General features: G+C 43.1%; 6 protein-coding genes and 1 non-coding gene across 10 annotated transcripts in view; 3 read left to right on the top strand and 4 right to left on the bottom strand.

Annotated features, from left to right (window-relative positions):
* The window catches only part of Pias3 (protein inhibitor of activated STAT 3), a 6,323-nt gene extending 3,456 nt beyond the window's left edge, over positions 1–2,867 (top strand). The window contains exons 9-13 of one of the 2 annotated variants that reach the window (XM_038311148.1): positions 815–948; positions 1,029–1,209; positions 1,333–1,466; positions 1,594–1,631; positions 2,091–2,867. In XM_038311148.1, coding sequence (XP_038167076.1) covers positions 815–948; positions 1,029–1,209; positions 1,333–1,466; positions 1,594–1,631; positions 2,091–2,357 — 754 coding nt within the window. In that variant the 3' untranslated portion in view covers positions 2,358–2,867. The remainder of the gene's footprint in view (positions 1–814; positions 949–1,028; positions 1,210–1,332; positions 1,467–1,593; positions 1,632–2,090) is intronic. The other variant, XM_038311149.1, reaches the window with a different exon arrangement.
* Positions 2,868–3,423: 556 nt separating this feature from the next.
* Nudt17 (nudix hydrolase 17) lies at positions 3,424–5,718 on the bottom strand. The gene is made up of 8 exons (XM_038311952.1): positions 5,527–5,718; positions 5,197–5,380; positions 4,984–5,009; positions 4,775–4,867; positions 4,424–4,522; positions 4,147–4,277; positions 3,624–3,782; positions 3,424–3,524 (listed from the first exon to the last, which is right to left on the bottom strand). The coding sequence occupies exons 1-8, from the start codon at positions 5,716–5,718 to the stop codon at positions 3,521–3,523; spliced, it is 888 nt and encodes a 295-aa protein (XP_038167880.1). The 3' UTR covers positions 3,424–3,520.
* Positions 5,719–10,193: 4,475 nt separating this feature from the next.
* Positions 10,194–29,214, bottom strand: Polr3c (RNA polymerase III subunit C). Of its 3 annotated transcripts, none has more exons than XM_038312024.1 (15): positions 28,861–29,214; positions 27,561–27,726; positions 26,273–26,528; positions 25,990–26,175; positions 23,984–24,069; positions 17,879–17,983; positions 17,660–17,752; positions 15,945–16,025; positions 15,691–15,742; positions 14,362–14,422; positions 13,626–13,776; positions 12,565–12,666; positions 12,399–12,448; positions 11,729–11,878; positions 10,194–10,419 (listed from the first exon to the last, which is right to left on the bottom strand). In XM_038312024.1, exons 2-15 carry the CDS (start codon positions 27,705–27,707, stop codon positions 10,338–10,340), a joined length of 1,602 nt encoding a protein of 533 aa, XP_038167952.1. In that variant the 5' UTR covers positions 27,708–27,726; positions 28,861–29,214; the 3' UTR covers positions 10,194–10,337. The 3 variants fall into 3 exon arrangements, with proteins under 3 accessions (XP_038167952.1, XP_038167951.1, XP_038167954.1); XM_038312023.1 differs by having other exon boundaries at positions 28,824–29,214; XM_038312026.1 differs by having other exon boundaries at positions 29,071–29,212.
* LOC119801512 lies at positions 26,759–26,894 on the bottom strand. The gene has a single exon (XR_005283202.1). It is a non-coding gene; the product is annotated as a small nucleolar RNA SNORA5 (small nucleolar RNA).
* Positions 29,215–29,366: 152 nt separating the features above from the next.
* On the top strand, positions 29,367–94,014 carry Rnf115 (ring finger protein 115). Its single transcript, XM_038311748.1, has 9 exons — positions 29,367–29,636; positions 63,525–63,583; positions 67,465–67,522; positions 82,564–82,775; positions 86,726–86,797; positions 87,874–87,946; positions 88,833–88,926; positions 91,461–91,576; positions 92,780–94,014. Exons 1-9 carry the CDS (start codon positions 29,535–29,537, stop codon positions 92,909–92,911), a joined length of 918 nt encoding a protein of 305 aa, XP_038167676.1. The 5' UTR covers positions 29,367–29,534; the 3' UTR covers positions 92,912–94,014.
* Positions 47,879–48,360, top strand: LOC119801260 (60S ribosomal protein L32). The gene has a single exon (XM_038311749.2). The coding sequence runs from the start codon at positions 47,894–47,896 to the stop codon at positions 48,299–48,301; it is 408 nt and encodes a 135-aa protein (XP_038167677.1). The 5' UTR covers positions 47,879–47,893; the 3' UTR covers positions 48,302–48,360.
* Positions 94,015–101,965: 7,951 nt separating the features above from the next.
* On the bottom strand, positions 101,966–119,446 carry Cd160 (CD160 molecule). The gene is made up of 5 exons (XM_038311533.1): positions 119,324–119,446; positions 110,750–110,891; positions 107,900–108,226; positions 103,870–103,989; positions 101,966–102,585 (listed from the first exon to the last, which is right to left on the bottom strand). Exons 2-5 carry the CDS (start codon positions 110,826–110,828, stop codon positions 102,578–102,580), a joined length of 534 nt encoding a protein of 177 aa, XP_038167461.1. The 5' UTR covers positions 110,829–110,891; positions 119,324–119,446; the 3' UTR covers positions 101,966–102,577.
* Positions 119,447–130,323: the final 10,877 nt, after the last annotated feature.

Below are 130,323 nucleotides of genomic sequence, written 5' to 3' on the forward strand. Positions count from 1 at the left end.
CGTTCCTTTTCATTTTTGCTGTTACAAATGGTATTTATTAGATTACCATAATAAGTTTGTTTGTTTGTTTGTTTGTTTTTTCTTCGAGACAGGGTTTCTCTGTAGCTTTGGAGTCTGTCCTGGAACTAGCTTTTGTAGACCAGGCTGGCCTCGAACTCACAGAGATCTGCTTGCCTCTGCTTCCCCAGTGCTGGGATTAAAGGCGTGTGCCACCACGACCCGGCTTGTTTTGTTTTGTGCATGCCCTGACACTTTCTTTTTTTTGTTTTTAAAGATTTATTTACTTATTAAGTGTACAGTGTTCTGTCTACATGTATGCCTGCGGGCCAGAGGAGGGCACCAGATCTCATTAAGTAGTCTTAATCTTCTTGTACAGCCTCCGTTAGGGCTCTCACATTATCTTTTGAGAAGGTTAAGCCTGCACCTAAAATTTGTGAAGTTTGCTGGACCTGGTGGCACATGTGTTTAATCCCAACACTCGGGAGGTAGAAGCAGGCAGATCTCTGAGTTCAAGGCCAGCCTGGTCTACAAAGTGAGCTCCAGGACAACCAGTGCTACACAGAGAAACCCTGTCTGAACTGTGAAGCTCTTTTGCATACTTGCCCCCACAATGCTAGGGATCAAACGTGGGGCCCGCATGCTAAGAGAGTCTCTATTATTAAGCTGCAGCCCCAGCCTGTGCTTTATTGCTGTTCCAGCAACGACTCAGAGGTCCAATAAGGCGCGTAGTACAGATGAGGACACTAAGGTACAGGGAGTGAGTCTCAGAACACTGACTGGTGTCCCAGTGAATTCCCATGTCCTTCTCCCCTAGTTTGTTCATGGAAATTCTTAATTCCTGTTCGGATTGTGATGAGATCCAGTTCATGGAAGATGGATCCTGGTGTCCAATGAAACCTAAGAAGGAGGCATCTGAGGTTTGCCCCCCGCCAGGGTATGGGCTGGATGGTGAGTGACCCCCTGCTCCCCAATTGAGCTAGATCATGGATGGCCCTTTTTCTGAGACACAGTCTTCTTAACCACCCCAGGCCTCCAGTATAGCCCAGTCCAGGAGGGGAATCCATCAGAGAATAAGAAGAGGGTTGAAGTTATTGACTTGACAATGGAAAGCTCCTCAGATGAGGAAGATCTGCCCCCAACCAAGAAGCACTGCCCTGTCACCTCGGCCGCCATCCCCGCCCTTCCTGGAGGCAAAGGGTATGAGGAAAGGTAGAGGGGACAGGAGGGCAGAACTGCTGTCTGCTCATAGGCCTGGGGGCAGGGAAGGGTGGGTGGACCGGACCGTGGGCATCTGTGCTTGGCTAGCTTCTCCAGCCCCTTCCCTCCCCTCAGAGTCCTGACATCTGGTCACCAGCCATCTTCGGTGCTGCGAAGCCCTGCAATGGGCACCCTGGGCAGCGATTTCCTGTCCAGTCTCCCACTACATGGGTACCCACCTGCCTTCCCACTGGGGGCCGACATCCAAGGTAAAACACGCATCCCTGTTACACCCACTCTAGACCTGTTTCTTTGCGGAGCCCGGGGGTAGAGGGATGTTTTCTTGTGGTGAAGGAGTTAGAAGGGGGTTGATTTTGATTTTTCCTTTTCCACCAGGTTTAGATTTATTTTCTTTCCTTCAGACTGAGAGTCAGGTAAGTAGTCAGACCTCAGAAGAGTCCTTTCTAGATACTGATGGCGTTGTCTTTCCCTGCCCAGTTTCCCTAGGGATTTCAAAATGCTTTCCTGTGGGAGGAGAGGGTAGTAGCTTATCTCTCCCTGTTCCCGCTGGCACTTCATGCTCACACCTGTGCCTTCCTGCCTCCCGCCATGCAGTTCTCTTTCTGCCTACTCACCCCTGCATGTACCTAGTGGGTGTTCCATACATTGCCGACACCCACAAGGCCAAGAACTGGGTATCCGGAGGGGCTGTCTAAGGCAAGGCACGGGGGAACGGTCTGGGGAAGTAGGGCAGAGTTGGCGAGGTCCCGCTCTTTTCTTCTCAAGAATGCCTTGAGATCATGAGGGTTGGTACCCACAGGGGGGGTTGGCCCCGGGATGAGTGCTGGGGGGCGGCAGGCAAGGGAAAGGCAGCTGTGCTTTTCACTCCCCAGCACTACGGCCCTTCTGTCATCACCTCGCTAGACGAACAGGACACCCTCGGCCACTTCTTCCAGTACCGGGGAACCCCTTCCCACTTCCTGGGCCCACTGGCCCCCACACTGGGGAGCTCTCACCGTAACACCACTCCAGCACCCCCTCCTGGCCGTGTCAGCAGCATTGTGGCTCCCGGGAGTTCCTTGAGGGAAGGGCATGGTGGACCCTTGCCTTCAGGACCCTCTTTGACTAGCTGTCGGTCAGATGTCATTTCCTTGGATTGAGTTACTTGGATTACGAAACCTTCACTGCCCCCCAGCACTGAGCAGATGTGCTGCGGGTTCCCAACCCCTGGCTACCCTGATCCCTCAGGGGTCTTTGGCCAGAGGCCTTCATGGATACGTACTTTTGGTCTTATCTCTGCCTAATAAGGCCGGTACTCAAAGGGTTAACATTTAACCTGTTTTAAAGGGTGTTGGGGTCTGTTTTTAGAAGTATTTTGGTGGTTGCACATTCCTTTGGGTATGGTGACCTAGGCAGTGGGAGGCAGATAGAGAGGGAGCTGAAGGAAGAGGGGGATCCTCAGCCTTACCAGATCTACAGCCTTCTCGGGGAAAGGGCACTTTGCTGGCCCCCAAGATGCCTTCCCTTCCCAAACCTGTCTGTCCTATTCATGTTCATTCCGTTCTCTTTGGCCACACAGGTGGCAGGCAGATCTGAGACATGAAGCTTCAGAGATGGACAGAGAACTCTATTTTGGGTTGCAGATTTCTTTTTTGTACATAAACAAGAAAACCCAATGACACTCCCTGCCTTTTACTTCCCAGTCTGACTTGAGGAAGAAACAAGGCCTTAGTTGCGATGCCCAGGGCCTCGGGAGCAGGGTTTGGCCTGCCTACTGCCTGGGTCTCTCTATTTATATATTTAAGTTCACAATGTTTCTTATACTAAACAACCAAGGGCCTACGCTTCTAGTGACCTGTGGTCAGGCCTAGATCATTCTGCACCTTTTGTGGGACATGGGGGCTCTGTGTTCTCCTTCCCAGTATTCAGGCCCTTGTAGGGCCATGGCCCTATGTTGTGATTTTACTTTCTGTTCCCAGAGGTGTAGCAGGGTTCTCGCCTACAATAAAGGTTGTGACTGTTCTGTGATTTCGTATCTCAATATCTGGACCCCTGGTTTGTGGGGAAGAGGGTTCATGCTCCGTCTTTTCACTTTTAGAAGACGTTTAAAAATTTTTATTACTGCGTATTTGGGCATATGTGCCTTTGCTTGGCATGTGGACAATAGGGGACAGCTTTTTGGAGCAGGACCCCTCCTGCCACCTGAAGGAGATTCTGGGCATTGAACTCAGGTCTCAGGGTTTATAGCGGAAGCCTTTAGATCCACCATCTCACAGAACCCAATCCTTCCTCTGCTGCTCGGGGCTCCATGTAAACATCACTTTTACCTGGAGGGAGTGGAGGCATCCACAAGTGTAGGGTATCTGTAAGAGCACCAGACCACCCCAACCCAGGCCAGTGCTGTGGGGCCCTCAAGTCATCCTTACCTCCAGCTGCCCAGATGTTGCAGCCAGAGCCTGAGAGCAAACTTGGTTCCAGCGCTGACCCGCTCTTTGTCCTCGGCTGTGGTCGGGGTTGTCCGCAGGAGCGTGGACACGGGCAGGGCCAGAGGCTGGGTTCCTCCGTCGCCCTTCAGTTCGGTTGCACTGGAGTATGACAGTTTCTGTCTAGGTTGTGCCTTGTAGCTTACAATGAACTTTAGTATGTTGGGCCGTTTAATCCTCCCAACTATTACATAAGGCAAGGGAGAGTTAACCTCACACAGCAGAAAGGAAACACTCAAGGAGAGTACACCATAGGAGAGTAGGGGCTCAGACCAAGGGCTTCAGTGCGAGTCGGCTGGAGGGTGAACCCTTAACATTTGGAGTCTTTGATCTCAGGTGGTCTTTTAATTATCAGACCAACTCGCTCCCTACATCTCTTCCACACGCAACTCCAAACTGCAATCTCCCGCCTGTATGCATATGCATGTATGTTGTTGTATGCCAATAGCTAAAGTAAAATTCTTACCAGAGAGAGGGTTGTAGGGTCTGGAGAAGTCTGGGTGTCTCAGTGCCATCTGTGGCAGCCACAACCGTTGCTACATCTGGCCCCAGCCACATAAAGGCACTAACCTCATTTGGATTTATTTGGATCCGGGCCTGGGGTTAGATATTGATCCATCACTTAGGAGAAGGAGGCAGAAGACAGACCAGGGGCAAGGGCAGCCTGTAGCTTGTTATCTCCCCTTGTCCGGAGTCCCAGTCAGAACCAGGTGCTATATCCTGTCCTCTACTGCCAGGCCTACCTGGAGCTGCTTCTGTGACTCCCGGGAGATGACGAGAACATAGAGAATGAGGTGATGGTATTTGGGGAAACCCCAGCTCAGCCTAGGAGGGTAGGCAGACTAAAACAAACAAAACAACACCAATGTAGCGTGTGGAGAGAATTCCTATTTTTGAAACTTTGTAAGTAGAGCTTTAGGGAGACAAAATGCTGGCCCAACACCCATGGAGTGGGTGGTAGGTAACAGGTAAGAGGGATAAAGGTGACAGCTGTGGTTTGGGTAACCCACACTGCCCACTTTTCTTTTCCCCAGTGGCCATGGCAGATAAGGGTTTTTCTGTGGGCTTTAGGGGTCGTTGAAAGTCTGTCTCACCTCCCACAACCCCAGAAGGACACAAGAGACCTGGGCCAGGGGCAGCTGTAGCCCACACTCTTCCTGCAGCTCTCGAAGGCCACACTCCAGGACCTGGGAATCAAAGGGAGCAGATCAGGATGTCCAAAGTGTAACCCCCCTTGTCCCTCAGCCCACACCCAACCGTGACCCCACTCATAGATCTCTTGGTTGGGTCGGCAGACTGGTACCTCCTCATCAAGTTCCATGTGGCCTCCTGCAAGAAGAACGGACCCAATAGTGAACAGTGGTTGTCTCCACAAGGGAGCCCATCCTCCAGTGGGCAGAGGAAGTTTGTAGCTGTGGACACGAACCTTGGGCAACCACTATACAGGACTGACACCCAGTAGCAATGTAGAGGGAAAGGACACTGTCTTCCACAGCGTCTGTTCCTAGGCGCTCACCTGGAGGGACCCAGACGTTGGGGGAAATGCTGAGAGTGGATGTCCTTCGGGTCAACAAGACAGTCTGGTCACTGGACTGAAGAATAACGGCCACACCCACATCCACACCTCTATCTGTGGGCAGCTCCGTCCTGGAGCCCCCAGGCTTCTGGTCCAGAGCCACAAAAGGGCAGAAAGGGGGTCTCTGACAAGAGGGGGTTGATCGGAGTAAGGCTTTGAAGCAGGGTGGGACTTTGAGAAATTAGAGGTGCCTGCCGTGAGGAGCTGGCCTGTCGCCACCGCCCCGTCCTCAATCCACCCTCACTTTCCCTGCCGATTCCCTGACCAGACCTGGATTGGAAGTCTCTCCGAGGCGCCGGGGAATGAATGGCTGGAAAGGACAAGCTGTCCTCGCTCCAAGCTGCAGTGCGTGTGCCACGGCCCGGGTCCCTGCCCGGCGCCCAGAAGGCCACACACGCTCTGCGTGAAGTTCACTGACTCTAGGCGTCCGGCCAGGCGCAGCAGTAACCGTGCGGCAGCCATCGCGCTGCTCTGGTCGCCGCTTGCCTGGCGCCCCCTGGTGGCCAAGCGCTGTGAGTCGTGCAGGTTCCGGTGTGCCTGCCCTGCAAACCAGATTTTCCAGACCGGCTGGGAAATTTAGGCACAACTTTTGGGGGCAATCCCTGCGTGTAATGCTCATAAAACATAAAGAAACCCGCTACATATTCTCATTTCCTCTTGAGTTCTCTGTGACTTCTCTGTTTGGTACAATAATCCCCAGGTTGAATGATTTCTCGATAGGTGTGTTATTCCCCTCCAGTCCTAGGCTGAACTTTCACTTAACCCACCCACACACCAGCAAGTAAGTGGTTTAAATTAATTACTCTCCACATGAAATGCCTAACAATTTCTTAAAAATTGTAAAGCAGGGTCTCATGTAACCCAAGCTAGCCTCAATCTTTTTTTTTAAGATTTATTTATTTATTATGTATACAATGTTCTGCCTGCATGTATCCCTGCAGACAGAAGTTGTCACCAGATTTTATTACCGGTGGTTGTGAGCCACATATGGTTGCTGGGAATTGAACTCAGAACCTCTGGAAGAGCAGTCAATGCTCTTAACCACTGAGCCATCTCTCCAGCCCCGGCGAGCCTCAATCTTGTGTAGCTAAAAAAGACGTTAGCCTCTGACTAGCTGGCCTCCATGTTCTGCCTGTTTGTGTAGTTCCGAGGATCAAACCCAGGGCTTCAGGCATTGCCATGCTTAATAAGTGATGGTGACTAGCCTGAAGGCAGAGTCGATCTTTTATCTTATTTCTGTCAATATGGGGGTAGGGTGGGGATGCACTTGCCATGGCAGGCTTGTGGAGGTCAGAGAAGCCGGTTCTCTCCTTCCTTCAGGTTGTCACTGTCTGATTGGAATCAAGCCTACTCCATGAGATGGAACCCATGCCTGATACTTCCTGGGATAGCCAAGAACCTGAGACTAGATAGGCCATGGACCCAGGGGAAACCCAACACTACTGTCTGCTGAAGGAAGGTGGCAATAAAATGACTCCTAATGACATAGTGCTATACGCTTGGGCTCGTGCCTTGTTCAGCCATCATCATAGAAGCTTCCTCCTGCAGGAGATGGGAACAAACAGAGACCCACAAATGGGCAACGTGCAGAGAGTGACAGGTCTTAGAGCATCTGGTCCTACAAGGGATGTCTTCATCAAACCCTCTCCTCATGGCTTAGAGAACTCTGTGGAAGACAAGGTGGGAAGGTCACAAGAGCCAGGGAGGGTGAGGACACCAAGGAAGCAAGGCCTTCTAGGCACAACAGGAATGGTGCATATATGAATGCAGAGATCATGCTTCATGCGTGTGAGTGGTCCAAGTCGAACCCAGATGGGGTCTCAGCACTGAGAGCGGAAGTAGACACATACTGCACCCCTAACCCAGAAGCTATTGCAATGGATAACTTCTTGTAAAGGAAAAATTAGCTTTCTCCATCAGACTCTCACTGGGTAGACAAATCACACTTAAGGGCAGGCCCAGGAGATGGCCAACACAAATCAAACTCAATGGTATTTTTGGAGGTTTTTTTTCTTTCTTTCTTCCTTTCTTTTTTTTTTTTTTTTTTTGTTTCATAATGCTTTGTCTGCAATTTTTTCCCTTACAGATTTCTTGTTTATATATTATGATTTCCATTTTGTTTTTATGGGTTTTCTATGTGTGTCTTAATACCTGTGTTTCTTTTGTTTTGGCTTTTTGTTGTTGTCTTGTCCTATTCTGGTTTGTTTTTATTTTATCTTATTTTTATTATTTTTAGATGCCTGTTTTCTAATAAGAGGGTTGGTAGGGAAGTGGGGAGGATCTGGGAGGAGTTGGCTCATCTTATTTTATTTATTTATTCATTTATTTATTCATTTATTTATTTATTTATTTATTTATTTGAGACAGGGTGTAGCTCTGGCTGTCCTGGGACTCGCTCTTGTAGACCAGGCCAGTCCTGAGCTAAAAGGCATATGTTACTACTGCCTGGCTAAAAACAATCTATTTTTGATTATACTCCCAGACTTGGGCCCAATTTATTGTGATACGTTGTGTTTAATGTAGAAACTGGCAATATATTGACACTCAAGTGTTGAAAGAATTGCAGCATAACTAAGAAGAAACTAAAAGCCTTGCAAGTAACGTTTAGCTGCATTAAGTGAATTCAAGCTACAGGGACAAAGTGTACCCAAGATACACCATCTAGAGTGGGTCACAGAAAGAAGGAAAGGGGTAATTTTTGTGTTTATCATGTCCCAGACATTATATTATTATATGTGTTCCACACATATAATTTCAGCTGTGCTAGAAGCCTAGACCTGGTAAATATGTCTTTTGTTTATATAGTAAGTATAACTGTGTGGATCGCTTTACCTGCCAGTCCTGTAAACAGGTTTCCTTGCTGGGTGTGCAGAGCATGTTTTAATCCTAGTATTTGTAAAGCAGAAGCTGGAAAATTGCTGAAAGTTTCAGGTTAGCTTGGTCTGCACAGTGAGTTCCAGGCCAGCCTAGCTATAGAGTAAGACCCTGTCTCAAAACCAAAACCAAAACCAACAACAAAAAAAGCCCCAAATAAACTTCATTTTCCCACAGCCGCCTTTGACATTCTGCACACTGTGTACATGTGTTAAATGTTACAACTCAGTGAAATAGGTGTAGACTTTTACAAATGGAATTAACTACTTGGGCAGAAGCTGTGCAGTGGTGGTGCGCGCCTTTAATCCCAGCACTCGGGAGGCAGAGGCAAGTGGATCTCTGTGAGTTCGAGGCCAGCCTGGTCTACAAGAGCTAGTTCCAGGACAGGCTCCAAAAACTACAGAGAAACCCTGTCTTGGAAAAAAAGAAAAAAACTATTTGGGAAGAAATTTCAGGGCTGTGATGGTTTGAATATGTCCATATGTCCCAGTTTCCCTTGGGCATTTGAACACTTGGTCCCTGACTGGTGGCATTGTTTGGGAAATTTAGAAAGTGTGGCCTTTTTGGAGGATGTCACTGGGTGTCTCAGTTAGGGTTTTATTGCTGTGAGGAGACACCATGACCACAGCAACTCTTATAAATGAAACACTTAACAGAGGTGGCAGCTTACAGTTCAGAGTTACTCCACTGTCATCACGGCAGGGAGCATGGCGGTGTGCGGGCAGACATGGTGCTGAAAGAGGAGCTGCTATCTTGACCCTGCAGACAACAGGAAGTGGTCTGAGACATTGGGCATGACTTGAGCATATATGAGACCTCAAAGACCACCTCCACAGTGACATACTTCCTTCAGTAAGGCCACATCAACTTTAACAAAGCCATACCTAATAGTGCCACTCTCTTTGGGGCCCGTTTTTTGTCAAACCACCCCACTGGGGCAGGCTTCCAGCTCCAGCCACCATGCCTTCATTCTGCCATCTTGGACTCTGACCCTCTGGACTTAAAAGCCCAGGTAAGAGTCTTCTGTAAGTCCCTTGGTCATGGCATTTTATCACAATAGAAAAATAACAATTCAGGGATGTTACAACATGAGCTTGACTGACTTAATTTTTGTTTTCTTAAGACAGGCTCTCACTCTGTTGTCCACTAGCCTGAAACTCATCAAAAGGGCCAGGCTGACCTTGAACTTGCTTCCTTATTGGTGAGATCACAGGTGTGTCCCTTCGTGCCCGGTTTTGGTGGACTTCTTTACGTGTGGTGTGAGCACGTGTTGTACAGAGATGTGCATGCGTGTCCAGATCAGAAGTTGACGGCTGGGTGTCTTCCTGGACTGCTTCCTATCTTATTTTGACATTTGTGTGCACGTGTGTATGTATGTGTGCCACGGTGCCCAAGTAGAGGTTAAAGGACAGTTTGTGGGAGTTTGTTCTCTTTTACCATATGGTTCTGGGGCGAGGTCATCAGCCTTGGTGGCAAGCTCCCTTATCCACCGAGTCACCATCTTGCTGGGCCTCCACCTTATTTGTTGAGCCAGGTCTCTCACAGAACCTGAAGCTCATCAGTTTGTGTTGACTGGCTGACAGTGAATTTCAGAGATGTGCCCATCTCCAGGGCTAGGGTGATAGGCATCACACCTAGATTTCATGTGGGTACTGAGCTTCCTGAGCCAGGGCCTCATGCTTGAGCAGCAAGTGTGTCACCCAGTAAGTCATCTTGTTGGCCCCTCAATGACTTCCTGATAAGAACTGACACATATAATTTATGACTAATCCCATTTATTTAAGGTTCTTCCCACTGCAAGGATTTGATAAGAGAATATAGTGATGGGTATAAGTCTATTAACAAATTTTACAAAATATGTCAATCTCTTTCTGGTGTATCATGAGCAGTAGGGAAAGACAGAAGCAGGGGCTCAGAATCTGAAATTTAGCTGGGTGATATGGCACACTCTTTTAATCCCAGCACTCAGGAGGCAGAGGCAGATGGATCGCCAATGAGTTTGAGGCCAGCTTGGTCTACAGATCAAGTTCCAGGACAATCAGGGTTAAAGAAAAAAAAAATGCATCCAAGCACCTTCTTCTTGTTGTTCTATCTCCTAGATCTTTGAGAAGGATGTTGGTTTCTGGTTGGGGATGTAGCTCAGTGATACAGCACTTGACTAGAATGTGAAAGGCCCTGAGTTTGATCCTAGCGCTGCTTCCTCTGGGTCACGGTCTCTTTATGGTGCTCTCGATGTATGACTCCAGCAAGAAGATGGTTTCGTCTACCTGGATCTCACTGGCATCCAACCTGAGTGAAAAAGTGAAACATTTGCCAGGGGTTAATGATCATTAGTATAGTCACGACCGGAGGCGGGGCTGGGTGCAGCCATGCAGAATTGCTTGCTCATTCCTGAGCGTGTGGAAAGAAGAGAGAACCAGGGGAGCCTTCTTCCATCTATCTCTCTCCCATATCAGACACTGTGGAGCCGCTGAAGCCCCACAGGCAGCATCTTACTTTTACTTACAACCATGAGAAAGAACAGCACTTTTAAGAGTCGTGTGCTTTAAAATCACAAGAAGGTGAAGAGTTAGTGTTAATTAAGAAGAGTGAGGGACTTCCCCAATCTGATAAAACCACAGCTAACACCACACTTAATCGTAAGAACTCAAGTTTCCTTCCTTATATCAGGAACAATGCCAAGATGTCCTTTCCAGTCTTCTGCTAGAGGTGATAGGCAAGACAATATATATTAAAGAAAAAAATAAAAAGTTACTAGAACTAATAAATTTGCACAACCCCTCTTAATGAATAAAAGGAAATGAAGACGGAAGCATATTGCTATGAAACTATGAAAGGTCTCCTGGCCCAGCAATAAATTTGGATTTTATATTGTAAAAAAAAAAAATCAATAAATCATCTCAGCCAGGTGTGGTGACATACACTTGTAATCCCAGCACTTTGGAGGTGGAGGTGGTAGAAGCAGTAGAATCAGTCCAAGGCTAGTATGATTACATAAGACCTTTAGTCAAGAAACATAACCCCTTCCAAATCAAAGGATGAGCAAACATATGCACAAGCAAGGAAGCCAATAAATCATTTCAACTAGAAGAGGGATCTATCAACCACTTTAAAGACAATAAATAACCTGAGGGTTGGGGAGATGGACCAGAGGGTAAATTGTCTGCTATCCAAGTGTGACGGAGTCCCACAATACACATAAAGACACACACACACACACACACACACACACACACACACACAACCCTAAGAGCATTGTGACACATGGTTTGTAAGATAAAGTTATTGCAATGCTCTAGGTAAGAGGTAACGAAGAACCAAGATGAAATGCCAGACTTGAGGCTGAAGTAAAATTCTCAGTACTTGGTGAATGACAGAGGACAGCCCTGGCTGTCCTGGATCAGGCTGGCCTTGAACTCATAAAGATCTAGGCCTCTGGAGTGCTGGGATTAAAGGCGTTTGCCACCACGCCTGGTAGGTTCAATTCTTTTAATTAGACTAGGAAAGACGAAGCTGCACTTAGGTTTGCTCACTAAATTGGAGATTAGGTATTTGCTTGAAAGGCATTGTCAAGCAGAGTCTGGATCCCACCACTTACTTGTTAACGTTGCGTTTCAGCATCTCCAGCTGCTGTCGTTCAGGGGCTGTGATCATCTCCTCTATCTCCTGCAGCTGCACCTCCTCTGCACCCGTGGCCTGCATTGATGCAATGATGGCTTCTACCCTCTGAGACTTTTCTAGTAGCCGCCTATCAGACAGACAGAGCTTTGACGTATTTCCTCCTCTCTGAGATTCTCCTGCCCTCTATCTCAGAGGCCTGTTCCTTCCTTCCATGTTTCAGCTACAGACTCTGCCCATAACTTAATCACAAACGTAACTTTGTTCCTGAAACATTTATTGCCTCTTAGCTGCACTTAAACTATGGGGTCAAGCACATGCCTCATAATTTGCAAAATTATTTAACTGGGGGTATAGTCAACAAGTGTAAACTAAGGCATGGCTACGCCAACCCAGACCTATGACTCAATGCCATATATTATGCATTGGGCTACTGTTGCCATTTCTAGAGCAAGTTTTCCCTCAGGCTTGGACCGTGAAGAACATAAATGAAAAAGTGCTGGGCCCAGAGGTACCGGGTAAAGGAGAACTGTCACCATGTGTAAGTGTTTTAGTTATTGGTTCAGTGGAAAATAACATAAAAAACAAGCTATGTCTGAGAGAGAGAGAGGAAAAGAGAAATGCAAAGGTTCAATGGAGAACGCACTCACTTGTTCTCCTTCGTTTCAAACTGCCGCCTTTCTATCAAGTTGGCTATGCTCTGAGGGAAGAGAAGACAGACAAGAAATGCCAACGGTTCTGTTTAAGTGATGTGGAGTGGGCGAGGGAGAAGGGCGAGGCCATCGGTGAGGGATGGGAGAAAACCCGCACGGTTACCTTATAGCACCTGTGCAGCAGCATCCTGGCGGCCGACAGCACATTCACGGTGTACAGATAGAAGGTCCTGGACGGCGCGTGGTCTGGGGTTTTAGGGATTTCCTGTTTGTCCACAGAAATAAAGAGACTGTTCTTTGGAACTGGTAAACACCCATCCACCTGGCACTGTCAGTCCTCATTTCTAATACTTTTCTTTCCTGGCCAATCAGTAGTGATTCTGTTTATGACATAATCAGCCACACGAAGCAGGGCGCCTGGCTTTCCATTTTTCTATCAGCATCCCGAATAAAAGGGAAAGCAATTGATATTTACTGAGGAAACTCTACACAGGCCAGGTGGATTGTATTTGATTTTCATAATAGACTATTAATAATTGAGACAGTGTGATACTGTTAAGCGTATGCTGGCCTCAAACTTTCAATCCTTCAGCCTCAGCCTCCTCTGTACTGGGATTATAGGTACACACTACCACAGCTGGTCCAAACCTCTGTAATACAGCATCATCCACTGCCATTTTACAGATACAAAATGACGGCGGTTGACCTGCTTGAAGTGACTCCAAAATCCATTCAACCTGCTTCCCCAAAGGGTCCCCAACATAGTTCTACAAGAATCAAGATATGTTGAATGAGTTACTTACTCTATTAAAGATTTAAGGCTCTCGCGAATAATGGGCTGGATAGGGCAGGAAAGTTAGAGCTGTGAGCTGATTTGTCTGTCTCTTATCAAGACAGTTAAACTCTACACGATCCTATATGGGTTTGCTATGTCTGTATTCATCTTTTTCTTTTCTTCTGTTTCAGAGGTGGCTATAGTATCTGCCTGGGGACCCAGAGTAATTTCCTCAGGAGTTTCTCCTGCCACAGCCAGCCATGCTGAACAGCAGCTACTAAAGCCGTGGCCACCTGGAGTGATGGGAAGTTCTCTACTAAAGCCGTGGCCACCTGGAGAGATGGGAAGTTCTCTACTAAAGCCGTGGCTACCTGGAGAGATGGGAAGTTCTTTACTAAAGCCGTGGCCACCTGGAGAGATGGGAAGTTCTCTACTAAAGCCGTGGCTACCTGGAGAGATATGAAGTTTTCTGAGAGCATCTTATACAACATGTCCTTTGCCTCCTTTGCAGGAATCATCGCAAAGTCCTCCACCTGCTTCTGCTCCAGGTGTTTCTTCTGCAATACCAGACGGAATATTCTGGCACAGCGAGACCCAAATCTGAAAGAATAAAGAACCACAGGGTATACTTTAGCTCCTGGTCTCAGAGTATGGATTTACTAATCCACATGTGGGGTGAGGGGCAGAGAGGAACGGTGCTCAGGTTTACAGCTCCAGAAGCTCCTAATGGTACTGTTAATCATAACTTGTCACCAAACGCCAGCTCCTTTGCGTGCCACACATCTTGTATTACAGAGCTTTGGGTGCTGGTTAATTTGCCTAGCTAGGAGTTAGTTTTTTTTTTAAAGATTTATTTATTTATTTATTTATTTATTTATTTATTATGTATACAACATTCCTTCCATGTATGCTTGCATGCCAGAAGAGGACACCAGATCTCATTATAGATGGCTGTGAGCCACCATGTGGCTGCTGGGAATTGAACTCAGGACCTCTGGAAGAGCAGTCAGTGCTCTTATCCTCTGAGCCATCTCTCCAGCTAGGAGTTAGTTTTGTAGGGAAAAATAGTTCTACTGGAAAGATGAGACCAAGTGTGGCAGGGTATGCCATCAAAACCAAATTACCTGTTCAACGGGGTGTGGAGAGGAAGTGTCTGAGCCCACTCCCAACCAGTGGCCCTCTTACCTCTCCTGGATGACAGACTCCAGAGTCGCAGTGGCCAGGGATGCTAATGCCTTATGGAGGTCTTTATGTGGAGGATTAAGGGCATTCAGTAATGTTTTGGCCTCATCATCATGAACTTAGTTTCATGACTAAATTCCTAATTTATAACTAAAAATTAAATAATACTTTGCTTTTTATATTTCATGTATGATATATAAGTATATTAACATTTGTAAGGGTTTTGCTTAAGTAAACTTATTTTTTATTTTTACTTTATAGTAAAAATAAAGTATATTTTTTATATTTTACTATAAAGTAAAAATAAAAAACATAAGTGCATAGGTGTTTTGCCTGTACGTGTGAGGGTGTCAGATTTTGGAGTTACAGATAGCTGTTAGCTGCCATGTGAATGCTGCGATTGAACCTGGGTCCCCTGGAAGAGCAATCAGTGCTTTTAACTACTGAGTCATCTCTTCAGCCCCTCTCTTCTTTTTGTGAGACAGGATCTTGCTATGTAGCCCAGATTGACTTGAAACATTTGACTTTTCTGCCTCAGCTCCAAACTGCTCCGACTGTAAGCAGTTAGCACAACTCCTCTCCTTTCCTAGCTCTCTGCCTCAGCTCTACCACCTTCCTTCTTCCTCTCTTGCAGAGCTGGTGATCTGGTCCAGCACCTTGCATGATGTGCATGAGGTGCTATGAGCAATGACAGTTTGTAGCACAAGTAATAAAAACCCAGAGACAGATACTGGGGCTCAACCTGAAGGTCAGAAAAGCAAAGCAGTCAGCCACTAGAGAGCTCTTGCCTCTATGAAATTTTCAGATTGAAATAAGAGCGAGTTCCTGGCTTAGTCCACCTTTTATATTCCTCTCTAGTGCTGGGATTAAAGGTGTGCACCACCACCACCACCGGGCCTGTATGGCTGACTAGTATGGCTGTTTTGCATTCTGATCTTCAGTCAAGTTTTATTTATTAAAATACAAATGAATATCATGACAGACAGTCCCAGGCTTTTATATTTTCATTAATAAAACTCACAGAAAAATTAAGAAAGCTATTTCAGTTTTGGAACTTGTTTAGTATATTAGGCATTGACAAATTCCTTTCCTGTAGTGGCACATGCCTCTACTTCCAGCACTTGGGAGGTGGAGGCAAGAAAATCAGGGCTTTGGTGCTAACATCTAGGCTACACAGTGGGTTCGAGACCAGCCTAGGCTACATGAGACTGTTTCAGACTGTTTCAATAACAACAATAACAAAAACAACAATACCCCTGCCAATTTCTCCTAGGTTACCCCTCTGCTTCCTAACTCAGGGGCCCTGACAGAACAGACAGCTGGGAAGGATACTGATGACATACATTCCTCCACCGCTGTCGCCAGACTTTCCAATAAACTCTAGCTGTTAAAAGAGAGCGAATGGTGTTAATTGATGTAAAGTCTAGTGATTAATTCTGTTTCTTAGAGACCAAATCTGGTCAAGACTCTGAAGCAGACAGCTCCTGCCAGACAATGGTGACTTTGTCTGGGACAGCTAAGCAGACAAAAAGACTATAGTGGAATATTAGGATTTATAAACAGATCAAGTGGGTGGGGAGACTTACGGGGTCATCTGCCAACAGCGTAAGGTATTGATCGAGGACTTGCTTAGAGATGTTATAGCCAACAGGCAGGGACCTGAAGATCTGTGGAATAGAAGGGGATGCTGGAAGTGGGGCTGGGAATGCAGGGCTGTTAACATGTCACTCCAGATGTCCTAGTCCAGACTGCAAACATAGAAATGTCTAAGAGTAAAAGAAAGGCCGAGAGGGACGCACGCCTTTAACCCCAGAACTGGGGAGGCAGAGGCAGGGGGATCTCTGAGTTTGGGGCCTAATCTACATAGTGCATTCTAAACAGCCAGCACTGCATAGTCAGACTCTGATAGAAACAGAGTAAAATAAGAAACAACCCAAATGTCCACTGATAAATGATTAAACTAACCAAGTACAGTGGTGTGTGCCTGTAACTAATCCTGGCTACCCCAAAGGCTGGCTTAGGAGATTATGGGTGTTATGTAGCCATAGCCTCCAAAGTTAAACCTTTCATTCTGCAGGGAAGCTCTTAAGACTCTGGAAGCTGAAACTTACAAGGCTCAGGAAACTCATGAAATTTACAAGGGTCACGAACTCAGAAAGTAGGGCCTTTAATCATAGCACCAGCGAGACACAGGCCAGCCTTGTCTACAGAGCAAGTTCCATGCCAGCAGAGACCCTGTCTCAAACTAACCAACTACAAAAACTTAGAAACAATATAAAGTATAGTAACAACATTTAAATAAGTATAATTATAAAAGTAATAGAAATGTAATGTTTCAACCGCCAAGGCTTTCATCAGAACCCATATATAGATATATAATGGTAAGATAACCTTCCCTGCTGCTGTCCAGCCTAGCTTTGAACTCCTGAGCTCAAGCAATCCTCAGCAGCCTTCTGAATAGGTAGGATTCCAGCACATCTGGCTACTAGTATCTTAAAACAATGAGAAATAAATTTTACTTGACAGTTATTTAACTTGACTTAACAAAAAATTTTTTTTTTTTTGGAGATTTACTCATTTGTTTTTTGAGACAAAGTTTCTCTGTGTATCCTTGGGTTAACTTTGTACACCAGTCTGGCCTTGAATTTAGAGATCCACTTGCCTCTGTGTCCTGAATGCTGGGATTAAAGGTATGTGCCACCATGCCTGGTTTTATGTAAAAATTTCCTTACGTGTATATGCTTTGCCTGCATGAATGTATGTATATCACGTGTGAGCAGTGTCCAAGGAAGCCAGAAGTGGGAATAAGATCCCTTTGAATCGGAGTTACAGACTCCTGGGCGCTGCCTTGTGTGTGCTGAGAACTGAGTCTGAGTCCTCTGGAAGAGCAGCCAGTGCCCTCAAACACTGAGCCACCTCTCCAGACCCAATGGCTTGACATTTTAAAAAGCTGGATCTTAAGTGGTTAAATGTTTTAGTGCTTACCATTTCCAAGAAATCCTTGCTCCCTTTGCCCTAAGGCACAGGCATCAACATAGCCCTACAAGCTACACCTAATAACTGCTATAATACCTACGTCTATCAGGAAGCTAGCACGAAGATGGGAAGCTGAACTAGGAGTGGTGGTGCAGGCCCTGAACTCAGCACTGGAGAGGCAGAGGCAGGTAAATCTCTGATTTCAGTGACAGCAGGGCAACACAGAAGTTCCAGGATAGCCAAGGCTACATAGAAAGACAAAAAACAAAACAAAACCCCAAACACAACAATAAAACAAAACCCGAAAAAAAAAATTGAAGTATACCTCATTAGAACACAGTGGCTGGGTAAACGGAGCACCAGAGGGAGTGGTAATCTCACTCATCCGGAGCATTGTCCGCACAATCTCGCTGCTTGTCTGAAAAAATAAACTAGAATTCAGAATTCACTGTTTCTGCCTCTGAGCCAGAGGCCACATCAGACAACCACCTGAATGATCAACCTTACTCCTTGCTGAACACTGGCTGACCCACTTAGATATTACCTGGTCCATTCGGTTTGCAACTGCGCTCACAATTGCTTGGTCACGGAAGTGCTGGTGGAATCTCTCAAGGTTGACTTGCCAATAAATCCCATCATCTGGAATGGGCTGAGGAGAGAAAAGGAGAAAAAACATTGAAATACAGTGTAAGATTTTAGATTTTTCAACAAAATAGACAAACCTTTATCCAAACTAACTAAGACGCAGAGAGAGAATATCCAAAGTAAAAAAATCAGAAATGAAAAGGGGAACATAAGAACAGACACGGAGGAAATACAGAGGATCATCAGGTCATATTTTGAAAACCTGTACTCCACAAAATTGGAAAAGTTAAAGGAAATGGAAAACTTTCTGGATAAATATTACTTACCAAAATTAAATCAAGACCAGACAAGCAAATTAAACAGACCTATAACTGCTGAAGAAATAGAAACAGTCATCAAAAGTCTCCCAACCAAAAAAAGCCCAGGACCAGATGGTTTCAGCTCAGAATTCTACAAAACTTTCAAAGAGGAACTAATACCAATACTCCTCAAATTATTCCACACAAAAGAAACAGAGGGAACATTGCTGAACTCTTTTTATGAGGCTACAATTACCCTGATACCCAGACCACAGAAAGACAATACCAAGAAAGAGAACTACAAACCAATCTCACTCATGAACATTGATGCCAAAATACTAAATAAAATACTAGCAAATCAAATCCAAGAACACATCAGAACCATCATCCACCATGACCAAATCGGCTTCATCCCACAGATGCAGAGATGGTTCAACACACAAAAATCTGTCAACCTAATCCACCATATAAACAAACTGAAAAATAAAAACCACATGATCATCTTTTTCGATGCTGAAAAAGCATTTGACAAAATACAACATCTCTTCATGATAAAGGTCTTGGAGAAAGCAGGGATACAAAGAACATACCTAAACATAATTAAGGCAATATACAGCAAGTCAACAGCCAACATCAAACTAAATGGAGAGAAACTCACAGCGATTCCACTGAAATCAGGAACAAGACAAGGTTGTCCACTCTGTCCATACCTACTCAATATAGTTCTTGAGATCATAGCTAGAGCAATAAGACACCAAAGGGAGATAAAGGGGATACAAATTGGAAAAGAAAAAGTCAAACTCTCACTGTTTGCTGATGATATGATAGTTTACATAAGTGATCCCAAAAATTCTACCAAGAAACTTCTACAACTCATAAACACTTTAAGCAATGTGGCAGGATACAAGATTAACTAAAAAAAATTCAGTAGCCCTCCTGTACACAGATGATAAGAGGGCTGGGAAAGAAATCAGAGAATCAACACCCTTCACAATAGCCACAAATAGCATAAAATATCTCAGAGTAGCTCTAACCAAACAAGTGGAAGACTTGTATGACAAAAGAAAGAAATTGAAGAAAATACCAGAAAGTAGAAAGACCTCCCATGCTCTTGGGTAGGCAGAATTAATATAGTAAAAATGGCAATCTTACCAAAAGCAATCTACATATTCAACGCAATGCCCATCAAAATCCCAGCAAAATTCTTCAAAGACCTCGAAAGAATGGCACTCAACTTCATTTGGAAAATCAAAAAACCTAAAATAGCCAAAACAATCCTGGGCAATAAAAGAACTTCTGGAGGCATCACAATCCTTGACTTCAAACTCTAGTATAGAGCTACAGTACTGAAAAGAGTCTGGTATTGGCATAAGAACAGACAGGAGGACCAATGGAACCGAATAGAAGACCCAGATATCAATCCACACATCTTCGAACACCTGATATTTGATAAAGAAGCAAAAAATATCAAATGGAAAAAAGAAAGCATATTTAACAAGTGGTGCTGATATAACTGGATATCAACATGTAGAAAAATGAAATAGACCCATATTTATCACCATGCACAAAACTCAAGTCCAAATGGATCAAAGACCTCAACATAAAGCCAGCCGCACTGAACCGTATAGAAGAGGAAGTGGGAAGTACACTTGAACACATTGGCACAGGAGATCACTTCCTAAATAGAACCCCAGCAGCACAGACACTGAGAGAAACTGAAAAGCTTCTGTAAAGCAAATGACACGGTCAACAAGACAAAACGACAGCCTACAGAATGGGAAAAGATCTTCACTAACCCCATATCAGACAGAGGTCTGATCTCCAATATATACAAAGAACTCAAGAAATTGGACACCAAAAGATCACATAATCCAATAAAAAAATGGAGTACAGACCTAAACAGAGAACTCTCAACAAAGGAATCTAAAATGGCTGAAAGACACTTAAGGAAATGTTCAACATCCTTAGTCATCAGAGAAATGCAAATCAAAACAACTCTGAGATTCCATCTTACACCTGTAAGAATGGCCAAAATCAAAAATACTGATGACAACTTATGCTGGAGAGGTTGTGGGGAAAAGGGAACACTTCTGCATTGCTGGTGGGAATACAAGCTGGTACAACCCCTTTGGATGTCAGTGTGGCGATTTCTCAGAAAAGTAGGAAACAACCTTCCTCAAGACCCAATAATACCACTTTTGGGTATATAACCAAAGGATGCTCAATCGTGCCACAAGGACATGTGCTCAACTATGTTCATAGCAGCTTTGTTTGTCAAAGCCAGAACCTGGAAACCTAAATGCCCCTCGATCAAAGAATGGATTAAAAAAAAATGTGGTACATTTACACAATGGAGTACTACACAGCAGAAAAAAGTAACAACAGCTTGAATTTTGCAGGAAAATGAATGGAACTAAGAAACATTATTTTGAGTGAGGTAACCCAGACACAGAAAGACAGTTATCACATGTACTCACACATAGGTAGTTTTTAAACATAAAGCAAAGAAAGCCAGCCTACAAACCACAATCCCAGAGAACTTAGACAACAATATGGACACTAAGAGAGACTTTCATAGATCTAATCTACATGGGAAGTAGAAAGTAGAAAAAGATAAGATCTTCTGGGTAAATTGGGAGCATGGGCACCTTGGGGGAGGGTTGAATGGGGAAAGGGGAGAGGCAGGGAGGGGAGCAGAGAAAAATGTAGAGCTCAATAAATATAATAAAAAACTCCCTCCTTAAAAGAAAAAAAGATTTTAGATTTTTAAAGTTCCATTTGTTTTGCTATACTGTGGCAAATAAATGGATTAGAGAAAAAGAATTCAAGAGTGTGGGTTAGTGTGCCCTGGCAAATTCTAACTCAAGTTCCCTGAACTTACCTTCTTCCTGCTCCCTGTTAATTTTTGTCCATTACCCTCAAATATACATGTATGTATCTGTAGCAAGTGCATGCTTGGTGCCTGTGGACTCCAGAAGTGGATATTAGATCCCCTGGGACTGGAATTATAGACAATTTTAAGCTATCATGTGGGTGATAGTAACTAAACCTGGGTCCTCTGCAAAGGCAAGCACCCTTAACTGCTGAACTATCTCTCCAGCCCCTTAAGATTTCTTTCTATGTGCATCTGCCACATGTGTGTGGGGCTCCAAGGTGGCCAGAAGGTGTTGGATTACAGACATAGGTGTTAGGAATCCAGTTCTGGTTTTCTGGAAGAATAGGAGGTGCTCTTAATTGTGAAGATCTTTCTAGGCCATAGACATCTCTACTTTTGTTGTTTTCTGAGACAGTGTTTACCAAGTAGGCTAAGATGGCTAATGAGCCCCAGGGACCTTCCTGTGATTTTGGTTGGGCCATATCCATAGCCTGTAGACTAACATTTATAGATCAGATTTGTAGCTTTTAATAGTCCTTAGCTTGGCTTTTTTCTTCTTTTTTTTAGCCAGGGTCTCATGTAGCTCAGGCTAGCACTGAACTTACTACATAACTGAGGGTGACCATGAACTCTGGATCGTCCTGCCTCTATCTCCCAAGTGCTAGGATTATAGGCATTAACCACTACACCTAGCTAAAAAGCACTTCTGGTCATTAAATGGGTAAGAATGCAAGAAGGAAGACCACTGAGGAGAGTCTGGAGAAGTGCTGACAAGAGATGATAGTCTTGGGGGCTAGAGAAATGGCTCAGTAGATAAAAGCATTTGTTGTACAACCATAAGTACCTGAGTTTGAACCCCCAGCACCCACATAACAAGCCAGATGTGATCTCATACATGCCTGTAGTTTCAGCACTGTTAAGGGCAAAGGGTTGTTTGGGCCAAGAAAAACAAACAAACAACAACAAACCCACAAGACCCAGGTTCAGGGAGAGAACATGCCTCAAAGGATAAGTAGGGATTGCTAGAGACCATCTGATGCTCTCCTGTGGTTCCAGTGTGTATCTGCACAGGCATGTGTACCAACACATGTACATATAATCCCCCTCTATACACACACAAAGAGATAATATAGTCGCTTAGACTAGGGAGAGAACAGGAAAGGTAAGAAATAGCTGGGTAGGAGAAAATTTTGAAAACTGGGCTGATATGTCTTAGTGAGATATAAGAATTTCAAGGATTTTGCCTAACTTATGGTAGTGGATATCTGTTACTAAAAAAAAGGAGGCTTAAGAGGGGGCAGGTGTATGGGAATGGGAAATCAATTATTCTGTGTTATGCTAATTTCTTTTTCTGTTGGGAGTATATGCTTAACTCTACGTCTAGGTATGGCATATGGTGTGTGTTTGCATGTATGGTGCTATGTGTGCCATGGCACGTGTGTGGAGAGCAAAGGATAGCTTCAGGGGTCAGTCTCCAAATTCTATCTTGCTTTGAGTCGGGGTCTCCTTGATTCTTTACATAGCAGGACAGCTGGCCTGTGAGCTTCAGGAGATTCAGTCTTGGCTCCTGTCTCATCTCAGGAACACCTGGATTAGAGACGTGTGCTACCACACCTGGCTCTAAGTGGCTTCTAGTTTCTCATGCCTGTGCAGCAGCTCATTTACCCTCCGAATTATTGCCCCAGCTCCTGGCCATGTTTTTGAGATGCTTATTTTATTTTATTTTAATTTGTTTAAAGATGGGGACTTCTTATGTAGTAGGCTGGCCTTGAATTTGCAGCAATACTCCTGTATCAGTCTCTCTAGTAGTGGGATACAAAGCATGCACCACCACACTTGGTAGAGATGTTCACTAGCCATCTTTATATGGGTGCTAATAGGATATTTGCACATAACAGTTCAGGCTTAAATACATTTTTCTAGACTTAGGCCTTACTACTAATCCTCATAGGTCTATGTGTTCCTGCCATACTGAAATCTTGAACTTTATCTAGGTGTTTCTCTCTCTCTCTCTCTCTCTCTCTCCCCCTCCCTCCCTCCTTCCCTCTCCCTCTCCCTCCCCCCCCCCCTCTGGTGGGTGCAGGGTTTCATTTAACCCAGGTTGGCCTTAGACTTACTTTGTAGCCAAGGATAACCCTAAACTTCTGATTCTCTTGCCTCTACCTTCTGAGTGCTAGAATTATAGTTGTGCACCACCACTTATGATTTGTTTCATCTGAGACAAGGTCTCACTGTGTAGCTGTGGCTGTTCTGGAACTTATTATGTAGACCAGACTGGCTTCCAATTCACAGAGATCTGCTGGTCTCTCTTCCAAGTGCTGTGATTAAAGGCATGGTTATCACAATAGGGACCACTTCTGGTTTTATTTGGTACTGGGACTCAAACTCAGGCCTCACTCATGCCAGGCAAGCTACCTACCAACTGGGCTGCATTCCTGGCCAAAGTCTCTCCTCTCTTTTTGAGACAAGGTCTCCTTGGGTATCCCTGGCTGCTCTGGAACTCAGAGAGATCCTCCTGGCTCTGCATCTCAAGTGCTGGGGCTAAAGGGATGCAATACCACACTAGCCCTGCTTCCTCTTTTGTAAAAGTTGGTCCCATTTTACAGTGAAATAAGTTAGCCTCAGAAGGGACTGGGACGTTCCTTCCATGAAGTCCCTCCTGCTCTCAGGCATTCTCACTGTTCCTTGGTAAAAAGAGGGCAGGGGAGAAATAAGCAGAGGTAGTAGTAGAATTCCATTTCCACTGGTCTATTCCTGACCGACATTTACTGACGTTCATAATCCTATTCCTTCTTAGCCAGAAACATTTAGGTTCTGTTGGCGCTTGTTATCCAAGGGCTGTTTCTGGGTGGCAACAGGGTGAGGACCGCTAATCAGAAAGCCCCATTACCTCTTTGTTATCTAGGTATTTCGGTTTCTTCGCCTTGGGCTCTCCAGCAGCATCTTCATCAGATGATCTCCTTCTCTTACCTTTTCCTGCCAAATAAAATACTGAACGATTAGATTATATATCATATGATGACAGGAAATGAAGCTGGTGCCTCTTTATCCCAAAGATGTATGTAGCTGCCTCAAGTTAGAGTTGCTTAGGAGGCCAAGGAGCTGTAAGAAACTCAAATCAATGAGGGTATCATTAAAACTCAGTATGTTTAAAAAAATCCAGTCTTGAAGCTGGGTAATCCCAGTATTGGGGAGGCAGAGGCGGGTGGATTTCTGAGTTCCAGGCCAGCCTGGTCCACAGAGTGAGTTCTACAATAGCTGGAGCTACATAGTGAGAACCTCTCGTGAAAAACAAAGAAAAAAAAAAACCCAAAGCCAAAAACCAAAACCGAACCAAACCAAAATAAAAAACCAGAAAAAAATCCTGGGGCTGGAGAGATAGCTCAGTGGTTAAGAGCACTGGCTGTTTTTTCAGAGAACCTGGTTTAATTCTCAGTACCCACACGGGAGCTCACGATTGTCTGTATCTAACTTCTGTTCCAGGGGATCTGACACCCTCATACAGACATACATGCAGGTAAAACATCAATGCACATAAAATAAAAATAAATTATTCAAAGAAAAAAGAAAGAAAAAAAAGGAAGAAAGAAAGAAAGAAAATGCATAGTCTTTGCCATCCAACTGCCTGTCCTCCTATGTATCCTTTCAGTGAAAGGCACCATCATGTTCCCATGGGTGCAGGTCAGACACACAGATGTCATTCTTGATTGTTTTTTTTCGAGACAGGGTTTCTTTGTGTAACAGCCCTGGCTGTCCTGGAACTGGCCTTGACCTCACAGAGATCGGTCTGCCTCTGTTTCCCGAGTACTGGAATTAAGGGTGTGTGCCACCACTGCCCAGCCATACTTGGCTTCTTACAGCTTCTATATCTACTTTTTCGTTAGTCTGTCTCACTTATTTTTGCCCTATCCTTTCAGCCTTTATTAGATAGTTACAATGTAAATCAGATAGTGTCACGTTCCTGCTTAAAACCTGAGTAGTCTCCCTTTGCTCTTAGTTGGTTAAAGCACAGATACTCTACAACGCTATGCTCATCTAGCTCCTCCGTGTTCCCGCCTTCTCTCAAGCTTCTCTGAACTTTGCTCGCTCTGCTTCACCACTGACCTCTCACTTTCTCTAATGCTCAGTTTCTCTCTTTCTTATTATACACTAGTCTTAAAAATACTCACCCTTGCCAGGCAATGGGAGGCACACACCTTTAACACTAGTACTTTGGAGGCAGAGGCAGGTGGATCTCTGAGTTTCAGGCCAGCCTGGTCTACGAAAACTAGTTCTGGGACAGGCTCCCAAAGCTACAGAGAAACCCTATCTTGAAAAAAACCAAAAAAAGAAAAGAAAAAAAAAAAAACCCAAACAAACAAACAACCCCTCCCCCCAGAAAAACCACCTCATCTTTGCTGGGTGGTGGTGGCACACGCCTTTAATCCCAGCACTTGGGAGGCAGAGGCAGGTGGATCTTCGAGGCCAGCCTGGTCTACAGAAAGAGTTCCAGGACAGGCTGTAAAGCAACAGAGAAACCCTGTCTTGAAAAACCAAACCAAACCAAACTAAACAAAAACCAAACTAAAATCATCTTCTATCACCTCAGTAGGGCCTACTTCTTCATCAAGACCCAAATCAAATTCTACTTTCTTAGAAAAGCCTCACCTTCACCCACTTCACAAATCGGTTCCTCCACAGCTAGCTTTTCCATAGCCCTTATCACGGTGGTATAACCTATCTCTGTGACTGATAATGTCTTCCGGGAAGGGAACATGGGTTTTCCATTATTACATACGACAGTGACTGGCACACAGCAAGTACCTGGTCAACAATCACATGTTCATTCACATAAAAATCAGTCAAGAAGAAGCCACAATTAGGGCAAAACACAGTTCAAGGATGAAAATTCCTTACCTATCAAGCTCAGTTTAGGAACTAGGTACATGTCCTTCTCATTAATGACAAGGGTCGGGGCAGGTGGTGGTGGCCCAGGGTCAGAGCTGCCAGAGGCAGGAACCAGAGGACAGCGCTGTACAAAGTGAGTGTCTGCCAGCCGCACAAACGCATTTGACACCTCGGCGTAGTCCATGGTTTTGCCATCTGTACGACAGAGGAAAGAGGCAGGTGAGATGGCCTAAGAGAACGGCACTGCCAGCCAACCTAAGCTTTTGCTCAGAGCTGTAGAGCCAGTACTGACCCTCCATGGTCTCCGTGAGTCGGTCTGCTACTTTCTTCACCACAGCTGACATTGTCATTTTGCCATTCAACAGGAGCTCCTCAACAATCAGCTCGCCGGTGTCACTGTACAGCGTTTTGGTAGTATAGATGTACCGGGGATACCGAAGCATTCGCAACACCCGGCTACACTGGGCTTCATACTCCACCACACTGCGCTTATGCACATGATAGATCACCAGGTTATGGTGGAGAAGGACACAAAGTGCTTTTTTCACCTAGATGGGACCCAAAGAAAGAGAAGAAAGACCTGGAGCTACGTAGCTCATGACTGCTGGCAATACCGCCCACCCCCGACAGCTTAGGAAGCATCCGATCACTAGCTAAGAGTTTTCTGAATCTTTTTGTGCTTATTTTTAAAAGCAACTAGGTCTGAGTTGAAACGACACAGACCCATCCGAACAGGACCTGCGTCTTGTCTGCACCAAGGACTCCTGTGCCCATAGTACAATGTCTGCAGCCAAACTTATCCCCAGGTCCCAGGACAGGGGACCCAGGGCCCATGAACAGCAGAACTTGTTGTGGCAGCCATCTGGGCCAGTTCCCGCCATGACAGGACAGGGACTGAATTTGACTTGACTGCACATAGACTCTTACTTCCTCTTTGTATAGTGTAGTTAGTAAGAATCAAATGTCAATGGAAGGGATCAAGAGAGTTCCTTGCTATGATGCCCATTTTATCCTTGATCTCTGTCTTTCTTCTAGTTTTCTGTTTTGAATCAGGGCCTCATGGAGCCCAAGGTAGCCCGGATGACCTTGAACTTCGGAGCTTTCATCTTTCAAGTGCTGGGATCATAAACATAAATCAGCACACCCAGTTTTATGAAGTGTTGGAGATCAAACCAGAACATCCTACATGCTATGAAGTCACTCCACCAACTGAGCTACCTCCTCAGCCAGGACCACGACAAAAATCTTTCACGCCACAACTGACCTGTTTTGCCTATCATTTTTATTCCTCAAAGACAGTGCCAGATTAGTAGATTTACTGTGAATGAATGAGGCGTGGGGACAACAAAGATTACTTACACAGCAAAGACAAACTAGGGACACTCTAAGGAGCAGCACACCGGGGCCTAAGTACAATACCACACCCCCACCCCACCCCACCCCACCCCACGGTGATTCTGATCATAGGGCAGGCTTTTTTATTTTTATTTTGTAGGGGAAGGAGTACCATTGTTAAAAGGTGGCTGAAGGAAATGAATTAAAGAAGCAAAAGAGAGCAAACTGGTATTCTCTAAACATACCTGGTCCAGGGATGTTCCCGTGTCATGGGCAATTACTCTAAGAGGCTGGCTGCCGGTTCTGATTAGGTGGACTCCAATTTTTTCCACAATCTCACCAAAATGCTCTTGCAGCAATAAGGAGCACAGTTTAATTTCTGCTTGAGTCATTGTGCCTGAAGCCTCAGAACTAGGAAAGAACAATGATATAAATTCACACATTTTTTTTCTAGAAGGCAACTTGGCAATGCACATCAAAACCTTAAAATATTGCATAATTTTTTGCTTTAATACTTTAATTTGGGATCCTTTATTCCATGGTAACAATAATAAAAAATATGCCACTTGTTCTCTTCATAATACTGGCACTGTATACTAAAACAGTCCAGCATCTGTCAATAAATTAAATGAATACACACTATGCCAATGTTTAAAATGACTTTGAACACTATAAGTAACGTAACATTACTAGTAATGTGTAGTAATAGAAGTATTGCGATGGCTGGGTATGATGGTGTACAATGTCTGCAATTCTAGCACTCAGGAGGCAGAAACAAAATGATCAATAGTTCCAGGCCAACCTGCGGTACAAAGTGAGTTCAAAGCCAGCCGGTGCTGGACAGTGAGACTCTGGTGGGTGATACGCCCACCCATCAAAACAAGACTGGAAAAACTAAACATCAAATGTATTTTCTAAAGTCAGTTATGGTGGTGCCCGCCTGTAGTTGTAGCACTTGAGAGGTGAAGGTGGGAGAGTCAGGGGTTCAAGGTTACACATCGAGTTCAATGCCAGCCTGGCTACGTGAGACCCTGTCTCAAAAAAAAAAAAAAAGCCATTTTCCTCTATATTCTATTTACTTTTATGAGATTATATGTGGTTTCAATAATCTTTAAAGACTGGATTTATCTAGGTATGGGGACTCACATTTGTAATCAAGGCCCACGTGGGCTACATAATGAATACCAAACAAACTTGATCCAGAGAGTGAGACCTCTAAAAAAAAAAAAAAAAAAAAGGTGTGTGTGTGTGTTCAAACGACTTGCAATCTGTCATAGATACAGATAACTACGGTCCATGGCTCTGTGGGAGTACAAAGTATCATTCCCTAGCCATAAACTTCAATTTAGAAGCCAGCAAGTAAAGAAGAGCCTCTCAACAGGGTGTTTCAATTAGGAGAAGTTACGTTCCCTTGAGAACCATATTAAATTTCTACTCCGTGACAAATGGGACACCAGCAGAAATGGATGGAGCTGATTTATAAATTACCTCCCTATCACAAGTTGTACCTGCCATTATTCATTTATTTCTCCAACGCTTTAGTACCTAAGTCTTTGTCCTCTTGCCACGTTGTCGCAGAGGAGGCTATTTCACTTATCCACCCGTCTTTGGAGCAACATCCCTACATCAGTTGCCATCCTTGAAAAGCGTTTCCGAGGCGCCTGGCTCCTTTCCCTTCATGCGAGTTCCTGTTCCGGACTTCGCTTCTTGGCCCTGAGTCAGGGCCTCCACATTCCGGCGTCGTTTTTCACTAACCTCAGGGTCAGTGCTAATTTAGAAGCTCCAAATGTTATCCTCCGGAGACCAGCAGCCTAAGCTCGGGGCCAGCCCGCCGCCCCTTCTCGAAAGTAGAGCACCATTGAGGCGGACGCGGAAGAGCTGTGAGCACGGGCCGCTCTAGCCGACGGTGTCGGTGGTTTCCGGGGACGCTCTCTCCTTCCTCTCGGTGGAAGGCTGGAGGACCGGCTAGGGGCTGTCTGAGGTGCCGGCGGGCGGGCTCTCCTCTGCCTCCGGGAGGCGGGCCTCGGGTCGCGCGGCCGCTGGCGGGCGGGTCTCTCGGGGCCAGGCGGACTCACGTGACCCTTGCGGGCCCTGGAGCGGCCGGCCGCACAGAGGAGGCGGCGACGGCGGCGGCGGCGGCGGCCACCGCAGCCCGGGAGGTAGCGGCCTGGGGAGGGACCACCGGCCGCCCTTTCGGACATCTGCGGCGGAGGCGAAACATGGCGGAGGCCTCGGCGGCGGGGGCGGACGCGGCCTCCGCTGTCGCCGCGCACCGTTTCTTCTGCCACTTTTGTAAGGGCGAGGTCAGCCCCAAACTACCGGTAAGAGCCCCGTGTGTCCCGCCCGCCGGCGACGCGTAGATCCTTGGCCCCGTAGGCTGGTAACTGAACCTGGGGCTGCCTTGCAGACCCGTGATTCCCCTGACACCGGTGTCCTCGGTACCTGCTGCCCGCTGTCGCCCTGCACCGGCAGCAAATGCTAGGCGTCAGGGCCCCGGTCGGTCACTCCTGCCTAGCCCTCATTTCCGCGGCCGCTCCAACCTGCCCCTTATTTCGCTTCCGCCCTTCAACACCACCCCCATCTTTTTGTCTTCCCCGGTGAATTCTCCGTTAAGTCTCCGCTCAGTTTGCTTGCGGTCCCCTCCCCTGTCTCCTTTCCGCGATGACCTATCCCCCCCTCCCCCAATACTCTTTTCGCGGTTGGGTCTCACCTTCCTCTCCCTCTTTCCCCACTACTTCTCAACCAGATCCTCCCCCTTCCGCATCCTCAGACAAAATAGCGGACTGCCGAGGATTCCCTAATAGGTGGCGACGAAGTGCGGAAAGAGGAGGTTTGGAAAGGAGCAGGGAAGAGGGAGGTTGTGTTCTTCAGTGTTCTGTGGGTTCTTGTGAAAGTGAAAATAGCGGTGTACCAATGACTTGCAGACCGTCTGCGCTCCCTGTTGCTATCGAAGGAAATGGCTTTAGGAAGAAAGCAGGACGTACTGTTTCTACTTAGTTTATTTTAGATGTCACGCTACCAGTGTCTTTAGCTCCACTTCCCCAGCCCACCTCTTCATTCTTTCTGTTCAGAAAAAAAAAAAAAAATACAGAACATAATGTTGGGGGCTGCTTTCCTCTGCTATAAAATTGGTTCTCAGCCGGGCGGTGGTGGCGCACTCCTTTAATCCCAGCACTCGGTCTGCAGAGGCAGACGGATCTCTGTGAGTTCGAGGCCAGCCTGGTCTTCAGAGCGAGTTCTAGGACAGGATCCAGTGCTACAGAGAAACCCTGTCTTGAAAAATGAAAAAAAAAAAAAAAAAACTGGTTCTCACTGGTTTCTGCCTGGCTGTCAGTCAATAGGTCAGGCTACGGTTTGAGAAGAAAACGCGTCCGCAGCATGCTAGCTCGAGCTAGCATCCATAAACCAGAAGAAGCTCCTTTGAGTTAGAGTGTAGTACTGTGGAGAGATTGGCAAGGTGTTAATCATGCTTTTGACTAATTGTCTTTGTAAGAATTATAGTTCTTTTTTCTTGGAGGTTGTCGAGGTTCCTTCTTAAAATGGGTGGCTATGTTATAATTTATATTTATGGTGTCTTTAGTACACTCTTTTTGTTTGTTTGCTTTTTGCATCAGGGTTTTACCGTGTAGTTCTCGCTGCCCTGGAACTTGCTATTCAGACCAGGCTGGCCTCTAACTCCCAGGGATCCACCCGTCTCTGCCATGTTCTGGGATTAAAAGTGTGTACCACTGCACCTCGCTTTACTAAGTTTATGTTTCTATCTTATTTCTTAGCACAAATGGAGTCCAGTGAATAAGGACTTCACTTAAAAGTTGTGCTATTGAGGCAATGAAGACATTTCCTGTCTTGCTTGTTCCACCCCCAACTTCATAATTAGCTACGTCTACTGCTGACTGGTTTCACTTGCTGCCTTTGCTGTATGCTGATGTGCTGTCTGCCATAGTTCAGTTTGGGAAAGAATGGATATCTTATTTTTCCCGGCAGATACTAGAACTCTTACTACAGAGAAGGAGTCTGGAATTCAGCCACTGTGTGTGTAATACTGATGACATGTTATTGAATGTGATTGATGCCTTGTTAAGACATTACAACGTTAGCCTTTGGATCTGTAAGTGCATTCACCAATTTGCCTTTCAGAGTGAGAAGACATACTATCTAAATGTCTTTCTTTTGATTACCTGAAGTCTTTACTTCAAAGAGATGATTTAAAAGCTTTTTAGGTATTTTTTCCTAAGCATTAGCTAGATGCATGATCATCTTTGTTGGTGTTTTTACTCTGATTTATTGCTTGTTAGACCTGACTTGTAAATTGAAGCTTATCAGTGTTTAATATAACCAAATGCTGTCTGCATACAGTGTTCTCTGCTGGATGCCCTAGAGTTGAGGTGAAAGCATATGTGGTTCTTGTTCTTAAGGACCACAGTTTATTTTTTTTTTTGTTGTTGTTGTTCTGAAGGCCAAGGCGAACGTGGAAATACTAGCAGTCATGCATTGCTTAAGGATGGGGACACATTCTGAGAATTAGAGTGTTTTCATGTGTGTGCAACCTTTGCGGAGTTTACTTAGATAAACTAAAGTGCATTGTGGTCTTGAGGACTGAATCAGACCTTAATACATGCTAGGCAGGTAATGTTTACTGCTGAACTGTCTTAAGGTATTTATTTATTTATTTATTTATTTATTTCTTCTTATATAGATAGCTCTGGCTAGTTTTGAACTCAAGAACTTCCTGCCTAAGCCTCCTGTTACTGGAATTACCCCCATCTCAGCAACATGATTGTTTTGTTGTTGTTTTCATTTTGTTTTTGGAGACAGGGTTTCTCTGTGTAGCCCTGGCTGTCTTGGAACTTGCTCTGTAGACCTAGCTATCCTCTAACTCAGAGATCCACCTGCTTCTGCCTCCTGAGTGATGGGTTTAAAGTCATGTGCCACCACCAGGCTAGCAACATGTTTCTTAATGGAACTATCTTGTATTGTCTATCTGAAGTCAGGGATTCACGGAAAGGTCATATAATGCATGACAGCAAAGCAAACGAGGACAGATCCTATGTGGTTTCAGTTTTAGAGAGGAAGATAAGGTTGCATTGGTGTTATTGAAGGACTATTACAGATGAGGTGGAGTTGAACGAGTTTTGAAGGACAGGTCAAATTTAGCTTGAGAATATGCAAGACTGGAAGATAACACATGAAAGTATGGGTTGAGGAAGAAAGGAGACTATCGAGTAAATCTTTGTTGTCTTTAGATGACAGAATGTAGTTATGGGGTACATGATGTTTAATATACGTCATGGAATGGCTAAATCAAACTATTAATTGAGTTTAACATAGAAAAGTACCTCACACTTTTCAGTTTTTATTATCTTGTTTCTTGTGTGTGTCCATGGTCATGAATGGGCATCATGGTGCCAGGTTGAAGATCAGAGGACAACTTTTGTCAGCCAGTCCTCTCCTTCCACCGCATGAAGGAAATTTCTAGAAGAAGCTTTTTCCTCTCTACTGGGTTTCTCTGTAGCTTTTGAACCTGTCCCAGAACTTCCTCTGTAGACCAGGCTGGCCTTGAACTCACAGAGATCTACCTGTCTCTGCCTCCTGAGTGCTGGGATTAAAGGCGTGCACCACTACTGTCCGGCTTCCAGAAGCTTTTACTTCATCTGACTGTTCTCTCAAGAGACAATGTGGGGCTGAAACTAATGGCAGTTATACTATATTGAAAGGATAACAGGCTGGAGAGATGGATTAGCGGTTGCGATCACTGGATGCTTTTCCAGAGGACCTGGGTTCAGTTCCCAGCACCCACATGTTCACGGCTGTCTGTGGCTCCAGTTCCAGGGGATCTGACACCTTTACACCAGTGCACATAAAATAAATTTTAAAAAAAGGAGAAGAAATGATGACTGGACAGAATCCCACAGAGGGCTGTATGCTCTGTCCCCACATGCTACCACCCTCCCCCAATCTCCTTTAAATAGAAGTTTTATAAGGTTGAATCTAGTAGTGATAATTATACAGTAGAGTAACCTGCTTTGGGTATTGATAAGACTTGTGTAATTCTTAAGTGTTTCATGGAAATCAGGGCATTTCTCAAATCCAGATGACAGACAAGTCTAATTAAAGACTGCTTACCCCTGGCTCAGCCGAAAGGGACTGGTGGGTTTCTCACTTCCTAGTTCTTTGTTATGCCATCTTCTTTGATCTAATAAATTTCCTTCTTTTAAGTAAGTAATGTCTCATTTGGTCTTTACCAGCTACTTACGCAGGGCAGCTATTAATCATTGTGTGTACTTACAGTGGTTCCAGTGTAGGAAAACAATCTGATCATCATGTAATAAAGGTAGTAGCTAAGTGGTAGATTTCTTCAAGAATTTATACTACTAAACTGGAGGAAAAGTTAGCGATTTGAGATGTTTCAAAGATGCTAATCATTAAATTACTTTTCTGTTATCTTTGACTTAATATCTGTAATGTCTAGATGATTAGTATCTATCAGTTAAATAATTTTGACTGAATAAGAGATAATGATGTTTTGAGAACTTTTTTATATTTTGTTTAAAAATTGCTTTAAATTTGTTTATTTTGTGTATATGTGTGTATCAGTGTGCTCATGCCGTGTGTGTGTGTGTGTATCTATCTGTGCTTATGCTGTGACACGTGTGGAGATAAGAGGACAACTTGTAGGAGTTGGTTTTCTCCTTCTGTTTTACAGGTCCTGGGGCTTGATCTCAGGTTGTCAGGCTTGGTGGCAAGTGCCTTTGTACTTTGAACAATCTTGCTGACCCATAGTTTGTTTTTTTGAGAGAGAGTTTCATGTAGCTAGGCTGCTTCCAAATTCACTGTGTAGTGGAGGGTGGCTTGGAACTCCTGATTCTCTTATCTCCTGCTTGGATTAGAGAAGTACTACCTCCACTACCACACCATGCTCTTTTGAGATCTTTAAGAAGCTATAATGGAGTCTGGGGATGTGGCTCAGTGGCAGAGCTCCTTCCTGCCTTGCATGTGAAAGGCTTTGGGTCCAATCCCTAGTAACTTTAGTTGGGCATTGTGCTGCGGCCCGTCTGTAATCCCAGCACTTGGAAGTAGAACAGGAGGATTAGGAAGTCCAGGTCATTCTTTGCTATATATGAGTTCAAGGCCAGCCTGGGACACGTGATCCTGTCCAAAAAAAAAAAAAAAAAAGGTTCTAGTGATATAAAATACAGTACTGTGGGGCTGGAGAGATGGCTCAGCGGTTAAGAGCATTGCCTGCTCTTCCAAAGGTCCTGAGTTCAATTCCCAGCAACCACATGGTGGCTCACAACCATCTGTAATGGGGTCTGGTGCCCTCTTCTGGCTTTCAGGCATACACGCAGAAAGAATATTGTATACATAATAAATAAATAAATATTTGAAAAAAATTATTAAAAAAAATACAGTACTGTGCTTGACCATAAAGTGTCAGCAAGTGTTTCATGTAAGATCAAGAAAGAACATTGTTTAATTTTATTTAAAAATGTATTTATCTTGTGTGTGTGTGTGTGTGTGAGAGAGAGAGAGAGAGAGAGAGAGAGAGAGAGAGAGAGAGAGAGAGAGAGAGGTGTATATGGGCATGCACATCTTGGCACCTGTGTGAAGGTTTGTGGACAACTTTCAGGAGCTAGTTCTCTCATTCTACTGTGGGTTTCAGGGATTGAATTCTGATCATCAGGCTTGTGTGGCTTCAAACTGACTGAACTCAGGATAACCTTGACCTTCAGGTCCTAGTGCTGGGTGTTGGAATCATAGATGTGAGATCCATTCTACTTATTTCAGACAGTGTTTGACTCTGTAGTCCAGGTCGGTCCAGAACTCATTATCTCAGTATGGATCTTAGGCCGCCTTGAACTCTTGTGTTAGGATTACAGGTATGAACTGCCATGCCTAGCAAATTTGTATTTTTAAGGGTGCGAGATTAGTTATAGCCTCAAAATTCAGATTAGCACATATGTACATATTAGGGAATTTTGTAGGACTTTCTCAGTATGAGGAAGGACAAAAACCCCTTAAGCTTATTGCAGGCAAAGTCCCTTTGGGAGCATAAATGCTGACAGGATGCTGACTAACACTTTGTGTTTCTTTATGTTTAGGTGACTTTTTAATGACCTTTGTTTTGTTCAGGTTCATGCAGCCAGCTTGTGAGGAGAGCTGGGTTATTTCTTTTTCTGGATTGTCAAATTAGAAGGAACTTAATAATAAGTGTGCATTTTATCTTTTCACAGTTTAGTTTTAAGAAATAAAAGAAAGATATAGCAAGCACAGTGGAGTTTGCGGGTCATTTTGCTCTTCAGGGATCATTTAGCAATCTGTAGACATTTTTGATTTTTACAGCTGAGGGCTGAGGGAGGACGGCAGCTGTCATTTGGAAAGCAGCAGAGAGAACTGCTGGTAAACCTGCTGTAGGCCCAATGTCAAGAATGCTAAGGTTGTGAAAAACCCTGGTAATGAACAAAAGAATGAATCCATGGGCATTGTCTTTGTGTGCTAGTGGTGCTTAAGGTTTTGTTCCAGGGTAGTTTTTAATTTATAACTTTGGGATCTTGATCTGAGAATTTTCAGAAGATAATTGAGACAGTATAATTTTAGCCAAAGCCCTCATGGGAAAGGATTGTTTAGAACAGTGACTAGAGCTGGAGCTGGTGGCTGCCATTTCATCAGAGCAGATCTTTTGGGCTCACTTTCTCTGTGGTTAGCGAGACCACAGGTATTAGATTACTCACCTAAGGTTACACACTGTAACCTAAAAGTGTCCAATTTTTTTGTTGGTTGGAAATTTAGTAACAGTGTATGTAATTTAGAAAAAACCGTTGGGATTTCAGTCTGAAAACAAAAGGAAAGATATAACAATCCTAACATTTCCAGTAACTCACCTTGATATTGTTCTCTTTTGACTCTCTTGCACACTTTTGAGGTGTTTCATATGCATAGATGATCACATTCATGAGCTGTTAGTTTCTTTTTTTTTAAATATATTTATTTATTTATTATGTATACAATATTCTGTCTGTGTGTATGCCCGCAGGCCAGAAGAGGGCACCAGACCCCATTACAGATGGTTGTGAGCCACCACGTGGTTGCTGGGAATTGAACTCAGGACCTTTGGAAGAGCAGGCAATGCTCTTAACCGCTGAGCCATCTCTCCAGCCCCAAGCTGTTAGTTTCTTTAAACTCTTCATTGAATGGGTGAATTGAAGTTATCAGTGTTCCTTCTAACACTTATCTTTTCTGGGATATAAAGTGAATTTAAGGATACCCATTAGAAGCTGGAGTTAGAAGCTGCTAAGGGGGTCTTTCCTCTACCTGGATGGTAATCGTGAGAGGCAAGCAGCTCCAGCAGCTTTTGCATTCCCAAAGTGTCTGATAGATAGCAGCAAGTGGTGGTAGTCCTTAGACAGAAGCACTGGCAAGTGGCACCGCCAGTACTACAGATCCCCATGCTCCTTTGGGTATTGGAATGCTTGGCTCTTCAGGTTGATGTCTGAGACCCTTGGCCCTGAACACTTTCCCAGCTCTCTAGAACTTTTCTGCTAGTTTTTATCTGGTTCCTTAATAGCATTGCCTGCTTCCTACTCCTCCTGTGATCTTTGTCTTCCCTTCCTCTGCCTTGACTGCTCTTAAATTGTTCAGTTACCAGTGACTGTTGCCAGAAGGACTTCAGGCACTAGCTTCTGTTGAGACAGCATTAGGTAGGCAGGGTACATGAAGGGAGCCCTGGATACATACGGAGGCTCTGTCTGGGAACCTGATACAAACAAGATTGTTTAGGTGCAGGTATACCCTCCTGTCAGGACAGGATCCTGGTAGGTGAATGGGATTCCAGATAAAATCCCATGGGCAACATAGTATGGATGCATGTCTGTGGGTACAGCTAGTGGGTGGTTCTGATATCTCCACTTTGTTCTTTGCAGGCAGTTCTTTGCCAGGGCCTTTGTCTCTTCTGTTTCTTCAGCCATCAAGTGGTTTTGGGTGCTTTGCCCTGAGAGCCAGACTCAGTCTGCTCAGAAACCAGACGCGGTCCTATTAGCAGCTTGTATAGGAACCCAGCTTTGGAGATCAGAAGCTGCTTGGAGCTCAGAGGTTAAGGTCAAGGTCAACCTGGGAGTACAGGCAGCACATAGGTACAAGCTGTACTTCAGGCTTGGTGCCAATTGTGTTGGTGCAGCTGCCAGGCACTAGGCAGCTTTTACTGTACCCAGCAATTGGTTTTGTCCATTGCTGCTTGTCTCTGCTGCTTTCCCATTTGCAGCTGAGCTTGCACCAATCAATAGAGCTAATTTTTAGATCTAATATTGGAACACTAGAGTGAGTTTGTATGTAGTCTAGGAAATGGTTTTACCAGTCACAGCTGTTTGTTTGGCAGATCTCACCTTTCAGCATGGACCACAGTCATTAATGCCCACGTTTTGACCCAATCATCAGTCAAAGTACTGTGTGACTGACAGTGCTCAAGGCAATTTGGGCAGTAAGAGTAGTAAAAATGACTTATTAGTGAATGAGATTGTCCTGTCCCTAGTGTTATTGCTTATTTGCAGGAAATCAAACATAAGAATTTACAGAACTTAACAAATTCTGGAAGCAATCCTAACAGAGTTCGAAAGCACTTAAAAGTGCCGTGTACCTGCCCAGTGCCCAGAGAGAAGGGTCTCTTAGGAATGGAGCAGTGCAGTCCTGATTGAAAGGCAGCACATGAGCACTGCAGATAAAGAGAGCTTTGAGAGGAGGGGAGGGGAGGGGAGGGGAGGGGAGGGGAGGGGAGGGGAGGGGGGGAGGGACGGAGGGAGGGAGGGAGAGAGAGAGAGAGAGAGAGAGAGAGAGAGAGAGAGAGAGAGAGAGAGGACCTTTATTAAGGTAGAAATACTTTAGATTGTTTTTAGAGTTTCAAATATTTAAATTTGCTGGGTGGTGGTGGCGCACGCCTTTAATCCCAGCACTCAGGAGGCAGAAACAGGCGGATCTTTGTGAGTTTGAGGTTAACCTGGTCTACAGAGCGAGTTCCAGGAGGACAGGTTTCAAAGCTACACAGTGAAACACTGTCTCAAAATTAAAAAAAAAGCACCCAAGCTCCCATCAAAACAAACAAGCAAACAAAAAACAAAAGGCAAATCATATATTTAAGTTAGCTGCTGAAAATTTTATTTATTTATTTTTTTCTTTTCCGGGTGGTGGTGGTACACACCTTTAATCCTAGCACTTTGGGAGGCAGAGGATCTAAGTTCAAGGCCAGCCTGGTCTACAAAGAAAGTTCTAGGACAACCAGGACTGTTACACAGAAAAACTTTGTCTTAAAAAACAAATAAGCAAAAACCAAAAAAAAATTAATTTATTTCTTCATTTGTTAGTAACTCAGCTTTAAAATTACATTTACTTTTCTTTTTTTTTTTTTTTTTTTTTTTTTTTTGGTTTTTCGAGACAGGGTTTCTCTGCAGCTTTTTTAGAGCCTGTCCTGGAACTAGCTCTTGTAGACCAGGCTGGCCTCGAACTCACAGAGATCCGCCTGCCTCTGCCTCCCGAGTGCTGGGATTAAAGGCGTGCGCCACCACCGCCCGGCTACATTTACTTTTATACACATAAAAGTGTGTGTTCACATCAGACAGAGGTCTGATCTCCAATATATACAAAGGACTCAAGAAATTGGACACCAAAAGATCACATAATCCAATAAAAAAAATGGAGTACAGACCTAAACAGAGAACTCTCAACAAAGGAATCTAAAATGGCTGAAAGACACTTAAGGAAATGTTCAACATCCTTGGTCATCAGAGAAATGCAAATCAAAACAACTCTGAGATTCCATCTTACACCTGTAAGAATGGCCAAAATCAAAAATACTGATGACAACTTATGCTGGAGAGGTTGTGGGGAAAAGGGAACACTTCTGCATTGCTGGTGGGAATACAAGCTGGTACAACTCCTTTGGATGTCAGTGTGGCGATTTCTCAGAAAAGTAGGAAACAACCTTCCTCAAGACCCAATAATACCACTTTTGGGTATATAACCAAAGGATGCTCAATCGTGCCACAAGGATATGTGCTCAACTATGTTCATAGCAGCTTTGTTTGTCATAACCAGAACCTGGAAACAACCTAAATGCCCCTCGATCAAAGAATGGATTAAAAAAAAATGTGGTACATTTACACAATGGAGTACTACACAGCAGAAAAAAGTAACAACAGCTTGAATTTTGCAGGAAAATGGATGGAACTAAGAAACATTATTTTGAGTGAGGTAACCCAGACACAGAAAGACAGTTATCACATGTCACTCATAGGTGGTTTTTAAACATAGGTGGTTTTAAACATAAAGCAAAGAAAGCCAGCCTACAAACCACAATCCCAGAGAACTTTGACAACCATATGGACACTAAGAGAGACTTATATAGATATAATCTACATGGGAAGTAGAACGTAGAAAAAGACAAGATCTCCTGAGTAAATTGGGAGCATGGGCACCTTGGGGGAGGATTGAAGGGGGGAGGGGAGAGTCAGGGAGGGGAGCAGAGAAAAATGTATAGCTCAATAAATATCAATAAAAAATTTAAACATACAAGAAAGTGTATGTTCACATGTGTGTGCACACAAATACATGTTGTGGCACAATTATTGCAGTCTGAGGATAACTTGTAGGAGGAGTTGGTTCTCTTCTTTCACCATGTGGGGCCCAGGGGTAGAACCCACATCATGTGACTTGGTGGCAAGTGTTTTTACCCATGAGCCATCTCACCAGCTCAATAGTTCAAGTTACTTAGTGGTCCCTGGATATATTTGTATGAGCCTGAAGTTTATCAGCTCTCTTGATTTTAAATCAGAAATATTTTTCTTATGTGAAGTATATCTTTGGGCCTTTTATTCCCCAAAGGGACCAGCTAGTTTTGTCTTTCTTGAAAACATATTAAAATTAAATGCAGTGGCACATGTCTATCAGTCCCAGCACTAAAACCCTGGTACTTTGGAGGGTGTGATAGGAGAACTCTGAGTAACACAGATGTGTGGGTTGGAGGACTAAGAATTTGAGGTCAGCTTGGGTTACATAAGGAGACCCTGTTAAAATAAACCAAATCATCAAAACAAAACAAAAGACCAGTAAAACAAATGCTCTGTCTAGACAGATACAGCACTGCTCATTGTCACTGCGATGTATAGAGTTATCTTTGGTTTTGAGATATACCTTGCTATTCATCTGGCTGGCCTAGAATGCCTACATTCCTCTTGCCCCATGTGTGTGTGTGTGTGTGACTCTTTGTTTTTTATCATAGATTTATCTATTTTATATGTATGAGTGTAATGTATGCATGTGCACCATGTATATGTTGCTCTCAGAGCTCAGAAGAGGGTATCAGATCCTCTGAAACTGGACCTTGGGAACTGGAGTTGTGAATGCTTGTGAGCTCATGTATCAGAATAAGCCTGGAATACAGCAGGCTCTAATAAAGTCACTGAAAAAAAGGCAGAAACTGTTTTACTACTGTTAGTTTAGTAGTGCCTATGCTGCTATTACCAACTGCAAGTTAAGTTCATAGTGCTAAACTCCATAAATAAAAACTGTGACTGTGTGGATGTGTGTGTCCTCAAAAACAAAAACAACCCACAACCTATCAGACTTGGTGTAAATCTGCAACTCTCTGCTTGCCTGCCTGCCTGCCTGCCTGCCTGCCTGCCTGCCTGCCTGCCTGCCTGCCTCCCTCCCTCCCTCCCTCCCTCCCTCCCTCCCTCTCTCTCTCTCTCTCTCTCTCTCTCTCTCTCTCTCTCTCTCATTGGTTCTTTGGGAATTTCACATCATGCACCCCAATCCCAGTCTCTTTGTATTCACCCCTCACTCTTGTAGAAAAGCTAAAAAAGAATAAAAGTAAATAATGAAAAGAAGAAAAAGAAAAACAGTTTGCTCCTCCGTTTATCTGCCCCCCCCCCCCTTCATTCATCTCAGAGGCACTGGGAACTGCTGCTGTGTACCGTGCAGTAGACCCTTTGTCCAAGCAGCTTTCCTTGCACATGTTTGCTGTGTAAGGAGTTGGTCAGGTTTAAGGCCTCTGACTTTGTAACCATCAGTACTGGACCCCCACTCACACTCCTCTCCGGTGTCCTGCTGTTGCCCCAGTCATGAAGATCCTATGGCTGTGCTTCCTCAGGACCAGTCCCTTCACAGGCTCCAGCAGGCTGTAGATGGGGTGGATGTTGGGGAAGTGCCAACCCAGAGTCCCGGATGTGTACCTGGGTGGCAGCTGAGTTGGTCAGTCCAGGGCTACTGGAACCGTCCCACTCAGGTGCTCATGGTAAGGGGTGAGTGAGCGTTCCCAAATGTGGGGGGGCAGTTCTCCTTTAGGGTGGTGTCGGGGGTCCAGTTCTTGCCTGGATCCTAAGTTATTTCTCTTGACCAGACCCCAACATAAACTATCTCTCTCTGGACCAGTATGGAGGCGCAGGAAAAAAAACACAATTCACATGGCTTTATCGGGAGGGAGATTCTCCGTGATCACTCATGATATCCAGAGTTCACATGCTGAAGAATTCCTCTCATTTTATTCTCCAAACAAGTCTTTATACCAAAACTTAACCGATGGGAAATACATTAGCATTCTGTTTCCTAGGTAACCAGGTGAATGGCTTTTAGTCACCTCTGCATCTACCTCTCTGCTCCGTAAGCTAGCATAGGCTTGAATTAGCATTTCTATCAGGCTTCCTCCAAATTACAAAGAAAGGAGCGAAACAACATCCTGACCTTTTGTTAGGTTAGTGACAGCCTGTCTGGCAGGGTAAGTGACCCATCTCAGGTGTGGCCTATGGCTTTAGAGCCTGGCTGCCATATCATATAGAAATATGGGCCTACATCGTGGGGCCAGCTTTCCCATGCTGGAGTCATCAGTATCCATTATCCCAGGGCTAGGGAGGTTCATTGTCAGCTCTCCTAGGAGGTGGGGTGTGTGATTTTGTGTGTATGTGTGTGTGTGTGTGTGTGTGTGTGTGTGTGTAGGGGCGGGGGCGGGGGGTTGGGAGTGTCACTCCCGACTGGTGAGTGGTGGGGCCAGCTCAGCAGGGCCCTCAGTACTTCAGCACAAGCATGGTTCAATACATGGTTGCATGGGTCCTTCTAGTAACATGGGCAATCGCCATCCACACAGACTCCAGCTGCTGCAGGTTCACGGTTCCAGACCTGATCATTAATAGCAGCTTGGGGCCAGATGTCACCATGGTCCCGGCTGGTAATGCAGGCCTCTCAGCAGCAGCATGGTCCCCCGGCTCCAGCCTGGCCCTGTGTGGTGGTTCAGACCCTGGGCAATCACATGACACCCCCTCCCCCATGGCAACAGGAGCCACATACCTCAATACAGACTCTGGCTGTGGCAGGGCCATGGATCCAGAAATGACCCCTAGCGACATCAACATGGCTCTGGGTGTCAGTGCAGGCCACCCTAATGTGCATGGCTGTAGTGGCAGGATGACCTTTGAGCACCGAAAACTTTAGGAGGGGGAAAAAAAGCACTAACCCGAAGCACAATTAATAAAACCTCAGAGAGAGAAATTGGGTTTCAACCTGAAGATCTGAAAAGCAAAGTAGCCAGCTACTGGCTCTTACCTTGACTTCAATCTGAAATGGTGATCCGACCTCCAGGAATCTCAGAATGAGACTGTGTGTTGAGAGCTGTTTCCTCCAGTGCATCGCTGTGATTAAAGGCATGCCCTGCCCAGTTTCTATGACAACCAGTGTGGCTGCTGGGATTAAAGGTGCCTGTTACCATAACCTAGTCTGTAAAGCTGACCAGTGGGATTGTTTTACTCTCTGATCTTCAGGCAGTCTTTATTTATTAAAATACAATTGAAATGTTACCACACTAACCACTAGCAGTAGGACACAGCGGCTTAATCATGTAATCTCAGCACTGGCAAGGTTACTTAGAGAAATTATGAACAAAAATGAAAGTTTTCTTTTATTCTTTAAATGCATTATGCATTATTGAACATGTTAAAGACTTAGCTTTCCATTTGTTCCTATCTGTGGATTAATGATTTAAACTTTTGGGTATCTTTTGATTATGTATAAGAGAATTTTATTCTATAGTTTTTACACATGGAAAACCTCCAGGTTAATATTGCTGTTTGTTAAGTTTTGTGTCTCCACTCATCTCTGTCTGAGTTGGAAATTATTTATACACACTCTCTTGTTAATGGTAGTAAGCAATCTAGCAATCTTGAAAATGTTTCTTCTTTTTATGGTATTGGGGATCAAATTCCAAGTCTTGCACATGCTAAGCAAGTGCTCTACCACTGTACCCCTCAGCAAAGAAATGTGTTAGGTATGTTCTTTGCCTACCTCTGCCCCCTGAGTGCTGGGATCAAAGGCCTGTGTTCCCTTAACTTTAAAGAGTAAAATTTATTCTTTGAAACTTTCATACATGTATATGATGTGTTTTGGGAGATTTTTTTATCTTTATTGTATGTGTATGGGTATCTTGCCTGCTTATATGTATATGCATCATCTGTGTGCCTGGTGTCCAGGGAGGTCAAAAGAAGGTATCGGATCCCTAGAACTGGAGTTACAGAGAGTTGTTATCGTTCATGTGGATGCTGGGAATTGAACTTGGGTTCTCTGGAAGAGCAATCAGTGCTCTTAACTGCTGAGCCATCTCTTCAATTTCCATATATAATGTATTTAGATCTTATCCACCCACCACTACTTCCCTCCTACTTCCTCCAGGCCCTTTTCCACTGATCTCCCTCTTGACTTCATGTCTATTAATTATTATTATTATTATTATTATTATTATTATTATTATATTGGTAGTAGTTCCCAGAGTGCAATTAGTGCTGACCATATATATACTCATTAGTGTTGGATGTGGGCATCTTACTAGCAGCCACATCTCCAAGGAAAAGTGACTCCTCAGCAGCTACCAGCTGCCAGTGGCTCCCCAGCTCAGAGCGGGATCTCGGGAGTTGTTCCCAGTTCATGCTGGAATTTAATAAAATATATATTTGTTTAAAAATTTCAGTGTGTTTCAGTGTTTTGTCTACATGCATATCTACATACTTCTGAGGTCTGAAGAGAATGTCAGATCCTCTGGAACTGGAGTTATAGAGGCTTGTGAACACTATGTAGGTGCTGGGAACCAAACCAGGTTCTCTCCAAGAGAAGTAAGTGCTCGTAACCACTGAGCCATTGTTCCAGCTCTCATGCCAGGACTTTGACTGGCTGGATCTTGTGCAGGCTTTGTGCAGGCAGTCACAGCTTTTATGAATTGATGCATGTATGTGTTGATGTATGTACGTATGTATGTTCTTTTTTTTTATGAGACATGGTGTCTCTATGTAGCCTTGGCTGTCCTGGAACTTGCTTTGTAGACCAGGCTAGCCTTGAACTTACAGAGATTGCCTGCTTCTGCCTCCCTAGAACTGGGTTCAAAGACATGTGCGCCACACCCAGCCATGTGTTGATGTTATATGTAGAAGACAGCTTTTCTTAGCTCTTCTTTCCATTCTCTCAGTTTTTCCTGCTCACTCTTCCTCCTTGTTCTCTGAGCCTTGGATGGGAGAGGTTTGTTGTTAGTTGTTCTTTTACTCTTTGGGCTTTTTACTCTTTTGGGGGCCCCACCACCCAGCTTCCAGATAAATCACACATAGAATTTTATTCTTTCTTGTAAATGCCTGACCTTTGTTTGGCTTCTTTCTAGCCAGCTTTTCTTAACTTATCCTGTCTACCTTTTCCCTCTGGGCTTTTCCTTTTCTTACTTCTGTGATCTTTCTTTTACTCTTACTCCATGGCTGACCCCTTCCTTTCTTTTTCTCCTTCTATTTATTCTCTCTGCCTGCCAGCCCCTCCTATCCTTTCTCCTGCCTTGCTATTGGCCAGTCAGCTCTTTATTAGACCATCAGGTGTTTTGAATGGGCAAAGTAACACAGCTTCATAGAGTTAAATGCAACATAAAGGGATGTAACACATCTTAGCATCATTAGACAAATGTTCCACAGCATAAACGAATGTAACACATATTAAAATAATATTCTACAACAGAGATTGACACGGATGGCCTCCTGTGACTGAGTACTCATAGTCTTGTTTTCAGCACTTTTATCAGCTTAAGTCTCTGCATTAGCCACTGCCAAAAGCAGCTTTTCCAACCAGGGTTGAGAACAGCACAAATCTGTGGGTATAAATAACACCTATAGGTTCCTCCCTATAGCCTGTGATCTCCTCACCCAGCAACTTTTGACCAAGTTTACAGTACTAGACATAAAATCCCTAGAGCAGGCTTCCAATCCAATCAGAAAATAGTTGGTTACCCCTATAGTCATCAAGCTACTATTGTATCAGTGGGTACAACTTGCTTGATTCTTTTCTCCCCCAGAAGTCCTCGTAGCGCCTTCTAGCACTATGGAATCTAGCCAGCAAGGAGAATTCCCTGGCTAGTTTGAGATTTATTTATTAATTGGGTGTAAACAAAATGGGTGGTATTCAGCAGAAGGGAGTTGCCATTTTGCTATGATAGGCAGCTAACTGCAATGGCTATGGCCTATGTTGTTTAAGATGTCTTTGTGCCTTCCTGATCAATAACTTGTTGGGAGGTATCAAATACCTGGCACTGAGATTCTAATTAAAGTCCTTGTTTTCTGTGAGCAGTATTCATGCAGGGTATCCCTGATCAAATGCCCTTTCAAACACACACACACACACACACACTTACTTCTGAATGTGGCTGACAATTGGGGCAGACTGAGAAGCCAATGATAATGGCACTGGGATTTGTCTCTACTGCATATACTGGCTTTTTGGGATCCTCTTCTATTTGGATGTATACCTTCCTAAGCCCGGATGGAGGGAGGAGGGTCTTGGACTTCCCACAGGGCTGGGTACCCTACCCTCTCTTATGACTGGAGGGTGAGTGAAGAAGCGGGAGGGAAGTGGGAGGAGGGGAGGAAGTGGAAATTTTGACTGGTTTATAAATTTTTATTTATAAAGTAATAAAAAAATTTATGTGTATGAGTGTTATGCCTGCATGTATGTAGGTGTACCATGTGTGTGCTTGGTGCCTGCAGAGGTTAGAAGAGAGCATCATATCCCAGGAACTGAAATTATAGGCAGTTGTGAGCCATCATATGGTGCTAGGAACTGAATGAACCTGGGTCTTCTGAAATATCAGCAGTTGATCTTAATCACTGAGTCATATCTCTGTCCCCATATTATATTTTAAAAATTAGTTTACAAACTATTGGGTTTCCATAAGGCCTCTTTTTATATCTTTAGTTTTGGCTAACCTACTCCCTGCTTTCTCTCATCTACGCCCATCTCCCCTGAAACTTTTAACCTGGAGTATTCCCCTGCTTTTTCATGTCACTGGCTCTACTACTATTTTTCTTTTGGGTTGCAAGACCATAGGTTTCCGTACAGCTTTTTCACAAGTCCTTCATTTTAGGTAAGCCTTCCCCCATCCCCTCATATCCATCACTCCCTATCCTTTTTCTGGAGCCTTTCCGCCCCAGTATTCTCCTTATATACTTTCATTTTACCTATGTTTCACTGCCCCCTCTCTCTTAATGATCGGGCATATTCTTAATAGATTATTTCAGTGAATTTTAATTTTAATTTTTCTTTCTGAGCACTGCTTGGTAAACAGTTTGGAATATATTTTGCTGAGTGAGTTATCAGTTTTAAAAGAAGTTTCCTTTTCTTCTCTCTTTCTCTGTTTTTTTTGTTTGTTTGTTTTTCTTTTCTTTTTTCTTTTTGAGACAGGGTTTCTCTGTGTAACAGCCCTAACTGTCCTGGAACTAGCGCTTGTAGACCAGGCTGGCTCGAACTCACAGAGGTCTACCTGCTTCTGCACTCCGTGTGCTAGGATTAAAGGTGTGCACCACAATCGCCCGACAGAAAGAAGTTTCTTTTTGGCTAAACAGGTTACATTTTGTCTCTGGACTGTTATGGTGCATATTAATGTGTAGGTTTTTGCTTTAAAAAAAAAAAACTTCTTTGGGGGTCTGCCATCCAACTCCCAAATAAATATATGGAGACTTATTCTTCTATGAATGCCCTGCTTTAGCTTGGCTTGTTTCTAGCCAGCTTCTCTAACTTAAATTATTCCATTTCTCTCTCTCTCTCTCTCTCTCTCTCTCTCTCTCTCTCTCTCTCTCTCTCTATCTATCTCTTTCTCTCTCTCTCTCTCTCTCTCTCTCTCTCTCTCTCTCTCTCTCTCTCTCTTTATTATGTCATGCATGTATGCCTGCAGGCCAGAGAAGACCCCAGATCTCATTACAGATGATTCTGAGCCACCATGTGGTTGTTGGGAATTGAACTCAGGACCTTTGCAAGCAGTGCTTGTAACCGCTGAGCCATCTCTCCAGCCCTATCCTCTCTCTCCTCCTGATCGCCTGGCAGCCCTGCCTATCCCTCTCTCATGCCTAGCTATTGGCCGTTCAGCTCTTTATTAGACCAGTCAGGTGTTTTAGATGGTAACATAGCTTTACAGTGTTAAACAAATACAACATAAGAGAATGCAACACATCTTTGCATAATTAAAAAATATTCCACAGGCCCCTTCCTTCTTCCTCGGCGCTACCTGCGAGGTGGCTGCCATCTCCTTTGCGGCATCATGGCTGCCCTCCGGCCTCTGGTGAAGCCCAAGATCGTCAAAAAGAGGACCAAGAAGTTCATCCGGCACCAGTCAGATCGATATGTCAAGATTAAGAGGAACTGGCGGAAACCCAGAGGTATTGACAACAGGGTGCGGAGAAGATTCAAGGGCCAGATCCTGATGCCCAACATTGGTTACGGGAGCAACAAGAAAACCAAGCACATGCTGCCTAGCGGCTTCCGGAAGTTTCTGGTCCACAACGTCAAGGAGCTGGAGGTGCTGCTGATGTGCAACAAGTCTTACTGTGCTGAGATTGCTCACAATGTTTCCTCCAAGAACCGAAAAGCCATCGTAGAAAGAGCAGCACAGCTGGCCATCAGAGTCACCAATCCCAACGCCAGGCTGCGCAGCGAAGAGAATGAGTAGATGGCTCACGTGCACGTTTTATTTGTGTTTAAATAAAACCACAAAAACTGCAAAAAAAAAAAAAAATATTCCACAGCATAAACAAATGTAGCACATCTTAAACTAATATTCCACATCAATGCTAGTGATTCATATTTTAGTTGAACATTGTGGCACACTAGTAACCTCAGTATTTAGGAAGTGAGAGGCAGGACAATACAGAGTTTAAAAAACTTGAGATATGTAATTTTTTGGATTATTTGCCATTTTCTTTGTTACGGAGTTGTTGCTTTAAGGTGGGGTAAGCAAAAATACTGTAATTAACTCTTGGGAGTGGTGAGGTAGCACCATGGTAAAGCACTTGCTGTGCCCACCCAACAACCTGAGTTTGTTTCTGGAGCCCATGTTAGGTGGATGGAGACCGACTCCATAGAGCTGCTCTCTGCCATTCATGTGGACACCATATGAGCTCATACACAATTAGTAAAAAAATTAAAATAAAAAAACTTAAATCCTGCCTATGGTGTCCACATATGTTATATGAAGTTAACTTTTTCTAGGGGCGTGTGTGCCTACTGGTGGAGGCCAGCTCCAGGATACCTTCTGTGTCTCCCCAGTGCTGGGATTACAGACACAGGGTTGCATCCCGCTTCTGTTGTTGTTGCTTTTTTTGTTTTATGTGAGTGCTAAGGATCTGAACTCAGCTCTTCACTTTACTAACTGATCCATCTTTTCTTTCTCAGGCCTGCCCCTTGTATCCTCTCGTGGAGTTAGAGATATGTGCAACCCTGCCTGGGTTTTGTTTACTTTTCTTCTCGGAACTTTTTAATTTTTTTTCAAGAGAGTTTGGCTGATTGTCTGACTGTATTCAGTAACACTTTGTCCTGTGACCTGCTTTTCTGTCTTTCTACACAATGAGTTAAAGGAGGTTGGTTGATTACACTGTTTTATTTGGAGTCCCTGGTCAGTGTTCAGTCATGGCCTGGAATGAAGAAATAAAATGAAGCTTGTGAATGTATTTCTAGAGTAGGAGGCTTGGAAGAGAACGACAGCTCTGACAGTAGTTCATCTCTCCTGTTTCCACTGAGGGCCCCTGCACAGCAGGCAAGTGCTCTGTTACTGCGCCATAGCCTCAGCCTCTCAGCTTGTCTGGTTTGTCTTAGTAGCTAAAATAACATTTCCTTTTAAGATGTCTTCAATTCAGAGAGCCTACCTGGAACTTTGGCTTTTTACATTTTTGATATAGGGTCTCACTCTGTAGTCCAGGTTAGCTTCAAACTTGTGGCAGTCCTCCTGCTTCAGTCTCTCAAGTACTGGAATTGCGGGCATGAGATACCATGCAAACTTTTCTTTAAGTGAATGTTTGGGTCCATGAATGAGAAAGGTAAGTTTATTCCTTTTTCCCAAGGGAGGGTTGGGAGAACCAAAGTCTGGAGGATGGTGTCATGTTGAAACAGGTTTTTCCTGTCTTCAGAACTCAGGAGCTCTTTGCTTTGGAATTCAACTGATGCTCTTTCTTTAAATTAATATGTGTGTGTGTGTATAGTTATTAAAGATTTATTTTACTTTTGTGTGTGTGTGTGTGTGTGTGTGTGTGTGTGTGTGTGTGACCAGAGAGGGGTATCATATCTACTGGAGCTGGAGCTACAGGTGGTTGTGAACTGCCTGACCTAAGTGCTGGAAACTGAACTCTTGTCCTCTGCAAGAGCAGTAAGTGCTCTTAACTCCTGAGTCTTCTCTCCAGCCCCATCAGTTGGTGCTCTTGAGAAGGGAAAAATTACAGTGATTTTATTGTGAAGAAATGTTGAATTTTGTTGAAGGTTTTATCTGCATCTAAGTGAAATGATTGTGTGATTTCTATCCTTACGTCTATTTATGAGCTATATTACCCTTATTGACTTATGTATGTTGAACCATACCTTGCATTCTGGAAAGAAATTAACTAAGTCAAGGTGTATGATCTTTTTTTTTGTTTTTGTTTTTGTTTTTTGAGACAGGGTTTCTCTGTGTAGTAGTCCTACATGTCCTGGAACTAGCTCTTGTAGACCAGGCTGGCCTTGAACTCACAGAGATCCTCCTGCCTCCTGAGTGCTGGGATTAAAGGTGTGCACCACCACTGCCCAGCTAAGGTGTATGATCTTAATTGGTTCTTTTTTTTTAAGAACTTTTTTTAAGGTTTATTAATTATGTATATAACATTCTGCCTCCATGTATGCCTGCAGGCCAGAGGAGGGCGCCAGATCTCATTATAGATGGTTGTGAGCCACCATGTGGTTGCTGGGAATTGAACTCAGGACCTCTGGAAGAGCAGTCAATGCTCTTAACCACTGAGCCATCTCTCCAGCACTCTTAATTGGTTCTTTAGATCAGTTTGTGAGAGATACTATTGAGAAATTTTATATTTATGTGTAGCAGGCTTTCTTGGACTGCCAGCCTCCAAATCATGACATGGAGACTTATTATTAGTTATGAATGCGCTCGCCTTACTTTAGGCTTGACCCACTAGCGCTCTTATAACTTATTTTATAACTTATTTTAACTTGTTTCTCTTTATCTACATTTTCCCTTGGGGCTTTTTACCTTTCTTTCATTCTGTATGTCCTACTTTCCTGTTTCTTCCATGTCTATCTGTCTGGTGGCTGCCTGGCTGGCCCCAGGGGTTTACCTCTCTTTCTTCCTAGTCTCTTCTCTCTGTCTGCCAGCCCCACATATTCTTCCTCCACCTAGCTATTGGCTATTCAGCTTTTTATTAGACCAATCAGGTACCTTAGGCAGGCAAAGTGAAACAGCAACCTGTCTTTATATGCTAAAGAAATGCAGCATAACAAATGCAACACGTCTTTACACATTTAATTATTCTGCAACACAAACAAATGCACCACATCTTTACATAGTTAAACAAATATTCTATTCTACAACATCTGTGTTTATCAGGGAAATTGGTCTGTAGTTTACTTTTTCTTTTCCCTCTTTTTTTTTTCAAGACAGGCTATCCTGTGTAGCGCTGGCTGTCCTGGGACTCACTCTATAGACCAGTCTGGTTTCAAACTCACAGAGATCTGCTAGCCTCTGCCTCCCAAGTGCTGGGATTAAATGCGGGTGTCACCACCGCCCAGTTTGCACATGCTGCTCTTGAATAGGACTGGATTTGTATTCCTAACACCCATGTCAGGCAGGTCACCGCCTGTAATTTCAATTCCAACAGATCTGGCACATTCTTTTTTTTTGTTTGTTTTGTTTTTTTGTTTTGTTTTTTTTGAGACAGGGTTTCTCTGTAGCTTTGGAGGCTGTCCTGGAACTAGCTCTTGTAGACCAGGCTGGCCTCAAACTCACAGAGATCCGCCTGCCTCTGCCTCCCGAGTGCTGGGATTAAAGGCGTGTGCCACCACCGCCTGGCATGGCACATTCTTCTGGTACTCTGGGTACTGTACTCACACGTATTTAAACATGATGTACATAATAAATAAGATAAAATAAAAGCTTCATAGGGTTTGTGCTTGCTTTAACAACACATATCTAGCACAAATTCTTGTTTTTGCTTTTTGTTTTTTCAAAGAATGAACTCTTAACTTGATTCTATGTGTTGTTCCTTTATTCTCCGTTTCATTAATTTCTGCCCTGGTTTTCATTTTTTCCTTACAGCTACTAATTTTGAATTTGACTTTTTTTTTTTAAAAGACTTTGAAATATATTGTTATTTGTTGTCAGGGTTTCTGTCTTGCCCGGTTCCCACAATCATTAAGTCCAAAGAAATCACACAGAGGTCTACATTAGTTAAAAACTGATTGGTCCATTAGCTCAGGCTTCTTATTAACTCTTATAACTTATATAGCACATTATTAGCCCATTGTTCTTATCTCTGTTAGCCTTGTGGCTCAGTACCTTATTCTGCAGGGCAGTCACATCTTGCTTCTTCTGTGGCTGGGCCAGGACTGCAGAGGGAACTTCCTTCTTCCCAGAATTTTCCTGTTCTCACTGACTTGCTTCTACTTCCTGTCTGGTTGTCCTGCCTCTACTTCCTGTCTGGCTACTGGCCAATCAGTATTTATTTATTTATTTATTTATTTATTTATTTGTCTATCTATCTATCTATTTATCTATTTATTTATTTGTTATGTATACAATATTCTGTCTGTGTGTATGTCTGCAGGCCAGAAGAGGGCACCAGACTTCATTGCAGATGGTTGTGAGCCACCATATGGTTGCCGGGAATTGAACTCAGGACCTTTGGAAGAGTAGGCAATGCTCTTAACCACTGAGCCATCTCTCCAGCCCTTCCCCCCCAATCAGTATTTATTTAAAAACATAATTGACAGGATACAGACCATTGTCCCACAACAGTTATTTATTGAGATCTTTCTGGGTTTTTTTGATTTTTGTTTTTTGGGTTTTTTTGAGACAGAATTTCTCTGTAGCTTTGGAGCCTGTCCTGGAACTGGCTCTTGTAGACCAGGCTGGCCTCAAACTCACAGAGATCCACCTGCCTCTGCCTCCAGGAGTGCTGGGATTAAAGGAATGTACCACCACTGTCTAGTGATCTTTCTGATTTTTAAAATATAAGTATTCATAACTGTAAACTTGCCCCTTAGAACTGGTTTTACTGCCCCATCCATCCAGGGAACCCTGACTGCTCCTTGGACTGGAGAGGGAGAGGGGATGGGGAAGGGGAGGGGAAATGGGAGGAGAGGAAGAAGTGAAAATTTGTAAAATTATATAATTTAATTAAAAAAATAAAAAAAGAACTGGTTTTACTGTGTCATAAAGATTTCTGATAAGTCGTGCTTTCATTTTCTTCTTTACTCTGGGAATTTTAAAATTTCTTAAGTGCTCTCTTTAGTGACTCGTGTCTTTCAGAAGTGTGTTGTTAAATCTTGAGTACTGTGTAGTTTCTTTGGCTTCTCTTATGTGGATTTCTAGCTTTATTCCACTGACATGGTAATTATTTCAAGAAGGGCATGGTGGCTCACCCTCAAATCTCATGGGCTAGAGGTAGAAGCAGGACAATTGCTCTGAGTTCAGGCCAAACCTGAGTAACATAGAGTGTTTGAAGCCAGGCTGGACTACAGTTTAAGACCCTGTTAACATTATTTATTTTCTTTTGTATTTTTTAAAGTTGCTTTGTGTCTTAAAATGTTATCTATTCTAGGAAGGTTTCCTGGGCTACTAAGAAGAATGTGTACTTTGTATCCACTGGATGGAATATTCTTTAGATGTCTTAATTCATCTGACCTATGGTCCTATTAAATATCTCTTTTAGGGTTATGGACAGTGTTCTTTCAGAATCACTTTTACTTTGGAGGAAACAACTGGATTCTTGTTTCTTCCTTTTCTCAGTTGGCAAATTAGGAGTGATATGCTTTTCTTTTATAGATTTAATAGTAGGAATAACTCATGGAATGTTTTTGATAAGATTTTATAACCAGGGCTGAAGATGTAGCTCAGTGATTTAGTGCTTCCCTAGCCTGTATATGACTCTCATCTCCAGTACTTGGAGCAGGGGAGAGAAAAAGGACAAAAAGATGACCACATTAGGCCATTTACAGTGGAAATATTGGGGGCCGGGGAGTGGTGGAAAGGTTGGATAGATTTGCTGTATTAATGTGTGAGCAAGCACAGGGAAGATTTCCACAGTACCAGGTGATTATCTTTGCTTTGCCATCCTGCTCCTCATTACCCTCTATCCTTGCAGTTCCCAGCTCCATATGTGAAAATATCAGAATGGTTCTAAGGCCCAATACCTGGGTAAGAGAAGTGGTGTGGAGAAAAAGGTGTGTTTGCTTCCTGTTTGACCCATAGTCTCCTCAAGTCACAGAAAATTTGTAAATGTAATTAAAATTACCTTTGAAAAATGTCATAAAAATGTAGTTAGCCCATTTTTAGAAGTGTAAGGTAAATACTCAAAGTGCGGTGTACTTGCAGTCTGTGTAGGGCATGGCTGTGTTGTGATTATAACTAAGAAAACAGCAAAGTATTTGCATTATATTTTTTTCAGGGGTAAATGTGTACAGTTAGATGAGGGTGTGGGAATTGGAGGTTAGCAATAAAAGTATAGAAGAGGAAGCTAGAGGCTGGTATAAGCTGTGATCTTGGCATTGTTCAGAGAAGAGGAACCTGGGGCCCAGGCACCTGAATTTGATGATGCAATATATACTTATCCTTGATTACTCTTCCAGTATGTCTGCCTTAAAAATTCTTATTATTTTTAATTATTTGAGACAGACTCATACTTTGTAGCCCAAAATGTTCAATCTTCTTGCCTCTGCCTTCTGAGTGCTAGGAATACAGATATGTGCTACCATTACTACTTAAAAAGTGTGTGTGTGTGCACGCGCATAAGTCCAAGGTTGACATTGGTGTTTTGTGCTATTGTTCTCCGCTTTTAATTTTTGGAGACAGTGTTTTTCACTTAACCTGAAGCTTATTGATTTGGCTAGGCTGGCCAGTCGGTGAACTTCAGGGATCTGCCTGTCTCTGTTTCCTCAGGGTGGATGTTACAGGTGGTGCCACACTTGGTTTTTTATATGAATTCTGAAGATCTAATCTTAGGTCCTGGTGGTTGCCCAATACTCATTTTGCCAGCTGAGCCATCTCCCTTAGCCCTCTTCCATACCTGCTTATCTGCTTGTTAAGATATTCTGATGGTCTGTTTATTAAACAAATATATTTTCATAGTACTAGAAAATTGCTAGAAAAGCTTGATTGGTGTTTGTAAATGAAAGAATTATTTGCTACTTCCAAGTGACAGGAAAAATTATATCGCACTTTTACAGTTTGGTTTGTACATAGAGATATTTTGCTCATGCAAAGGAGCCTGGTTTTTAGAATGAACCTTGTTTAGGATCATGAAGAGAAGGTAGTAAACTTACGTATTTTCACTCAGTTCTTGATATTTACATCAGTCTTCACCTGTGTTGTGAAATCTGAAGTGATTTGAAGTGATCTTTTATCTGCCACAGCTCTGAGTAGTATTTTATTTTTTATATATATTTTTCAAATAATATATTTTATCATATTTTTCTCCTCCCCCAACTCTTACCAGATTTTACCCACCTCCCTACCCTGACTCCACTCCTGTGTCTCTCTCTGTGTTCCCAAAAAAATCAAATCAAAATAAAACAAAAAATACCCTGAAAAACTAAAAGCAAGCAAAAGACCAATAAGACAAAAAAATGCTGAAGTAAAACAAAACAAAAAAGTCCACAGAATTCTTCCCCCTCCCCCCGCAGCCAACCAACAGAAAAACCAAGGAGCTTGTTTTGTGTTAGTTAGGTGTCTATTCCTGGGCTTGGAACCTGTCCTGGAGTGTGAATGACAATCCATTGGAGAAAACTGATTTTCCCTTTACCAGCAGGTATCAGTTGTAGAGAGTTTCTTGATTAGGGGTAGGACTTTGTGTCCATTTCCTCCCAGTGCTGGGCCCATCTGGCTTGAATCTGTGTTGTGCATGCTGCCACAGTTTCTGTGAGTTTATATGAGCACCAATCCTGTTGTTTCTGGAAGACACTGATTGCTTAGAGCCAGACTATCATCTCTTGCTTTTAAAATCTTATTGCTCCCCCTCCCCCCATCCATGCAGATCCCTGAGACTTGAGGTGGGGGTTGGGGGTGGACATGAGGTTTGATGAAGATATCCATTTAGGACTCAGTGCTATATAGAGTCTCTCATTCTCTGAACATTATTCAGTTGTGGGTCTCTGTTAATTCTTATGTACTGCAAGAAGAAGCTTCTCTGATGAAGGTTGAATGAGGTACTAATCTATGGGTATAGTAGTATGTCGTTAGGAATCATTTTATTGCTGTGTTCCCTTAGCAGAATAATATTATTAGGTTTTCTCCTGGTCCTAAGATGTATCTTGTCTCAGGTTCTTGGTCATTTTAGCAATGTCACATATGGGTTCTTTCTTATAAATGGACCTGAAATAATTTTTAAAAAAGTGGTTGGCTACTCCCATAACATTTGTGCCACTATTGTATGAGTATATCTTGCAGGCAGGTTGCTATTGTAGACCTGAGGGTTTATACTTATAGCTAGGTGATACTGATGATTACCTTTCTCCTCTGGTATTGAACAGAGTTCCTTCCAGTGCCATGAATGCTAGTCAGTATGGGTAAAGCTTCTAGTTAGGCACCAATTCTAGTTCTCTGTATTGATGATATAAGTAAGTATTGTCTTCAGCAATAGGGTCTTCATCATGTCATGGAGAGCAACCAATAGCCTTTGCAATAGCTGTGATATATGGGGAGGTTCCAAGGGACCCCTTTGGCCAATGAATCTGAACCTTATTTTGGTTTTTTTTTTGTTTGTTTGTTTGTTTTTGTGAACCTTATTTTGGAAGCTTAGTTTAACGCAGGCAGATGCATTAAACTTTAAAGATCTTCATCTCTTCCACCTCAGCTAACTATAGCTGTGTTCTAGACCTTGTAATTATCCCTAATAGTGTTAGCTTTGAAATGTTAGGCTTTAACTGTCATATACTTCTGCTCTGTCTCTTTTCTGACCATACAAGATTCAGGTATTTTGTCGTTTTGTAGTTGTAAGGTGTGTGGATTGTAATTTCATGAGCATTTTCTCAGCAAACAGGTGTTGAACATTTGTTTGCCTTGGGCATTCTAGTGATAAACAAAACTGATAAGGACCCTGCTGTTAGGGAACAGCTTGTGAGTGGAGAAAGGCATTAACAAACTATAAAACAAATATAACAATAAATTGTAATACGTATCATAAAGGAATGGCAAGGATGTCATTGAAGAAATTAATAAGAAAAAAAATCACTTTAGATTGTGTTGATAGGCTGACTGGGTTGGTTGCTTCCTATTACCAAGGAGAGGACACAATGGAGTTTTGTCATTTTTAAATGTGATCGCTTGTGTTTCTAAGACCTTTCATCAAGGTAGTTAAATCTTTTTTTTAATTTTAATTTATTAGAGTCTTAAAAAAATACCAATCCAAGTTCCCACTCCTGCCCCTCCTCCCACTCCCTCTACACACCCTCCCACCTCACCCCACTCCAATCCTCAGAGAGGGTAAGGCACATTGCTTTGTGGAAGGTCCAAAGCCCTCCCTACTATATGTAGGCTGAGCAAGGTATACATCCAAAGAGAATAGGTTCCCAAAAAGCCAGTACATGCAGTAGGGATAAATCCTGGTGCCACCGCCAGTAGCCTCTCAGTCTGCCCTAGTCATGCATTCAGGGGGACTAGTTTGGTCCTATCGTGTTCCTTCCCAGTCTGGCTGGAGTTGGTGAGCTCCCATTAGCTCAGGTAGTCTGTTTCAGTGGGTGAACCCATCTTTGCTCATATTCTCATTCCTCCCACTCTTCAACTGGACTTGGGCAGCTCAGTCCAATGCTCCGATGCAGGTCTCTGCCTTTGCTTCCATCAGTTGCTGGGTGAAGGTTCTGTGGTGATATTTAAGATAATCATCAGTCTGACTACAGGGCAAATCAAGGCCCCCTTGTGTCTATTACTTAGGGTCTTAGCTGGAGTCAGCCTTGTGGAAGCCAGGTTTCTGCTAACCCTATAATGGCTCCCTCAATTCTTGCTCTCATCTCTGTCCCTCCTCCATCTCTACTATTACATTCCCTCAAGTTCTCCTTGCTGCTTCCCTTCTCCTCTCCTCTTCTCCTTTCAACCTCCCTTCTCCCCCTACCCTCATGCTTCCAGTTTTGTCAGGCAATCTTGTCAGTTTCCAGTTTCCAGGTGGTTCTATGTATGCTTTTCTTGGGGTTCACCTTATTACTAAACTTTTCTAGGATCATGAACTATAGGCTCAATGTCCTTTGTTTATAGCTAGTATCCACTTATGAGTGAGTACATACAATATTCATCTTTTTGGGTCTGAGTTACCTCACTCAGGACAGTGTTTTCTAATTCCATCCATTTGTACTTGCCAGTTGTGGTAGTTAAATCTTTTTGTTTTTGTTTTTGTTTTTTGAGACAGGGTTTCTTTGTAGCTTTGGAGCTTGTCCTGGAACTAGCTCTTACAAGAGCTGGGCTCGAACTCACAGAGATCCTCCTGCCTCTGCCTCCCGGATTCTGGGATTAAAGGGGTGCACCACCACTGCCCAGTAGTTAAATCTTAAAGCCTTAGTTTTTTTGTCTTAGTTGTTCCTCTGTTGCTGTGATGAAACACCATGATGGAGGCAACTTATAAAAGGAAGTATTTAATTGGACACTTGCTAATAAAAGGAAGTGTTTAATTGGACACTTGCTTATAAAAGGAAGTGTTTAATTGGACACTTGCTTATAAAAGGAAGTGTTTAATTGGACACTTGCTTATAAAAGGAAGTGTTTAATTGGACACTTGCTTATAATATCTGGGGGTAAGTTCATGATCATCATGGTGGAGTTGGGATGGGTGGCAGCAGGCAGGCATGCATAGTGTTGGAACAGTAGCTGAGAGCTTACATCCAATCCACAATTATAGACAGGCAGACAGACAGACAGAGACACGGCCTGGCATGTTCTTTTGAAACCTTGCTGTCCACCCACAATGACATACCTTTCCCAAAAGGCCACATTTTCTAACCCTTCCTAAACAGTCCACCAACTAGGGACTAAGCATTCAAATATTTGAGCCTATATATATGAGCCAGCACTTGGATTCTTTCCCCCGTCTATAGCATGATGGTTATAGATGTTCACTCAAAGCCAGTCTTATTCCCAAGCCTTGTAGAGATTCTTCACCAATGCCTATGATTGATGTACTGGAAGAAAATACTCATCTTTACAAATATCATCTGCTGATGTGTCTCATGCAGAGGTATTTTTTCTGTTCCTTTCTCCCTTCATGGATGATGTATTCAGGATGGCTCTATAAAGAATAGCAGGGAAGGGCTGGAGAGATGACTCAGCGGTTAGAACACTGGCTGCTCTTCCAGAGGACCCATGTTCAATTCCAAGCACCCACATGGCAGCTCTCATCTGCCTGTAATTCTAAGTGTTAGGAATATTTCTTACTATTAGCTCCCTGCCGACGCAAAAATTCCCAATCAAGCCAAATCAAAACAAGCCAAATTAAGAAATATCCAGGTTTAATGGGAGATCTGCGCTCTCCATCCGGTGGCCCCGAGGGGGAAACCGGGAAGCCGCTGGAACGCCAACCCCCCCCCCCCAAGAAAGGGAGACCACGTGTTCTGCTTTTGGGGCCTCACTTAAGTACCCTGGGAAGTGGTCCTGACCCTACCCCCACCTGACCCTACCCCCAGGGAGAGGTCAGGACCTGGCCTGCTGGAATTTGAAATCCAGACCAGGCCTGGGGGCTGGGATAGATGTGAGGGACTGGGACCTACGTTCCCAACTTAACACTAAGATCTGACACCCTCACACAGACATACATGCAGGCAAAATACCAGTTCACATAAAATAAAAAAAAATAGATCATTTGAAAAAGCGCAGTAGATAAGGAAGATAGTAAAGTCCAGGTCAAGAAACAGATCAGTGTTGTGATCTCTCAAACTTGACTGTACTGTTGTTGGTATCAGAGACAGAAATGCCGTTAGCAGTTGCAAGAACTTTATCATTTTGAACCTTAGCTACAAACAGAATGAAAAAGAAGAGAGGATAGAAAGCAGTTGGCCAAGGAATACCACCCGTATGACACACAAGGGCTTCTTAGCTACAGAATACCCAGGCCTCCGCTCTGTTACCAGGGAGTGCCTGGTGAACATGTGTACAACTCTTTCAATGTGAAACAGCTAGATCTGTATCCTGGCCAGCGGGACACGAACAGGAGTCCCTGATAAACCTGGAAGGGAAAGAGACATGAGAAATGACAGCAAGACAGGCTTTCTGATCAAGGTGCAAATTTTATTATTCCTAAAAGCTGTTATATAGCAAACAGTCAGGGGGGAGGGGAGGGTGTCAGGAAAGTCCTGTCTGCTGGAATTCAAGTCTGGAAGGTAGAGCTCTGACTGAGAAAAAGAGATAATAACTAACAAAAGAGGTGCTAATTGCTTCTAAAGCCTGGAGCCTATTGTCTCACTAGGACAAGATACCAGGTTAATTTCTTGGGCCCAGAATTCACCCTGCAGAGGTGATAGAGGTGAATATTTTACTTAACTTGTAAACTTAAGATGACTGTAAACAAAATACAGATCTCAAAATACAGGTCTTTGCTTCTGGCAGACCTGGAGAAACCCAGTTTAGAGCATCTAGCTCTGGAGTACCACCACTCTTGGACCAGTTACATCATACTCTAGCCTAGGACAGTCAGGCCTTGAAAATGCATCTCATAATTGGAGGGAGAGTCTACAGGCAGTGGATTGAATTCTCTTGCTCTTTTTTTGAGGGTTTCTGGGTTTCTCTGGGTAACCCTGGCTGTTCTGGAATCACTCTATAGACCAGGCTGGCCTCTAACTCAGAGGTCTGCCTGCCTCTGCTTTCCAAGTGCTGGGATTAAAGGTGTGCTCCACCATACCCAACTTATCTAAAATTAACATCATTTATATTCATATAAAATGTTTTTTAAGAGGGAGAAAGGAGTGGAATCACTATCCCTGGGAGGGTTTAGTTTAAAAGAACAGAAAAGATGCAGGATTTACATGACCTTTAATTAATTTTACTTTTACAATAGTTCACAGTATACATGTTATGAATGTGTCTCGTTCTCAGTGTGACTAATGGAGGATCCTGCTGATCCACAGGATGAAGTTCATGGCCATCTGAAGTTTTCCATATTTACTCTCTGTGTGACCTATCCACCTTCATTCTTGTTCTTCCTAACCTCCAAACTTGCTGTTTTCATTACTTTTTTGGGGGAGGGGGGACTGAGTCTCTTGTAGCTTCAGCTGGAACTTGCTGTATAGACTAGGGTGGCTTCAAACTCACAGAGACCCACCTGCCTCTGCCTCCCTGGTGCTGAGATTAAAGGTGCGCCACCCTGCCTGGCCCCCAGGTGCTATTTTCTGTCACCACAGTCCTACATACATAATTTCCTTCATTATTGAACAGATTAATATCTTAGAATTCTGTCTTAGAAATACTTTCCCTGGGTCCTCTAGGCAAAATCTAAAATTTGTTTCTTTTTCTAGTGCTTATTTAAGTTAAGGCATTTATTTTACAAAATATTACTGTTTCTTGATTTGATTAGCTTCTCCTTAAATTAATCTTGATGTGAGGAATAGCTCAATCACTTTTTTATTAATATTATTATTTATTTTTTTATTAAAATTTTCCACCTCCTCCCCACCTCCCATTTCCCTCCCACTCCCCACACTCCCCCTTCCCTTCCTTTTCTAGTCCTAAGAGCAGTCAGGGTTCCCTGCCCCGTGGGAAGTTCAAGGTCCTCCTCCATCCATCCAGGTCTAGGAAGGTGAGCATCCAAACAAACCAGGCTCCCACAAAGCCAGTCCATGCAGTAGAATCAAAACCCAGTGCCATTGTCCTTGGCTTCTCAGTCAGCCCTCATTGACAGCCACCTTCAGAGAGTCTGGTTTGATCACATGCTCCATCAGTCCCAGTCCAGCTGGCCTTGGTGATCTCCCATTAGATCTGTCCCACCATCTCAGTGGGTGGATGCACCCCTCGCGGTCCTGACTTCCTTGCTCAAGTTCTCCCTCCTTCTGCTCCTCATTTGGAACTTGGGAGCTCAGTCCAGTGCTCCAATGTGGCTCAACCACTTTTAAGAAAACATTTGGATATTTGAGTTATTATTTTTGTTAGAGATAGTAATAACTATATCAATAGCAGATAACCAACTTTCGTGTTCAGGAAGTAGTTGGAACAAGAAATTAGTTGAAAATGTCTTAGGTCTGTTTGAATAGACAAAGCACACTGGAAAACTGTGGTAAAGAATCTCAAAGGTGTATTCTTTCTTAGCCCCACACTTTGCTTTTATTTAAAGACAGATTTATTATTGAAGGATTCAGAAACTAATTAGTGGTGCAGTTTCATGTGTCTACTTCCCACTTTTTCTTCTATCAGATTCAGTGTGGTTGGATTTATATTGAGGTCTTTAATCCATTTGGACTTGAGTTTTGTGCATGGTGATAGGTATGGGTCTATTTTCATTCTTCTACAGGTTGGCATCCAGTTATGCCAACACCATTTGTTGAAGATGCTTTCTTCCATTGTATACTTTTAGCTCCTTTGTCGAAATTAGGTGTTCATAGGTTTGTGGGTTAATATCCGGGTCTTTGGTTCGATTCCATTGGTCAACATCTCTGCTTTTATGCCAATACCAAGCTGTTTTCATTACTGTAGCTCTGTAATAGAGTTTGAAGTCAGACTGCTTTCTTATAGAACCCAGGAACACCAGCCCAGGGGTGGCACCATCCACAATAGCCAAACCCTCCCTATCAATCACTGATTAAGAAAATGCCTCCATAGGCTTTCCCACAGCCTAATCCCATAGAGACATTTTCTGTTGAGCCTCCTCTCTGATGACTCTAACTTGTCAAGTTGTCATAAAACTAACCAGAACTTTAACCATCCAGTTTTTGCCATTGTCCCTCTTAAACAACAAATGAAAAAACATTTTTTTTAAAAAAAGTAAACCCCAAACCATCCCAAATTAAAAATGAAATAGAACAACCAAATAAACAAAATTTTAACACTCTCCTTTATTCTCTCAGTGAGACTTAGGTATCTGTGAAACCATTTTGTAAATATCTTATGAAATCCTTTATTTCCAGAGTATATTAGAAAACAAACAGCCTGGAAATTAGCAAATACATACATTTCAGAGCCAACTTTAAATGTTTTTGTTTGTTTGTTTGTTTGTTTTTTAAAATGGGGCTGGAGAGATGGTGGCTGAGCTGTTAACAGCATACATTGCTCTTGCAGGGGCCTGGGTTCAGTTTCTAACATCCACATGGTTCACAATCATCATAACTTCAGTACTAGGGATCCCCTGTCCTCTTCTGACCTCCATGGGCACCAGACATGCACTTGGTGCACAAACACACATGCAAGTAAAATACCCATAGACATAAAATAAGTAAATACATCTAAAATGTTTACAGTTTTTATAGAATTTTGTTTGTTTAATGTGTGTGTAGGTGTGTGCATGAAATGGCACAAGTATGGAGGAGGAGGACAAGTTGTAGGACGTCTGTCCTTGACTGCTGTGTGGGACCTGTGGGTCAAACTTAGACCATCAGGCTTGGCAGCAAAGGTCCTCTACCCTCTGAGTCATCTTGCCAGCCTGATCATCAGCTTTTGTACTTCATGATATTCTAAAGCTACATGCTTAGGTTCCTAATGAAATGAAAAGCTTTTATTTATTTATTCTTTTCTTTTATAGGAATATATATGTCCCAGATGTGAATCAGGCTTTATTGAGGAAGTGACAGATGATTCCAGGTATTGTATAAGCTTATGAGTAAACCAAACATTCTAGTATCAAAACTGTTTTCTCCTAGTATTGACTGAATGGATGGGAAGGAATTCATTTTGTAGCTTACCCTCTGCTGGAGTAGAGACCGTGAGTGCGCGTGTGCACATGCACATACACATGAGCAAAGAGAATCTGGAAAGTAATGTGATGGTATGATTTTACCCATGACTCCTTGATTGTGTCACACCTAGGAAACCTCTAGCCATATCAAAATAAATCCACTAAATTTTCCTTCATTTCTTTGGGAGTCCTCTTGGATTACTAATTAATTTTTAATGACTACTTTGTTTCCTGAAGTTAAATTGCTGTCACACATATTTGGTGGGCTGTGGAGTGACTTCTAATAAGGACTCTAATGAGACAAACAGTATATTCTAGCCAGGGAAACTGAGCCACGGGTTCAGATGAAGATTAGTGTTGTCAAGCTTTGCCATCTTGCTGCTGAAATATTAATATATGGGCTTGTTCTCTTGGCTTTGGTAAAGGTATAATATTGATTAAAAAGGAAATATTTTCTCTAAGTGATAATATATTTCTTCATATTTATGAATAAACCATGTAATAACTTAATTCTAGCATTTGACCAATTGATGAAATACCAACTGCTTAAAAAGAATTTGTAATCTGAAGTCTCTTAATCTTGGAGTGGCTTTGGAGGTTTATGCCAGTTCATAATTCCTTTACATTGCTGTTGGCAGAATCTAAAGTTGAAGGTCTCTTCCACAACCAGAAAAAACCTGCACATTTTAAAGTATGTACTGTTAGTTTTACTGCACTAATGGTTGATGATTCTATATGTAAATGACTTGGAGCTTCTGGGACAGTGTGTAGCATGGGATCTAGTTTGGTACAAACACTTGAATGTTGATGTAATGGTTTTGGTTTTAAATAACAGTGCCAGCATTATGCCTGTAAGATTAGCATGACAGCAAAATTAGCAGCGTGTGGATGGCATGTTAACTTTGGATTTTTTCTTATTTGTGCTGTTATAATTGCACCAAATATATATTTAAGGCACTTATGCTCTGCATGTGTTGAATAAGAAGTTTACTGGTTGTAGGAGAGTAACTTATGGATGTTCCCCCAAGTTTTAAAATAGTAATTCAGATTTCTTTAGACATAGAGAACTTTTATACAAAGTACAGATATACCTGAGTATAACGACTAACTGCAAGCTGGATACTTGGGAACTATGAATTTCATTGATTTTATTTTCACTCAGTTCTTCTGTTTGTGCCTGTATAGGTCAAAGACTGGCAACTATTCAAATGTCAATCTTTTGGATTTTGAATGAAGTCCCTTCCCCGCCCCACCCCCCTTTGGTTTGGTTTTTCAAGACAGGGTTTCTCTGCCCTGGAACTCGCTCTATAGACCAGGCTGGCCTCAAACTCCCATAGATTCACCTGCCTCTGCCTCCCAAGTGCTGGGATTAAAAATGTGCGCCACCACTGCCCGGCAAAATCAGTATTTTTAATGAGGGAAGAAGTTTTCTTAGACTTGGAGTCTTTCAGGCGATGAATTATTATTTTCTTCTGTAATATTTATAAGTATGTGCTGACTTTGTACTTAGCAGTTGCAGTGATTAGTAGTAGATGATAAAAATGAGCTGAGCCTGATGCTGTAAGCCAGAAATTCTAGTCACTCAGGAAGCAAAGGCAGGAGGATCATAGGACCATAAGGCTTGCCTGGGTTATAGAGTTCGCAGGTCAGCCTGGGCAACTTAGACCTGGTCTCTAAAGAAAATGTAAAAAGAGAAATAGAGCTCAGTGGTAGGAGTGTTTACCTCTCCTGTGTGAGGCCCTAGGTTCAACCCTAGTTCCAGAAAAACAAATCCCTATGAGGAAATCTGCATGTAAATATAAGCCATGAGCCCCGTCTGCCTCCACACATACTAGAGGACAGCTTGTGCATTTTCTTAAGGTTTGTAAAATTTATTAGAATATTGTTAGTTTTGTCATCCCTTCTCTATGCTTAGTTCTTTTGTTCTTAAGGTGCAGAAGAATTTTAAAGAAAAGAAATGTTGAAAGAGTTTCAGGGTAGCAGAGTTCTACAAGATAACAATTGAATTTCTGAAATCAGGAAGTAAAGACAGGAAAGAAGCCAGGCATGGTGGAACACACTTGTAATCCCAGCACTTGGCAGGCTAAGGCAGACAGGATCATGAGTTTGAGACTAGTCTGGGTTACATAGTAAGTTCAGGAACAATTTGAAGTATGTAGTAAGGCTGTGTCTCACAGAGAAATCACACAACCCCCACTCCCACCCTCCACCCCACCACTCAGGAAAGGATGAATCTTGGAAGCCTGTTAGGTTTAGACAATAAAGTATGCAGTCATGCACTCTGAAATCTGGTGGTTCAATTACTTATTTAGTATAGATGTTACCAGTACCTTGTTGCACAATCGAAATGATTTTTTTAAAAGCATTTTTAACTTCTGACAGAAACACAGTATCAAGTGGTTTCTCATCAGAGTAAGGCTTGAGAATGAGAACAGAACAAATAATGTTTGCTTTTGGTTTTAGACTAACTAGGGTGTGTTTGTTTTCCTAGTGAGCTCAGGACTGGACTGATACTGTAATCCTGAAAATGAAAGTAGTTTGTAGTAGTTCAAAGGTTTTATTATTAGGATGGATGCTTGTATTTATTACATGAAGAGCTATCTAGCAGTTTTTGTGATTCAGTCTACCCTCCTTTCTCAAAAGGTTTAGGCAGTTTCTTCTCTGCAAATTTCATGAGCAGTGGGATTTAATTTCTTCCTATTCTTTTGGGTCCTTGAAAAGAGGTATTTTGTCACGTAGACATGTGCTATTAATTGAACAACTTTTGTTTTGGAGTTATAGGTATATGCCATCACAAGGTTTTCAGAGGTGAGGAATGCTTTTATTATGTAACACCTGACAAATAATAAATTCATATATATGAGGTATTCATAATAAAAGCACAGTTTTTGACCTTTCAGTTTATATTTATGAAGGAGGGAAGGGCTGAAATTGTTGAGGCAAATTCTAGCTATTTATAACATAACAGAACTTAGAACCAGAGTCAGACTATAGAGGGATGTGGAGGAGTCATATTTGGTTGCTGAGTTCAGAAGTGGTTAATGGAGGGTGTAGCCTTGAAGGGTGGGTAGGATAATCAAAGAATAGGATAGCCTATTCAAAGAAGAAATTCTTTTTTGTTGTTGTTTTTCCTTCCTTCTTTCTTTCTTTCTTTTTTTTTTTTTTTTTGAGACCTCTCTGGCTGTCCTGGAATTTGCTCTGTAGACCAGGCTGGCCTCAAACTAACAGAGATCCACCTGCTTCTTGCTTCCTGAGTGCTGAGATTAAAGGCATGTGCTACTTCTATTTGACTCAAAGAAAAACTTGATACGAAACTCTTCTAATCTACTAATCTATACCACACCCTTTAGATTACATATTTAATAATTCCAGAGGATACTAACCTCAGCAGTCTTAATCATATATCTGGTTGAATGGTTTCATAGTGAAACATTTTGTTTTCTTAGACTCTCTGAGGATACTTACTTACTTTTCTTCCCTTGCTAGGCTAACTTTGAATTATTACTGGCCATTCTGTTGGATGGCCTTTTCCCCTAAATTTCCATTTGATGTAGCTTTAATTCATTTGAAAGCCACTTGGTTTTGTTGTTTGGTATGACAATTTTCTTTTGCCTATCTGTTACTGTTTTATTTAAGATATTCACGGACACAGCGTCTTTGGCAGGTGTCCTGTGGGCTGAGTTACTTTTCCTTATTGAGCTTTGTTCTCATTTTCCATTCTATATTTAGCTCTGGGAAGGAGCTCATTCCTGGGAAAAGAATCACCACCATTGCTGTTTCTCTTTAGTTTTTTAGGTGGTGCTGGCAGCCGGATAGACAATAGCACAGCAACACATTTTGCAGAGGTAAGTTTTCCTTTGACTGTTGAAATTGCTTAGGAAGTGGGTGGGGATTAAAGTAAGGACAGGTAATCACCTAGCGCAGCCTCACATCAAAGATAAATTGAACGTGTAAGAATAATGTGGTCAAGGGTACCCTGGAAAGACCTGTGTCCTCAGTAGCTAGGGACTGGGCATGTTTCTTCTGAGGAGAACGCTGTAACCTGTAAGCTGTCCTATTTCAAACTGGGTTCTGTTTTCTTTTCCTGCTGCTGTTTTGTGTGTATGAATTAGAAGCTTGTGCTGTCTGCATATCAGTAGTGCTGTAGCCTCTGTGGCAGTGGCAGCCCTGAATGAATTGTTATCCAAATTAATAAAGCAGTTTTCAACATTGTACAATACTGGACTTTAGCATTTACCTTTTGTTAACACAGTAGTATGGCCTTTCAGATCCTAAGATGGGACCTTTTATTAATTAACTACTATTTCTTTATATAATGTGGCATCCTTATGTTGAATCTCTCTCTCTCTCTGTCTCTCTCTCTCTCTCTCTCTCTCTGTCTCTGTCTCTCTCTTTCTCTCTGTCTCTGTCTCTCTCTCTCTCTCTTTCTCGTCTCTCGTCTCTCTGTGCCTGAGGCGGGTTCCATATGCGGTCCAGGCAGGCCTCGTACTCACTTTGTAGCATTGAACCCATAATCCTTCTGCCTCAGCATCCCAGGAACTAGAATTATAGGTATATGGCAACATGCCTGGTCAAAAAATAAATAAATAAATAAACAAAATTCTGAACTATTATTTGAAAATAGAACACAAGGGTATTAGTCTGTGTCCTTGACTATCATTTATTTTTTAATTTGGAATACTTTGGTTATTTACATGCTTTTCATTGATCTCTTTCTTTTTCTTTGGGCTGTGTAACTATTTGTACCTCTTGTTTCTTTTGAGAAGAGGTTCATAAGGTTTCACTCTATTGCCTAGGCTTGTCTTGAACTCATGAGCTCAGCTGATCCTCCTGCCTTAGCCTTTGGAAAAGCTGGGATGATAGACATATGCCCTTGTACCTAACTCTTAAACTGTTCTTAAGTATACAGTTGAATGGTGTTCATATTCCGTGCTTTTAGTCATTCAGAGATTTTTGATCCTATGGGAAAACCCAGTACATTGGATAACAAATACTTCTACTTTCTTCTGTTACTTGTGTATCTCTCTGTTGCTGGGCATGGAAAGATGGTATATAACCAAAACAATTTTTAATGTTTAATTTCATAATCAGAATTATGGGATTAAAAAAGGTTTGTTTATTATGTATTCATGTATGCCTACAGGTCAGAAGAGGGCACCAGATCTCATTACAGATGGTTGTGAACCATGTGGTTGCTGGGAATTGAGTGTAGGACCTCTGGAAGAGCAGTCAGTGCTCTTAACCTCTGAGCCATCTCTCCAAGCCCTGATTTTCAATTTTTATTTATGTATTCTTTTTGCTTCAGAATCATACTTTTCTAAGTGTAACTGAAGTTCCAGGAGAGCCAGCCAAATATTTTGATATCTGTGTGCAAATTGAAAATTTATTGGTGGTATGTTTGAAGAGCAATAGTTAATAAGTCCACAAATCACTGAATTTTTTTCCTTTTGAAAATTATCTTAAGACCTGTATGTGTCTTCCTCTCCTGTTGATGACATTATAGTCAAGAGTTGTGTTAAGGATGTTTCCTTTTGCTTATGGCCTATGGTAATTCCTAACATCTATTCTGTGGTTTTTAGTGACTCTTAACTGCTTTAAGATGAGTTGATGTGAGTATAACTCAGGACAGGTCATGTATTTGACCACTCGTTTGTATTTTCTTGTTGATAGATTGAGAAGCATTTAAAGTATATTCTGTGAGGCTAGCAGTCTTCTTGATTTCGGCATTTCTCAGGGTGTGCTACTCCTAGGAACACAGACCGTCAGTTTCTGATGGTGCATATGCAGAAGAAACTTCACTTGATTTTCTTTAAGTGTTTGTCCTCTTTTAGGAAATGGAAATAGATCTGTCTGTTTTGTATGTATGATTCATGAGGAGGAGATGCATTGAGTAAGAGGGAAAATAAATACATGTGGTCAGCATTCTAACTTTAGTATCGCTATATCTGCCACTGTGGCGTGGGCCATCCTTCAGGTGTTAATTTTGCAGAAGTGATGGTTGCGAGTTCATGTTTCTTAGTTATTAGTGACAGACAAGTTTGTAGCAAGGATGTAACCATGCCCAGTTTTCTCTCTGTAGAATTCTCTTGTCACTATTTCTCAATATTTAATTTTATTCTTTTTTTTTCCTTTCTGAAGACAAGGTCCCCTTATTTAGCTCTGGCTCTCCTGAAACTCACTATGTAGACCAGGCTGGCTTCTAATTTCCAGAGATTCACCTGCCTTTGTCTCCTGATTGCTGGAATTAATTTCCTCTCTTTAAAGTGATGTTTTGCATTTTATAACTGGAAAAATGTATTTATAATATTTTAGAAATTCCCAGGGATTTTGAAGAATTAGGTGAGAATTGTTTTGGTATGTAGCAATTCTGCCAGAAGTAGGGGCAGGAAGCCAACGTCTGGTTTCCTTGCCTGCGTAGCATTACTCTGTAGCTGAAGAACAAAGTTAAACATGAGGTGGGTGAGAAGACAGGACACAGAGAGTGTCCTGAGCCTCCTGTGGGGGCAGATGTCTAAAGTACAGCCGGAGGATGGTCTTTTAGTCTCCAGGAAGGATCGTGTACAGGTGACTATGAGCAGACTCCAGAACCAGGTTACCTGACTCCAAATCCTGAGTGTGCAACCTACTAACTGTGTAACTCTAGCAAGAGTTCTCAGTCTTTCTGCCCGTCTGTGAGATTGAGTAAATTAACACATGCTAGGTATGTAGAGCCCAATATCTGTCCTAGGTAAGGAGCTGGTAGATTAGAGCCATGAGTGTACTTCATATAGTGGGGGTTTAGATTTAAAAAAAATGTAAAAAAAAAGATCTGTCTCAAAATAGTATTCTTAAGCTTTATGGTTTTTTTATGCCCATGTATCTGGAGATGAAGCCTTTTAGAAATAAAATTATCTAGAGCAACAGCACTTACTTTCACTTTTCTAGTGGGTTATTTTACCAACGGCTTATGCTTGATTTTACTGCGTTTTTCTTTAGTGTGTTGGTTAGACAATTAAATTATTTTTCATAATTAGCTGAATTTCTAAATGGATATATAGTTTTTCTTTTTAAAAAATTATTTTTGTTTCATGTGCATTGATGTTTATCTGCATGTATGTCTGTGTGCGGGTGTCAAACCTCTTGAAACAGGAGTTACAGACAGTTGTGAGCTCCCATGTGCTGGGAATTGATCCTGGGTCCTCTGGAGGAGAAGCCAGTGCTTGTAACTGCTGACCCATCGCTCTAGCCCCCCTAAATGGATATTTTAGAAAAATCTGAGTCCAAGAAAATTTCCCAAATATTTAATATTTGTTTATTTTCCCTTCTGAGGAGGCTGGAGTGGGGAGGGCAGCTGGGTGAGAAGGCAGAAGAGGCTTACCAGTTACATAGCGACAAAGCTTGAGTAATGTGTGAGGGCTAAGAAGGGTGAGTCTGAGATGCCCCAGAAGTTTGAAGAATGAGAGATCATTGCTATTCTGAGGTTGCTGATGATAACCTGGTAAGTGAGCTCACAGTTCCCTGAGGACTCATTGATTACTTGAACCTCTCTTACTAATACCTGGTAATAGTGAGATCACTTGTCAGGACAGGTCACGTCAGTGCAGGAAAGCTTTTGGAACTAGAGGTATAAGGCTTAGGATAAGGCCCTGCTACAGTGTCCAAAACATGCACGTACACACACACACACACACACACACACACACTTATACAATACACTCACACACACTGTCTCTCTCAGAGAGGGGAGAGGGGAGGGGAAGGAAGAGAGTCTCAAGGACACACAGAGTGAATTGACTATGGCTGCTGCCTCAGATCGGCTAAGATAAAGAGCTTTCAGGTATACAAGAGGACAGGGTGCTCTGAGAAGTTTATGTAAGTAAAATTTGTTCTGTTACATAAGATGCATTATGGTGGCAATAAACAAAGGTGTTAAAAGTATTAAGAATATCTCCATTTGCATTATTTGGAGATTCCTTCTTGATTTTTTTTTTTTCCACATTTTTCCTGAGACATGAGTACTGAAAGATAAAACAGCATTAAGTAGGTTTGGGTTTTTGCTTGCTTGTTTGTTTGCTTTGTTTTTTAAACAGGTCTCACTGTGCATCCCTTGCTGGCCTGGAACTATGTAAATAGGCCAGGTTGGCTTTGAACTCAGAGATGTGCCTGCTTCTGCCTCTGCCTCCTGAGTGCTGGGGTTAAAGGTGTGAGTGAGCTACCATGCCCAGCCTAAGAAGGTTTTCTAAAATAAAAATTTCCCATATTCTCATTATTTTATTCTTAAATTTTTCTTTGGCATAATACTTTCCATCTCCCCTATGCATGCCTCATAACTTTTCAGTTGCAATCATGGGGTTTAACCCCCCCCCCCCTTTTTTTTGCAGGGGAGTGTGTGTGGGGGGGTTCAAGATAGAATTTCTCTGTATAGCCCTGGCTGTCCTAAAACTCGCTCTGTAGACCAGGCTGACCTACAGAGATCTGCTTACCTCTGCCTCCTGAGTGCTGGAATTAAAGGCGTGCACCACCACTGCCTACTGAGTTTACTCTTGTATTTTGCCTTTAAAATTTTACTTAGGCTTGTGCTGTTTTTCTTGTGTTCCTATTTATATATTTTTATGAATTATCATATATTAATCTATACTTTTTGACTTAATTTTCTTTTTGTGCTCACGCTCTGTTTATTTAAACTATTGTCTTGTGGTAGATATATTTAGTTATATGTAATGATTGATCGTGGAGTTATACTTCTTTCTTGCCCTTCTGAATCTAAAACATACTGAGAAATAAAATATAGCAACCAGATAGGTGGAAATAATTTTGGGGGGCTAAAGATGTGGCTAATTGTTAAGAGCACTGACTGCTCTTCCGGAAAACCAGGGTTCAATTCCCAGCACCTATAGAGTGACTGACAGTGATCTGAATCTCCAGTTCCAAGAGGATTTGGCTTTATTTATTTATTTATTTATTTATTATGTATACAATATTCTGTCTGTGTGTATGTCTGCAGGCCAGAAGAGGGCACCAGACCTCATTACAGATGGCTGTGAGCCACCATGTGGTTGCTGGGAATTGAACTCAGGACCTTTGGAAGAGCAGGCAATGCTCTTAACCACTGAGCCATCTCTCCAGCCCCTCCAAGAGGATTTGGTGTCCTGTTCTGGAGTCCTTGGGCAGTGCATATGTATGGTGCACAGATATAAATGCAGGCAAAATACCCATACACATAAAATCATTCCCAATTAAAAAAATTATTTTTCTTGAACTGAATTGGACAGCACAGTTGAGCTGTGATCAAGTAGGTATCCTAATTTATACGTGATGATCCATCTGAGAATTAGGCTGCAGAGTAGGCACAAATGCTCAGACCCACTTTCATCTTTTTTCTTTCATTTATGCAGCTTCCTAATACAATAACTTCACCACTGGAGAAATATAATTGGTGGTTAGGCACTTGCTACACTTCAACCAGGTAATCTTTCCTGTAGTAGTGAAGAGTTAGGAATGAGTGGTGAGGTCAAAAGTGGAAATGAGAGGTCGGGTTCTCTTTTAACTTGGGTTTAGTAGTTTATTCTATCAGCAGCAGCACACTGGGAGTATGAGGTCATTTAGGAGGAGAACAATAATCTGTGGGACTGTTCTGCTTTTGCTTTCATCAGCACCTTCCACCATACTAGTTCATACCCTGGGTGCACTTGGGACCTGTGGTAGGCATCTCAACTTTTGCCTGCAGAAAGCATTGAGTTGATCAAGAATAATATAATGGCCAGGTGCTGGTGGCGCACGCCTTTAATCCCAGCACCTGGGAGGCAGAGGCAGGTGGATCTCTGTGAGTTTGGGCCAGCCTGGTCTACAGAGCAAGTTCCAGGAGAGGTTGATATCCATTTGTTTTGATCTAAGACAGTTTTAAATTCTTAATACTCTTTCTGCTCTCCTAGAGGACATGAGTTTTGTATTTAGTACCCACACTGGGTGACTCATGGCCATCTATAACTCCAGCCCTAGTGGGATCTGACTTCTCTGGCCTCTATGTGCACATACTCTTATATGGATATACCCATTCTTAGCTCATATACATATGTAATTAAAAATAGATAAATATTTATTAAAAAAATAAAATTAGTCAGGTGGTTATGGTGCACATCTTTAATCTCAGCACTTGGGAGGCAGTGGCAGAAGGAACTCTGAGTTGGAGGGACAGCCTGGTCTACAGAGTGAGATCTAGGATAGCCAGGCCTACACAGAGAAACCCTGTCTAGAAAGAAAAATGGGCAAAATTAAAAAGTCTGCCATGATGGTAACCAATCTTCAGATTTTTTTATGGTTTATTTAACTTTATTTTATGTGCATTGGTGTGAAGGTGTCATATCCCCTGGAACTGGATTTTCAGACAGTTGTGAGCTGCCATGTGGGTGCTGGGAATTGAACCTGGGTCCTCGGGAAGAGCAGTCAGTGCTCAGTGCTCTTAACCACTGAGCCATCTCTTCAGCCCCGAATATTCAGATTTTTGAGGGTCCATTTTTATTACTTTGGTATTACAAAATTTTAATATTTATGTTCTTTTTAGGGGGATGGGTGTGGTCGGGAGTCTCATGTGGCTCAGGCTGGTGTGGAACTTGCCATGTACAATGGCTAGTCTTGAACTCATGATTCTTCTCTGAAATATTGTGATTACAGCATACCTTGCTTCCGTTTACCTTTTCTGTTTGTGGCAACCGGTCATATGATACCCAGAGACACGTAGGTGGTGTTCTGTTCCTCAGTTTAGTTTCTCTTTTTCATTCAGTCTAGGCCCCCAGCCTGTGAAATGGTGCCACCCTCCTTGATTAACCTAGTCTATATAATGCCTCAGAGAGATGCCCAGAGGCCCATCTCCTAGATATTTTTGGATCCTGTCAAGTTGACAGTCAGCATTAACTATTTCAGAGCAGCTATTCTAATGCCATTTAACTCACCTTATGATGTCATCTAATGGCTTCCATGGCCATGATAATGACATAGTAATCATATAATTTAATAAGCTGGGATATTGTGATGGTTTGAATGAGAGTAACCTCAATAGGCTAATATATTTGAAAGCTTGATCTACAGTTGGTGGAACTGTTTGGGAAGATTAGGAGGTATGGCCTTGTTAGAGGAGGTGTGTCACTGGGGGGTGGACTTGAGGTTTCAAAACTCACACCATTTCTAGTTAGCACTCACTCTGTCTTGTGCTTGTGGATCAAATATAGTCTATCAACTGCTGCTCTAAAGCCATGCCTACCTGCCGGTTGCTATATTCGCTGTCACGATGGTCAAAGACTCTAATCCTGTGGATCCAGAACCCCCAAATTAAATGCTTTCTTTTATAAGTTGCCTTGGTCATGGTGTAGTTATGATACCAAGTGGTACTAGGAAGTGTCATATTGCTGTAATAGACATGACCATGCTATTTTTTGGAGAAATATGGACAACTTTGTCACTTTGTTCTAGGGAAGTGGTTTAATGCTATGAGCCTGTAAGTGGGGTTTAACTGCCATCCTAGTGGGAGTCTGGAGGACAGCAGTGCTAAGAGAAGTGTGGGCTGCGGAGCCCTGCTCAAGGAGATTCAGAGGGGGCAATATTAGCAGCTTCTCTAGAGACCATTCTTTTCATATTTTGACAAAGACTGTGGCTGTGTTTTGTCTTTATCTGAATAATTTGCCTGAGGCTAGGTTGAAGGGTTTTGTACAAATTTCACTGGTAGATTTTAAGGTGGCCTAATATTAACATTTGGCTATTAGTGACCACTCTTACGCAGATCTACAATGAAAATGAATAAGTAGGGCAAAAAAAAAAACCATACAAAATGTACAATTTGAGGAGAAAGAAAGAACTGGGAATTTGGTTTATGCGGAAAGAGATAAGGAGACATGGAAATAAAGGGAGTGGTGCACAGAGCGACTCCCACCCAGCAGAGCCTGCAGCCTGTGGGAAGGAAAGACCCAAGGAATTATTCTAAAGAGCAACAACAAAGGAAAGCTTATACTGCCTGTGACTCAAGGAGGGGGCAGGTACCATCCCAAGCAGGCAGTAGAACTTGCCACATGGTGGTTCTGGTTTTAGAGTCGTGAGAGATACAGGAGTACAGGGCTGTGGAGTCTTCCTCCGTGGTTAAGGAAAGCTGCTGAGGCCAGGCGTGTGGCAGTGGAGCCCCATATAGAGGCCTGAAGAGGCTGTTGTGTGAAACTGTGACAGTGAGACCTGGCTGTGTTGGCGATCCTAGGATGCTAGCGATGCCAGCGCCGTGGGATAGACACGTGCCAGCAGGGAGTGCAGTCAGCTTAAGACAGAGAAGCATGTTGAGCAAAGCTGGGCGGGTAGAGTGGCATGGAGTTACAGGAGTGGGGGTTTGCTCTGCTGGTTCTCGGTCTTGCTTTGGTCCAGTATTTTCCTCACTATGTTCCCTTTTCTTCCCTTTTGGAATGATGATGCGTAGTTTGTGCCGTTGTATATTAGAAGTGTGTGATTTGTTTTTGATTTTACAGGGGGTTACAATTAAGAGATTGCCTTGTCTCAAAAGAGAATTTGGACTTTTAAACAGTCTTGAAACTGAAAGACTGTAGAGATTTTTTCTTTCTCCCCCACCTCCTTCCCTTCCTCCCTCCCTCCTTTTCTTTTTTTCTTTTCTTTCTTTCTTTTTTGCTTTGAGACAGGGTTTCTCTGTGTAGCTTTGGAGCCTGTCTTGGCACTCGCTCTGTAGACTAAGCTGGTCTCGAACTCACAGAGATCCGCCTGCCTCTGCCTCCCAGATTGCTGGGATTAAAGGTGTGTGCCACCACCACTCAGTGACTGTAGAGATTTTTGAAGATGGACTGAGTTCATTTTGTGTTATGATTTGGCTACAAGTCTATGGGGGTCAGGGAGTGGAATGTGGTGGTTTAAAGAAAATGGCACCCATAGGCTTGTTCCACAGTTGGTAGAATTGTTTGGGATGGACTCAGAGGGGGTGGGCTTTGAGGTTTAAAAAAAAAAAAAAAGCCATGTCATTCCTAGTTAGTCTTTTTCTCTTTCTTCCTTGTGCATTTGAATCATATGTGAGCACTCAGCTACTGCTCCATCAGTCCTGCCTTTTGCTGTGCCCCTGCCATGATGGTCAAGGACTTTAACCTTCTGGAACAATGAAACTCCAAATTAAATGCTTTCTTTTATAAGTTGCCTTGGTTATGGTAGTTCGTCATGGCAATAGAAAATGACCAAGACAGATAGTTTGAATATGAAAGGATGCACTGTTTTGTGTGTGTGTGTATTGTGGGAACACCAGCCTTAGCGTGTGGCTTCTGTGTCCGGACATGATCTCTTATAGGGATAGGAAAGGTCTCTCTTGCTCTCTTATGTGTGATATTTGGAGATCTGATCACAGCTTCCAGCACCTCTCTACTTGTAAGTGTTCCCTGATATATATTTAATATCCCTTTATTTATTCTTTTTGTTTGTTTTTTTTGTTTTTTTCAAGTCAGGGTTTCTCTGTAGCTTTGGAGCCTGTCCTGAAACTCACTCTGTAGACCAGGCTGGCCTCGAACTCAGAGAGATCTGCCTGCCTCTGCCTTCTGAGTGTTAGGATTAAAGGCGTGCGCCAGCACTGCCCAGCTTTAATATCTCTTTATTTTGGGCTCTTGTGAACTCACCCACATTTACATATATATTCTTTTATATATACAAACACACGTGTATATATACACACACATATATTACTACATATATATTAGAAATAGACTTGATAAAATGATGGTTTTACTATGTTAAAGGACTTTAAGTACTTTTCAAAAATAAAAAGGTAGGGGGCTGGAGAGATGGCTCAGGGGTTAAGAGCACCGCCTGCTCTTCCAAAGGTCCTGAGTTCAATTCCCAGCAACCACATGGTGGCTCACAACCATCTGTAAAGAGGTCTGACGCCCCCTTCTGGCCTGCAGGCATACACACAGACAGAATATTGTATACATAATAAATAAATAGATAAATAAATAAATAAATATTAAAAAAAAAAATAAAAAGGTAATTTCGGTTCTTAAAAGAGACATTTCAAGGAAAGTTCAGACCAGTATCTTTTTAAATATAGATGTAAAGAACATAGGTAAAACTTTTAACAAGCATTATATAAAATGGGAAGTATATCATGATCAAGTAGACTTTACCCCAAGAATCTAAGGTTGGTTCAACAATCAAAAATAAGCAAGCCAATATAATTTACCATATTAATACTCTAAAAAAGATTATCTTATTTCAAAACTTACAACAAAAGCATTCTACAAAATTTAACAGCCATTCTTGATTTTCAAACTCTCTGTAGCTAAGGAGACTGCTCAATCTGCAAAGTGCTGACTGTACAAGTATGAAGAGCCATGTTTGATCCTAAGTGGGAAATAAACAGACATTATGGAGGCATATATCTATAACCAGTGTTGGGAAGGCAGAGACAGGTGGCTCCCCAACCTTCCTTGGACAGCTGGTGAGCCCTGGGGTTCATTGAGAAACATTGTCTCAAAAAATGTATATGAAGTGGAAACACTCAGTTTCATAACAGAGTGTATAATAATATAGTCCTATGTGGTGGTTTGAAAGAAAATGAATCCCAAAGGGAGTAGTACTGTTAGGAGGTGTGGCCTTGTTGGAGTGGGTGTGGTGTTGTTAGAGGAAGTTTATTACTATGGAAGTGGGCTTTGAGGTCTCATACATGCTTAAGCCATGCCCAGTAAGACAGTTCACTTACTATTGACTATGGATCAAGATGTAGAATTTGCTGGGCAGTGGTGTTCCACAACTTTAATCCCAGCACTCAGGAAGCAGAGAACAAAAGCAAAAACAAACAAAAAAACAAAAGATGTAGAATTTTTTAACACCATGTCTGCCTGCATGCCGCCACATTCCCAGCTGCCATGCTCTCCACTGTCATGACAGGAAAACCCTGTCTTGAAAAAAAAAATAGACAGAACCTGTCTCAAGGAATAAAAATATTAAAAATAACAACAAAAAGAGATGATAATCCATTCATATTTATTGTGATGAGTCAATGTAGAATCACCCCAGATTTTCATCCCAAATAAATGGCTTAATTTATATATATGTAAATGTAAATTAATGTTTAATTTATACTTATTACTTCTGCACAGTTCCCCCATATTAATCAACCACCAGTCCATTTTCTGTTTCTGTGTAGAACAGGAACAATCATAATATGTGACCTTTTCTGATGGACTCTTTTCTACTTAGCATGATTTTTTTAAGTTTCATCATGCTTTAACAATGCATCACTGCTTCCTCATTGTTGTGGCTGCACAGTGCATTGTTAGGCACTCACTTTTTCCTTTTAGTGCTGAGACTTTCCCAGCTTCAATATGTAGACAAGCAGTCTGCTGCTAGCCGAGCCTACCTAGCTCCTTGTGACTATCTAGTATTGTGTGTCTATTAGCTGATGGCCACTGGACGTTTACTCTGGGACTCTTAGGACTAGTGCTGCTATTAACATATTTGTACATGTTTTCTTGTAATATATTTGTATTTACCTTGGTTTTAATAACTAACAGTGAGATTTTTGTTTCATAAAATTAGCTGTTTAACTCTGAGGAACAGACCTTAACATTTTAAGTAGTTGGCTCAGAGAAAGTTCTGCCAAATGGAAGATGCCATCTATCCTGTTGGTTATTTTGTTTATATTTTAAGAGATTATTTACGTATTTTTGTGTGTCTCTGTCTGGGTGTGTGCATGTGTGGAGGCCAAGAGAGGACCTTAGGCAGAGTTTTCTTGGCCAGGCCAGAAGCCATCAAACCCTAGTGTTCCTCCTGTCTCCTCCCTCAGTGCTTGCTGGGATGTCTAGCTTGTTACATGAGTGCTGGCATCCAATCTCCAATCCTCATTGTGGGAAGTGTGCTCCGCTGCCCCAGCGCTCTCTCTTGTTTATAATGACGCTGGAAGCTTTGTTGTTTTACTTCTACTGAGAGTAACTTCTTTTGTTGTTTTTCAAGACCAAATTTGTCAAATTGTGACTCTTTTGAATGTTTTACTAAGACTCTGTAATTGTTCACTGTTAGAGTCTACTTATGTAAGTTGTGTCCTGAAGACCCAGTTCTGTTAATGAGCTTTCTCCCCCATATGCTTGTGTAAGTCTGCTCTCAGAGAGATGACCTGAAACTATTCTTATCCTTAGTGTTGCTTTGGAATAAAGTTCTGAGAGGTACTCTTTTATTCTTTGTTCTACAGTTTGGGCACACTGTCATCTGGGGAGGAAAGTAGGCTAGAAATACACTAGTACTATTAGTTTGACCAATTTGCATTTCCAATCAAGTAGCAAAGTTCCTCCACTGATGTTGAAGGTGCTTTGAGTTTTCTACTTTATTAGTTGTGATAACAATTAACAGTAATCTAAAGAGTATAGTTAACCAGACTAGGAGATGGCTCTGTCGCTAAAGTACTCAGTGAGGACTAGAATTGGGATCCTAAGAAACCCATGTAAAGGGAGAAGGAGAATCATTTTCTTTAGTGGTGTAGCTACTGGCAAGGTGCCCATGCAGATAAATCTGAAATAGCCTCACTTGTGAGCAACCATGCTGAAACTCAGTGGGTCACCAAAAACACACATACAAAAGAAAACAGTAACAAAAACAAAAAACAAAGCAGAAGGGGCATTGAAGTAGAAGGGACTGGTTGGGAAGAGTAAGAGGAAAGCAGAAGTGAAAGAAGGACAAAAGAATTTAACGGGGAGCATCTTAGGTAGGGTTTCCAGTGCTGTGAGAAGACACCACGGCATGGCAGCTCTCAAAGAAAGCATTTAACTGGGGTGGGCAGCTTACAGTTTCAGAGGTTCTTCATGGTGGGAAACATGGCAGCATGCAGGCGGATAGAGGGCTGGAGGAGTAGCTGAGAGTCCTGTATCTTGCAGATAACAGGAAGTTGACAAACACTGGGCAGTATTCTGAGCATGAGAAACCATAAAGCCTGCCTCCACAGTGACACACTTCCTTCTACAAGGCTATACCCACTCCAACAAAGCCACACCTCCTAATAGTGCCACTCTCTATGAGATTATAGGGGCCAGTTACACTCAAACTACCACAGGAAGTGTGTGTATATGGTAAAAATACATTATATACATGTATAATTAATATGTACTAACAAACATTTTAAAATAAAAAAGTTTTAAAAAGCCAGTGAAGGGGGCTGGAGAGATGGCTCAGAGGTTAAGAGCACTGGCTGCTTTTCCAGAGGTCCTGAGTTCAATTCCCGGCAGCCACATGGTAACTCACAACCATCTGTAATGAGATCTGATGCTCTCTTCTGGTGTGCAGGAAAAACATGCTGTATATAACCAATAAATAAATCTTTAAAAAAGCCAGTGAATTGTAAACAAATATTTGATAGCAGTTACTTCTGGAGGTTGTGAGAGGGATACAGAGAGAATTTCAGTAGCTTTAGAGCGGTAAACTAAGAGGTGGCTTATGGACTTATGATGTATTTTTAACATTTTATTCATATGTTATTTTGCATACATTGAATATAGTACAATGGTAATCTTAATCCATAAAATTTACATGACATACTGCTACTGAAAAGAATGCTATGGCAGTATCTTAAAAATGCAAGTCTGTCTCCTTTGAGATAGCCTTTAGCTAACATATTATAATTTCTGTATATACTGAACTTCTGAATTATATTAGTTATCTGTGTGACTACAATTCCTATCAGACAGTCTAAAGGGAGAATGGTTTATTATGGTTCATGATTTCAGATTGTCGTAGTTCATTGTGACAGGGGAGGCATCATAGGACAGTGCGTGACAGGGGAGGCATCGTAGGACAGCTCAGTCCATGATAGTAGGAGCACGTTGCAGAGACTGTTCACTCCCAAATAGGAAGCAGAGAGACAGCTGGTTCCACAGCCACCCCAGTGTTCCCCAAGATGCTGTGTGGGATTTTTCAGCTTCTAACCATAGCAGTTTCTTTTTCCCTCCTGGGGTAGGGGTATTTTGGGGATTGGTATCTATATCTTCCTACTTGAAAATAAAATTCTTGTGAAGCAGAAGAGTCTTTTTCTGTAAAAACTTGTTCTGGACTGGAGAGATGGCTCAGTGGTTAGGAGCACCTGATGCTCTTGAAGAGGACTGGTGTTGGGGTTCCCAGCACAATAGCCTGTAACCTTAGCTCCAGGGGATCCCATGCTCTCTTCCAACCTCCTTGAACACTGTACTCATGCATGCAAAGACACACAAAGTTGAAAAAAATCTTTTAAAATGTTACTTTACCTTTCGTTTTCCCCTTTGCTTAGTGATTCTCCTCCCAAACAGAGCCTTCCTCCCACCCGTATTAATGATGAAAATGTGTACAACAGAGTGCCTTTATCACATACAGCCACACTTTGGCACAGCGTTGACACAGCCTCTCTCTGATATGAATGCCAAGTCAAGAGAAGTATTTTATAGACATCTATCTCTACTTTGTGGTGATGATGTATTCTTTACAATTGGAGAAATGTATTTGCTTTGTTGGGAATGTAGACTCCACTTGTGACAAAACACCAAGGTATACTATTGATCTGAGTTAGTTATGCATGGGATGGATGTCTTTGCTTACCTTTAGCTCATATACTTCTGAAGGGGAGACTGGCCAGAGGCGGGTTAAGAAAAGGGCCTAGGAATTTGTTTGCTTCTTTACATATGAAGAAAATTCATTGCTTCAAATTTTAAGCTATTTATTTGATTATTTATTTATTTATTTATAATCAAACAATGCTAGGGATCGAGCCCAGAGTCTTCCTCATTCTAGGCAAGTGCTCTCTTATGTAGAATTGGGGAAATATATTTCACTGTTTTGGAGCTGTTGAAATTTCAGTGTTAAAAATAACTTTTTTCCTTTCCCTAATGTGTGTTTTGTTTGTTTATTTTTTAAAACTGATTTTTACTAGCTCTGGGACCGTCTGGATCACACAATGATTTTACAAGATTTTAGACCATTTCTAACTAGCAGTCCACTGGACCAAGATAATAGAGCCAATGAGAGGGGTCACCAAACTCACACTGACTTTTGGGGACCAAGTCGGCCTCCAAGATTGCCAATGACGAGAAGATACAGGTCTCGGGGAAGTACTCGTCCTGACCGGTCTCCAGCTATTGAAGGGTGAGTTGTTGTTTTGAGTTCTTAGGGGTTGTTTCAGTGAAGGACATACTGGCATAATCTAATCTTTATAAGGTCCTCAAACTTACTTTTGTGAACAAGACAGAAGTATAGACAAGATGAAAATAAAACTAAATTGAATGATATATTCAAGTATTATCAGTTAAGGATTGGTGATACAGTAGAGAGTGATAAATCTAATACGCTTCATCTAGCATTTTTACTAATCCCACAGATTAACACGGAGGAAATTTATCAATATTTTAGAAGAAGCTGGGCTTGGTAGTTCATGCTTATAAGCGTTTGGGAGTCTGAGGAGGATCATGAGTTCAAGACTAACCTGGGTTAAATATTGTCTCAAAAAACAATGTGGTGGCACATACTTTTATTCCCAGCACAAGGGAGGCAGAGGTGGAAAGATTTCTATGACTTTTTGGCTAGTCTGGTCTACAGAGTGAGTTCAAGGTAGGTAGGTAGGTAGGTAGGTAAGTAGTAGATGGATGGATGGGTGTGTGGGTGAATAGATGAATGGATAGAAAGAAAAAGTAAATGAAAAAGTTTGAAAGATACCAAGAGGTATAGCAAGTATATTACATAACATTGGGGTCCATCTTAGTTAATTTTCTATTGTTGTGATAAAATACTACGATCAGAGCAACTTATAAAAGAAAGTATTATTTAATTGGGCTTATGGTTTCAGAGGGTTAGAGTTCATCATAGCAAGAGAGAACAGCAGCAACAGTAACCATGTTGCCTGGAGTGGCTGAGCTCACATCTCGATCTGCAAGTAGGAGGCAGAAAAAGGGTACAGTGGGAAGGCTTTGAGCTGAAATCCCAAAGTCTGCTTCCAGAGACACGTCTCCTCTAACAGGATCACACTTCCTGTGCTGCCCAAATAGGTCCACCAATTGGGGCTATTCTCATTCAAACTACTACAGAGTGCAAAGATCAGAATTAAACAGATGAGAACAGTGGGTTAATATGACATTCCTCTGTCATTCCCTGCTTAAAACCAGTTTGCATAGGCTCTTTACATCTGCACAGTAGCCCAGGCTGGCTTTGAACTCCAGTCCTCCTGCCTTAGGCTCCCATTTGCTGGGATTATAGGAGTGTACCACCAAGCCTGCTTTATATTACATTTTTGTTAAAGGAAAGGGAATTTTTCTTCTACTACCTCATACTCTGTGCTAAGAAAATTCCCTGTGTCACCACGTTTTCTGCTCACAGATGTAAAGAAAGCTAGATGAGTATAGATTTAACTTTTTATTCTCTACTGAGAGGTGTCAAGGTGAATGGTGTTGAGGATGGATCTATGATTAGCCAGCCACAATGTCTGCTAATCAGTGCAATAGAATAAATGATATGTTTGAGTATGGTGTGGTGGCACATACTTGTAACCCCAGCTCTTGGGAGGTGAAAGCAGGAGAATCTGGACTTCAAGGCTAGCCTAAACTATATAATGGCTTTGAGACCAGCCTAGACTACATGAGCCTTTAGCTAAAAAACAAAACAAACTAAGCAACAACAAAAAGCATTGTCAGATGAATTGTACTGTACAGTCAACATCTTTTCAATGCATAGCAATCTTGATTTTTTTTTTAATTTTATTTTACTCTCATTGTAGGTGTTTTAAGTTAAGATTTTGGTTCTCTCAAAATGTTTTGCACATTTTGGTCATTTAAATTATTTCTTAATGAATTCTTTCCTTTGTATAATCACGATTATATTTCTTTATTTTTATTTTATGTACATTGGTGTTTTACCTGCATATATATGTCTGTATGAGGGCACCGGATCCCCTGGAACAGGTGTTACAGCTGTGAGCTGCCATGTGGGTTCTGGGAATTGAACCCAGGTCCTCAGGAAGAGCAGCCAGTACTCTTAACCACTGGGCCATCTCTCCAGCCCCAACCCACCTATTTTTAATTTTATTTAGATGTTGTATTGTAAAATGAACCTGCACGATTTTAGATGTCCAAACATAATTGACTATATAGTCAGTAGTAGTTTTTTTTTCCACTTACTTTTCTTACCAAGTAGAGATCATTTCTTGAAATATGATCAGAAAATACCAGATTAGTTTCTGAGGGTTATTGAAATAGGGAATTGGCATGGAACCCAGTTTTCACTGTTTGGACGCCACAAGTCTACTATAAGGGATCCGTTGTGCATCTCCCAGCACACACATACTTTCTTATAAATAGCCAAGGGGAATTCTAGTTTTTTACTTAGTAAAGATGTTATACTTTCAACTGCTGTCATCTGCCCTCCAGTTATGGATGGAAGGCCTGGCTGATGCCAAGGAGAAGAGAGTGGGAGGATGAGGAGGGACATGCTGTATTGACTTGCCAGTCTCTAGAACTCATTGCTTATAATTCATCCCGCTAGACTTAAGTTCCAGGAAGAAAGGAACCATTGTTTTGTTTGTTTGTTTAAGGCAGAATGTTGCCATGTCTTGCCTGGCGTATCCTACGTAGCCCAGACTGGCCTTTCAATCCTCCTTCCTCACCTCCCTGTTAGCATAGGGATGAACCACTACACCCTGAAAACTGAACTGTATTAGTTACTGTGTACATTTCTGAGATAGAATACTTGACAAAAGCAACATAAGGGAGGAAAGGGGTTTGCTTGGATTCAGTGTTCCAGGGTGCAGTCCATCATGGTGGGAGGTCATGGGGGCAGGAGCCTGAGGCAGCTGGGCACACTGCGTCTGCAGGCAGGAGGCAGAGGGATGGGTGCTGTTGCTCAGTTCTCATCTTTATTCAGTTCATGCTATCAGCCCATGGGATGTGCCACCCATGTCCTGGATGGATCTTCCTACCTCAGCTAAATAAACCAAATCTAGAAAATCCCTTACCTAGAGATTTGTTTCCATGGTGATTCTAGATCCTGTCAGATCGACAATATTAACCCTCTTGGGAACCAAAAACAAACCTGCTTTAAAAAGAAGCTGATTCACTCTCACTGAAATCAAGAAGACAGGAGTAACTACTGCTAAATACCTTTCAAAAACTAAGAGTCATTGCAGGGTTGGAGACCTGGCTCCACAGTTAAGAGCACTGGCTGCTCTTCTAGTGGATCCTGGTTCAATTTCTAGTACCCATATGATGGCTTGACTCCGATTTAACTCCAGTTCAGGGGATCTGATGCCCTCTTCTGGTTTCTATGGACACTGCACGCCCAGACATCAGGCAGGCCACACACATAAAGATAAACAAACTAGAAATAAAAATTGTGTGGCATTGTGGGCATAGTCATTGGAATATGTGAACTGGGTGTGGAAGATCTACCAAGATGGTTCCTTCACTTGAGTATTAGCAGGAGTCCTTAGTTTCCTCACCACACAGGTCTCCAGGGTCCCCACGACAATTTGCTCTTTTAGAGTAAATGATCCAATAGAGACAGAGGTAGAAGGAAAAAAATCATGGTGACTTTTTGTATCCTAATCTTGCAAGCCACACAGTCACTTCTGTCAAATCTTGTCTGAAAGATGTAAGTCACTAAGTCTAACCAAGTTTGAGGGGAGAGAAGTACTGAATAATTTGTAGACATATTGTCTTGTGGTTTGATATTAGCTGCTGTCAAAGTTATGTTGATTAGATTAATGCTCTTGTTAAGAGGGAAATGGGCCCAAAATGCCTCTGGGTCAGCATCCTTTGAACCCTTTCTCGTTAGTATCAGAGACCCAAGGAAATGTTTTGACAGCTACATCATAACATCAGGTATTTTTCTAACCTAATTCACAAAAGTAGTATTAATTTTGAAGATGGAAGAACTCACAAAGAGCAGTAATTGGACACATACTCCAGGCAGTGGACTGATTTCTGCTGCTGTCTTTGTGTGGTGACTGTTGGAAACAATTGTGGTTTAGGTGTTGGTTGTTGAACAGTCAGCCATGGTTGTCTATAGAATATTTCTGTGTGTTTTATATTAGTTTTTCCCTTTTTTAACAGAATAATACAACAGATCTTTGCAGGATTCTTTGCAAATTCTGCAATTCCTGGATCCCCACATCCCTTTTCTTGGTGAGTGATCATTCTTTGTATTATTCTTCTTGAGTAGTACCATTTTAGAAGCTCTCGTTTCTGTATCATAGAGAAGGAAAAGCTGCATAGGTGAGTATATGGATGTGCCTGGGATGTTGGACTGCCATTGTTTGCCGAACCCAAACTCACTCAGAACTGACTTTTCCTTGTGGATGCTCAGGACGGCTGTCCTGGTCTTAAGATACTTAGGATATACCTGCTTCCTTTTCTGTCCTGGTCTGAGGAAAATGTCAAGGTGGAGAATGCCATGCTCCCTACAGAGTTTTCCTTATGGACCACACAAGAAGATTTTGTGCTTTAAGAATTTTCTGAAGTTGAAAATATAACATTCTACTTTCTTTTCTCAAAGTGAGAAAGTTTCTCAAAACAAACCAAAGACACACATAGTCTAGTGTCAGAGTGACACTTAGGCATGGCAGGAATACAGAGAGTGTCTTCTAAGAACTGTCTTTCCTCTAGTTATTTGTGACTTATAATGTTGCTATAGGAGGGTTTTCTGTTCAGAGGCGCCTCAGTCCTTCCCCACATTTATTCCATTTTACAGCCTCTGGTTAAATTAAATGTGATCTAGCTAGAACCTGTGCCTTCATCCAAGGTACTGCACCAACAGCACTAAGAAAGAAGTCCGGCCAAGTCCCTTTGTAAGTGCTGGTCATATCACAGGAACTGTTATGGCCGCTTCTCTACCAGGAAGTCCTTACTGTGCAGGACACGTGTGGCCTCTTTGAATGAGGGAGGTCTGCTGTAGATTTGGGGCAGCCAAAACACCTTTCTTAACCCATGGGCAGTGAGCTCTTTTTATTTTGGGATTTTATGTGGCATTTTAGATGGCTTCACATTTTGTTCCAGTTAGGCAAAATTTATTAAGAATGGAAGCACATTTCTAGATAATCTGGTTGGCCTTTCAAATACAGAGATTTTCTTTGCCTCCCGATTCTAGCGGACTAGTGACTTTTCAGCTCTGAGAGAGCAGTGTCCATTATTAGTTCCCCCCAGTGCTATAAGGCAGAGCCCGGCCACCCCCCCTAATCCTGTCTGTCTCATCTCACGTATAGGAGCGGGATGCTGCACTCCAACCCTGGGGACTATGCCTGGGGTCAGACAGGGCTTGATGCCATTGTAACCCAGGTGAGGAGCTGCCTTCTGAGAGGGTGTCTGTTCAGTGTGTCTCATGGTTCCACAGGCTTCCTGCATTCCTTCTGCTACTTTCTGAGATGGCAACCACTCTGCTTTCACTGATATTTTGAGCTTTGGGTTTCTGTGTTTACCAAACGGATGGATGGGCTATGGGTCCAGCCTAGTTTCCATGTTCCTACTAGGCAGCAGGGGATTTCTAGAAGATGATTTTACCTCTAGAGGAAGTAAAGACTTCTCCTGTAACAAAACAATATATTGTGATTTTGTCCTCTTATTTAGTCCTATGAGGAACAGATACTTCACAGAAAAATAGGGTTTCACATGTTGAAGCAGGGGTTTCTGCTAGATGGAGCAAAGTAGAGGAAGGAAGCAGAGTCAAGAACTTTCCATGCTGTGTGTAATTGCTTCCACTTGTTTATGTTCATCTTAACTTGACTGATTTTCATTTCCCTGGGGACTGCGAGAATAGAAAGCATGTTGTCTATTTATTAGTCTTCTCCCAGACAGTAATATACCCATTTCTTCATACTCCCACCCCTTCCTTCTGACCAAATGAAATTTTGAACCAGTTAGCTATTACTTTTTATTAGTTGTAATTTATTCAAGATATCACAACTCTTGGTCTGAATTAGCTTTATGCCCAAAGCTGAGCCTTTAAGCTAAGAGTCTGTCTTAAAATCTTGGCTTACACTGGTGTTGCTCTGACATTTTGAAGCAGCTGTGTGTTCCAGTACCTGGAAGGGGAGGCCAGCTTCTTGGAGTCCTGCAGAAGTAAAGAGCAGTGAGCATCCTTAATGCTTGCACTGTTTGTTCTCAGCTGGATGGCTCCCTCTTCAGTTACTAAGATAACAAATATTGCTGCTTTTTCTTTTTGTAGCTTCTAGGACAGCTAGAAAACACAGGTCCCCCTCCAGCGGATAAGGAAAAGATCACTTCTCTCCCAACAGTGACAGTAACTCAGGAACAAGTTGGTAAGTTATTTTCATATTTATTCTGTCATCCTAGAACATCTGATCTAATATTTAGTACATTTCTATTCTAAAGCTATGGTTTTCTAACATTCCTGTCTGGATACCAACTGTGGAGAACCTAGTTAGCATGCCTGCTTTTTCTAGGTCCCACTGGAAATAAAGAGATACAGTTATTTGTATAAAACTTGATTATAGTTAGTACAAGAACTTACTATTGGAAGCAAAATTCACTAAATTATTTTAAAGGCTGTTGGAAATGGTGTTGGGTTCATGATACCATGGGGAGATGAAGAGGACAGATACAAGGCTAGGGATTTGTTTCCCATGTGAGGTGCCATCAGGTAAATGGAGGCAGTGTTTGAAAACTCTTCTGAAACATCTTGGAGCTCCTTTTGCAGTTGAAGGTCTCCCACGGCAAGCCCCTTTCTTCCTATCTGATCAGACTCCCTCTGCTTCTCACATCAGAGTCCACTCCAGAGCTAATAGGAGTGGGTTATTAGAGGAGGAGTGGATCTGGGGGAGACGAGGAGGAGTGGAGGGAGGGGAAACTGGGTCCGTATGTATTGTATGAGAGAAGAATTTTAAAAAAGTGGTAGCCGGGCAGTGATGACGCACGCCTTTAATCCCAGCACTCAGGAGGCAGAGGCAAGAGGATCTCTGAGTTCGAGGCTAAACTGGTCTATAGAGAGAGTTACAGGACAGGCTCCAAAGCTACACAGAGAAACCCTGTCTTCCTGTCTTAAAAAAAAAAAAAGAAGAAGAAGGAAGGAAGGAAGGAAGGAACTTCTTTTTAAGGGGCAGTTTTTCTTCAGATGCCTTGATCATCGTTAAGTCCTGGAGCATAGCTCAGCCATTAGATACTGTTAAGCAGATTTCTGCGATTCAGAATTTGACCCTTAGCACTTTCAATGTAGTAGCCATTTTCTCTGAGGGAAAAAAGTCTTTTGTTGGTTGGTTTGGAGTCCTGAGTGCACTTGTCTCCTGCAGTTCTGTGGCACCATCTCCTGGAACAGCCTTTAATTAACAACTTCAGAGGACCCTGGGACACACTACAGAGAGCACAGTGAGGGGAAGAGCAGGATAAAGGTGTAAAGCACTGAGTGGACACCACTAATGTTGCTGAGACGAATCCTTCAGTTAGGAGCCTAGGTTGCCACTGTTTTCTAGGCAAAAACTGGGTGACAGATGCTGCCGTACATTTGGGAGCATGTTTTCCCTGTCTTATTTAATAGACAAATAAGTTTCTGCTCTTTTGTTTGTTTTGTTTTGTTTATTAAGACAGGGTTTCTCTGTGTAGCCCTGGCTTGGCTGTCCTAGAACTTGCTTTTTATACCATGCAGGCCTCGAACTCAGAGTTTCGCCTGCCTCTACTTCCTGAGTGCTGGTATTAAAAGCATGTGCCACCACCGCCCAGCATCTGTTCTTTTTTTTTTTAGTTTTAAAAATTATATTTATTTTGTATCTTTGTGCACATGTACCACAATGCATGTGTGGAGGTTAGAGGGTAACTTGTGGGAGTTGGTTTTCTTTTCCTACCATGTGGATCCCAGGGATTGCACTTAGGACGTCAGACTTGGTGTCAAGCTTCTTTATTCTCCAAGTCACCTCACTGGGACAACTCTGCTAATTCTTCTAATCTGTTATTCTAGGAACTGAGTCTACTATATATGATTCCTGTTAGGTCTATTGGAGTTAGCCCCATTCGCTGTTTTTTTTTTCTTTTTCTTTTGTCTTTTTTTAAAAGAAACCAAACTATCTTTTTCATTTTACACACCAATCCCAGTTCCCATTCCCTCCCTTTCTTCCTTTCCTTTTCCCTCTCCCCCACCATTTTTATGTCTATTGCCATTTCTGTTTCCATTTTGAATAAATTTCTTACTTCTTATCTGCCTACCTCTTAAATATAACTCCCCCCCTTAGTGTGTGTGTGGGGGGGAGGCACCTTATTTATTTGTTTGTTTGTTTGTTGTTTTTTTTGGAGACAGGGTTTCCCTGTAGTTTCTAGAGCCTGTCCTGGAACTAGCTCTTGTAGACCAGGCTGGCCTCGAACTCAGAGATCTGCCTGCCTCTGCCTCCTGAGTGCTGGGATTAAGGATGTGCACCACCACCGCCCGGCAAGGGGCACCTTTTTTTACTTTTTTTAATGCATTTCTTTTTTTTTTTTTTTTTTGGTTTTTCGAGACAGGGTTTCTCTGTGACTTTGGAGCCTGTCCTGGAACTAGCTCTTGTAGACCAGGCTGGTCTCGAACTCACAGAGATCCGCCTGCCTCTGCCTCCCGAGTGCTGGGATTAAAGGCGTGCGCCACTGCCGCCCGGCGTTTAATGCATTTCTTAGGTAGTAAGAGGCAGCTTGTTTGGTTTTATTCTTTTTTTTATTTATTTGTTTTTGATTTAGACTTTGTAGCCCAGGTTAACCTTGACCTTCTATGCTCCTTGCTCTCCAGTGCTAGGGTCAGGCCTGCACAATAGGCCTGGCTCTTGGTTGTTTCCTTCCTTTTGCTTGTTGCTTTAACACACACATCTTCCTCCCACAGATACAGGTTTAGAATGTCCAGTGTGTAAAGAAGACTACATAGTTGACGAGAAAGTCCGGCAGTTACCCTGCAACCACTTCTTCCACAGCAGCTGCATTGTGCCGTGGTTAGAACTGGTGAGTACAGCTCTGGGCTGGGACGAGGCTGCTTCAGAGGAGAGGTGAAGTTGCAGTTCAGAGAGGCAAGCAAATCAAATTTTAGCCTCCTTGCCTGGCTCCTAGTGTCATGTAGGTTCTTTTGTTCAATTATTATCCCTCTGCAGTGCTTCTAACCAGAGCATAGTGTATTCTAGCAAAGAGGCCATGGTGGCATGCCAACAGGTCTTGTGAATACAGTGTTCCTGAAACATTAAACAGACTGTGGCTGCTCCTGTGCTAGCTGGGCAGGGCTGAAGGGTTGTGCCGGAGTGGGATAGCCTGCAAAACCTAAAACACTGTTCTCTGTCCTCTTACAGATGTAATTGTTATTTTTAATCATGTTTATATGTATGTGGAGGGAGTGGGTTTGTACACATGATTACAGATGCCCTTGGAGGCAAGGAGAGGGTGTCGAATTCTCTGGAGCTTGGGTTGCAGACTGTAGCACATGAGTCCTGGCAACTGAGCTCATCCCTCTGCAAGAGTAGTGCATGCTTTTAACCACTGAGTTTCGCTCCAGCCTCCTCTTTATCCCCCCCCAAAGAAAGGTTTGCGTAGCCTCATGTAGACTACATGGGGAAGTAATTGATAGATACCCTTTTGTCATAATTCAGGTCACTGTTAGTAGTTAGTTTTATTTGCTGTTATCTGTTAGCTTTTATTAACTTCTTGACTTAGAATTCTGTCCATTCTGCTTAACATTCTATACCAGAGATATCCTGTTTTGATGGTACTAGGGATTGAACGTAGGACCCCGTGAATGCTAGGCAGGTACCCTTATATCATAATGGGGGAGGTGAAGTGGCATATGAGCACATAGTCTTTGTGGGCATGGGAAGGTCAGAGGTCAACCTTAGATGTTGTTTTCTTAAGAAGTATTCATTTTGATTCTTGAGATGGTGTTTCTGGTTAGTTGACCTAGAACTTGACAGATCAGGCTAGGCTGGCTGGCCACAAACCCCAGGGTCTGTGTTTCTGCCTCTCCAGCAATAGGATTACAAACATCTGTCACTGGTGTTTTATGTGGATTGCATGGAACCATTACATGGGTTCTGTATTTGTTTGTAAACATTTTACTGACTGAGCCATCTCCCCAGCTTGGTTTGGGGGTATCTTAAGTATTTGGTATTCCTAGCTTCTAAGGTCATGCTGTTTACATGGACTGATATCATTTTGTTTCAGCATGACACATGCCCAGTATGTAGGAAGAGCTTAAATGGTGAGGACTCCACTCGGCAAACCCAGAGCTCTGAGGCCTCTGCAAGCAACAGATTTAGCAATGACAACCAGCTACATGACCGATGGACTTTCTGAAACTAAAGACTACACCGGAACCAGGGCTGCCTGCATTAATCTTCTTATCATAGCTGTAAATTGTTTCAAAACTAAACAAGCAAACAAAGTAGTAGATGGATTTAGGAATCATGTAAGAAACCCCAACCCATAATATTAATGCAATGAGTGTATTTCTCTAAATTTAAGGTTAGGACCTACAGATGGAATTGTATCTACAACCAAATGCCTCTTGTTCCTGAATTCACAGTGAATACTTTTTTGAGTGTAAAACTTAATTATGTCAGTTTGCTCCTGCCTGAGTAGAATCAGTTCCTTAAAGTCTAGCTAGGGTTCTGCTGTCATGTTGTCTTGTAATGGATGTCTCTACCTCCTCCTCCAATCTCTGTCCCACCAGTAGTGGACTTTGCAGCAAATACAGAGGAGCCAGAGCCCTATATAAAGTCTTTTTGTCTTAATTGTGCAAGAGTACCTACTCTTGGCCACATTAGCAAGGTAAGAATAACTCAGGAGTCTGAGACTATACTTGCCTTGATCTTCAGAGAGCAAACAAGAAAATTACAGTGGGAAGGAAAAGTGGCCTGTCATCTACACTTTGATTTTCTTATTTTAATTCAGGAAGTGCAGTGTCCCTAAAAACCAACATGGCATGTCTTAGTCTTGGGTTGGAAGAAATCTGATTTTGGTTCCTTTTTGGCATTAAGTTGGGCAGCATATAATAGACACAGAAGGACAGATGTTGGAAATCCTTACTACTGAGCTGTTTTTGATGACCCTCACCTCTTTGTTTACTGTCTTTCATACTCGGGACCTTACAATAATTTCCCTCAGAAAAATAGGATTATTTTATTAGTGCTTCTATACCAAGGCACATTTTTGATAATTCATTGTTATTTAGGGATTGGGATTTTATGTTGCCTTGTTTTAGTTTGTAAAGCCCATTTTTCATGTTTGAAACTCTTCCTGTTCTGTTCAGTTCTCCCTATACTTGGAATCAATCTGATCAATGTAATCATGCCCAAAACAACTTCTCTGGGAAAGGTAGACCTCGCTTTAAGTTCTAACACTGCCCATACACATGCTCTGTCCATGTTTAAAGCTGAATAAATGGAGATTGGTGAGAATGGTGTTGAGCTTCAGTGTCTCAGAAGGACATAATGGAGATGCTATTAGCTGTTGGCACCAAAACAGGACCTGAAAGTGCGCAGCTGCGTTTATAGCAGAACGGGACCTGAAGGTGCGCAGCTGCATTTATAGCAGAACATCAGCACTCATAGTTCAAGGCAGTCAGAACAAGATCACTACAGTTTGATGCATCTCTTTTTTGGCTAGGAGCCCTTCCTCAGTTTTTGATGACTTACACTCTGGTTCGGGGGTAAGTGTGTGGGTTAAAGATGTCTTTGTATTTTGTTAGAGGACAAGGAAGTTGGGGAGGGAAAACAAAATAATGAGAGAGTTCCCTGCCTGCGGAACCAAAATTAATCAAAAAAGATAGAAAAGGACACTAATTTATGCATCAAAGAAAAAAATCCACCAAGACGACATTTCAATTCATGGAAACAGAACAACTCTCTTCTTAATGAAAGATGGATCAAGACAGAAATAAAGGAATTAAAGACTTGCTAGAATTCAGTGAAAACAAATACGCAGCACACCCAAACTTAGGGACTCAACGACAGTGGTGCCGAGAGGAAGGCTGACAGCACTAAATGCCCACAGCGAAAAATTGTAGAGATCTTAGACTAGCAACTTACCCAAGAGTAGTAGATGGCCAGAAATAATCCCACTCAGTAGAACAGAAGCAAATAACAACCAGTGAAACAAAAGTTAGTTCTTTGAGAAAACAAGATAGACAAACCCTTATCCAAACTAAAAGATAGAGAATACTCACAGTGACAGAATCAGAAATGAAAAGGAGGTATAACAACAGACACCAGCGAAATCCAGAGAATCAGAAAGGCATACTTTAAAAACCAGTATTTCACAAAATTGAAAAAAAATCTAAAAGAAATGGATAATTTTCTTGATACCAGTTACCAAAGTTTAATCAGGAGCAGATAAGCCTGTAGACATATAACCACCAGTGAAATAGACAGTCATTAAAACTCTCCCAGCCCCACCCCCCAAGAAAGCCCAGGCCCTTTTTTTTTTCTAGACAGGGTTTTTCTATGTATCTCTGGCTGTCCTGGAACTCACTCTGTAGACCAGGCTAGCCTTGAACTCAGAGATCCTCCTGCCTCTGCCTCCCTGAGTGCTGGGATTAAAGGTATACACCACTACTGTCTGGCTAAGCCTGGGCTTTTTTTAGTGCAGGTTTTAGTGCAGAATTCTATCAGACTTTCAAAGAAAAGTTAATGCCAATACTCCTCAATTTATTCCATAAAATAGAAACAGAAGGAGCATTGTTCATTTTATGAGGCCACAGTTACCCTTTTACCTAAACCATGTAAAGACCCAACAAAGAGAATTTACAGAACAATTTCCCTTATGAACACAGATACAAAAATACTTGCAAACCAAATCCAAGAACACATTTTAAAAAATCCACCATGATCAAGTAGGCTTCATCCCAGAGATTCAGAGATGGTTAAACACATGTAAATCAACAAATTTGATTCACCATATAAACTAGGTTAAAAAAAAAAACCCCACATGATCCATCTCATTAGATACAGAAATTTTTCTTTTGACAAAATCCAACGTCCCTTCTTGATAGAAGTTCTGGAGAGATTAGGAATATAAGGGCCATACCTAAACATAATAATGGTAATTTACAGCAAGCCTATAGACAACATCAAATTAAATGAGGAGAAAATCAAAACAATAAAATCAGAAACAAGACAAGATTGTCCATGTTCTCCATTATCTGTTCAGCTAGAGCAATGACATCTAAAGGAAACCAATGTGAACAAATTGGAAAGGGAGAAGTCAAAGTATCTTTATTTGCAGGTGATATGATAGTATACATAAGTGACCCTAAAAATTCCTACAGCTGATAAGCATTCTCAGCAAAATAGCTGAGTACAAGATAAACTAAAAAATAAATAACATTAAAAAATCAGTAGCCCTCCTGTATACAAATGACAAATGTACTGAGAAATGTAATGATTGGGAGTGGTGGGCTGCATTCCCACCCGGCTCCCAGCCGCCTGGCTAGCTTATGCCCCAAAATAACAACACACAAACTGCATTCATTTAAACACTGTCTGGCCCATTAGTTCCAGCCTCTTATTCACATCTTGATTAACCCATATCTAATAATCTGTGTAGCACCACGAAGTGGTGCTTTACTGGGAAGATTCTAGCGTACGTCCATCTTGGGCTGGAGCTTCATTGCGTCTGGCTCAGAGAGGAGAGGCATGGCATCTTTTAACTTCCCTTCCCAGCATTCTGTTCTGCCTACTCCACCCACCTAAGGGCGGGCCTATCAAATGAGCCCGGCAGTTTCTTTATTAACCAATAAAATCAACTCAAACAAGACCCTCCCACATCAGAGAAAGAATCACAATATCTTCAAATAATACAAAATATCTTGAGGTAACTCTAACCAAGCAAGTGAAGGACATGTATGAAGAAAGAAATTGATGAAGATATCAGAATATGAAAAGATCTCCCATGCTCATAGATTAACATAGTAAAACTGACATCCTACCGAAAGCAATCAACAGAGTCAGTGCAATCCCCATCAAAATTCCAACACAATTCTTTATAGACCTTGACAGTACAATTCTAAACATCATATAGAAAAACAAAAACCCAGGATATCTAAGACAATCCTGAACAGTAAAAGAACTGCTGGAGGTCACATAATTTCCTATTTCAAGTTATGCTACAGAGCTACAATATAAACAAGATATTGGAATTAAAAACATATACATTGATCAGTGGAATCGAAGGCCAAGACATAAATCCACACTCCCATGAACACCTGATTTTGATAAGGAAGCCAGAAGTATACACACTGGAAAAAAGACAGCATCTTCAACAAATGGTATTGGTCAAAGTGGATGTTTGCATAGAAGAATGCAAATAGATCTGTATCTATCACCCTGCACAAAACTCAAGTCCAAGTGGATCTAAGACCTCAACATAAACCATACACACTGAATCTGGTAGAAGAGAAAGTGGGGAATGGCCTTGAGATCATTGGCACAGGAGATGACTTCCTGAGCAGAACACTGATAGTGCTGGCACTAAGCTCAACAGTTAACAAATAGGACCTCACAAAACTGAGAAGCTTCTGTATGGGAAAAGACACCGTTAATTGGACAAAGCAGAAACCTACAGAATGGGAATATATATATGGGCAATGGAGGCACAGAGTTTCTGGGAGTAGCCAACCAATGTCTGATGTGACTTAAGCCCAAGCAGTGTCAGGCAAGAGGGAACTCATGCCTGACACTTCTTGGGTAACCAAGAACCAGAGACTAGATAGCCTAGGGTAAAACAAACACTACTGGTGAAGAAGAAGGAGGAGGAGGAGGAGGGGGAAGGAGGAGAAGGAGGAGAAGAAGGAGGAGGAAGAAGAAGAAGAAGAAGAAGAAGAAGAAGAAGAAGAAGAAGAAGAAGAAGAAGAAGAAGAAGAAGAAGAAGAAGAAGAAGAAGAAGAAGAAGAGGAGGAGGAGGAGGAGGAGGAGGAGGAGGAGGAGGAGGAGGAAGAGGAAGAGGAGGAAGAGGAAGAACAACAACAACTAGGTGGGGAAACCTAGGCTGAATACTGGGAGAAAGAAGACAAAGTCAGGAGAAGCCATGTAGCCCACCCAAGACACAGGATGGAACTTTACCCAGTAAGCCACAGTCATGTGGCGATACATAGATTAATGGAGATGGGTTAATCTAAGATATGAGTTTAGAAATACACTTAAGCTATTGACCAAACAGTATTGCAAATAACATGGTTCTGTGTGATTATTTCGAGGCTGAGCAGCTAGGAACAAACAAGCGGCCCCCTACAACAGGACTCCTAACCATGAGACTCAGACTCTAGTGACTGCTTTTGGGATTCTTTTTCTTCTCTTGGGTTGCTGTGTCCAACTTTGATATGATAGTTTTTGCTTCATCTTATTTCATTCTATGTTGTCATGTTCTGCCATTGTTTCTTGGAAGCCTGTTCTTTTCTAATGAGAGACAGAAAGGAGGGGAAATGGGGAGGAATTGGAAGGAGTAGAGGGGGGGGAAACTATAATCAGGATATATTGTATGAGAAAAGAATCTACTTTTGCCAAGCAGTGGTGGCACACACCTTTGATCCCAGAGGTAGAGGCAGGTGGATCTCTGTGAGTTTGAGGCCAGCCTGATCTACAAAACTAGTTCTGGGACAGCCAAAGACTTCACAAAGAAATCCCGTCTCAAAAAACAAACAAACAAAAAGAATGAAAAAAGAAAAAAGAAAAGAAGACCTCATGCTCCTGCCTAGGACTTGAGTTCAGCTCCCAGCACCCATGTCAAGTGGCTCATGGCTGCCCATTGCTGCAGCTCCAGGGTATGCTGTCACCTCTTCTTCTGGCCTCCCCAGACACCCATATGCATATAGCAAATACCTACAAAGATGCACATATACATACAATTAAAAAGAATAAGTGTAGATTAAATACCCTCTTTATCTCAATATAAATTTATTTATTAACGATTGATATGTGACAGTTTTGTAAGTTCTCAGATATCTGTTTTTTAGCAGTTCTCTGGTAATCCAATAGTTGATTCTCAAGTTAAGAGATTTAAAGGAAGAATTTGGTTTTTCCTTTGCTTTTTTTGAGGCAGGGTCTCTCTACATAGCCCTGGATGTCCTGGAATTCACTATGTAAACCAACCTGACCTCAAAATCACTGCCCATCCCCCCTCCCTGCTCAGTGCTGGGATTAAAGGTGTCCACCCCCCTGTCCCTCTTCTTTCCCTCCCTACATTCCTCCCTCCTCCTCTCTGTGTGTGTTTATCTAGATAACACATACACTCTCAGACACATGTATATACAGATTGCACCTTGGAGGAAGAAAAGACATGGTGGTCACCGAGTCAGCAGGCAAAGGGGAGATTGGAATCTCACATTCGGCTTCTCTCATATACAAATAGTTAGGCCCCATTTTCTCAGGATTTCTCTCTTACAGGACACTTGGCTTGAATAGGTAGGTATCTCATTACATGGTCAATGGCAGAGATCCGCTTAAAGTAAAACTTTGTCATCTCCAAGGGTCAGGAATAAATGACTTAAGGATGTTTATTATCTAGTACTCATATTAATCAGTTGAACTCACATTTGTGTGTGTGTGTATGTGTGTGTGTGTGTTTGGGGGGGAGGGAGGGAAGGGTTCATGTTGTAACTGAGGACAACCTTGGGTTTCTGAATCCCTTCAGTGTGGGATTATATGAGTGTGCCACCATGCCCAGTTTATGTGTTGCTGGGGTTGGAACCCAGGACTTCATAAATGCTGGAACACACACTACTGGGAGCCATTCCCCCAGTCCCAGTTACCTTGGTTAGTGTGAGATTGATCATGTCTCACTGTATAGCCCAAGCAGGCTTGGAACCTCAGACCCTACTGCCCCAGCCTCCAGGGCTAGGAATACTGGTATGCATTTCCACGTTTGACTTGGTTATTAATTTTCATGTTAGTTTTATTTGTTTATCTATATGTATTTATGGTTTTTTTAAATATTTATTTATTATGTATACAATATTCTGTCTGTGTGTATGCCTGCATACCAGAAGAGGGCACCAGGCCCCATTACAGATGGTTGTGAGCCACCATATGGTTGCTGGGAATTGAACTCAGGACCTTTGGAAGAGTAGGCGATGCTCTTAACCACTGAGCCATCTCTTCAGCCCCTGTATTTATGGTTTTGAGGGGACTGAGAAATTGAACCAAGGACATCAAGTGCTCTAAGAGCATACATTAAAACTCAGCTTCAGTTGCACACTAACCCCCCCCCCCCTTTCTTTTTGTCACAGGGTCATGCTCTATAGTCCAGGCTGGCCTTGAACTCACTATCCTCCTGCCGCAGCCTCCTAAGGGCTGGGACTATACGTGTACCACACCAGGGTTAATACTATTGATACATGTTTGGTAGCACATTGAATCTCCCGTGACCTCCTGCATACTTCAGTTTCTGTCTGGCTACAAGTACTGTTCCTCAAGGACAGCAAGATCACTCAAGAAAAGCTTCGTCTGTCTCGTCTAAATTGGACCAAAGGGGCTTAGAAGTGAGGGAAGCTTCAGAGTTGTCTGCTAAGCTGCTGTGAGACTCACATCAGTGAAGGAAGGAAACTGTAGAAGCAGGGTTTGTATAATAGATAAATATTAAGTGCTAAACCTTTTCCTCTGTGGTAAAGAAATGTGAAGATAAACGTGCTTGTCATGGGTATTTATTATTTATTTATTTATTTGTTTGTTTGTTTGTTTGTTTATTTATTTATTTTTGAGACAGGGTTTCTCTGTAGCTTTGGAGCCTGTCCTGAAACTTGCTCTTGTAAACCAGACTGCCCTCAAACTCACAGAGATCCACTTGCCTCTGCCTCCCGAGTACTGGGATTAAAGGTGTGCGCCACCACTGCCCGGCTTTGTGATGGCTATTCTTGATCGTCAACTTGTCAACATCTGGAATGAACTAAACTCTGAAAATGAAGGGCACACTGTTGGAGGAGGCCGCTTGTTCTTCCCGGCTGCCTGGCTAGCTTAGACCCAAAATAATCACACAGAAGCCGTATTATTTAAATCACTGCTTGTCCCATTAGCTCTAGCTTTTTATTGGCTAACTCTTACATATTAATTTAACCCATCTCCATTAATCTGTATATCACCACGAGGTTGTGGCTTACCAGCAAAGTTCCAGCGTCTGTCTCTGGCAGGGCTACACTGCGTCTACCTGACTCCACCCCTCTTTCTCCCAGCATACAGCCTAGTTTTCCCGCCTAGTTCTGTTCTGCCCTGCCATAGGCTCAAAGCAGTTCTTTATTCATTAACCGATAAAAGCAACACACAGCCAGAAGGACCGCCCACACCAGCACAGCAGTGAGGGATTTTTTTTTAATTAAACCATTTGATATGGGAAGACCCATGTTTAATCTGGGCCACACCTCTACAAAGGGCATGGAAGAAGGAAGCTTCTGTTCTTTGCCTGCTTGCTCTTGATGGCAGCTTCATTCTCACTTGCCATCAAGTGAAAACGTCGCCCCTACTTCTTCAGGATCCCAGCAAAACTGAAGAGAAGCTGAGACATCCAACCTAACAGACTGCAACTGCTAGATCCTTGGACCTTCTGTTGGACAGCCATTACTGGACTAGCCGGGCCTCAGCCTGTACCCTACTCTAACTGTATACGTACATACAATGTATTATATGAATATATATGAATCATTATACATTATTTATATGGGTATATATTTATTCAGCATGATGAATTAACAGAGATTTGAAAGTTGGGTGAGACTGCTCTTAAGCGAATCTCCAAAGTTCTATGAATGGAACTGGGAAAGAGTAAATGGAATGGTGTCATTCCTGCGGGAGGAAATTCCGGCTGGTACTAATGTCCTAGTCTGGGCACACAGGGGACACTGTCTGGGGGGTTCTAATGGAATCAGAATACAGTGTGCATGACTAGGGGCGTACCAGGACCAAGTGTAGCTAGAAGGTGTTCCAGACAAGAGGAACTGTAGACATTCAAGTTTGAGATCTTTTTTTCTCTTTTTACATTTGCTTTGTGACAGATTGGATGGTGTGCACATGAACAAAGTATCTGTTGTAGCTTTTCCTTCTCACTGAGATCCTGGCTGCGGCTTGTGGTGGCTATTTTTTTTATAATCAGAAGTACAACTGTTTTTTGTTTGGTTTGGTTTTGAGACAGGGTTTCACTGTATAGCCCTGGCTGCTCTGGAACTCACTCTGTAGACCAGGCTGGCCTCGAATTCACAGAGATTCACCTGCTTCTGCCTCCCAAGTGCTGGGATTAAAGGTGTGCGCCACCACGGCCCAGTTAGAAGTACAGTTTTCTTTTATAATTTATTTATTATTTTTATTTGTGTTGGTGTTTTGCCTGCCTGTATGTCTGTGCGAGGGTGTCAGAGCCTGGAGTTACAGACAGCTGTTAGCACTTGCACAAGCCTGGCCACCTGAGTTTGATCTCCAGCCCTCACAGAGAAAGGAGAGAACCAGATCCTGAGAGTTGTTCTCTGTCCTCCGCGTGTTCAGTGTGCACGCATACATGCGTCACACACACGTATAAAATTAGAACTTGCTTATTTTACTGTGTTGCAGGGGAGACGAACCATTATTCTGTGGTATAAAACATACCTGGTATTTAAGGCCAGCACACCAGCCACACTTGTAACATGTTTTCTCTCTTGGCACGGAGGCGGGAGTAGGCAAACTTGCGCTGGCAATAAGGAAGGAAGATCCAGAGGTATGCCAAACGCTCTGCCAGATCCCTGGAATGATTTTATTTATTGGGGTCAGAGCACGGCACTCCCGTGGAGGTCAGAGGACAGCTTGGGAGAGCCATTTCTCTCCTTTCACCACGTGGGTGCAAAGGTTTGAGCTGAAGCTTGGCAGGCAAGCTCCTGTCCTTGGCGGAGCCATCTTGCTGGCCCTCCAGATTCTTGGTCTACTCGGTGTCTGTTCCCTGTCCCGTTCTTCCCATGTGCATTGTCAGATTTATCTTGCTGTACCTTCTTTTGAAGTTTTTTGGTCACAAGGTTTATAGAGCTGTCAAAGGAAAATGAATGGTTTGTATCACTACCTCACATCTTAGATTGAGAAACAGAACACCTGATTTGAGACGTCTTGCCCGTCCTGAGGTGGCTGTTTGATAGGCTCTCGTGATTAGAGAGGGAATGGGGAAATGTGTGAACATAGTATCTGGGCTGTGTGGGAGGCGCAGAGGGAGGCACAGGGATCAGGACCCTCTTTCACTTTAACCTCACATGGAAGAAAAAGCATTATAACTTGGTCTAAGGCCCCCGGAAATGCATGCATTTTTCTACTGAACTACTGCCTCTTCCCTCTGTCTGCTAAGGCTTGGATTGGAGGAAGAGGAAGAGAAGGAAAAGCTGGATGTGGCTCTTCACACCTGTAATCCCAATGGTCCGACGCCTGGGGTAGGACTGAGTTGGAAACCTGTCTGGGCTGCATGGGGAGGCCATGTCTCGCTCACACAGCTTTGTAAGTAGAATGTTATTTAGTTTTTTTTTTCTTTTGTGTGCCTTCAAGGCTCCTTGAGTACAGGAGAAAATAAATAATTGAATGTAAGGCTTTGTTACAAAGGGAACTGGGAGCAAAGGCCTTGCTGTTCTGGGGTGACTCTGGAGTCAGGTGGTGGCGATAGCGCAAGGTGGACCCCGTTTCCCTTTGAGTGTGTACTCAAAGTGTGCCTGCAGAAATAGCATTTATCAACAAGAATATAGCTTAACCCACTAGGGAAACTTGTATTCAGTATGAGTAAATGACCAGACTGCTCCATCCTCGTGTCCCCTGAGTAGAAGCTGGCACCTTTGGCTGCCAAGGACAGCCAAAATCTCGTATCATTTATTTGTTATGCAAAATCCTAGTGGAAAATTATTAAATGTCTCAGTCTTTCAATACTCAATATGGTATCTTTGTGGAGGAGCTGTGTTCAAACCCCACCCCAGGCCGACTTGTTCATCTTCGTGTAATAACTAAAGACCTGTGACTTGTACTGGCATTGCTGTGTTCATTGAGTGAGTGGGGGCAGCTGTGTTTCTTGTCTTCCACAGGCCTTTCCTAAGAGGCCCGACCTCTTACCCAGAGGGAAGTCCGATTTGTCTGTCTCCACGTAGCTACAGTATGAGGACTTTAGTAACTTTAAGCCGGTTTCACCCACATACTGGTTTGCACTCTTCTGTAGATGGCCAGGGCTTGGGGAACACATTTTCCCCACCTTCCTTTCTGTACTTTCCCGCCTAGGAAATAATTAAGCTGGCAAGGATACAAACTCATAGCTCGGAGCGCTGAAATCTCTTCTGAACATACCTTGAAGAGCCACCAGGAGAGTGACCAGCATCCCGCAGGCCTTTACTTGCAGGAAGTCTGAACTGAGAGTGCTGTCAATATGGTCCTGCCTTTGTCTCGGTCTTATCTCAGTGCGGTTCCCTGTTCCAGATTCAAAAGAGAATCATGGATCAGGAGAGGGGGTCAGAGGTCAGGACTTCCTTTTGTTGCATTTCCCACGTGATCTCAAAGAATGCCTGGCAGCACAGTTCACTTCCTGAATAAACAGTTTTGATATTGGAGGGCTGTGGTGATAGGTGATAAGCTGAGCAAATAAATACAGAACCTAGCCTTCAGCAGGTACAGAGACAAGTCCACCTCAGAGGATCTCGAGAGTTTTAACAGGAAGGGAAAAACAGCTCACCTTGGACTTGGGTTTCCTCAATTGTATTCATTATAAACAGTCTTCTATAAGAGATAGGGTAATTTAGAATAAGTTAAAATTTTGGGCAGAGCCAGTGGACCTATGTGAGTTCAAGCCCAGCCTGGTCTACAGAGTGAGTTCCAGGACAGGCTACAAAGCTATATAATATGAGAAACCTTGTCTTGAAAAACCAAAGTAAATAAATTAATAAATAAGAACCCTGGGCGCTGGAATAGAGGTGGAGCGTCTGTCGCGGCCCCTCTGAGTAAGCGCTGAGAACATGTTGTCACGGGACTACAGTACCTCCTGAAAGTCTGCGGAGACAACTACCAGCACAATGCCCGGTGCATGCCAAGCGTTCAGTACACGGTGGGCACTGTTTATTCGTGCCGACTGGTGCCTGTCTGCTCTTATCTTCCAGAAGGAACCTTATTTCCACAGCTGACGATCATATGTGGTGCTGAGTGCCTACACAGCCTTCCCTGTCGCCTCAAGTAGAAACACTAGGGTGCATTAGGAAATTGTGAACACCGGGTTATAAGGAGCAAGGACTGTTGCACCTCATTCTTTTGTCCAGCGCTTGGCATTGTGCTCAGGATGCACAGGGAGTATCCATCAAAAGAATGAAGGGGGTGGGAAAATAGCCACTTTCGCAGTTTAACTGGAGCAGAGGGGCCAGATAAATACAATGAAATTGCCTGGAGCAGTGGTTCTCAGCCTTCCCAATGTTGCGGCCCTTCAGTACAGTTCCTCATGTTGCGGTGACCCCCAGCCATAAGATTATTTCATTGTTACTTCACAACTGTAATTTTGTTACTGTTCTGAATTGTAATGTAAATATCTGATTGTGGGATATCTAATATAGACCCCCAAAGGGGTTGTGACCCACAGGTTGAGAACTGATGAGCTAGTGCCTCATATAAGCTAATATGATTTAGACATTGTAGACACTGAGAAGCCTTTAATTATCTGAGTGACAGCATAGAACATACAAGCTAAGTTTCTAGATAAGTCTGTGGCAATCTCAAGTGAATTGGGATGATACAGGGTTGGTGGTCCATTTATTGAACAATAGGTCCTGTAGCAAGTGTGAGAGAGGAAATGTTGGCAATCTCAAGAACCTCACTTGTTAAAGTTGAGAGGAGTGTTTTAACTGTGATGTGAGAGGAACTTGGGAAACATTTGAAAAGAAAATAGTAAATGTAGGGAAACTTGTAGTAACTTACTAGACGGGTGAAGAAAACGAGGAACCAGGACTTTGACTGAGAGTCATGGACAGATGCTACTCTCAAGAAGACAAGTTTGTGGAGATGAGGTGCTGCCTGGAAGTGGTCCAGCTGAGAGTGGGGTGTTTGGTGAAAGCGTTGGAAAGGAGGTAGAGCTGGAGAAGGTGACTTGGGGATCGCTTGTGAAGTGCAGGTTTAAACCAGGGTAGATGCAGGGAGGGAGGGAAGGTGAGGACTTAGGTTTGATAGATGGGAGGAGGAGATAGAGACAAAGTAAACGAGAAATTAAACAAGTCAGAGAACACTCACAGAAACCGGGGGAGAGGATTTCGGTGGAAGAAAGAATAGTTAGAAATGCCGAGTGATGGGTCATTTAGGTAGGTAGCAGCAAGCAAGGAAAGAAGAAAATATAGGTCTAACTGAAGAGAAGTGGACCATTTGAATGATTAGTAACCATAGCAGAGAAAAGAATGTTTATTAAAAGTCCCTGCCTCTCAGATTTTTATTTACTGTGGGTGGAGGACTAAGATAATGTGTGTTTGCTGACATGGTCTAGCTATGTAGTCCAGGCCCTAAACTTACGATCAGTCTTGTTTTCCTGAGTGCTGAGATTATAGGTATGTGCCACCATGCTGGGTTGGTGGATTCTTTAAAAAAAATTGTATGAGGCTGGCATGTGGCTCAGTGACAAAGCACTGACTTAGCATGACTTAGCATGTTCTAGGTCCTGGGATCATTCTCTAGCATTGAGAAACGTTCACATAGACGACAAGCTTTTTTAAGCCATTATACATCGAACAGTGTCTCTCTTCTCACATAGATTGGTAGTTTGGCTGGGTATAGAATTGTAGGTAGAAAGTGTGTTTTCCACAGAAGTCTGAAGGCTCAGTCTCAGATGGGCCCTTTCTACGGCCTGGCTAGAGTCATCACACCATCACTTCATGATGGAGCATGAAGGACATAGGCAGAGGCCGGAAGCCTTGCTCCCTTGGTGAGCTTGAGACCCTGATGGATTGTTTGGGGTCCTGTTCAGCATTCTGGCTTCTGATTCTAGAAAACTGAACTCATGGGGGCTATCCACACTTTCTGCTTTATTTTTCTGTTCTAATCCAGTAGCTGGAGTAGGTTCATTTCTTAGAGTCAAATGCTTCTTAGGGAAATCACCGATTTTATTTTAAACCCATCTCTGTGTATTTGGGGGAAATACAGGCTCTTTACTGAGAGAGTAAAGATGCAGAGTAGTCATCAAAAGGCCTGGGTTGATTATTATTATTATTATTATTATTATTATTATTATTATTACTACTACTACTACTACTACGACTAGGCAGTGCCTTTTAATAAACATCCCTATTCTCTTCTATGGTTACTAGTCCAGTTGATGAGTGGCATTAGATAAATCCCTGCACTTCCTGAAGACTCAGTCTTCTAATGAGAATGAAAGGGCCTTTCTATAAAGATGCTGAACAGTAAAGACAAAGATGAGTTTGCCTTCATACATATACTTTGAAGAAAGGTTTAACATGAGGTATATTAGCCAGCGTGGCACTGGCAGAGGACTGGGTAATAGGAAGGAAGGATGTTCTAGAAAGGAAGGGTGCTCAAGGGGTGAAGAATGCTCAAGGGGTGAAGGATGCTCAAGGGAGGAAGGATGCTCAAGGGAGGAAGGATGTTCTGGGAAGGAAGGGTGTTCAAGGGAGGAAAGCTGTTCAAGGGAGGAAGGATGCTCAAGGGACGAAGGGTGTTCAAGGGATGAAGGATGTTCTAGAAAGGAAGGGTGCTCAAGGGGTGAAGAATGCTCAAGGGGTGAAGGATGCTCAAGGGAGGAAGGATTCTCAAGAGAGGAAGGATGCTCAAGGGAGAAAGGATGCTCAAGGGAGGAAGGATGCTCAAGGGAGGAAGGATGCTCAAGGGAGGAAGGGTGTTCAAGGGAGGAAGGATGTTCTAGAAAGGAAGGGTGTTCAAGGGGTGAAGGATGCTCAAGGGCTGAAGGATGCTCAAGGGAGGAAGGATATTCTGGGAAGGAAGGGTGTTTAAGGGAGGAAAGGTGTTCAAGGGAGGAAGGATGCTCAAGGGACGAAGGGTGTTCAAGGGATGAAGGATGTTCTAGAAAGGAAGGGTGCTCAAGGGGTGAAGAATGCTCAAGGGGTGAAGGATGCTCAAGGGAGGAAGGATGCTCAAGGGAGGAAGGATGCTCAAGGGAGGAAGGGTGCTCAAGGGAGGAAGTGTGCTCAAGAGATGAAGGGTGCTCAAGGGAGGAAGGGTGCTTAAGAGATGAAGGGTGCTCAAGGGAGAAAGGGTGCTCAAGGGAGGAAGGGTGCTCAAGGGGATTGCTATTTAGGACCTCAACTCGCTACTTGAAACTCCTACTGTCAGCCCCCCTCACTGCTCCTCTGGCTGCATTTGGTTCTTAGGGACTTACCTGTGACTAGAACAGAGGCAAAATGACCATGAATGTAGATTTCTGGCTTCTGGCTTCGGGCACAGCACTGGTAGGTCCCACTGTCTGATGGTTTGGCTTGTTCTATGGTGAACACCAACTGAGATTGCTGTTCATTGCTGCCACCTGTCCCAGAATCCCTTTTTACCCTTAGCTGCTGTAAGCTTGTCTCAGGAGAACAGTCCGACCGCTTGTCTTTGCACCAGAAGAGTATTAGCCCCTCGGCTTCGCCTCTCTTGTGCCACAAAGTACAGGTGAAGATCAGTTGTCCTCCTTTCTGGGATACTGAGCTGGTGACTTGGATGCATCCTGAAACAGGGATGCAGGAGTTACCATGAGAAGCCAGGGAGAGTTCCTTAAGTCAGACCTAGCTGGTCCTTGTCACTAGAGTGTCTTATGAGACACTTGTCTGACAGTGACACTGGCAGATGGGAAACACAACTTCTAGTTGTTCCTGGGACAATAAGCACATTGCCTGCCTGCCTCTAATTTTCCTGGGAGGTGAGACTTAAGGGACCAGATACATCTATGTGAAGTTTCTATTCATTGATGCTGGGAGGCGGGGGACTATCGTAGTGACTTTTCTGTGGCTGTGACAAAGCACCATGACCGAGGCAACTTTAAAAAATAAAGCTTTAATTTTTCAGGGAGGGTTAGAATCCATGATGGCAGAGCGAAGGTGTGGTGGCAGGAATAGCTGAGAGCTCACATCTAAACCCATAAGCAAGAGAGAGCACACTGAGAGGAATAAGAGGACTTTGAAACCCCAAGCCTGCCCCCCAGTGCCACCCAGTCTTCTCCAGCAAGGCCATACAGCTTAATCCTTCCCAAACAGCCACTAACTGGGCACCAAGTATTCAAACACCAACACTTATTCAGGACATCTCATTCAAACCATCAAAACTCTGCTCTCAAGTGTACAGCCCAACGTAAAGATCAGCAAAATACAAGCCAGGCAGTAGTGGTACACACCGTTAGTCCCAGCACTCGGGAGACAGAGGCAGGCGATCTCTGTGAGTTCGAGGACTGCCTGGTCTACACAGAGAAACCCTGCCTCAAAAAAAGCAAATAATAATAATAATAATAATAATAATAATAATAAATAACAGATAAAAATAAAATAAATTTTAAAAGATTAGCAAAATACCGCACTCCAGATTTCAGGCAGTAACAGCAGCCATGGCTAGAGGCAAGACACGCAAACGGCACTTGGTAGAGGTGGAGGCAGTGGCCGTGATGTCCCTGGGTCTGGAGGTGGTAGGGTAGGGTAGGCCATATACCAATGGGGAGAACATGTTCGCAGGGTGAAATTTCATTCTTGTATGAATGCAAACGAGTGCTCTGAAATATTTCTCTGCCTTGGGGAGAGAAATCAGTGGCATATCATAAACTCAAATGCCTGGGAAGGCTTAGTTGAGATCTGCAGGAAGTAAGGAGGGAAATAAGATGGTATGGGCATGAGATGAAACTCCAGGAAGGTGGGACAGGAGAGCCGTGTGCCAGGAGAGGGGTTGTGTATGCAGAAGATCCCTCCATGGGTTGCTACATGGTATTGTACTGTTTTCAGCATCTGAGCAAAAGCTACGGCATGGATGCTGCTGGAGCCACGGACCACCTGGGTCTATATAGGAACTGCCAGATGGGGCTAGTGTGCCTCGTGCCTGGTGCCTTCTTTCACTGCACAGTCAGGAGGGCTTCCAGCAGAGTGATGGCCCTGCTGCAAGGTTGGGTGGAAGCCTGCCATGGATTAAGCGGTAACTATTGCTTTACCCACTGAGCCATCTCCCCTCTTCAAAGAACAAAGCCCTCAAAGAGAAAGGATTGTTTTTATGCATGAGTGGTGTGTGTGTGTGTGTGTGTGTGGTGTGGGGTGTGTGTAGTATGTGTGTGAGTGTGGTGTATGTGTGTGTGTGTGGTGTGGTGTGTATGTGAGTGTGGTGTGTGTGTGTGTGAGTGTGGTATGGTGTGGTGTGATGTGGTGTGGTGTGGTGTGTGTGTGTGTGTGTGTGTATAGGTTAGACTACAGCCTCAGTGGCATCTTCAAGAACACTTTACCTCTCTTGAGACAGGGTCTCTGGCCAGATTGGCTGGTCAGTAAGCCCAAAGGATCCTCCTGTCTCCGCCGCCCTGGTTCTGGGATTACAAGTACATGCCACTGCCATCCTTGGTATTTTTGTGTTTGCTTGGCCAGCACTTTACCGATTAAGCTGTCTTCCCAGCATAGTTTTTTTTCTTTTTAAAAATAAAGTCTTAGAAAATTACTTAAGCTGCATTAATTTTTTAAAAAAACAGATGTGTTCATTTTACGTATATGGGTGTTTGCCTGCATATATCTATATGCACCATGGACTTGCCTGGTGTCCAAGGAAGTTTGAAGAGGGTGATGCACCCCTGGAACTGGGACTATCTATCATCTATCTGTCCGTCTGTCTGTCTGCTCATCTGTCTGTTCATCTATCTATCTATCTATCTATCTATCTATCTATCTATCATCTATCCATCCATCCATCTGTCTATCTGCCTGTCTATCATCTATCCATCCATCCATCTGTCTATCTGCCTGTCTATCATCTGTCTGTCTGTCTGTCTATCATTTATCACCACAAAATAAAAAATTTCCACCAAACTATGCAGTTACTATAATAATAGTATAATATACTAAAAGGAGCCTATGAGTACTCGTTTGTGCCTGGAAGAACCAGGGAATCTCCACAGAGAAATCAGCGCTTGTGTTGAGACTTTTTCCTACAAGAAAACATGCATGGAGAACTCCTGCCCCTGAGCCCTGGATTCTCCCCTAATGGCCGTTTCTGTCCTGGCACCTCTACTCACCACCATGTTGGAAATCCACGATTGCCATCAGGATGGCTAGGGCACAGCAGCTCTGGCCAGGTGGCATCAGGATCTGCATGTTGTCAGTAGCCCTGGGAATTCCACGGAAGTGTTGGCTTTGCTGCTCTGTGGCCTCACAGCCCTGAAAGCACAGACACATTAGCTGAAGACTTCCAGACCTCTAGGATTGTCTCCCTATTTTAGGCGCTTATTGAAGTTACTCAAAGTGTGATGGAGAAGAAGAGAGCCCCAGGGCACAGAGGGTTTGGAAGTGATATAAGAAGATCAAGTGAGGTATAACTGGAGAGAGGAACGGGGCGGGCTGGGCTGAGAGATGTTGCCTAGTTTTCATGGGCTTATTTGGCAAATAGCCCCTGTTATATCCACCCATATATATGTATCTATACGTATATGCTCATATATAAACAAATGTCCATGTGGGTAAATATATAATATGTAAAAAGGAGAGAAGAAAGGGCAACTATGAGAGACTGGGGAAGGACTGAACTCAGGTAAAGGGCACCGTGTCCTGAAAGCAGATACAAAGCTAATGTTGCTCCAGTTTCAACTCTACCATGATATTTTGGTGATGGGCAAGCGCAAAAAAATATATATATTGGCTAATGAAAGCATAAGATCCAACGTGAAGCTGCACAGCTTCGGAGTGCCTGTCTCAGCTCCGTAGGCGTTGGCTAAAATGCAAGGACTTTGGGTCAGGCTAGTTTTGATGTGTGATTTTTTTTATTTGAAAATTCTTTACAATAAAGTTTTAATTTTTTAAAAAGTTTGGGTTTCCAATATTCTTTTGATAAAGTTTCCCTTGGGTTGAGATTATTTTCTCCTAATATTTTTATTATTTTATTTTAATATACTTAAATAACCTAATCCCGTTTAAGCAAAATTATGTCCACATTTTAAAAAGCACTCAAATTGAAAAAGAAAAGTCAACAGGAGGCTGACTTGGTAAATTTGGCTCATTCATAACAAGAGAGTATTACACGGGCATGTGCTGTGTATCAGCATTTCGGCCAGCGACAGACGGCACGAACATCCCTGGTCCTTAGAGATTATAATGAAACGGGGCAGAAATGAGCAACTGGAAGGACAAGAGAAAAAAGAACCGAGGCAAAGAGAGTGGAGGAAAAGGAGAATGAAAAGGAGGTCGGAGGAAAAGAGAATAACAAGAAAACCATGGTGAAGGGGTTCACAGACTTTGCAGACTTCAGCTGGCTTTGAAAACAGGGACCTCAACACTGAGGTCCCTAATAGTGTGTCATCAACTCTGCTTGTCAGCAGAGACACCAAGCAAGCCGCTGTGCATGTATATCTGAAGGGTCCCATGCAAGAGGAGCTAGGGCAGGTCCCACATGAGGGATGCCAGAAAAAGATGGTGGCGTCTCAGGGGTGATGGCCTTGAAGGTCTCCTAGTGGGACGATATTGAAGATGTACGACAGTAGCATCGATGACCTTGACCTCTGCAGACAGAGGTTACATGTGTTATGTTCTTTTTTATTGAATGTGTTCATTTTTAACAGAAAAGGTTTAAAAATCGAGAAAGCTTATAGGATAAGAATATATGTATATATGTAGACACACACATACACACACACACAATTCTTACACAGCTGTATAATGTGTACAATGTCTTTGTAGGGATTTTTCCCCAGACTGGCCTCAAACTCAGAAGCCTTTTGCCTCAGCCTACCCAGCTGTGAAAACGCACGAGCCAACCAAACTGGCATGGTTGTGTTTTAGGCTAAATTAAAGGAGACTGTAAAATAAAAATGTTATCGTGAGCTGAGGCTACTTTATGACTGAAGTCAGTTTATTTCTGAGGTGCTGGGGATCCAGCCCAAGGATTTGGGGTCTGACCTATTTAGAGTGGCTGTTGTGCAGTGCACAGTGGTGCACAGCAGTGCACAGCAGTGCTCAGTCATGCCCCAGGCTTCCATCACTCATGCTCTGAAGAGATTCCCAGACCTGCAGACTCCAGGCACGGAAAGTGCTTTATCCAGGCATTCAATTTAAAGCTGTCGGACTCTATTTTTACTGTATATTGTGTCTAGATACATAAATACTGTTGTATTATGGCTGCCTACAGTATCATTATAGTAACATACCATGTAGGTATGTAACCCAAGAGCAAAAGGTTGTGCCAGATGGCCAAGGTGTGCAGAGGCTGCGGCATCTTGGTTTGTATGCATACGCTCTATGCTGTACAGCCACGAACTCATCTAGTGATGTATCTCTCAGTGTGCCATCATCATTAGTGATGCATTATTTTAAGTTATTTATTATCGTATTACTCTTAAATTGTTTTTAAAGTGCAGGCTCACTACCTTGCTATAATGTAGCAGGCAGGCCCTCAGCAGATGCTACATGGACGTTTCTGTGCCTAGAATCAGGAGTCAAATCAACCTCTATTATTTATTTAAAAACTGAACTCAATTAGTTTTATAAATATGGGCTTAAATTATATCTATCATAATTCAGTATGTCAAAATGGGCATTGTGTAGGATATATATATATATATATATGATATATACATATTCGCTGTACATTGTCTGTGTCTGGATATATAACTACCTGCTGTTGTATTACAGTTGCCTACAATATTCACCATAGTAAAATGCTGTGTAACCCAAGAGCCTTGTCGTACCAGATGGCTAAAGTATACATACACTCTATGGTTTCTAAGAATCTTCTGTGTGCTCCCCCCTCTCTATATATAATATTATATATATATATATATGCATACATATATATATATATATTTCCAGCCTGTACCTTCTTGAAGAGGTATACTCACAAGTTTTGTGGTCACTGTTTCACTGATGAGACACAGTAGCTTACTGAAGCAACTTCAGGAAGGGAAGGACTACTTTGGCTCAAAGGGATGCCAGCTTGTTATAGCACGGGAGGCTTAGGGACGTGGTTTGTGGTGGAGGGAGCTTGTGGCACAGGTTTGTTTACATGACTTCAAGCATGACACAGAGAACTGGGTCGGAAGAGGCTGGTCGGCTCACCTCTGGTGAGCCAGGCTCCTTAAGATGCTGTATTAGCACCATGAACTGGGGAATAAGTATTCAAAATACAAGCCACTGGTGTACATTACAGACTTGAGCTCCAAAATTTGAGGGAGAAAACCAGAAATAGTTATAAATCCCATTTCTGATTTTTCAGTTATATATTTAAAAATTTATTATTTGTATCTTTGGGCACTGCGTGTGGGTACCCAAGGAGTCCAGAAGAGGGCGTCTGACCCCTGAAGCTAAGTGACAGGTGGTTGTGAGCCGCCATGTGGGTCCTGGGAACTGAACCCTGATCCTCTGCTAAAGCTGCCAGGGTTCTTTGTCACTGAACCATCTCTCCATCCCTTACACCATATTTTTGTCACATATCAGTTATATAGAGCTATGGATTTCATTGCTCTTTCATACACATCTCCACCATTGCCTTCTCTTATCACCCTTTCCAGCCCAAGGAAGTCTAGTTACTTTTCTTTCATTTTTATTTTTGTGTGCATGGGTGTTTCGCCTGCATATATATTCATGAGCCACATGCATGCAGTGCCCATAGAAGCTAGAAGAGGACATCCCCCCTATTGTTATTTTTAAAAAATAGGTTATGTTCAATTGGTATTTTAACTTAGGGAGAACTGAAATTTTTGTGACATTAATTCTTCAGATCTGAGCATAGATTTCCATGTTGTGTATTAGTTACTTTTCTGTTGCTCCTGATAAAACATCAGTACCAAAAGCAGCTTAGAGAAGAAAGAGCTTGAGTTTACAATCCAGGGGAATAAGATTTCATCACGGCTGGGCAGTGGTGGGGCACACCTATAATCCCAGCACTCAGGAGGCAGAGGCAGCAGATCTCTCCGAATTTGAGGCCAGCCTGGTCTACAGAGAGTTGCAGACCAGCCAGCCAGACCTATACAGTGAGACTCTGTCTCAGAAAAAAAAAAATCCAACCATATACTACATGCAAGAGGAATGCTGAAGAGTACTGAGGGCTGGTGAGATTGCTCAGAGGGTAAAGGTGCCTGACACCCTGAGTTTGATCCCCAGGACCTGAATGATAGGAGAGAATGGAGTCCTGAAAGTTGACCTCTGACCCTTCCTCAAATAAGCACTAAATTAAAAATAAATGTCATTAAAAAGAGCAATGTCATGGAAATTCAAAACTAAAAGGATGAAAAATAGTGGTTAAGTATTAAGTATTGTCAGCATAACTAAGTTAATATAAGGCAAAAGTATACAGTTTTATAAAGAAATACATAAGGTCACTGACATGCTTTGCTGGCCTATCTACAGACACTGCCCACACTGGTGCACAAACACGCTTGCAGGCAAAACACCCATACACATAAAAATAAAGCAATGGAAAAAGATAGCCTGAAACTATGTAATAACCCTTAACTATATAAAGTAAAGTTTGGAGCAATTGCTGGAAGAAATGGGAACTACAATGATCCCCATAGTTCAACCCAGTTTCTTCAACTGTGAAGTGATAAAAAAGGTATGTATAGAAGATTTAAAGAACAACCAGCCCAATGGAACTATAGAAGTCTTTCCAACAATTCTTTGCAGAACACATATTCATCTAAACAAACCAAACAGTTTAAAAATTGGTAGTGTACTAGCCAAAAAAGCGAAGCCAGTATCACAAGGCCAGATTCTGTTTCAGTGCAACTAGTTTAGATGTCAAAAACAATAAGGTACATTTTAAAAACTCTATTCCGGGGCAACATCAGGCTTCTTAGGCTTCTGTGCTGGACCCTAGGTCAAGCCCTTGAGAAATGAAAATATCTGACAAGTATTTCCCATCTAGCACGTGCCATGTAGGTACGTGGTGGACAGAGAGATCATTAAAACAGGAGTCTACGTGGTGCTCGATGCTGCCTAGTCAGGTCGGGTTTAAAATCTGGCTTGACACTTACTAGTTGCCTAATGTTGGAAAAGTTTCTTAATCTCTTTGAAAAAGAGCTTACTGATGAGTAAAATGTTAACAACAGCGTTCTTTCCCCAAGGTAATTATGGGGGTTAATCTAGCAGCTTTGTGAGCATAGCATGGTGCCTGACGTGTAGGGGAACTATTCAATAAATGCTAGCCGCACAACTGGCTGCAGCTCATACAGTCGTATTTAGTGCTTGTAAAACTCTGAGCTATCGTTAACCACATGTTCGGTGCAGAAGTCTTGGAGGAACCTTGTGACTTGCTTAAAGTCACAGAGACCGGGTGGGGAGCTGGGATCCTAACCCCTTTGCAGTCTTTGGTGCCTTTCCTTACAGCCATCTCTCTCCATTCCCAAACAGTGAAGAAAAAAAGGGCTATGACAAGAACAGAGTTGGGGATGCAGTTTACAAGGGTTAGAAGAGGAGGAATGCCAGCCGGGGTTCTGGGAAGGTTGCAGGATGGCAGCGGAGTTGGGTCTTGGCCGTTTTGTTGACTTTAGGTGTTGGTACCAGAAGGATACAGTGGGAGAAGGAAGGTGGAGAAGGAGAACCGACCGGTTGGGAGATTTGGCTTGTAACCAATGCTGTGCACTTGCTGGCTGTGAGATGCCAGAAGGTCCTGCCTCTTCTTCAAGATTGTGTCCTCAGGGACTGGTGCAATGATCGGATGGGAGGGGCGGAGTAGGGACCGCTTCCAACTTCAGAACGACAGGCAGGCTGGCCTGCTGCAAGGAGCGGTCCCTCCGCCGGAGTGGCTACGCGGTGATGAAGTCTGGCTGGACCACAGTGTGTAAGTAAGTTTGGGCCCCTCAGCCGGGTAGGGGGTAGGCGGGGACCTTTCGGGTAATGACTCCCTTATCAGAAGTGACCTTGATTCCTGGAACACCTGGTGCACCCCGCGGGCAGGCACAGATGGTTGGAGCTCCCGCCGCTAGAGGGCGCTGCCTCCCAGCCCCGGGTGTGACCTTCGTCGCGTTGTCCAACCCAGGACTCCTCCAGGCAGAAGAGTCGGAGACTGGCTGGGGTCCGAGGTTGGAGGTGGGGGCAACAACCTTAACTAGGAGTGGAGAAGAGGAGAGTGCAAGATTGGGTCCGGTGGGCCCAGTGACTAGGACTGCGCTCGAAGCTGCTAATGGCTCTCTAGCATCAAGAGAGATGGGGTATGGGAGGGCAGAACTTTCTGGGTCCATTACGCCCCCAGCCGCAGGTCCTACCTCCCTCATGGAGTACGGTGAGCTCTTGGGGTAGGGGTGGGAAGGGTGCAGATAGGGTTGGTATCCTCACCTTTGGGTTTCCCTGAACTGCTCTGACCTCAGGGATTTCTTGGACTCTCAGAAATCCTTGGTAAGAGATGGAGGAAAGTGGTAGACGCCCTCATCTCTAATTTATGAGAAACCAGAGTTTCGGGGAAGCCTTGGCACCCTCGCTTGTTGTTCTCAGCCTGCCCTTCTAACCCGGTCCCTTGAGCTGGAGGGCAGCTTCCTAACCGCGGCTCAAAGGGAACTGTGGAGGGCCAGATGGCTCAGCCGGTAAAGGCGCTTGCCACAATGGAAGGAGGTAGCCGACTCTTGCAGTTGTCCTCTGACCTCCACGTGTACAGCACGCGCACACACACACACACACACACACACACACACACACACACACACACCTAGGCACACTAAATAAATATAGTAAAACTGTATTTTAAAGGGGACCAAGGAGCCTTTTGAAGACGTGGTGAAGAACATGCGGCTTGTGCTCACAGGGAGGCAGCCACGGTGTTTATAGCGACGTCAAATCCACGCGATTTGTCTAGTTTTCCTTTAATCTTGGGTATTTTGTCTCTCTTGCTGAGAATGTGTGGAAACACCAGGGGGCCTGCAATCCTGTAGCACGAATCTGCAAACCTGTAGTTTTCTGTACAGTCAAAATGTGCTTTCGCTACCTTCTAATTTATTTTGCAACACGTTACTGTACAGTGGTAAATCACTTTCAGTTATGTGTAAAGGAATAAATTAATAAAATGCTCTTTGTAAAGAAGTTAATGAGATGGGTTGGAGAAATGACTCGTCGCTCTTGCCGAAGACAGGGCTGGCACCTCTGTCTGGAACTCTAGCTTGAGGGCACCCAACACCCTCTTCTGGCTTCTGTTGGGCACCAAGCTGACATGCGGTGCATGTGTGTGGGGGGGCATGTGTGTATGCGTTCGTGTGTGTGTGTGAAGGCAAAACATTCATAATATATGGGATAAAAAAATCAGTCTAGAATTAATAAAACAAAATGTATAGGATAATCAAGGAAGCAAATTCTAGAAAGATGGTTGTTGGAAGAGTTACAGGAATACATGATAGAGTAACACACCCTTCCTCAGACCCGGTGTTCATCTGACAACCACCATCATTTCTTTTTATTTTATGTGTATAGTTTGTTTTACCTCCGTGTATGCCTGTCTACTGTCTGGGTGTGTGGTGCCTGTGGAGGCCAGAAGAGGGCACTGGATCCCCTGGAACTGGAGTTATAGATGGCTGTGAGCCTCTGTGTGAGGGAACCAGGTCCTCTGCAGGGGCGGCCGGCAGTCTTAGCCACTGAACGGTCACTCTGGCCCTTGTCTAGCCCAATGAAGTGTAACAGCTGCCAAGAGATTCGAAGATACCTGTGCTTTCTGCTATCGGGAGATTCTCCTGTGGCTCCTTGCCTGCAACACCCCTCCTCCCCACCCCGAGACAGAGTCTCTGTGTAACAGCTCTGACTGTCCTGGAACTTGTTTTGTAGACCAGGCTGGCCTCGAACTCACAGAGATCCGCTTGCCTCCCAGGTGCTGGTCTTAAAGGCGTTTGCCAGCAGACCTGGCTCCTTACCTGCATTTTTAATGGAAGCAAATACCGACTCCCTAGCAAAGGCTGACAAAAGCGAAGATGTATTTTCTCCCCAGACTCACAAACCCGGAGTGTGGTCTGACCTCGTGGGGTCACACACCCTAGGTAAGCAACCCAGCTCTGACTCACAGGCAAAGGCTAAGGCTTCTTCCCACTGAAGGAGACAGTTGGAACTGAACTGAGGGCAAAACATTGCTTTTTTAAACCCAGGTATTTAGAGGTTTACTCTGCCCAAACCACACCACGACTAAGGCTGCCCTTGTTTGTGCCACCTCCGGTGCCTAGGACATGAATGTCCCTCAGAGACGCCTCACAGAGGCAGCTCACATCTCAGCCCAGACCCGAGGGCTGTAGCAAAGTCTTCACTGTTAAGGTTTTCGTCTCTTTAAGAGGCAAGCCACGCCCACCCCCAGCGACCCCTGCCCAGAGAGAGCACCTGGAGGAATCGGCCCAGCATGCCTGAGTTAAGCTGGTCAGGCTTAACTCTAAAGTGCTCACAGAGAGAGACATCCCTCCCATGGATGGAGTCTTTCCCCTTGAAGGCAGGTCTGAGCCAGCCAACGACCCAAAGCCCATGAGAAGGAAGGGTGAGCACGCCAGCCCACCGCCATAAGTAGCCTATCTCTTCCTCAGGCTTCTGAGGGCAGAGAATATTTATTTCCCTTTGAGAAGCAAGCTTCTCGGCGCCTCACTGAAAGCTTGGCCTCACGTGAGCAGTTCTGTCAGGCATGCCATCTCTCCCTAGAGCCCAGGTACCTCAGGACAGAAGTTCTTCCTTGCTCTCAAGCTGGGTGCTCACGCTGGGTCTCTTGATTCTTATGCTGATGGCTTTCTCTTGTTAAAAACTATCTCCCCACTTCCGTCTTGGCTCCTACTCTCGTCAGTCTCAGTGAGCTTTGAAAAACCACAGGATGGGTTTTTAGCAGCTAGGGGGTCTTCCTGCCTTTCTTTCCTCCACCCCTACAACTTTTCCTCTCTGCTTTCTCCCCAGCACCTCCTTCTCTTTCCACGCCTCTCTTATTAGAAATCCACTAAGGCTCTGAGAGAACTGAGAAAAATCGCCCCTTGAACTAGGTTTCTTTACCTTGGGAAATGATGATTTCTCACTTGTTAATGGATAGAGATGGCTCTGGTAATAGAGACGGCCAGAAGGTGCAAAGACAGAGTGTGCTCTCAGGGATAAAGGCACTACTCTGTCTTTTCCTGTGGGTACCTTTGGGTTTGGAGCAGTTTAGAGGGCAGCAGACCTGTCCCACTCTGAACCCATGCAGCAGGAAGTTTTGTGGTTCAGAGACACAGCCCGCAACTGCCAGCTAGTGCCAGGCTATCCAGAAGCTTGAGTTAGTGTCATAAGAAGTGGCACTGGGGAAGCTTCTTCCTGGCTAATGTAGAATGCTCACACCATTGCCACCCCGCTTAGGAAAGTGCTCTAGCATTGCCGTCCCTGCCAGTTGCCTCCCTGAAGCCATCGCTGGATGAGACAGACCTCACGTGGCGGCATGTCCATCTTGCTTTCTCAGCCCGGAGACAGACTTCAGAAATGTATCAGTCCGTCAGTGTTTGGCTTTCTTAGTCTGATGAGCAGCTTCTAGGAGCTTGGCTGATTAGAGCCCGTGTTAGGGAGGAGACTCTCCACATCATCTCCATGTTTTTCACCACAGTTGATGTCGTGGACATGGACTGCGGAAGTAGCCTGGCTTCTGGGGTCCCAGTAACCCTATCCTGTGTCCCTGTGATAGTGGGTAAAGCGCCGGAGTCCTGTTCTGTGCTCTTGCCAATGTTGCATTGTTGTCGAGGGGAAAACAGTAAATGTTCTGCCTGGTTAAAAAAAGGAAAAAAGGAGGAAAAAGTAAAAAGAAGCAAACTGGGTGGATGATAAATTATATTTTTATTTTCTATAGAATTAGAGAGTTTCTGGATTGGAAGGATGACCTGGGTGTGTTGGCACAGGCTTGTGAATGCAACATTTGGGAGGCAGAAGTTCAAGCTTAGCCTGGGCTCGTAGATCCTATCTTAAAAACAAACTAAGTACATCCTGATCAAAAGGCAGAAAGAGCCACTAGTCCAGTCTGTAATGATGTACAGAGATGTCCGTGCTAGTGGTTCTCAAAGGCAAGCATGTCCAAATTAACAGGCTGGCTTGTTAAAACAGTTGAGGCTCTGGCATTACAGCATGGTATTGGTGCAGAGACCCAGCTCTAACAAAGAGGATACGAGTTTATTCTGCAACCAAATATGAGTGACCATGGTCTGGGGATACGAATTTAGGTCACCCACCCCGAGTTGCAAGTTCTGATGTGGAAAATGTTTCATGATGTTTTTATAGAGACAGAAGATCAAAAACCAGGGCCCTTTTCAAGGACATTGGTGGCAGTGGCAGGGAGGAGGGGAGAACTCCCCTGTGGTCCTTGGTGCTATCCCATCGGTTCTGTTGAATCCATTCATCCCAAAAGGCTTTAAGATGTCAGTCTGATAGGAGGCTGGGCAAAGAATAGCTATTTGGGGGAACCGAAGGTAACCCCAGAGAAGCTGCAAACTGGCTGTTGACCTGCAGCATTCCCAACACTACAGTTACGGAAGTTCTAACCTGTCAATCCACCTTGCGCAGGTTTCGGTGTTAAGGCAAGGACAGCCACTTTCTGGAAACTTTACATCGCTGGTTGAGGGCTTGTCCACCTTGCCCGAAGCCCCAGGTTTGATTTGTACATTGTATAAATTAGGTGGGACAGAGGAGGATCAGAAATTCACGGCCAGTGTGGGCTAGAGACTCTGCCTCAAACCAACAATAATAACAGCCATGAAACGTCATGATTGGGTGGCCTGGCGTTAGATTATACCTCTCGGCCACTGAGGAGAATGCACTGAGAGCTGGCTGTGATCCTTAAACAGAGTCCCCAGACATGCTGCTGAGACTACAGTCCATCCGCAACCCTTAATTCTCATGTGGATTCTGGGATCCCCGCTGCTGTAGGGAGACAGTCACCCCGTGGAAGAGTTTGTCTGTGAGTCAGTAAACACACTCCCTGACATCACACTTCAACTAGAGGACCCCTCCTCCATACCTCCCCCTTCTCTTCTCTTGTAGCCTGACCACAGACTCATGCTATGGAACCTTCTCCCTTTGGGACCTATAGAGAAGGATGTTCAGTCGGCCACACAGGCCTGATCTGACATTAGAGCCCCTATCGTGCTGTCTGTCCATCAGTGACACTAGGAATGGACCTCGCCTCACAGCCCTGACTATGCTGGTCTCTGCCTGTCTGCTTACATGTCTACAGCATCAAGAACTCATCTAGTAAATTTCTTAATCAAGCCAGGCAGTGGTGGTGCATGCCTTTAATCCCAGCACTCGGGAGGCAGAAGCAGAGGGATCTCTGTGAGTCTGAGGCCAGCCTGGTCTACAAGAGCTAGTTCCAGGACAGGCTCCAAAGCTATAGAAAAACCCTATCTTGAAAAACAAAATCTTAACCTAAAGGACAATTTGCCTCATTATAGCCCTGGAAACACATAATCTTTTATATATGCAGCTTCTACTCGTTGGGTGGACCAAGCAGTTGCTTCTCTTCTGCATCCAGCTGCTGCTGTGATGAGTCTGCCAGAAATGAAAGATACTCCAAAGAGACACTGTCTCTCAGGTTGAACATCAGGCCATGAAGCAATGGACCCAACAGAAGTAGCCCATCCTGAGGGAGAGATCTGTCTCCCAGAAAGATTCCACAGGCTTCTAATAAGGTGTCAGACCACTTTATGGGACACAACCAAAGCTCAGACAAGGATGCATTGATGGTGGGCAGAACCACACTTTGATGGGACTGCTTAGAGGCCCATGTCTTTGGCCCTCTAGTTATATTATTTTAAAGGATATATTTATTTTTTATTTCATGTGTATGAGTGTGTGTATGTGTGTGTGTTTCTCTGTTTGTAGACCACATGTGTACCTGGTTCCTACCGAAGATCAGAAGAAAGCATCCCTGGAACTGGAGTTATTGCCAGTTGTGAGATTCCAGGTGGGTGCTAGGAACCAAACTCAGGTATTCTATAGGAACAACAACTGTGTTTAACCATGGAACCATCTCTCCAGTCTCTGGGCCTTCCATTTAAATTTAAAGTTCACTTCAGGACACCAAGGATGGACTTTAAGAGGTCACTGGATCTCTTTGTTCCCTTCCCCAATGAATAAAACTCCATTTTCTGAATTTTCATATCAAGTTGGCTGTTTTAACTGACTTCTTGGGGGTACAGGCTGTGAGCCTAAGTCTGGTGACACCAGTGTTGTGATATTGCTTGTAAATGGTTCCCTCCCTCCCTCCCTCTCTCTCTCCCTCTCTCCCTCCCTCCCTCCCAACTAACCAACCTCTTTCCATCCCTCCTCCTCCTCTACCTCCTCCTCCTCCTCCTCCTCTTCCTCTTTCTCCTCCTCCTCCTTCTCTTTCTCCTCCTCCTTCTCCTCTTTCTCCTCCTCTTCCTTCTCCTCTTCCTCTTTCTCCTCCTCCTCCTCCTCTTTCTCCTCCTCCTTCTCCTCCTCTTTCTCCTCCTCTTCCTTCTCCTCTTCCTCTTTCTCCTCCTCCTCTTCCTTTCTCCTCCTCCTCCTCTTCCTCTTTCTCCTCCTCTTCCTCTTTCTCCTCCTCCTTCTCTTCCTCTTTCTCCTCCTCCTCCTTCTCCTCCTCTTTCTCCTCTTCTTCCTCCTCCCCCTCTTTCTCCTCCTTCTCCTCCTCCTTCTCCTCCTCTTTCTCCTCCTCTTCCTTTTTCTCCTCCTCTTCCTTCTTCATAAGGTCTCACTACATAGCCTTGGCTGGCCTTGAACCCACAGAGATCTGCCTTCCTTATCTTCTCTAGTGCTGGGGTCAAAGGTGTGTGCTACCACTATGGCTCCATATCTTGCATCCTCGTTTCAGTCCCTCCAGTGGTATATAGATTATCCCCAAACTGCTCACTTATTCTTTTTTATCTGATTGAAGATTATCTTCATACAATATATTTTAATCGTGTTTTTCCTCTCATTCCCAGATCCTCCCCCACCTCCCTACCTGCCAACTTCATGTTCTCTCTCTCTCTCTCAAAAAGAAATGAAACAAAAAACAAAAACAAAAAAGTCCAAGAAAAGCAAAATGAAACCAAATATCAACAAAAATACCATTACCTTTGCTTTTTGTTGGCCTACTTCTCCTGAGCATTGGCCTGCCCGGAAGTGTGGTTGATATACCTAGTAATAAGACTCCATTAGAGAAAACAGGTTTTTCCTTTGTCTGTGGGTATCAATTGTAGATAGCTCTTGGTTAGGGTTGGGACCCTGTGTCCACTTCCCTGCTCAGTGCTGGGACCTCTGTTTGCTTGAGCCTATGCAGGTTGTGCATGCTGCCACAGTCTTCTTGTATCTGGAATACACTGTTCCCTTGGCTCTTATATGGGTCCTTGGTCTGTAATCTTTGGCTCTTATAATCATTCTGCCTCCTCTTCTGAACAGTTCTCAGAGTCCTGAGGGGAGAGGTTTGATGAAGACGTCCGACTTAGGACTGAGTGCTCTAAAATCTCTCACTCTCTGAATATTGTCCAGTTGTGGGTCTCTGTGCTAATCCCAACCTACTGCAAGAAGAAGCTTCTCTGATGAAGGTTGCGTGAGGCAATGATCTATGGGCATAGTAGTATGTCACTGGAGTCATTGCATTGCTGTGTTCCCTTAGCAGAATAATAGTATTACGTTTTCTCCTATGACCGTGACCTATTTAGTCCCAGGTTCTTGGCCACTTAGAAGTTTCAGTTTTGAGCTCCATCTCATGGAATGGGGCTTAAGTCCAGTTTTTAAAAGGAGGTTGGTTACTACCAAAACATTTATGCCACTGTTGTACCAGTATATCTTGCAGTTCAGGTCGCTGTTGTAGGTTGCAGGATTTGTAACTTGGTGATATTGATAATTACTTTCCCCTCCAGTAGCACGCAGGGTACTTTTCAGTACCATGAGTACTAGTCAGTAGGGGTGAAGTTTCTAGTTAGGCACCAACTCGACGTCTCCATGTTCAGTGATGTAAGTATTTTCTTCAGCAAGAGAGCCTTACCATTAGGTTGTGTACAGCAAGAGATAGCCGCAGCAATAATGTATGATGTTTTGGGAGTTTCTATGGGACGCCTTTGGACAAGGACTCAATAACATGTAACTTATACCTACTACTGGAAGTTTTACTTGATGGCATAAGATATTAAGTTGGAGCAATCTCTCCCCTATTATTTGGTGACTGTAGTAATATTCCTTTTACATGTGTATATATTTTAGAATGCTTCTACAGTAGTAAGTTTCCATATGGTTTTTCAAATGGCCTTCTGTTAATTGTCCCTCCCCATACTTCCTCCCATTCCCTCTCTAGTCAATCCTCCAAGTCTAGTTTCCCTTATGTCTCTTATTCTTTTTTTTATTTCTTTTTAACGTTGTTTTTATTGAGCTATATATTTTTCTCCACTCCCCTCCTTTCCTTTCCCTATCCCTTCTATCCTCTCACATGGTTCCCATGCTTTCAGTTTACTCAGGAGATCTTGTCTTTTTTTACTTCCCATCTAGATTAGATCCATGTATGTCTCTCTTAGAGTTCTCAAAGTTGTCTAGGTTCTCTGGGATTGTTAAATATAGGTTGGTTTCCTTTGCTTTATGTCCAAAAGCCACTTATGAGTGAGCACATATGTATTTGTCTTTCTGGGTCTGTGTTACCTCACTCATATGTTTTCTAGTTCCATCCATTTGCCTGAAAATTTCAAGATGTTATTTTTTTCTGCTGTGTAGTACTCCATTGTGTAAATGTACCACATTTTCCTTATCCATTCTTTGGTCGAGGGGCATTTAGGTTGTTTCCAGGTTCTGGCTATGACAAACAATGCTGCTATGAATATAGATGAGCACATGTCCTTGTGGTATGATTGAGCATCCTTTGGGTATAGAACCAAAAGTGGTATTGCTGGATCTTGAGGTAGATTGTTTCCTAATTTTCTGAGAAATCGCCATACTGATATCCAAAGGAGCTAAAGCAGTTTGCACTCTCACTAGCAATGCAGGAATGTTCCCTTTACTCCATATCCTCTCCAGCTTAAGTTGTCATCAGTGTTTTTGATCTTGGCTATTCTTACAGGTGTGAAACAGAATCTCAGAGTTGTTTTGATTTGCATTTCTCTGATGACTAAGGATGTTGAGCATTTCCTTAAGTGTCTTTCAGCCATTTTAGATTCCTCTGTTGAGAGTTCTCTGTTTAGGTCTGTACCCTATTTTCTTATTGGATTATTTGTTCTTTTGATGACCAGTTTCTTGGGTTCTTTGTAAATTTTGGAGGTCAGACCTCTGTCTGATGTGGTGTTGGTGAAGATCTTTTCCCATTCTGTAGGCTACCATTTTGTCTTGTTGACAGTTACAGAAGTTGACTTGTTACAGAAGCTTCTCAGTTTTAGGAGGTCCCATTTATTAATTGTTTCTCTCAGTGTCTGTGCTACTGGGGTTATATTTAGGATGTAGTCTCCTGTGCCAATATGTTCAAGTGTACATCCCACTTTCTCTTCTATGAGGTTCAGTATGGTTGGCTGTATGTTGAGGTCTTTGATCCATTTGGATTTGAGTTTTGTGCATGACAATAGATATGGATCTATTTTTATTCTTCTACATGTTGATATCCAGTTACACCAGCACCATTCATTGAATATACTTTCTTTTTTCAATTTTATATTTTTGCTTCTTTGTCAAAAATCAGGGTGTGTGGATTGATATCTGGATCTTTGATTTGGAACATTGGTCCTCCTGTCTGTTTTTATGCCAATACCAGGCTGTTTTCAGTACTGTAGCTCTTTAGTAGAGTTTGAAGTCAGGAATTGCGATGCCTCCAGAAGTTCCTTTATTGTACAGGATTGTTTTGGCTATCCTGGGTTTTTTGCTTTTCCATATGAAGTATTGTTCTTTCAAGGTCTTTGAATAATTTTCCTGGGATTTTGATGGGCATTGCTTTTGGTCTTGAACCTGTAGATTGCTTTTGGTATGATTGCCATTTTTACTATGTTAATTCTACCTACCCAAAAGTATGGGAGATCTTTCCATTTTCTGGTGTCTTCTTCAATTTCTTTCTTCAAAGATTTAATGTTGTTATCATACAGGTCTTCCACTTGTTTGGTTAGAGTGACTTTGAGATATTTTATGTTATTTGTGACTATTGTGAAAGGTGATGTTTCTCTGATTTCTTTCTCAGCCCATTTATCATCTGTATAAAGGAGGGCTACTGATTTTTTTTTTAATTAATCTTGTGTTCTTCTACATTACTGAAGGTGTTTGTGTGTTGTAGAAGTTCCTTGGTAGAATTTTTGTGGTCGCTTATGTGAACTATCATATCATCAGCAAATAGTGAGGATTTGACTTACTTTTCCAATTTGTATCCCCTTGATCTCCTTTTGTTGTCTTATTGCCCTAGCTAGAACCTCAAATACTATATTGAATAGATATGGAGAGAGTAGACAATCTTGTCTTGCTCCTGATTTCAGTAGGATCGCTGTTGAGTTTCTCTCCATTTAGTTTGATGTTGGCTGTTGGCTTGCTGTATATTGCCTTTATTATGTTTAGGTATGTTCCTTGTATCCCTGCTCTCTCCAAGACCTTTATCATGAAGGGATGTTGTATTTTGTTGGAGGTTTTTTCAGCATCTAATGAGATGATCATGTGTTTTTTCTTCCAGTTTGTTTATATGGTGACAACATTGACAGATTTTTGTATGTTGAACCATCCCTGCATCTTTGGGATGAAGCCGACTTGATCATAGTGGATGATTTTTCTGATGTGTTCTTATATTCGGTTTGCCAGTATTTCATTGAGGTTTTTTTTTTTTTTTTTTTTTTTTTTTGCATCAATGTTCATGAGGGAAATTGGTCTGTAATTCTCTTTCCTAGTAATGTCTTTGTGTGGTTTGGGTATCAGGATAATTGTAGCATTGTAAAAAGAGTTTGACAATGTTCCTTCTGTTTCTATTGTGTGGAACAATTTGAGAAGTATTGGTATTAGTTCTTTGAAAATCTTGTAGAATTATGTACTGAAACCATCAGGCCCTGAGCTTTTTTGGGTTGGGAGACTTTTGATGACTGTTTCTATTTTTAGCACTCATAGGTCTATTTAATTTGTTTATCTGGTCTTGATTTAATTTTGGTAAGAGATACTATCCAGAAAGTTGTCCATTTCCTTTAAGTTTCCAAAATTGTGAAGTAGAGATTTTCAAAATATTACCTAATGATTCTCTGAATTTTTTTTCCATGTCTGATAACCTTTGATGAATTTCTCAGTGTTGAAAACCTCTTCCTCAAGTTAACTTCCTAGCCCTCTTGGACTTCTGAGCATGGGTCCTAATTCTGCTGAGGGCTCATGGGCCGCGTTTGTGCTTGCTTGGTGATAAAGTCACAAACTTAAGGGTCAGACTGTCTGGGTTTCTGTCCCACCTCACCACTTTACTGTATGATTTGGGGCAGATCATCCAAGTTTTCTGAATTTCCCTCACCTTTAGAATTGGTATAATAATTGATATTCAGAGAATTGAGACAAAGCCTGGGAACCAGTGAGCCTGGTCCTCAGCAGGGGAGGTCTTCAGTGTGCGTCAGCTCTTATAATTACCTTATTTCATTGTTTACTCTAGAGCCAACCAAATCTCTGGAGAAATTAATTATTCTCTTTTTTTTTTTTTTTTTTTTTTTTTGGTTTTTCGAGACAGGGTTTCCCTGTAGTTTCTAGAGCCTGTGCTGGAGCTAGCTCTTGTAGACCAGGCTGGCCTCTAACTCAGAGATCCGCCTGCCTCTGCCTCCCGAGTGCTGGGATTAAAGGCGTGCGCCACCACCGCCCGGCAATTATTCTCAACCTAGGCATAGCAGCACATACCTGTAATCTTAGCACTAAGATTATGCAAGTGAATTCAAGAGGACCTTGAGTGTGAGGCCAGCCTGGGCTATAAAGTGAAAGAAAACCAAAACAAACAAAATAAGAACTTTACCATTCTCCCTAATGTTTTTTCTTTGGAGGTTAAATATCTCTAGTTCTTTTGATTATATTCTGTGGTTTTGTTTTCTTCAGAGCTGGGGACTGAGCTTCCAGCCTTATGCACAGGAACGTGTTTGACCACTGAGCCATCGGCACAGCCCAGTGGTTTTAATGTGGTCGTTCCCTTGTAACTCTCCTGTGGGCAGAGTCCGGACTGCCATGCTCCCTTGTTAATTGCAGGAGCTCTCAGCTGCCTCCTGTCTTCCTTTTGTTACTGCTCCCAAAGATCCCCAAGTTAATCTCCATACCTCGTCGTCGTCGGACCACCTCAGACTTGTAAACAGCGAGGATACTAGAGTCTGTCCAGCCAATACTTTGGGAGGAAATGCTGCTATTCTGAGTTGTTTGCTCTCGGGGCTCCCTTGACTGACTCCGTGAGAGGCTCAGATTGTGTCTGTGTGTGTGTGTGTGCGCGCTTTTGCGTTTGCGCTTATGCCAAGCAGGGCTCCCACTACCATGTACTACTTTGATGGTGATGAGCAGTGACCGAGGAAGCCCATGAGCTAGACTGGGCAGAGGGGATGGAAGAGTCTCCTGGCTCCAGGGACTGGCAGGAGATGTGACGTTTTCCGTAGAAAAGAGTGACCTGCTACGCTGGCACAGTTTTCTGGAAGGAAACCAATCCTCGGGGCCAGAGGGCAATTGCATCAAAGCAGTGCGGGCATTTCATCCCCACCCCGCCCCCGTCTCTGTTGGCCTGTAGCCCAGAGTTCTAGGTTAGGGAAGACAAGGAGGGAGCCAGGACTGTGTTACTGTAGAGACAAGGATGGAAGCCTCAGGCGTTTGGGTAGCAGGCTGACAGAGCAGGCCGTGAAAAATATGTGTCAGCCTCATTCCTAATCTCCAGTCTGTACTGAATGGTTCACCAAGAATTTGGGCCTTAAGTTCTGTCCTTTTAAGCTAGAAGGCAGAGCATCTGCCCAATACTGTGGTGTCCTGGACAGTCTGTGTTTTCCTCCTGGACCACAGAGGGTACCAGGTCTCGTTCTAAATAGACCTCTTGCTGAACGGAGACTAGCATGTGGAGGCTGTCTCAGCGGCTCAGTCCTTCCCATCCCCACTGAATACTTCAAGGTCACTTGAGTTTTTCCACAGTGTCTCAGCCTGGTGGCAGAAGTGGGCACAGTCAGAGTTCCACCGGATGAGTGGACTCCGCAGCCCTCACCATTGCAAAGCCAAAGCCATATTCTGCTGTGAGGATAGAGACTTGCTTCTCACCAACTCAGAGCCACACTGTTTCCTCATACCAAGGTAAAAACATGTAAGATCATCCACCCACGTCTGCTCGCTGCCTCCTGAGCCTGACGCAGCCTACCTTGTGAATATGTTAGGGTACCCTCTCAGGCTCCTTCCAAACTCTATCCTTAAAGGAGCCGGGGAAACTGGTCTCCTGTACTTGGTGGGTTCTCATCTTCTCGCAAGCCAGGAGTCCTAAGCCTCCTGATGCTGAATACCTTGGATTCAGGATTTATTATTTTACTCTCCAGGCCTTTCCTGTGTGATCCTCGTGAAAGGAAAGTCAGTATCCAGTCCAGGGTTCACTGTGAGGGTAAGGGCAGACCCTCCTGCAGTTGGTGCAGAGGCTGCACGCCCCTCTCCTTACCAGACCAGATGCTGCATCCTCAGGCTCCCTGGGGCCTAATGAAAGTAAGAACTGATTTTTTCCTTGAACATTAGACGACTAGGCGGGGAGGAGGAGGAGGAGGAGGAGGAGGAGAGGAGG

Source organism: Arvicola amphibius, chromosome 14 (assembly GCF_903992535.2).
Source record: "Arvicola amphibius chromosome 14, mArvAmp1.2, whole genome shotgun sequence".
Taxonomy (NCBI): Eukaryota; Metazoa; Chordata; class Mammalia; order Rodentia; family Cricetidae; genus Arvicola; species Arvicola amphibius.

Coding starts and splice junctions, on each gene's coding strand:
- LOC119801260 (XM_038311749.2), top strand. CDS start 47,894: ATGGCTGCCCTCCGGCCTCTGGTGAAGCCCAAGATCGTCAAAAAGAGG.
- Rnf115 (XM_038311748.1), top strand. CDS start 29,535: ATGGCGGAGGCCTCGGCGGCGGGGGCGGACGCGGCCTCCGCTGTCGCC. Junction 29,637..63,524: donor AGGTCAGCCCCAAACTACCG/GTAAGAGCCCCG, acceptor TTTCTTTTATAG/GAATATATATGTCCCAGATG. Junction 67,523..82,563: donor CAGCAACACATTTTGCAGAG/GTAAGTTTTCCT, acceptor GATTTTTACTAG/CTCTGGGACCGTCTGGATCA.
- Cd160 (XM_038311533.1), bottom strand. CDS start 110,828: ATGCAGATCCTGATGCCACCTGGCCAGAGCTGCTGTGCCCTAGCCATC. Junction 108,227..110,749: donor CGTGGATTTCCAACATGGTG/GTGAGTAGAGGT, acceptor TCCCTGTTTCAG/GATGCATCCAAGTCACCAGC. Junction 103,990..107,899: donor TGCCTCTGTTCTAGTCACAG/GTAAGTCCCTAA, acceptor AATCTGGAACAG/GGAACCGCACTGAGATAAGA.
- Polr3c (XM_038312023.1), bottom strand. Junction 26,529..27,560: donor CGGGAACATCCCTGGACCAG/GTATGTTTAGAG, acceptor GGTCCCATCTAG/GTGAAAAAAGCACTTTGTGT. Junction 26,176..26,272: donor ACTCACGGAGACCATGGAGG/GTCAGTACTGGC, acceptor TCTGTCGTACAG/ATGGCAAAACCATGGACTAC.
- Nudt17 (XM_038311952.1), bottom strand. CDS start 5,718: ATGGCTGCCGCACGGTTACTGCTGCGCCTGGCCGGACGCCTAGAGTCA. Junction 5,381..5,526: donor CGGAGAGACTTCCAATCCAG/GTCTGGTCAGGG, acceptor CCCTCTTGTCAG/AGACCCCCTTTCTGCCCTTT. Junction 4,278..4,423: donor AGTCACAGAAGCAGCTCCAG/GTAGGCCTGGCA, acceptor ATCTAACCCCAG/GCCCGGATCCAAATAAATCC.